The 119,253-nt window shown below is 39.7% G+C and overlaps 1 protein-coding gene across 2 annotated transcripts; it reads right to left on the reverse strand.

Moving 5' to 3' along the window:
- Window positions 1-2,015: 2,015 nt before the first annotated feature.
- Window positions 2,016-118,147, reverse strand: cacna2d1a (calcium channel, voltage-dependent, alpha 2/delta subunit 1a). 2 transcript variants are annotated; one of them, XM_074697865.1, is made up of 38 exons: window positions 117,655-118,147; window positions 97,335-97,416; window positions 92,834-92,950; window positions 70,260-70,319; window positions 64,531-64,566; window positions 63,092-63,227; window positions 49,707-49,838; window positions 48,325-48,394; window positions 47,539-47,589; window positions 45,971-46,070; window positions 43,263-43,421; window positions 42,647-42,751; window positions 42,475-42,553; window positions 41,544-41,593; window positions 41,328-41,417; window positions 39,328-39,390; window positions 38,607-38,690; window positions 38,457-38,531; window positions 36,234-36,305; window positions 36,025-36,096; window positions 35,862-35,923; window positions 35,276-35,352; window positions 29,170-29,230; window positions 28,978-29,084; window positions 27,084-27,168; window positions 26,803-26,865; window positions 25,285-25,394; window positions 25,128-25,196; window positions 24,661-24,728; window positions 24,539-24,577; window positions 24,387-24,458; window positions 19,315-19,467; window positions 18,210-18,262; window positions 17,825-17,880; window positions 13,339-13,462; window positions 12,584-12,696; window positions 11,745-11,827; window positions 2,016-7,096 (listed from the first exon to the last, which is right to left on the reverse strand). In XM_074697865.1, the coding sequence occupies exons 1-38, from the start codon at window positions 117,750-117,752 to the stop codon at window positions 6,971-6,973; spliced, it is 3,252 nt and encodes a 1,083-aa protein (XP_074553966.1). In that variant the 5' UTR covers window positions 117,753-118,147; the 3' UTR covers window positions 2,016-6,970. The 2 variants fall into 2 exon arrangements, with proteins under 2 accessions (XP_074553966.1, XP_074553967.1); XM_074697866.1 differs by lacking the exon at window positions 64,531-64,566.
- Between the last annotated feature and the right edge of the window lie 1,106 nt (window positions 118,148-119,253).

Raw genomic sequence — 119,253 nt, forward strand, 5'->3', positions numbered from 1 at the left:
GATTGCTTTTATTTTAAAGCACAGAGAGGTTCACTCTAGTGCTCAGACGATATGCGACACCATCCTCGTACTCCTTGGAAAGGATCTTTTGGAAAAACAAACCTGCTGTGTAATGAGAGGACTGTTAATACTTGCAAATGTAATTACTAACATGATAAACTTTTCAGATTTAGTCTTGAAGCTGTTTACTTACTGGACTTCAGGCCTGATATCAATCAGTGACAGAGGTACACAAGCCCACGGGCTAAGGATAACAATCAAAAACACAACAGGAGTGACCCCTCAGAGTAAACTGCCTGGGTCAGCTTGTTGCCAGACGCAAAATCCAGAGACCTCGACAGGAAATCCACTGAGTGCTGTTGACATCGCAACTCATCCGAGGCAGACAAGGAATAACACTTTTGGAGAGGAAGAGTTTCGAGAAAAAAAAATTTAAGACAGGGTGCTGTCACTGGAAAACACAGTTTTTAGCAGGACAATAAATCTTATATGCTATATTCACTTGAGGACAGGGAATGCATTAGAAACAGATAAAAGACCGTGAAAAAATGTTGGGGTTACAAACAGAGGTATCAGCCAAAATCCAAAATAGACTATACACAATCTCACTTCTAAAAGTGACAAAATTTCAGACGCTGTGTGAAATGTTGACAAACAGGTGGTTTTCAAGTTATGTGAACCTGAGATTTAATTCAAAATAGTAAAAAGACCAGAAAAGATTAACAACAGTTGGAAGAAGAACAACAAAACAGTGAGAAAGTTGTGCAATATTTACAAAAAAAAAAAAATGGCGGAAACCCTCAATGAGGCAATTTGGCAACAAGTGAGCAACATAACAGGGCATTAAAATGGCATTAAGGAGATGCTGAGTCCCTCTGAGGTAGAGACGGGGAGTTTTATCATTGTGAGAGACTGTAAGACTGCACAGAGTGTAGTTTCATACGATTTCAGAATTTACAATAACGAAGATTTTATCTTCTGAAGTACATAATTGAATGTTGAGATTTAGAGAATTCAGAGAAATCACTACAAAAAGGACAAAGCTGTGATTTCTGTTTTGGAAACAGTTATGACTCTATACTGGAAGTCACTGCATAGGCTCAAAGTTTAAATGCAAACTATCAAACTCTATTCAGTAAATTTTACATAGCCCTTGATGTTCTTGCACTATGGTACATTTTTGATAAACTGTACATTCAATATGTATCCAGTGTCCTTGCCACACCCATGAGTTCATACTTGTGTAAAATGGCAGTTTCTTCGTTGAAGCTGCTATAATAAATTTCAGTCTCTTGGTCTGTAAAATATTTAATTTCATGATATTGGTCTCAGTTCAGTCATTCAGCAGCTGCTCTATCAGCAATAAAAGGAACTTTTTATTAAAACTAAATACTTAAGGCACTGTAATTGGTCAGATTTAAAATGTCCTCAAGCACCAAAAGGACTTCAGCTTAGTGTAACACGTGGAATACTGAACAGAACTGGGTTAGGTTTTTAAGATCCATAATAAAGCGTAAAATGAGCCTGTAGTTTGTCTTTGGGGGGCAGTGAGGAATAGTGACTCCAAGAATCTGGGCTTGAGCACAGCTGGTTTCAGGTTCAAGTGTGAAGCGTAGCGGGCTAACGAGAAAGTCACTTACCATTTGATCAACATGCAATGGGGAAAACGGGATTTACTGTGAATTTATGACCAGAGAACATTACGGGTGGTTGTTAATGGACGCGTCCTTGAGCCAAATTCAATGCTGAAGAGAGATGTGGCTGGACCCACGCCTGCGCCGTTTCTTTTCCTGGACGTTGTTGATTTTGGCTCAGTGTCAGTTTCTGATCTTGGCTAGACTCTGGGGGAGCAGACTCGGGGTGCTTCCTCTTCATTCTCACACACACATTTGGATGGGAAATGTGTGCTGGCAATGTGACAGAAGCTAGTAACAGAAATCCGATCCACCATGGATTAAAACAGACATTTGGAAGGAGAAGGACATCAGCCAGAACTTTGAACACAATACAACAGATAGTAATCATAAACTTTTATTCTGAATATACCTTATTTGCACATGAAGAAACACATTTTTTCCTCTCCAGGATTATAAATATTGTTCTTTTTTTTCTTTTTGTTGAAAACAACATCAGTTTTGTACAAATTTTTACATGACAGATTCTGGAGAATCAAATTCCACCAAAGCACAATCAAGGGAGCCTGACAGAGACGCCCACCTACACCTTCCCGATGTGGAGTGGGGTAGACGCCTCCATCAAGAGCCCGCCTCAAAACCAAAGGCAGACCAAGGTTGACTGACAGGCCCGCCAATCATCTGCCCAAGAGTGGCAGCAAGGTAACAGACACAGAAAAACCACACATGAAGCAGTCCTCAAGACTCCAGAAAAAAAAGGCCAATCCACACGATCCATACAGAGAGCACCAACATAATCAAAAACACGTCATATCACATCAAGAGTATATTGTTCCTGAGGTGACAGCATCTGAGTTTAGCACTTTGGAGCAGAGTGGAACATCTGCATGAGGATGGAGCTCACCTTCACTCTCTAATGTTCTCTGTTATTAGAATGGGATCCAGTTACAGAATTTTAGATGATGTATTTCCTCTTATGTCATATCTGCACATTGTATGTAAGTTACTAAAGTGCCTCAAAGTATCATCTCATTGTTTTTGCATGTTAGCTTCTTAACAAATCAATTAGCATTTTCTTTAAACTGGATCTAAAAGAACAGATGAATCCTTTGGGGAGTCTTCAGCCATGCTAGCAGCTATGTCACACCGCTCTCTGACACTTTGAGCTTTTAGTTAACACTAAGCTAACATGCTTTAGTGGGGCTTACAATGATAGTTTGGGGTTACATGTTAAGAAAATGCTAAACCTACAGAGAGTAATCTTGATTAGCCTATTAGCTACTGTTTCCCATTTTGGTGGGAAAATGCATCACACTCAAGGATAGCTTTGTTATCATTTTTGCTATTAAGTAAAAGATTACTCAAGTTGGGGAAATTCTTAATATTTGAATAGATAATGCAGCCCATTTTTTAATCAATTTTGCCTGTTTGCTAGCATTTACTAATTTTTAGCAGAAAAAAATGGAAAGTCATGTTTCTTTTAGGCTTTTAACTTGGGCTAAATCTCAGTACTAGTGCCAATCTCTTGTTGCAATGCACATGCTCAAACCATCCTTGCTTGGAACGTTAGCTAGCATTTTCTGTTTTCAGTAGCTAACATGTAGCATACCCAAGGTTAGGTGGGAAAGTTTCTGTTGTATCATGTCAAGGTAAATATTAATGATAATGCTGACCTGCTAACGCTAAAGCACATTGTCATTATGCTAGCTAGAGTTTCCTGTTTCTAGCAGGATGCAATCAGACTGATGGAGGGTATTGGAGGTTATTATTTTGTACAGTTTTAACAAAGTTTACTTATAATTTTGGCCAGATGATGGCATTAGATCAAAGGAAAATGTATTTCAATAATGTTTACGATTAACCATAAGGAGGCACATCAATGTTTGTGATAAGTTTCAATGTGAAAGATCGAAAGTATTGTAAAAATTTTACAGAAAGACTGCTATGCCAACTTCAATGTGGTACAGTGTTAGAGTCAGATCTTTATCATGGGAGCCATTAATATTTGCGCAATCATTGTCCAATTATCCAATCATTTAGAAGTCAGCTCAGTGTGGATCAACAAGTTTGACAGATTGACTGACAATACCACGCTGCTAGCATTGCTTCGAATTGAAACCCCAACATAGTTGATTTAATATCAGCTGTAACTTCCAGTATTGATTTGTAATAAGAAGCTCACTTCTTGCTACATCACTTGTACAGTGTTAAAATAACAGTGAGTCACACATGGCTTGGACCAATCAGACACACTGAGTAGTGCATTTCAGTAAGGTTCCTTCTCCTGCCAACTCAGACCAGGCTGGAGCCAAATGCTGTCCCCCCAAGAGAAAGGCAGTAATAGCTGATCATACCGTATCATATCGTGAACAAATGCCTGACACCCGGAATATTATGCTTCCCAACATTACACACTGAAGCAGGAGCACACAGGAAGTGTTTTTAATCAGATAGCCAGCCACTACCATGCAGCACAGGGAAACCATTGAAGAGACTTACATCTGCATCGATAGATTGCATAAATGTTCGATTACGATAATAGGTTTCTCCACGAGAGAATAAGAGAGTCCTATATGGCACTTGATATTTCTGAGTTAGTAAATGTGGAGCATAAATATCAGTGTTAGTCTCACCACATTGTTTGTTGGACTGCTGTAGATTAAGATGGTGGAAAACATTGAGAGTAAAAAGTGCACCTTAAATTCCCCTGACATTTTTCACGATGGGTATTTTTTAAGTACAGTGAGATGTGACGGCAATAAATCTTTAAAAAACCCAAAGAGTGGGAGAAATGAATGGAAGCAGTGTTGTGGCACACAAAGATTACAAAGATTTGCCTAAATGATTTTTACTTCCCGACAGAATAAAGTTGTTTGGTGCAAATGTGTCAGTGTTTATACATTATACAAACATAAAAAAATGCAGTCCCTGGTTTTGGTTAGGTGTGAGAGTGGGCATAACTCCCCCAAATGCATGTCAAACTTTTAAATGTTGTTTAAAAAAAGTAAAAATGCAATGCTAAAAAAAAAAGGTGAAGTCAAATTTTTAACGTTAAATCCATAAAAAGTTCATTGAATTTGGGGGCGCTAGTAGGCAGTGAAATTGTGGCGCATACCCTTAAAGCATCTGGTATGATAAAGTTGTTTAATTTTTCTCTGAGTGGACTGATGAGGTACTACACATAGTCTATGTATAAATCCTTTTAACCCGTGATTGTCAGTTTTTTCTTGGAACTATCGCACAATAAATAAAGATCAATTGCAGGATTTCTCCGCCTGATAGTGCCAAATTAAACTGTTAAGTGCAACAAGTTACAACAATCACAACACTCAAGTCGCCTTTCTGATGTTTCGTTAATTACTTAAGCATCTGTCAGATATATTTTTTGTATAAATAAATAAATAAAACTAAAAAACACAGCACATCGCTCAATTTAAAAACGTTTTTTCATCTTGTTGTCAGTTAAAGCTTCTGTAAGGAACTTTCAGTTTCTGTTGATTTTGGCGCCCCCTGTGGACAAAGCAGTTTGCTTATCTTGCCTTCAGTAGTTGGTATTTCTCAATGAAAATTCTCATCCAAATCTTTCTGAGCAGTCCAATATTACACTTGTGAAAATCACTGTGGTGAATAGTATGCAGTCAATCAGATCTGACAACTACCCCACACAAGTGCTTTCAGACAGTAAAATTAGCTCCCTATAGAAAAACAAAACAAAACAAAACAGAAAACTTTTTGATGATAATCTTCTCTACTTATTTAGGTCATGAGAAGAAATAAAAATAAATTTCAGGCTGTTTCATAACCAGCTAAAATATCCTCACAGGAGCTTTAAGTCAAACCAAATCCTCATTGATATGACTTGGACTTTATCACTCTTTAGCAGCTTTGAGAGTTGGTGCTGTCAGTGTTCTTTTTTTCATGTTAATATTTTCATGACACTATGAAAATGACTGAGTCTACAGAAACTAATCTGTAAATTTTAACGCATGTTGTATGTATGTGTGACTATGGACAAGGCACACAAAATAAAACAAGATGAAGTGACAGAGGAAACTAAATACAGTTGTTGTTAAGGTCACGAGTATGGACTGGCAACAGTCATTTCTGATTGGTGATGTCATCAACACTAGACGAAGACAGAGGTTTGGATCCAATGTTTAAAACAAATTAAAGTTGTTGATTTAACACAGGGAGAGCTGTGAATACAAATGTCCTATTTCCATATTTTGTTGATGAGTGATAAATATGAGTTCTCCAGACCCCAGTGCAGTTGCGTGCCGTCCCTGTGTTTCACTTTAATAACCCAGTAAGTAGTAAAACAAATGCTACCCTTCTTCAAATCAGCAGCCACCGTCTAAAAAGCTAAAAGGTTCATCCAAGTCACACAGTCCACATGGCACTAGAGATACTGTCCAATGAACATGCATAGGACACCAGCCAGGCTCTCCCTGATTGGTTAATCCATACTATGGCAACAAAGTTTTCATTGGAGCAATCCAACAGAAAGGCAGGAAATCCAAACCGAAGACCACTCATTCAGACGCGGGCAACTGTCCGATGATCAGCCGAAAACGGTGACGTGAAACCAGGCAGCAGTTGAAGAGTTGGTGTCTGTGCATTAAAAAAAAGCAATGAAGGTGATTTTCATACTGTATCTACATGAAGAACACTGGCGAGACTGTAAAGATCCCAGGGAGCGCAAAAATAGAAGACTAAAACCTCATTGTATCAGCAACTCAACATAGGCAAAAGAAGGGCACAAGCTTGTGGTGCGACGATTTGGCATCTTTTACTGCAATCTTAGCTGAATTCTCAACCACAAAAACTATAAACACCTAAAATCTACCCACTGCAAACCAACTCAAACCAAAGTGTTCCCTTGCAAAGGGCAGCTCGTGTTCTGGCAGTTGTAAAGAAAACCCCTCAATTTTCAAAAACAAATCCATCTGATTTGGTAAGGCAGTCTGATCTCTTAAATCAATGACAACAGGCCAAAATATGTCACAAGTCACCAACCAAGACGAATCTCTGGATTCCTTTAATTTTCTCTGGCAGGGACCACTGAAGGGATGAGGAAAAGACAAGGTTGAATCCTTTCTCTTTAGACTGAGGTCTTCCAAAATCCATTTCTTCCATGCTTGCTACCTTTAAACCTGGTGAATTCACGTTTAAGATCCAATGAGGTGGGTATCAAAAGAACTTGCAGGATGTAGAGCTCACAGGTTTTCACAAGCGCTTCTCATTAGGCGTTCGTCATGTCAGTGGCATGCTGGTTGCCGTTTTGCAGATAACGTTGGGAGTGAGAGACAGGGGGGTGTGATCGAGATGTTCCGAGGTCATGACGGGATGGCATGATCGTGTCTGGAGCCGGACATAACCCAGAGCAACACCAGCTGGAGGGCTACCATTAGCCAGAGAGAGGGGCTCAGTCCGGACACCCCTCCACAGTCAGGGTCCTCCTCCTGGTGCCAAACAGGGACGGGAAAAGAACAGAATTACTGATGAAATCCAACACAGGAAACACTTTCAGGTTAACCTGTGCTTCCCTTAAAACTACTGTCCATCATATCACAGCAACCTAGCTACGCCTAACTGTCTTTTTTAAGCTAGTTTAACATAACAGTTTATAGGGTTGAAAGTAAAAGCCCCTTTCATGATTTTGAAGGCTTATATAAAACTTTTGGAGCTAGCTAAGTATTAGCCAGCATAAGAGACTCAAAGTTCAACTGGATGCAGAGGTAACTCGGGCAAAGCCATAAAATAATAATCTGACAACCTGTACCTTTCGTAACATAAACAGTGGCAACATTAGATATAAGAAATAGCTGTAGCCAGATTAGCTTAGCAACCAAGAACATATTCTGGGCCCAAATAGGTCAAATTTGAGGGTTTGTGGCACTAAGCCTCAAAAATGTGGTCCGACAGTACATGCTAGCTTCAGTTTAACATGGGTGTTGAATTAGCATGTTTTAATAAGTTCCACTAGCAAAGCCATTTTTGCAATAACAGAAAAGAAACATTTTGTTTGGCTAAACTATGGTTTAAAATGTTGCTACTTCATGCATAATCAATGCACCAAAGTCAACGTAAGGTAACACTTTAGTTCCCTGTTAGCCACTAAAAAGTTCAAGCATGCTTTGCTTTTCTTTACCAGTTCTTGGGCCAACATCACAAAGCTGCTAAAGTCTACTACCTCAAGCCTACCTTTGGCTAATTCTGGATTGAGGGATCCACCAACCAAGAATTTTAAGAATCTCAAGAAGTAAACATGCCAGGTAAATACTTCCAAACTAAAAAATGTGCTTTGCAAGGATAGCAGGATAACTTTAAAGTCACGTCAAGGCCTAAACATGTGAGGCGGGCTTGGAAACTGTCAACTGAAAATGTACGGGGATCAAACAAGAGAGCAGTTTGAGGGTATTAAATTTTTCTTTTTTTTTCCCCAAGAATGCTGCACTGTAAAAATTCCAAGCCCTGCTGTTCAACAAGAATTGGTAAAAATATTTCCTTCCAGAAGAGGTACAAGGAAAGGAACGTGTTGTTCTGTTTCTAGGGAAGAAAAAGTGGAGTCATGAGGGGCAATGTGGAAACATCTAACAACAAATGAGAGGTGAGTTCCGATTTGGCTAGCATCTAGCTACTTCAGTAATCAGCAGTCTTTCTATCGTGACATGCGCTGGAGTCTATTAGGTTAGACAGATAATGATAAATGGGGATAGCTACAAAAAGCATGGCTGGAAGTTCAAAGACAATGTGAGACGGGGAAATGCTGGCGAGAGACAGAAAGAGATGGAGAGGTGAGTTAAGGGAAGGTGAAAGCAGATGATGGTGAGCCATAGGAAGAGTGACGAGTGAGAACGATAAGGGCGAAGAGACGGAAAGACATATAGAAGTGGAACGAAGCATAAACAGAGATGTTAAAGAGGAGGATAAAAGGTGAGGGGGAGGAAAATCAAAGAACTCAAATGATCAAAAGACAGAAAGATTGAGCATAAGATGACAAAGTGATGGAGACAGTGAAAGAGCGAGTGTTATGGGACTGACCCGAGACAGCACACTAACAGTGGCAGCAGTAACATGAGCAGAGAGGAAGCCAATGGGGAGCCTGCGCTCCTTCGGCACATGGCCTCATCCTAACCATCAACAGCCAATCACAGAGCAGGAAACAGAGAAAACAGAGAAAGAGAGTCATGCAGCAGAAGTTGCAGAGTTAGCAAGAAGTTAGAAAGCAAATAAGAGCAGATTATAGAGAGAAAGTCAGATTAGAAAACAGTCATACAAGATGGAAGCATTTTATTAGAGTGTGAGAGAAGGAATTAGTGTGTGTATGAGCAAGACAGTACAGGCATAAGATTTCATTCATAAGACTGAAAGTCCAACGCTGGAAAAAGACTATAGAGTGAAAACAAACAGAGCATTCAAGCAGAGCAGTTTCACACGCAGAGATTCTGAGCGGCTCTTAAAAGTGTTTGTTTAGCTTACTTATTCAAAGTTGATTAGCAACCGACTGTTTGCCTTTGCGTGGGAAATCTGTGCGTATAAAGCTTTTGAAGTGTTGCCAGAAAACAAAACAAGTGTCATGCACCGTGTAAAGATATTAGAGATGGAAAGGTGCCATGGGTAGGATTTCCTCGCTGATTTATTGTTTCCATATTGTGAGCAAAGCTGAAATATTTGGGGCTCTGGCCAGAGAGCGGAAAACCTTAATTTTAGTAAAGACTGGTTGTTGTCAACATTTTTTAATGTTGCTGTTACAACCATTTTTTTTTAAAGATGAGATATTCAAACAGACCTTACCATGTTAATTGCAGCACATTTTCAGAACAAATAATAACTAACAAGATGGCACCTGATTGTCAGCCTGTGGGGGCACCAGAAGCTCAAAATGAATACAGCCAATAGATGAATAAGCTGTTTGGCATCAGCAGAGAACCCCACTACATACTACATGTGAATGTAGTATGTAGTAGGCACTACATTCTACCTACAGCTTTTGCATGTAGTATGATGGTTCTGTTGGGTCTGTTTTGTAGTATACTACTCTTGTTTCCAGTCTTGGAAGGTGGAAACAAGAGTAGTATACGGCTACGGATGATGTTGGGTTTTTTTGCCTTTACAAAACTGGGGCAGATCTCAGCATTTAGTTATTTTGTTAATCATATCATCGCAGAATCATCATTCTTGATTTCTAATCTTACACCAAAAGTTATATAATTGACTGAAAATAAGTCTGGATTTTTATTTTTTCAGCTGATGAAAAAAACACTTCCATATAATCCACGTATGGTTAAAAAGGGGTAATTAGTCTTTTATATGGGCTTTAATGAATTTGTAGAAGTAAACATCTCTCTTACAACTAAAAGTGACAAGATTTAAAGGCGTTTCTTTCTCATCACTTCACTTCTATCTCACGGACCATATAACGTTAATGTCATGATGTTGTAGTTATAGAGCTTATTTATTCCAGTAGATGGGGGTAATTCGACGAAACCTGCCACCCTGCATTGACCAACAGCCTTAGCCCCATGCATTGTGGGAAACAGTATACCAGGTAGACTGATCCGTTGCATACAGAGAAATTTTCCTGGATCAGTAGGACATCCAGGGATTTTTGGCATGCTGCAGATTTTGCAAGTTTTCGCATACTGACTACTACGTGCTAAATTTCGGCCAAAATAGCGGGCAATGCCAGTGTAGTGGGCAGTTTGGAAAACAGCCATGGTGTTTTTTTTATTACTTTGTCAAGCTTAGATAACTCATTAGCATAACCGATAATATCCTTGTTAAAAGTGGGCTGTAAGTGAATCCTAACATCACCTTTAAAAATGTTATAAATCAAGGGAAATGCACTGAAATGCATGGCTAATGCTATGCAACAACTTGTTGTCCTTGTTTTAAACTGGTTGAATGCTATTCTGAATTGTTTGCTTCCAGTTGTTACCCAAGTTGCAGATCGTAAAGGAAATGGAGGCACTACTAAATGTAGAAAGCTAATACTAGCCTGCAGCTCCTTTCTTGCTAGCATTACCATAAACTGGCCTTTATTTGTTACTGTCTTATCAAAAGGTAAAGTTACCATTTAGCCACCTGCTAGCTTAAGAAATGTTAGCTAAAGTGGCTAAATGCTAGCGTTAGCTTCAATCTAATTGTTGCAAATGTGTTGACTGAAAGGCTGTGCTATTTCACTTAAGATGAGGCTGAAATTCACTCCTAGCTTTTCTCTCTTTTTTCACAGTCAACTGTCTAAAGTTAGAAAACCATGAGATTCAAATATTTGTTGGATTACCACTCTTCAGTCACCCAAGTTTTTTCTCTTTAAAACGCGACAATGAGACCAGTAAAAGTGTATTTGCTGGATGCACTGTTTGTTTCTATAGCCTGCTTCATCTAATTTTTCTTAACTGTCACTATTCGACAAGCTTTGAACATTTAATGAACACATCTTCTCTTCAAGAAACAACAGAGACAGAAAAAAAAACTAGAAAGAAAGAAATCTTGACACTCATTTTCAAGACTGCAATTAACACCTCAAAATGAATGGCAGTAGTGTGACTAAATAAAGGAAACTATTTGCAAGCAATTAGTTGTGAAATCTGTCAGCGTTTTGTTTTCAGCTTGTTGTGGTGACCCAAAGGAGCCAAAAACACTGTTTTATGCTGCTTTAATTACAAAAGCTTAAGCCTTTCTAAATGCAAATTGCTGTTTTGAGTAAATCCATGTTGCAGAATGTGTCATAACACTAGTGTTTAATCAATCTGGGTTATTATTGAGAAGCACTTTGGGAACCAAATAGAGATATCATTGTCAAAACTGTCAGTGCTGGAGAAACTGATTTAAGCTCTTTCTGCTGTAACTTTGGAAAAAAATTCCTTCGGGGTATACTTGAATGATTTAAGCTTCGAAGCCCTAAAACACAAGCTAGGCCATCTCATTTGGAAGCTTTCCCCTAAATCTCTTCTATCCTGGTGAGACTAATAAAGCAGCACTGCTCAGTGGCTTGTTAATATCATTGATGAGACCCTACACGAAGCACCGTAACCAAGCACAAATACTCATTTCATTGGTTCCCATCCAGGCGTGCTATAAGTCAGGTTGACAAAAACAACTTACGTGTTCAGTGTTGTCAAAACAGGCTGAAGGCCCTTTCCTGTACCGGGGATTCTGGGCGAGTTCACAGGGATCAGGACCCTCAGCTGGATGGGGAAGTCAGGAATATGACAGTTGGGGAGTGTTTATGAGTTAGCAGCAGGAACCAAAAGTCATTTTTCAGTAGACACTTTTAGCTTTGATTACCCCAAGGAAAATTTTGAAATATCACGCTATGACAAATGTAGAAAAATCAACAGGATGTGTTGTATTACTGTCCACTCCAGTATTTGGTACAATTGTGCAGGGACCACAAAGTCTTACAGCAACTTGTCTCTTTTTTGGGATTTCAAGCACATTGCTCAATACTTCAATGAAATGGTAGTCCTTTTCCAGCATTGTGTTTTTCCAAAAGGCTTAATCTTTAATTGACCACAGCCCTGTGTGTTTCAGGGAACATCATAGATTTGTTTGTAAGCTGTTCAACAGACATACCCCACACCAGCATCTGCCTTCCAGACACTCTGAGGAGCCCAGTGCGAAATTTCCAAATGTCAATAAGTCCAGAAATAATGAGCTTTTATTACCAAAGAGGGATAATAAAGACATAAATGACAAAAGGAACAAAGTTTTAAACAATATGGGAACAAAGTATAATCCCTTGTAAAAATATAAAACGGATGTCATTTATTGCGTGTTTCCTTTCAGCAGTCAGTGGTGAGAAAAAAATCTGCTAATAGCTTTGTGTCAAAATAAGCGATTATCCCAGTTATCTCAAGAAAATATAATTTTCAAACATCTGTTCACTGAATTAAAATGTCATGTTCTCTGCCAGATATTAGCCGTGTTAGCTTAAAGGATACACTGCTGTTCATCCTGTATTAACAGCTTGATGTCACAGGACGAGCAGGTGAATTTTCCATCAGCGATGATAAAAACCAGGTTTGTCTTGGGGAACTTTTCTGCATGGTACATCCTGGAGAGGAGAAGACACACGAGAGACACAGGGAAACTTGTTGAGTCCAGGAAAGATGGAAGATAATATTTCATCAGGAGACATTAATATTTTACCAGGAAGCTGGGGAAAGATGATTTTTGCTCTGCTGCTTTGTGCTAGATTGTAGTTTTTCCTCATGCGTGACTAAGCAAAACTCCAGAAACCTTGCAGTCTTTGACACAATGAAAAGCACAGTGCAGATCACTCAATCAAGTCTCCAAATTGCTTTCAGCCCAAAGAGGTACACAAACCTGCTGTGCCACCTCCACCTCAAAGACCTGTACTGAAACCCACATGTCGCTGGTGCACAAATGATTTTCTCTGCCATTTTATGGCTGTCGTTAAAAAGAAACGTGTGTGCGGCTAATGTGCAGGAACGCGCCGTGGCATGCGGGCAGGCACTCTATTAGCCGGCACGAGGGGGCCTTAAAAATGGCGCACGACACGAACACGCCAAGACGGTGGTCCACAAGAGTGGCTTGACTTCACCTTTATGGCATGTGAGTTTTTACAGCTCCTCTTTCAGTGCCACCTCTGGGGACTTCATTTGTGGCTCATGGATGCAAACGAACTAGGTCTGTATGACTGGTGTGTAGCCCAAGGGGGAGTGGGTATTCTTACCTGCTGCAGTTCACACAGTCAATTTCACCCCTGAAAGACACGTCGTCGGTCTCAAAGTAGTACTGAGTTTGCTCTGTGATGCAGTCCTCTTTCATCGTGTCTGACAGCTCCTCGTCCATCTCAACTGTGGAAGTACACAAAATAAACATGTGTAATACAAAGAAATTCTTTGGCAGTGACTTATATTTTACAACAATCCCTTGAGACAAAAAGTTTTGCTGGATTCAGAGAAAGTCTAGTGTTGATAACAGCAATGCAAACTGCTCTGACATAGGACATATAGGTGTCCAAAAAACAAATAACTCAATATGCATATATATATTTTCATGGTGATCAATCATTCTGTATTACTGTGTGGAAAACCTGTCATGATCCAGCCAAAAACAATTTGTACAAGTCTTATAAACGGTATATCTCCCCAAGCAATCTCACACTTTCTACCTTTATTACCCAGCTGTGTTAGATACTTCATTCTGATAGGTCAGAACCCTTCATAACAGTGAGTAGGTTGAGTAGCAAAAACCAAACCGAAGACAACCTGAGTGTACACGCCGTATCTAATCAATCTGAAAACAGGAGTCAAGTCCCACTTTACCTCTGCCTGTTGGCAAAACGTTAGTTTGTGACTCAGGCTGGTCCCAAGAGTTGTATTATAATGACAGTAACTCAGCACAGATGTGAGAGAAACCTGAGTCATTGTGCTACTAAAATCTCTGACAGGGACAAAATGGAGCAGGGTTTTGTCCTGCAATCCAGGCAAAGACAACAGGGTGTTTCAAAGGATCTTAAACCATAAACAGTGGTGACAAAAGTCAAAAGTTGTGGTATCGCATCATCTGTGTCAAAGGGTGCGTCAACTCCAAAGCATTGAGAATGAAAAGAGCACAATAAGAACAGATACAAGAGTCCTGTTTGCCTCCTCTCAAATGTTCAAATTGAAGGTAAACCTTGAAGAATGAAGAAAGAGGGTGCCAAAATTGCATCAGCCACTTCGATGTATGGTTAATGCAGGAGTATGCACTAGGCTTGAGTCTCATTGAAACAATTAGCTTAAGTCTATACGGAATTATATGCATGGTAAAGATTCCAGAAAGCTGGAGCAAATGTAAGTACGAAGCAGTAAATCAGAGTATCATCAGCATGAGAAGAGAGTATGACCCTTTGTTGAAACAGACTGCAAGCCCACAGGTTACAGCTTTATTTGTTTGCTACTTAGCATTAGCTGTTTTCATGAGTCGTAGTAATCATTGCAGGTTTAATATGACCCAAATTTTTATTCAACAAGTTATGTAATCTCTGCCACCTAAAGAAGTTATTAACACCCCTGGTTGCTACAAAAACTACTGGTTTCCTCATCTTCTTCTGCCATGGAGAGCACAGTTCAAAAAAACACTTTTTCACAACTTTTCCTGCTGGAAACGTCTGCCCAGTCTAGCAGGGGACTGACTTAATGAGAGAGCCAACTGAACAGTTGAGTTACAGGGTGTGAAAACCAAACGATGTGCTGAAAGACAGTGAAACACTCAGTCGAGCAGAACTGCAGAACATTAGTTCAGTTGGATCCGTTGGATCACAGCTACTTCCACTCCTCTCACATTACACAGTCATTTGATCCTCTGTTTATATGAAAACAATGACTAGTGCAGATTTATGGAGGATTTAACCAGAATTACCGCCTTTTGGGTTGAATGCTTCTGTCAGCTTGTCATGTTGCAGTTTATATCCATCACTGTGTGACAGTGGAACTGTGGCGGGATGAGAGGAGCGGGGTGAAGGGCGAGAGGTTTGTGTTTGTAAACTGAAAATGTTTAATACGTACGTGTTCCTGAGAGCAAAACACAGTATGAGTCAGCCTGAAACCAACAGGGGAGGTCGCACCACAGTCGTTTATAGGAGACAAGAGAACATCTCTGTTTTTTCTCTCTTTTGTTGTCTTTCTCTCCCTCTCAGTTCCTCCTCACAGACCTTTGATGTCCAGCAGAACCATCTGCTGTCAGCAGAAAAAGTCGGGTTGGAACTAGAGGTTTTAGCGCCCCCTGTAGTCAGGATATGACACTTTGCCTCTTTGAAAAGCTTCTTCTATCAAACTGATGGTAATGTTTTACAGGTGAAACGTCTCTGATTCTTGTCTGAATTTTTGTTTCATGATGAAAATATTTTCATTTGCAGACAAGTCGTCACTGTGGCACTGATGTATTGCACAAATATGAAGGGCTTTCTCTAGACAAGGATAGTCTAAATGGCAGCATATGTTGCTCCAAAGTCTATATTGTTCAGCATTAATAGTGCCTTCAAAGATGTGTAAGCCCCCCATGCCAAGGACATTTATGGATCCCCATGGAGGATGGGACCAAGGATATGGCAGGAAAACAGAAATGAGAGTCAGGGGAGACATGGAAAAAAAAGGGCTGCACGCAATACAGGTGCAATTTCACCAGTGGGCCATGCCCGTGCAATGAAGTGAATCCTACCAGTGGGCCAGTCTGTTTGAAAAAAGTTTTTGATTTTGATGGTTGTTGAAAGTTATTTTTGGCCCATGCGGTGATTTCCACTACAGAGTCTGTGGCCTCGTTTACACAACGTTTCATCTGAAAACGCTAAAACACACTGAAAAAATCTACGTTTACACGGAAACACTGAGGGACTGAAAACTCTGTAGTGAACATGCTAGGTCTGTAGGTGGAGCTATAACTATCTTTTCCAGAAGCAGCTTTTGGTAGATCTCCACTTAAGTACAGTAGAGCTGATCATCTGGTGTATTGGTGAATGCTAAGAGCAGAAGTGGAGCAACAGATGCACATTTTGTTGAAAGACAGTCAGCACTTTAGCCGATTGAGCAAAACAAGCACAACACAGTAGTCTGCGACCATTGTAACAATAGTACTGTTGTACTGTTGTATGCGTTTGCACGAAGAAGAGCGTGACATCAGCAACCCACTGAAAACGCCAGCTTACTGTTAACACGGCATCAATGTTGGCAGTGTTTCAGAAAAATTCCGCTCCAGAGGCCGTTTTCAAAAGTCTGCATTTTAGGTTGGCTAAAACGCTGTTTCTGTGCAAACGTGGGGCCAAAACGCAACGATACTTTTGTATTAACATGCAGTGTCACCCTAAGGCTCTCCTCCAGATTCTCTAAATCTTTTATTAATTTTATGTACGGTAGGTGATGATATTCTCAATTGTTCTGCAATTTTACTCCAAGGAACATTGAAACTGTTAAACCATTTACTCACACAGTTTCCCACAGAGGGTGAACCTCTTCCTGTCTTTCTCTCAGAGATTCAGCTCCTCTGGGATTCCCTTCTTCCACCAAGACACGTTGCCAACCTTTTGCAAACTAATCCTATTAGTAGGGAGATGTTTCTCAATGTGTTTTTCTTTTGGCATTACACAACTTTTTAGGGGTCTCTTTTAGCCTGTCCCAATTTAATTACAACCTACATATATCTGACATTGGATATTGAACAATATCAGTCTTTGCACAATTTCAGTTAATGTAGGTTTTAAATCAACATTTAATCCAAAAAGTAAAACACTACATTTCTCTTCTCGAGTCTTGGTTTTTAAATGTAATACAAGTTCTTCTGTATTTATATACTTCAAAAAGTGCAACGAAAAACAAAACATGAAGAGACAAAAGATTGAGCTGATGAATGAACTCATTAACACTCCAGGCCTGCGCTTGTTTACTCGAGTTTAGAAAGATTATTTCCTCACTCACTTTAAACTATTTGGATTCGTTTGCTTTCACTTGCCAGTATTTTCAGAACAACGTCCTTGAGACTGTGCCGTCACCCTGACAACATGGATGTGAATGAAGCGGGGTCTGTGGTTTTCATTAGACGAGCATTCTTCTGAAGACTAAGTCCTCATGATCTGACTGTTAGGTCAGCTGCCATTGATCTCTGCTGCAATTTCAGTGACAGAAATTTCTCAAAACCTGAGAAAATCAAAAAAAGATCTAATCTGTGTAGTTTAATACCAGCACCATTAAGTCAGACAATGTGATTTTTTGTGGTTTGGACTGGCTGATTCTTTAACAACCATCATAATAACCAGATTGAAGGATAATCAGAGACAGTCCTGTTATTTTTCTTTGTGTGGATCTGTTGGTTATCAGAATAATCTAATAGCACATTTGTACCCACATAACACAAACACATCTTTGCAGTCACACGATCCAGGTCAGGCGTGAAATGTCTGAGGATAAAAAAGCGTTTAATTGATTCTATGAACAATATTGTCTTAACTCCGTATTCTTGGCATGTGGGAGGAATGGACTCGGGTTTCGAGGTACAGGGATAGTTTAAAAACAGTGTGCTCAACATCTTTTAAAGCCTTGTCAAAGCAGGTAAAACTTATCATTTTGTTTCCATAATGAGGCCCCAAGTGTGTGCTCTCCGGGGCTAGCTTAGCATTACAAAAAACATTATTAAAAACCTCAAATTTCTATCCTGCTCTTTGTATCAAACTGACAGGAACTCACCTGCCTCCAGGAAATTGGGGAATGTGATGCTGACCAGTAACTGTTGCATTATTGACCTGGGAGGAGAAGAAAAAAAAACAAGGGTGAAAAAATGCCTGGGTTCATGGGAACATAATGTACAATAAATATTCTGTGTAAATGCTAATGCAACGATAAATCCAGAGAGGATATTTTGGAATGCGTAGTATTCTGGGTACAATTCAGCTGTTAAACAGATGCTATGTGTCCGTTTTGAAGGAACAAATCCTGGCCTGTTTTGTATTACTTTCTGAGCTTTAAGGACTTATATCGCAGGATTTTAGAATATACATTTTGCTATAAATCATCTGAACTCAAAGCCAACAATAGTGTAATACTGTAAAAAGCTCTAATAGAAGGAACTCACCAGGCTGCAGTTGAGACCCACCATCCAAGATTCAGAATATCAGCGACTGTGGGCTGATTTCAGGGCAGAGAAAATGACAATCAATGCAAGAAAAAGACAAATCTGAACATCCTGCTTGTGTTTACGGCGCCTGTTGACTGTCTAGTTTGTCCAGGCAAATGGTCCAAGTGGAGTTTTTAAAATTTTCTTCCCCTTTCAAAGGAAATTAGAACACAATCCGTCTTAACAGATGGGAGCATAAATATGTAAACAAGGAGCCAGTGAGAAAACAAAGCAGCACACGGTTTGAATCAAAAGCCAGACATGTTGCTCTGATTAGGGTTAGCATGCGAGGGCCTTGTTTTAGTGAATCACTGCTGTATCCTTTCTCTTCTCTCTGCCGGTGTGTTGAGTCATCAGGGAGTCTTAACTAACCGTGTTAGAGGCATCGCCGGCTGTAGACGGCATCTTTGATCCGACAATATCTGCACCTTTCATCTTACCTTGGTCACACAGGCAAGTTGTAAACATTCGCAGTCAAAGTCGGGAAATTACATGGCTTCAATTTTCTTGGGGATTTCTGCATCCAAATGTCTAAAAATAAACCTCTTCTTTGTGGTCTAATCTCTGCCCATGTCTGCCTCTGATTGAGATTCATCTACATTAGTAAAATCTCCACAGATGTCTGCGCGTCTTATCGCTCATGTGATGAAAAACAGCGCCTCTTTCTACATCGCTCGCCGTGTTAGCCAAGCACGCTAGACCACCTAATCCTGTAATTGTTACTGCAACTCCCACTCTAACGCTTTCACCATACCCTCTGCCTCCCTTCTCATCTGCTCCATCCAGATTTATGGCTCCCCAGTGTGTGAGGGTTTTTTTTTTTGTGTGTGTGTGTGCAAGTGTCTGACCGTTTAGAGTGTGCAAGTGAGCAAGCAGGTTTGGCAACACACACGCGCATGTGTCCTTGCATCTGTCCGTGAGCTAATGCAGGGAAATGTGTTGAATGTATATGGATATCAAATGTGTGAACATGTAAGTGTGGGCGTGCTCATGTGGGTGGCTTCATGTGTGTGTCTGAGCATGCTGGGTTGTGTGTGGACAGTCTCTAGCTTATGTAACTCACCACGTAGACGGAGCGCGGGCCTGCAGCCGTCCTGCTATCCTTCTTGGGCTCACAGCGCGACTGGTAGTCGAAGGTCTTCTTAAAGGTGAACAGGGATGAGTTGACAAGGTTTCTCATGAGGATTGGGTCTATGACACCGAGGAACTGGCCAATCTAAGAGAAAGGAGAAGAGAATGAAATACACATGCTTACTTTGTTACATTGCTCCTCTTTCTCCCTTTTCCTTTTTACTGTTGGGAGCTGTTGCTTTATTAGATAGTGGCGTGTTTAAATAGAGAGTAAATATCTGAGTTATGGCTGTGCTATAATGTGCTTCTCCTGTTGACCTTTTCCAAAAACACCTGACAATAAGAAAGAACACAGACAAATACCTAATAAATCTGGGGGATGGGGACAGCTGAAGGTCTGGGGGCCATTATTCCTGACTTGTAATTTAGCTTCAAGTACACAACTTACTGAATAAAGCTGGAACGAGAACATTGGAGCTTTGTGACTGTGTTGTTTGTATTTTTTTAGATGTTATGCTTTAATACTTGTACCTTCATCGAGTTAGCTACTCATTTATGACCTCAACCTTGGTAAATACTTGATAATGGTGGTAACCCCACAATGACAATGGTTAATGGAGCAAAAGCAATGTGAGGGACAACTTCATCATCAGTTCTAACAACGCCTGTCTAGGATTGTAGCGTCACATCATGTAATAACACCTCAATATGTAGCTATGTAATACATTTTTACTTCAATATGTAATAACGCTGCACTTTGTAGTATAAATCTTTAATACAATATGTAATAAACTTTGTAATATGTAATGAATATGTAATAAATATGTAATAAACTTTGCGGCATTATGTAATGAGTTATTACTTATGGAACCAGCACTTTTTAATGTTACATATGTGGCGTTAAAACAATGCAACAAAAAAACATCAGTTTTGCCACAACTGTCTTCAATATAGTCATGTGACACAAGATCCTGTCCTGCAATCCAGGCATCAACAGCAGTGCTGGTGAGAGCTCTCCTTGCAGGACACCAGACAGCTGGTGTCAAGGGAACCCGCACTTGTCACTCCATTGATGAGCCTCTGTTCATTCACGTTGGGCTGTAAAACCTCAAACCTGATGACTCCTCATCTGGCTCCACTCATTGTGTTGGTTTGTTGTTACACCCAAGCTGAATACAACCTGGTTTTTGACACGGTTTGTTTTATTTTGGAAGTCACTGGATGTGTCTAGGATGTTTCTGTGCACAACTTCCTCTTCCGCTTCCTCTGCTTTTTATAAATTGATGTGTCACAGCTCTGGTTTCTGGGAAAATTAGGAGAGTTGCATATCTGCTGCAACCTGCCGGAGCAGGGACGGATCGGGATTGCGAGGAGTGGATTCAGCGGGGGATGACATTGAATTTGCAGTTATTGCTATGAATTCATACCCCTGATCTTACAAATTGGAGATGACAACTCTACCACTGAGCTACAGCTGCCGTCAGAACAATCTTTTATTGACTCGTTAGTTGTAGGTTGGTTAACTGGTTATGAGTAAGATGATCTAAAGAAAACAAGAAGATTGTATAAATGACAGGGTGAACAGGACCCCGACAAGAAGACATCCCAGATTTCTAAAGCCAGGGTAAAGCTATTTTTTGAGTCCATTTGAGAATTCATACACATTTGTTTTCATTTTAAGGATTCAGTTTTAGTGGAGAAGAAAGTTACTATATACATCTTTCTCTGATTAAGTCGATGTAAGCAATGCATTTCAGTGTGGAGCCACCCTCAGGTCATTAATATTCCAGTATGTGTGTGAAGAGACTGTTCATGGTAGATTTTCCTACACACACTCACACACACACACACACAAAGTAAATCATAAATCACAGTGGAACCAGGATGATGGACCTCAGTATAATCTGATTAACACAGTCCACCAGGCAGCCATAAATTTCCACAAAGAGGAAGCAGTTTGTCTCAGCATTTTAAAGGTGTGACACGACTGTGTGTATGGGAGTGTTTAAGTGCTTGTGTATTCAGGAGGGAGTTAGCACAATGCTCATCTATGTGTGTGTGTGGCAGAAGGCGGACATGTGGTGTATGTATGTGCTCGAGGAAATTCAAACTATCCCTTTCCTTCCACTCTGTGAGGTCACTGTTAACAAGCCGTCCTCCACACGTCCATTCCTCTTTTGTCCAGCAGCCAAAGGATGTATAAATCTTCCAATCTATAAGGTAAAACGAGCCCTCTCTGCTTCCCCCTGTGCAATAACACAAATAATGAATTAACAGTCACAGCCCTGTTGGCTGCAGACTCCCCGAGGGTTTCGGAGAAAGAAAAGGAACGCGCTAAAAAGAGGAAGACATAAAGTGGAGGGGGGAGCGGGCAGCTTACAGAGTGAGGGTGAAACTTTGCTCCTGTAGGAAATATGATTGAGGGCACACAGCCTTTTCTAAACAAAGCCGAGGGCCCCTGAGTTTTAGTACTGCTGCCAAACTTCAGAGGGGGACTGATTTATCCGGCGCACACCCAGCTCTGATTAGCAGGGAGCCTGGACAGGGGAAAAAACGTAGACTCGGACAACAGCAGGGTCCTGCACTTTACCTTTAGCGTACGTGCGCGTACGTGTCGAGGGGAGATAAAGCTAATAAAATTAACTCCAATTTCACTCCATGCTCTCACTCTGTTTTCTGCTCTATTTACTGCCTTGTCCTCTCTAAAAATAGGCGTTAAAAGTAGAACAAACACAAAAATTCTTGAAATAAAGGTAATGTCTTACTTTAAGGAACTTAAAATTACAACATCTTTTCTGGATTTGTCAGGTCAATGTGGCTTATATTAAGTCTTAAAAGAAGTTTTGAGAAATAAAGCATCAACACTTAATTAGATTTCAGATTTTGCAGTGTTAGTGGAACTTTGAGGTATATTGTGGACACAGGCCCTATCTCAAGGGCCTGTGTCCACAACCTCTACCTCATGCCTCCTCACTATATAAAAGTTCATAAAACCGAGCTTCTGAGACTAAATGGCGAATACATTTTATTGCACCCAAGGGACCCTTAAAGTGATAGAGAAAACCGAAAAGAGACAACACATCTATGAGACACACATGGTTGGGCTGAGGAAAAAGTGTGAGCAATAATTTAGAGCTCTCGTGTCTGTCCTGTTTATGACTCACTTTCATTCTCTGCAGGAGAGCTGAGAATTGTTTATCTTATATCCAGTCTTTGATCTCTCTTTGAAGTGCTTTGTTGTCTGTTTGTTTGTTCTCAGGTTTTAAACCTGTGATCTTCAGTTCACGTGGGGACAATGCTGCCCAGTGTCCAAATGAATCACGGATCTTACTGCCAAAAACTCGAAAGTACTTTAATTTTATAAAACTGAAAAAGCTAAAACCCAAATGACTGTTTTAGGAACATATAAGACATACAAATGTGAAACATTTTCATTTCTTATGATAATTGATTATTATTAGATTTTGATGTTGACCTTTAAGGAAGCCATCTGTGTTCATTCATTCGTAATCATACCCCTGACCCCTGCCTCAAAATTTTGTCTGAGCTTTGTATGGTTAACATGCCTGCCAAGTGCCAACGTTATTTTTTACCTCTTTGTTCTACGCTGTAATCTGACAAACCTTACAAAATAGGTGTTAAACATCTTGTACAGCTCGCAGCAAGAAAAGGAAATAACTCGCACCAAGATAAACTGAATTTAGAAGCATATTTCTTCTTTTTTGAAGCTGAATCAGACATCTTTGACAGCAGTGATGCAGGTTGATGCTGAGTAGAGAGCTGCTTCAGCGATGACACGTTCACATGTGCCAGGTAGTGATTTGTGCATTCTTGTTGCTGCCAAGTTGGGTTGCCAGGTCTGACAGCATATATCCAACACAGTACTTGTGAACAAGCCTTAAAATGGTATCAACCATTGACTGTATAGAGAGTGGACAGCATGGCTTCGCCATTTACCATTGTACCATTTTGAAGCCAAATACCCCCGTCACAGGCGCCGCCATTGGCAGACGTTGTGGAGTCAGAACCTGCGCAGTGGAGGCTATAAGGGACTCAGACTCAGAGTCTTTTGAGAGTCTAATCTATTCTTGGCTCTCTCTCCTGACATATTCTACAATCCCCCCACAAAATACACAAGAACAAGAGCTGTCAATCATTGATAAATGTGATGTAAAGCCTTGTTTTTAACCTCTGCTAACTAATGAAAACAAAACTTCTCAGAGAAAACAGGACCTGGATACAAGACAGCCCATTAATATCTTCAAATAATCTCAACAACTGGACATGAGAAACGTTTCTACAAGGTGTATTAATTTTTAAAAATTTGACCACAGTCTATCTGGAATGACTGGGGAGACAGATTTTTTGACCTATAGTGCAGCCAGCCACCAGGGGTAGCAGTTTTTGTGGCAACCTCACAAGACGATGCCCATTTTTTTTACAGTCTATGGTATCAACGTGATAAATCAGTAGATATTGGTGAGAAATTACAAATCAGGAGTGCAGCAGGAGAACAGGTTAGAAAGCAGGTGACTCTGCAGTGTTAGCAGGTATGCCTAAAGTTTATGATGTAATGCATAGCTCCGCTTGCCTTCCCCTCCTAAAATATCTCTGTAATCCAGAGATTGAATAATATAAAAACTTAAGGTGCATGACATCACACATTGGTTTTGGACTTACAATGAAGCACTTCCTTGAGGTATCGTCAAAGTTAAACTAAACCTAGCTTTGTTCAAGTTTGGATGAGACAAAGAGGCAGCTGACAGCTTCAAGGGGCCTACTTGTAAGTTGAGTCCACCATGCCCTTAATTGGACAAAACTCAGACTCAAGAAACTTTTAAACCAGGCTTTTATTGTGGGGTTTTTTCTGCTGTGAATTTTTTTTTTTTTAATTGGTGTGTATGTGGTTTCCATTGTTTCTGCAGCCAGCCCCTAGTGGACATTCACTGAACTGCAGTTTTTAACACTTCCATATTGGCCATATATTTTTAGACTAGAGGTTATCCCTTGATATAACCATGTATCAACATTTTTCTATTTGTTGGTATAAAACATAGTCCCCACCTTTTCAATATCATCCTCTTGATTGGTCATCACCAGGAAGCCCCCATCATCCAGAATGACACAGTCTATATTCTGAAATCACAGAGGTTAATATCAACGCTGCATGTTCATGACAGAACACAGGATAAACATGCAGGCAAAGCTCTTCTTACCTTATCATTCCTCAGACAGCCACAAAGCTCATCGTTGCACTAAAAATAAAACAGAGTGATAAAAAGTCAAGGGATGAATCAAATGTGTGACTTTACACATCATGCAGGTAAAATCTACTCACGTTCAACTTCTGGGTGATATTGATGAAGCGCTCCATCCACGCACTAATGTCCAACTTTACACCAACCACTGCGATCAAACACAAAAAGCCAGACATCCTCTATCATGTTAGACCTCTGCATCAACTTTACTCTCTGAACTCAGAAATCCAAACTTGGCCAAGGATCACAGGAGACCCGACGACTTGATGTGTGCATGTGTTTGTGTGTACATGTCAGAGGGAGAGGGAGAAATTGACAAACGAGGGGTAGCAGCCTGTAAAAAATAGCTGTGTGTGTCTGACAATGTAAAGAAATGAAAAGGGTCGAGGCTTTCTGGTTGTAAATGTAGGTGTATAAATCAGACTCACAGCGGTAAGTGTGAGTTTGTTTATCGTAGGCGGTGGACTGAGAAAGCCTACTTCAAATTCAGAAGTACAAAAATGTAAAACAAGTCTGAGTGTGTGTATGTGAGAGTGTGTGTTCTTACCAGCTGGTTTGAGTACGATGCCATCAATGTTGAGGTTTACTACTCTGCTCACCAGGAGTGATTCACTTGCTGTGAGAAGAAGAAAAATGGAACACTGTATGTAAAGGCAGAAACGTTGACACACAAAACACACACTTCATATCTGGGAATTACTCACTGTTATCTTTTCTTGCATAGGGTGTGAACATGTAGAGTTCATTGTCTAAGCATCTCTTGTAGAAACTCGACTCATATGTTTCTGCTTCTTCTGTCCATTCCAGTCCAGCACTGTTAAACACAAAAAATCAAAATAAAACTATTGATTTATGAAACAAAGACTGACTAACTGATAAATTCAGAGCTTTAAAGCTCCACCTGTTCATATTAAACTGTACAAGTAGCCACTTTAGTCTGCTGGATTATTTTGATTTGCTTTGAATTGTCATGAAAACACCATATGACAGCGACCACAACCTTAACTTCAGGAAGTTTAGCACTTTTGTTGACCGTGAGTCTGATAGTGTAGTGTTATAAAAGTTCTAAAAAATAAGTTTTTGTTTAGGGGGCAGTGACCAGTGAAATTGATGAGCAACAATTATGTTTAAAGTTAACTCTGCCAGCAGATGTTAGTCTGTTCAGTAAACCACTTTCTTTGATGGGGTTCCCCAGGGTTCCGTTGTGGATCCACTGAACTTTTCCTGTTAAGCTATGACAATGCATTAACCCTTGTTGATGACATCAAAATGTAATCTGATGCAGATGATATCATTATCTATATATCTGTTCCTCTTATGATTTTTTGGCAATATGAGCTTTACCATTTCCTACATGTGATTTGAAAAAATCTTCCAAAGTGCAAGCAAAGTCAAGACATGAACATGTTTTTTTTTTTTTAATTGTGTGTTTTGCTGTCTCTTTTGACACACCTTAGTTACAATGCTTCATCATGTTTCTACTTCCTGCTGCTGGAGAGTAATACCATCACAGCATTTTTACATTTACTTTGAAAAACTCACAGATAGTTTTACTGACAAGTCCAAAGACGCATTTACTTTGTATCAATCATGACTAAATATTACCTACGTCCTCTAAGTATGGGCTACCACCTATAAGCTAGGCTACAAGTGCAGCTAAATTAGGATACGGACAAGAATTGCTTTTCATTCTTAAAAGTGACTCAAAAACTATTTAATTACGTAAATAGTGGAGTTTTAAACTGGATTAACAATAAAATGATTCGTGATTAACTATGATAACTGTCTTTCTTTCAATTTGAAAACAACACCATTGGTCCTCATACAGGATCATGTTTGGAAGTCAAAAGTGCTGGAAAAAATCTCAGTCAAAACGCCTTTTGATCATGTGTTTGAATGGTGCCTGGAAGTGACCTTCAAAGTATTAAAAACAGGAGTGCTCCTTTAACTTCCTGGTGATGGTATTCCAGTCACATTTGACTGGGTGAGCACTCTTTGATGGGCCTGACTGTCCAACAAGGTTTGTGAAATTGGCAGTAGAAAAAAGACCAGGGGGACTTGTCAAACGTCTTATATTAACAAAGTATGAAGAATGAACCACATAAATAAAATGCAGCTTGCTTAGAAAAACATGTTTTTTCTTTATCATGCATTTCAAAACACATTTATTTCATTTCCTTGCTCTTAAATTAATTCCCTTTCCATATGAATTTGATCAGTACCTTTTCGGGAAGACCCGAGTGATCCCTCCATCAGTGGCAACAAATCTGGCCAAGACACCGTTCCTGACAAGCGGAGAAGATAAAGCTATAAAACATACAGTTACAAAAAAATGCTTCACGTCTGTATGACATTTATTGGTGATGCTGAAATACCTGAACCATCTGCTGTGGATTTTTCCGCTTAAACATTCATTATCAAACACAGAGTATCAAATAATTGAAGCCACACTACGAGTTTGTCTACCTTTCAATCGTTCTGAAAAAATCTGGAGTTCACTCACAGCAACTCGTTATCTTTCCAGTTCTTGACCAGCTCTGAGGTGATGCCAGCATCCAGAAGCAATCTGTTCACCAGTTCCACATTACCTAAACAGCAAAACATCACATGAGACTCCAACATGTTAGACTTGAACACCATTTGTGTGTCTGCTGATTAATCCAGCATTGCAAAAGTCAATGATTAACGATTCCCTCTTTGATCAGCTTTGAAGTTTTTCATCTTAAAAAATGGGGATACCCTATTTGTTGTTTCAGACGTGGCTTGGAAAGAGCGTGTAACAGGAATCAGCTGGAATATGTGGGATAGATTCCCGAGGAGCATCCAAAGCCAAAAGGGAATGCATAATCATGTGAGGGGGAAAGAGAGGGATGAAGTACAAGGTAACCAAGCGGGGAGAAAAACAACATATGTTCAGCAGTGGTCATCTCATGACGGCTTCCAGGATAAATTGCAAATTGATTGCAACATGCGAAGCTTGGGCTGATGTACAGCTACACTTAGAAGTAGATAAAAGTGAGTACATGAGAGCAACTTTGAAAGAAGAAGCCGAGAGTCTGATTGATGACTTCAAGGTACGACAGAAAAACTTATTTAGTTTCATTTTATGGTGACACCAACCGGGTCAACGCTATGGATGATGTCAAGTGAACTCGGGATGGTCGATCCAGAGAGGTGTTACAACTTTTTCTTTTATAAAACTGGGGATAAAAGCTGCTCCATTCATTCATTGGCACTGCCCACTACTTTGAACTCTCCAACAACCTGCTCCGCTCCATTAACATCGAGACTCGTCGATATAGCCCCATCACCTTTTCCCCACCTTCATGACACACCACACACATCAGAGAGAACAGCTGGTGTAACACTTTACCCCCCACTCCACACACCACCTCCTTTCTTTGAGCCGTGGTTTTCATTACGGCTTCTTTATTGAAGGCAGCCCAGGAATTCCTAATGTACTTCAACTTGTGCGCCACTGCAGTGGTTTAACTAAGGAAAGCATGTAACGATACTCCAGCCGCCAACAGTCCACATGGGTCTAACTTTACTTCTCCCACTGAACTCCCAGTGGACTCCATTAAAGTAGCAGCTAATAGTGGAGTAAGTAATAATTCAATTGGGTGAAAAGTTTTATTGGATTGGTTTTGTCGGGATGTTTGAGCTTGGTTTGCAAACTTTATTTGTCAAGCGATGTTTTATTAATACCTTGGGACCTTTTGTTTTACTCAGTGGGTAAAAATGCATCTCAGTGAGTGAATGCCCCAGTGGCTACGATGCTAATGCATTGGTCAGATGTTTGGGAGAAGGTCCACCAGCCCCTGATTTGTGTTTTATTGCTCTGCTCATGCTCCTGGCTTGACGTGTCCTGCTCTTTCTCACAAACACACAGTAATTGGATGAGGTCGAGCGGGTATAGGCGGGGTGTGGAAGCCACATCATTGGTGAATACCGTGTGTGTGTGCGAGCGTGTGTGTGTCACATCTAAGCCGCCATGCCTCACACATGTGCACCCAGGCGTGTGATGGTCAGACTTTTAGAGTTAGCATCAAATGGGTAACACGGACACAGGGGGTTCCACTTCACAAAGCTTCGCCTGGTCATGCACACAAAAAGCATCCAGCCAGACGTGCGTTTTACTCGAAAGAGAGATCTCTTGGGGAAAGGTTTCCATTGGCGCTTTTCCATTAAATGTTCAGCGCACACCTTGATGCCAAGCCAGATGGCTAAGATTCATTCTGGAGCAAACACCGTCGAGCTTCGCAGCTCTTTGAGATGTAAATAGGAGTCTGTACGGAGTATGACGCCCACGTGTGCTTCAGATAGTACAGTGAGATCAAGTGAAGATGCTTTGAAGGAAAAACGTGAAGCTAATAGCACTGAGATAAGATACTCACACAAGGGGTTGTTTGGAGTCTTGATGTCGATGTAGTCGTTGAACTCCATGAGGAACTCGGTGTTGTTTGTGTTCTTGTCTGGCGGCTTTAGGTCCTTACAGTACACCCTGTGGTCATACATGCACAGAAAAAGAGTGAGACGGCTGATATTAACTATTTTGGCAAATCAAAATAAACTTTGCGTTGACTCACCTTGGTGCGATAAACGTGTAGCCGTATTCATCAAACTTGTCCACCAGCAGGCTTTCAGAAACTGGTAAAAGGTGTGAAGAATTAAATATTTTCCTTTCATGGAGTTTAGATAAAACAAAATTATCATTCGGTGAAGCATGTGAGTAACAACTGAGTATTAGAATGCTTTAAAAAAGGGAAAACGTTTTTCAGAGTAAAGTTTATAATTAAAGGTAAAAAGACTATTAAGGCCTGTTTTATTTTGAAGGGTAAGATCTGGGAAGCAGTCTGCCCCCTGCTTTTTAATGAGGAACATGGAGCATCTTGTGAAGTTAAAGATAATAAAAAAAAGATTTATAAACAACAGATTTCCCATTTAAGCACCACTCTGATCTCAAGTCTAATACAAGAAGATTAACTAAAGCAGGTCATTTATATATTTCTCATTGAATTAAAACTTAATTCTCCTAAACTAAGATGATATAACATATTACTTTATTGATCCCAAGGGGACATTAAATTGCAATGAAATCAAATAAACTAAAATTTAACAAAAAAATAAAAACTAAATAAATAAATAAATTGATGGATAAATAAATACATAAAAGTATAACAACCAAAAATGCATTAGAAAAAGCATAAAATAAAATTAAAATTAATAAAGCAAAAAACTTACATCTTAATTTTATTTTCATAATAAAACCATTTTACTTCTGTACAATTTAAATTTAACAAACTTACAACTTTATTCTCATTAAATTACATCTTAATTATTAAAATGCTCAATGTGATTTAAATCCTTAAGATCTTAATTTAAAGATGAGACTGTTCTCTAATACACAGAATACCTCATTTCATTGATTAGAAAGATTTCCTGCAAAATGAAATAAGAGTTTGTCTGGTAACAAACTGAAAAATCATGGTAACCACCTAGAGACCTCTTTGAAATGCCCTTTTTCATTCTTTGATTATTAAAAAAATGAAAGAGAGGAATGGGTTAGTTCTTATAAAGAGGATAAGGAGAAAATTGAGGCTAGTTGTGAGGAAGAGTTTTGAACAAAACAGTGGAAATCAGGTATACAGAAGAAGGATCACAGTTGACTTTGCCAGACATGCTGGGCAAAGCACCGACACGGCTCAAGAACAGGAGGAGAGAGATGAAAGTAAAAGGAAAAAATACTTGCCATTGTCCCCTGGAGTGGAAAAAAATCCCAGCAGAGAGAAAGTGAGGAATCATCCCCCGGGGAGGAAAAGACGAGAGGGAAAAGAAAGGGGAAAAAAGGGGACAGGGTAAAACCACAGGGGTCAGAGGTGACACAATATTTTATTCACAGAGCAAGTCCTGAATAGAAATATTGCATTCCCAACAAAAGGTTTGAGACCTTTGGATGGAAATGAAGATGATGCTGATGGAGAACACGACCAGAGGCTTCACATGTGGTCAGAGCTGGAGACGTGGATGTTTTTAGCATTAGGATTAGCATTCTTCTGGTGATACACTTAATCTGTGGAGTTACGGTGTATTTGCACTACAATACTGCACACAGATCTGAACATCAACCGCAGCTTATACCTAATAGTGCCTTTGACATTCTCCAAAGCATGTTGTGTCGACAGTAGATTACTACAGAGCGAAATCTCACATGACGAAGCCGGCTTCTCCTTGTCCTGTTATGGTGGTCATGATTGTGAAATAATTGCACCCATGTGCTTTTTCTTTGATATTTGGTCAGCACTTTCTAATCCAACAAAGTATCTCGTAATGATGGATCGCAGGGAGATTTGGGGAGTGACGGCTGCTTATTTTTTATGCACTCTTGCATGCCTTTTCACACTCATGGTGACATTTCTTCCTTTTTTGAGAATGTTTCGCATAGAGCTGAATAAATATGGTGTCGAGGATATGTCTGAATGGGTTTCAGCACGACACATATGAACATGCAAGACAAAAACCAGCGCCAACTTAACAAATGTATAGCAATTACGTGCTGGACGGGATACAGAAGACACAAATCAGGCTTCAGTTTCAGTTAATCCACAGAGCTTACAGTGAAGATTCTCCCCATTCCGGGACCACAACAGAGACAAAAGTGATGACAAGAAGAGAGACCCAGAGGAGATGCAGCTTTGTGTGTCAAAAAGGGGTCCTGTCTCTCATTAGGAGTTATTTAACAAGGTTGTAAAAACCAAAAGTGAGTCAAGAAGGGAGAAAACCGATGAAGAACAAAAAAGAAAAGAATCAACTCATGTTTCGGGCTCGGACTCACAGCTTTCTCCTTTATGGGATCACCTTCCAATAACGCAAACATCCTGTCGTCTGTTCTCTCGGCTACAGCAGGTTAGTGCCAAAACCACATCAGAGGGCAGTCAGAACAGGTGGGGGTCAAACACATACATGTGCACACACACACATGCACACATGCCATCTGTGACAATCTGTGTGGGCGCGCGTTGCATGGGAAGCGCTGCTTGTGAGTGCAGACACCGGCTTGATTCAGTGTTACGGAGTTGTCAGTAATAATCAGGAGCCATCAAGGGAAGAAAAACAGATAATGAAAACAAAATGCTTCTGTGTTTGTGTGTGTATGTGTGTGTGTGTGTGTGTGATTGCAACAGAGTGTTCAAGGTTATAAGGTAAAACACAAGAGGACAATACTTGTTCTATTTCTCCAAAATTGAAGGAATTTATTGAACCTTAGATTTAAAACCTGCTTAAAGCTACATTAGGTGGGTTAAGGGTCATTGTTTGGCATTTTCAAGAGAAGGTAAAGCTCCAAAGACTAAACATGGATCAACATTGTCTTGTTTACTAAAGAGCATAGAGTGAGTGTTGTCTTTGTTTTCATTAAAGCCTCTGTGGGGAGGTTTCAACCAGTTATAAAACAGATTCAAAGTCACATTGACACTCTTAAAAAAGCAAATTCAGTCTCTTGGAAGTTCAATCCACAGGATAAGTGTTTGTTAGATTGTCTCTTTGCTGTAACAATGCTTTTTGGTAATACATCTTACACCGTTGTAAAACCTGTATATTTGCTTAACGGAGCCACATTTTTAAGGAACATTTTGTCTGGTAATCTATGGAGCAGGAAACAAGAGGTGGAGGACCCAATTTACTAAACTCAAAATCCCAAAACTCTGCCGAAAGAAACAAAACCCAAAACTTCAGAAAAACTCAAATAGAAAACCAAGAAGACAAAGACCTCACACATGATGACAAGAGGGGGCAGACAGCAAACACAACGACACAGAACTTGAGAAACGCTGAGGCTAAAAGACACCAGGACAATAGACACAGGCAGGAAACAAGACACTGGTGAAGCACAAAAGGGGCTAACACAAGGCCAGGAGGGAGAAAAACACAGGAATAGACCGACACATGACAAGAACCGAATCAAAATTACAAGGAACAAGAAGTATAGACAAGAACAGGAAACACAGAAAACATACAACAAGAATATCTGTGACAAACACAAGAAAAACAAGACAAGAATCACAAAGAAAAACTAAGAAACTCAAGATACACAAGAAAATCCAAACCACAGAAATACACAACTCAAACCCAAAACCAAACCCATTGCACATTTATTGGTGGGATGAGCTGAAGGGCTGAGTATGTGGGATGTGTCCATGAAAAAATCAGCCAAACCTTCTCTGCCAATGCCAAACAGCTCATTCTGCTGTTGATACTGATGTTTCTGGTGCCAGTCAGGTTCCTGGTTGTTACTCGATTAGCAAAGAGATTCAGAAAGATATCAAGATGGGATTTTAACCAGTTGCAATCCCTGAACTCTATCCTCAAGATGACAACGCTCACCCCTACAGGGCAGGGTTTCTCAGAGTCGACATGAATGGTCTATCTCCAGGCCTGACTCAACTTCACCCAACACTTGTAGGATCAGCTTGGGCATGCTGTTTGTGGCAGAGTGACCAAACTCTTGCATCAAATCATAAACATATACAGCACTGAAAGTGAAACCTTTATATTCATAGAGTCATCTGTGAACGCTTTAATAGTTCAAACTGACTTTTTAGTGTAATTGTGAGCAGTGACAGACATATATGTTTTATTATTATGAACCTTAAGTCTCCTCTTTTTTGTCCAGTAACACTGGTAAATGATTGATAGCACTGAAAAAAGTGTTTTTGTCTTATTTTCAGCAGAAAATGTCTTTTAAGACTTAATATGAGACAATCACCTGACTGGTCTGGAAAAATGTTTTGTTTCAAGTTATTTAAAGATAACAAAAGGTCAGAATTGCTTGTAAAAAGTTGAAAACAATCTTCCAATGGAACAAGAAAAGAGTTACGTGTATTAAGACATTATTCTAGTTTCAAGCAAATTTTTTAGCAAATTTTCTTTATTCCATTGGCAATTTTTTTACTTGCTACAACCAATTCAGACCTCATTTTTGTCTTTAAAAAACTCAAAACAAGAGATTTTTCTGGACTGATCAGTTGAATGTGGCTCATATAGAGTGTAATAAGACAATTTTATGATAAGATTTTTTAGTTTTTTGCAGTGGGCAGACCAATCTGAAATTCCACACAGCACATCACCCTAATCAATGCTTTTTCTTGGGATTTCACCCTGAAATCATGATTATCTATAAGCCAGTAAATCGTCGGATGCATCAGCCTGTCTCAGCTTGAGGAAATTATGGCGCCTGACAGCAAGATGATAGGTGTCATTAAAACATTGAAGTGATGAAATGTCTTTCCATTGGTCATTTAGGACCCAGACACTGATGGTGGTCAGGAAAGACTGTGGAAACTCTACTTCAGAAAGTCAAATTTGTCAAAAGTAGTGTTTTTTACTGGGCAGTGACAAAATGCTGGTTGAAGAGCTTCATCCACTAAACAACAACAAACGAGTCAACAACAGCTCAAGCTGTTTGGCATTGGCAGAGAAGATTTCAGCAAATTTCTCAGGTGCACACACTCAGCTCTGCAACTCATTTCACAGATGTTCCTTATAAATGTGGCACCATTTGAAAGGAAGATAAACAGGTTTTCCAACGGCTCCCACCACATACCGCTTTGTCCAGAGGGGGCGCCAAAAACACAAACCAAAACCTCTTACCTGAGCTTCATGTGCCTGAACTTGTTAACACTCTCTGTTTCTGAGTTTACAGGTTTCAAAGGGTTCAATTAAGGGCCAAGTTCACATGATTTTATTTGTTTATCCTCTTGGTCTCCAATTTCACTACACTGCTCATAAATTCAGCTGCCCACGTCTTAGATGGAGAACCAGAACAGTTGTAAAGCATACCTATGGATTGTTTGTGATTAATTAAAGCCTCTTGGAGGAATATAAAGGTGATGAAATGTAGGCTTGGATGTCTGAACTCTGAGTTGGAGGCACAGACCTCAACCAAGCATATTGTGATTTTCATGCAACACTTTAGTCCTACTTTAATGTTATATTCCCTTTCAGCAGACTGTCTGCGACAATTTGGTGTTAGTTGCAAGTTTGTACCATAATTAGTTACCTGACTGTGTTGAAAATTATGATGACCCAGAACATATTTCATATTCCAGGTCTTAGTATCCAGAATATTCCTAGGATCTGGATCGTACTTTTACATCTGTCAGAAATTATGGTGACCTTGTCTTGTATTGTTTTGCAAAGCAATCTGATCATTTATCATGGAGTTATATACACATATGGTGAAAACGGCCCTATCTCACAATGATAACGAATCCTTCAAAAAAATTCTTGGATCCAGACGGTGATCTTTGCATACTACTCTATAAACCTGTCCTTTAAGCAACATTATGAGTCAGTTACAACTTTTACAAGTGGAAAAAGACGACTGAACGGAAATATAAGATGCAAAACAACACATATGGAGACCTTAATGCACTGAGTTGCATCCAAAAAGGTCTGTACACACACACATGGATGCACAGAGGGTGAGGTATGTAGTTGTAAATTAATTCACAAGCACTGGAAGTGTGAAAGAAGACATTGGAGCCACTCATCCCGCTGTCTGGCGACAAAATCTTTAACGGCACCACAACTTGAGGGTGTGAGGCGAGGGCATGCAGTGGGGAGGGTGTAGAAGTATGTGTGCATGAGGTGAAGTAAGTGATGGTCGGAAAAATTTTTATAAATTTAAGGACTTACATTTTGCTTGGGTGATTGTGTCGCTTATTCTAGTTCGGATGTAGTGCATACTGTAATCTGGGAGCACCAAGGCCAGGCTGAGGAAGACATACACACAAAAAAACATTTCATAAATGTGTCCTTTGACGCAACATGTCACTTGAGGCTCTTCTTCAACAAACATTTTCTGGAAGATCTTTCAAAGTGTTAATTAGAAAATCATGTATTTTTCATAATTCTATTATTCTTTTCACTCCATTATCGAATTAGCATTTCATAAACTGCTCGCACACAATCTTGCTCAACCGCCCCAGCTCACACGCAAAAAACACGTTAGGGGGGAATTCATTAAAGCTTCGTAACACATCTTTCAGGCAGTCCTGCTAAGTGTTTTATAGCAGCAGGCTGCGCTCTCATTGCTCCACCTCGAACACTTTTAACTGTGCCTGGACTTTGTCCTTGACTCAAGACCACCATCCAGCTTCGAGACAGATGAGAGCAAAACACTTTTATGCAATTAGAAGGAACATTTTGTAAACTGTGTGAGTGCAAACATCTGGGTTGCCTCTCGTTCTGGGCTAAGGTTGGGTTAAAAAACAGCATTTACCTGTAATCCGTCCCCTTCACTGGTGCGAAGGTGTATGTCCTCTGACCTAAATCAATGTAACGCTTTGAGGGCAAGAAAAATGGTCAGAACATTATTTCAAAACATTTCAAAGCAAATGTGTTAATAATTGGCGAAGACTCCACATCCTTCTCTTTAAGATTACCTCATCTTGTGATTTTACTAAAGTAGAAATTGTGTAATTCCCTGTCAGGCCGTCGATCATTCTTCTTCTTATCTGCGAACCAAAAAATCAAAAATAAATTAATTAGCTAATTATAAAAGGAAACGAATAATCCAGTCAGAAAATATGACTCTATTGGATCTGACATGAGCTCATGGAGTCGTACAGGTGGAGTAATCTATTTTCCAAACCTCCACTTTGATCTCGTTCTCCAGCTCTGCATCCAGGAAGTCCAGCGTTACAGGTTCTTCAAAATTGGCAGTCTACATGGAAATGCAAGCAATCAGTCCTTGGTACATACTGCAATTTATAATCCAGGGGGCTTTGAGTGCAAAAGCGAAACATCAAGCGGTAAACATCAGTTATTGATCTTCTGTTTCCAGAAGAGATTGCGCTACATACGTTTTTTTAAGCGCGGAATAGGAAACATATTACGGTCTAATTTGTCTGTCAGCGCTGACTTTTGAGTGTTGTAATCATCTGTGACCAATGTGTGCATGCATAATTTACAAGAAGAGCACATTTCACAAAGGCAATGAAAAACATGTTGCTAAGTTTCAGCAAACAACACCCTGGACACTTCAAAATTAGAGTCTCAAAGGAAGCCAAATGACAGGAACATAGGAGGTGTGGTAACTTCAGCTAACATGGTGAACGCTGCAGAGATGCTTTTTAATGTTGGCTTCATGCTACAAGGAAACAGATAAACCAAAAGAGACATCTGACATATTTTAAGAGCCTGTTTACACCTGGTGTCCCCATTGGTATCAGTACAGGTGAAAACACTCAGAATTATTCAATCAGCATCCAAACCAAATCACTCAGACCCAAACTTGACAGCCTGGGCTGCATATGTCCACATTCTCTCAAATATGTGCGAGTTCATACGTTCTGGGCCAAAGTGAAGGACTGTTCACTCCTTGTACTCAGGGCCGGGACCATATTGAGTGACAGAATGTTTGCCTGTCAGTTTTGCCAAATGTGATTCTTCTCTGTGGAACTCTTTAATTGAATTGTTTCTCGCAACATTCCCAGCATGTGAAACCTTAGCAGGGAGTAATAAATATATACAGAACAAGCTCAATGAAGGATAGAGGGGGACAAAACAGCCCAAGGAGATCTATGAGGTAACAAAGGGTCAGCCCCTCTGTACTTGGGCTATATATTAGAGTCAGACTAGTATTTGGTGATTATGTGTAATTTTGAACATCATCTGTGTGCCCATTTGTTGTAAATTTTATGAAAGGCATGTAAAGACCCGTGGGAAATTTCTTTGAAGAGAGTATATAAAAATGAAATGACATACATCAAAAGGCCAGCCATTCCAGATGGGCTGTGGTCAAACTTTAAAAAATCAATACACCTTGCAGAAATGTTTCTCACACCCAATTGTCGTGGTGATTTGGAGATATTATTTGGCTGTCTTGTATCCAAGTCCTCTTTTTTCTGAAAAGTTTAGTTTTCGTTAGTTATAAGAGGTTGAAAATGAGTTTTTACGTTACTTTTAACTATGACTGACAGCTGCCGTTCTTGTGTATTTTTTTCGGAGATTGCAAAATATGTTGGGAGGGAGAGCCAAGAAGAAATTAGACTCTCGAAAGACTCAGAGTCTCCTAGAATCCTCCACAGTCTTTACTGCACAGACTCTGGCTGCACAACTGTTGTCAATGGCTGCACCTGTGACGGGGGTATTTTGGCCTCAAAAAGGTGCAATGGTAAATGGTGGAGCCATGCTGTCCACTCTTTATACAGTGCATGCTATGGTATTTACCAACAGTTACACAGCCCTATTGTTTGAAAAGTGACAACAAGAAAACTTTGTAACCTCAGGTTGTGCTGTAGTTTAGTACCAGGCTTTATTTAGTGTTGATCACAGCCTGGTGCTCTGAGACTTGTCTGTAACGTGTAATGTTAGTGAATCCTGGTTATGTCCTACCAGTGTTCATCTGCAAACTCTAACCTCACCAAGAAGAGCTAACGTAACCTCACTTTTTACAAAAATGTGAATAAATTTGAATGGTGCGATATTGCATTCGTTTACATAAACCCACTTTCCTTGCGCTTCATCTTTTTCACAGCCAAGCCTCTCCATCACATCTTTTATATACTGACTGATTTTAACTATGAACCTGATGAACATGTTTATTGGCTTTTAGAGTCAGAACATGAAATCTTTCCCAAGTGGGATAGATTTAGCCACATTTTATTGATGAGACCGCCCAGGATGCATATAAATACCAGGTGTAAACAGGCCCTGTGTGTTAATAGCTTTTTATATTCACAATAAAGAATGTTGTGTTCCTGATGTCGGTCGGAGCGTTGTTAATGAGCAAATAATGAGTTTAGCAAAGGATCCAAGAGTTAGAAACAACAACTGTGATGGGAAATGATCAGAGTTTCATAATCTGGCCTACCAGCGGCTGTAGGTTAGGATGAAGGAGCACATATCCATTGGGGTCGATGGCGAAATAGTAACCATTTGGTCCAAACTAGGAGGCAAAAGGAGATAAATTTAATATCCGACATCTACTGTATGAGTTAACTGCTTCTCTGTGTGTTCTTACAGTGAAACGAGGAGTCAGCCTCTTGATATCTTCCAGAGAGACATCAATCGCCATGACACCCAAGATAAGCTGGTTTTGAGATTTCTAAAAGAGAAAACCAAAGAGGGGGAAAAAGGAGGAAGTCAGTGTGTAGGAAGACTCACTGTTAGACACACATATGAGTCCTGTTGTTCTTTCTGGATGAGTCAAGTCCCTCAGCGCACTCTGAAGGATTTCAAGGAAATGGGGTGCAACAGAAATCTGGACAGTCTCATTCCCAACAGCTTTACATGCCGCCATGAGTCACTGACAAGGCATTTCCAGCCTCTACTCCTCAGCCGCTGTGGAGGTAACCCTGAGTCCTCCGAGGTAGACATGTAAACTCATCTTGAAGCACTTAGCTACCGGATCATTTGTCTCCATGATCCGCAGGTTTGATCTCTTTTTGATTTCTGCTTTATGACATCTTCCTGCGGGGGCTCGTGGGAGGCCTTTAAGGGACCTCAGCGTCAACAAAGGATACAGACAGAGCCACAAAAAAGAGAAGCAAAGGATAAGGGGATAATTGAGAATAATCTTGTTGGATGTTAATTTTTTTAGTCTGGTAACCATTATGGTGCGTCACGTAACCGCAGACCAACATTCTCCCATGGGGTCAAAGTGTCAGACGTACTGTCAGTAAATCATTTGTTAACAAGATGGATGGATGGGATGACACAGTCAGAGACAGAATATCGCCTACTTTTGAGCCAGTGTTGGTTTTGTTGAAGACAGGCAGAGTTCCAGTGATCACCAGGCCGAGCTCCTAAAGATGAAACACACAACATGTTGAATAAACATTGGGTCTGTAGGTTAATGGGTTACGGTAAAGTCATTTTTCACTGAGATGGAAAGTTAACAGAGGGATTCCAGTAACTGTACTGTTCTCAGTACATATTATTCTGACAACTTTGACTTTTACCTCCAACATCAAACATCAAAATCTCTACATTTTTTTAAACACTGTTCTTACCTAAGTAGTAATGCATTTCATGCTGCTTTGAGTACATCATTCTAAAACTCAATGATTTAAACAACATCAAAAAGACGATACACATATGTATCAGTGCATAACAAATGATAAAAACCAATTAAAAGACACATAGACCAAGGAAATATCAACCAAAGACAACAGATGTGAAGCATCATCATCACAACAACTCCCTAATTTATGATATTCTATTATTTTCATTTTCCATATTTTTAAAGCTCCAGTGCAAATTGTGTAACTGGTTTTTAAACACACTGATTTAAACAGTAATACACCTTCATGGCCTTTGAAACCAGATATGAAAAAAAGATGAGTTCTTCATTTGGTTCTTTTTAAGATTTGTGGTAGACGTATCAACTGTGAGGGGGTAGTTGTAAGATACAGCCATTCACAGCGCAGAAAATGTAAACCCATGTTTTCAGCCTTTTTGTACCACGCTGTAAACATGTTTCATTTTGCTCTAAAGAACTGCTTATTTTTGGCTTGGTGTGTATGTGGTTTTTAAGTATTTCCAGAGCCAGCCCCTAGTGTACACTTGAGGAACTGGAGATTTTAGCACTTCTATTTTGGTGCAAGTAAAGTGGTACCGTTTTCAGATGAAGCTTACCTTTCTGATAAAATAAAATAATCAATTTATTATTCTAATCTATGATTAATGATAAAGATTGCTAATGGTTGCGTGCCCCCTGAAGAACTCAGGTCTCACTTTGGTCCACAGGGGGAGCCAACTTCCATGAAAACATCTAGTTTCCTGCAGGAGCTTTAAGTTCAGAATGGTTTAAGTTGTGTCATCTCCCACATTTTACATTTTTTCAGCTTGAGCATGAAATGTTTGTACTTTATGTCACAAGACACATCTTACCACACATCTCTCACCTTTTACTAGATTAAAGCTCATATGCAGATTTTTTGTGCCCTCCTTTGGACAAAGTTATACCTCATTGCTGTGCTGACTTTGTGCTATTCATGCATTAGCAGCAACCATTGGAGTAGTAAATATAAAGAGGCTTTCACTTGTTGTAACCGCATAACACCTACCCTGCAGCAGTGGTTACATGCATTAAAAAATACGCAAGTAAAAATAATTATTTTTGATTTTGATGCTGTTTCATTTGCTTTTGTAGATCATAAAACGACATCAGGGTTGATTTCATTCTGTTTTTTAACCAAATCAAAACTCCACACAGGAGCTTTAAATGGATCAAATATCAGAAAACTGCCTCACACTAAAACCTAAGTCCTAATGGGAAACAAACCCTAAATCTTCAAAATAAGATGTTTCCTGTAACAAAAAGCAGACACATTTGTGGTGATGAAAAGGTCAGCATAATCACAACCGCTGACAGCACGTTATCACTGAACAGATGACCACATCCAAACCATTTGGCTGAGCTTACCAGACGGCTCTCTTATCTACACTGTCGCCTAAAACAGAAGCTCAAGCACCACAAAAAACTGATAAAAGCAGCTTTTTCCAATCAAGTTTATCTGTCTTTTCCAAAAACACGACTGGATCAGAGGTGAAGTTGAGTTTATGAGTCTGACAATCTGCAACTGTTTAGCATCATTTAGGAGGATTTATCTGTGATTCTTTATCTGACAGAAAACAGGATGTCTGACTTCTGCAGAAGTTTACACATGTCCATTTTTCCCACACATCTCACAGTATCACCTCCCTCTGCAGTGATGTAACTTCTGCTTACACAACTTACCAGAGCATCCAGGTAGACGTTGGTCCACTGAACCTGCTTGGCTCTTCTGTCAGCTCTGACCATTGGGCGGCCCAAAACATCCAGATACTCCTGCAAAGAAGGATGAGAGAAGGGCTTTTCATTTGCTAAATGCACATTAGGGTTTGATCCACAAGAGGGCACAATTCACCAGAAAGGAACAAATGAATTCTGTAATAGAGGTGGGTTTAAAATTACCTGAGTGTTTATCCGGATTGCTCCTATTGATGGGATCTCATAGTAGTAACCTGAGATAAAAGTGCAAGATTAAAATAACATCTCAAGCTAATTTTTGACATAATTTTTTACTATTACTGATTATTTTTCATACTTTACCCTGAGTAAACAGAAAAAAAGTAGAAAAATTGAATGCATCCACATCATGTCCTGATTTAAAAAAAAGGCTATCCTACTGGGTTTAAAACTTTACTTAAAGGTACAGTGTGCAATTTTTTATAGCAACGTTTAGCAGTTGAGAACAGTTTAAATTTGAGTATGCAAACCCCTGAATACAAAATTATTATTGTCTTTTTAGTCAGAATGAGCCTTTTGGTGTCTACAGAGAAGCTGGTCCCCTTTCATGGAGGCTGCCATCTTGAATTTCAACATTTGTATCGTACACTGAAGGGATGCTGTGTGAGATGCACCATTTGGAAGATGAAAGGAAGAAAAGAGTAACTTTGTACAAAATTTGTACTAACATGTTTTCAACAGAAAGCAAAATTAAAAACAGTACTGGAGCTTCTTGTCCTCAAAGGCCACCATTGTTTCACTAACAGGGAGGTTGAGCAAAGGGAGTGTTTCAGGTTAGACGCTGGTAGATATCCCAAGAAATTCCATTTTGTACACACTGTACCTTTAAGAGCTCGGGAGTAATATTTTGGTGACTCTGAGGAGTTTTCAGCCAGTTGGCTAACTCTGGGATATTTAATGCTGCATTAAAATGTTCATTAATAGTACTGCCACTTTGAATAATGAAATAAAATGAGCCGACTGAAAAACGGCTTCATTCTTAATGAGTGATTTTTTTTTTTGTCAAATTAAAAAAAAAAAAATACTCAAAAAATGTTTCCACAAAATATGTAAAGAGACTGTAACTTATCTAAGGTCAAAGTTTTCCATGTCATACCTTTATTCTTGCAGGCCATCCACTGTATTGGTCCTTTGTCATAGTTGTGCTGACCCACTGAAAATGTGAAGATGCGCACCTTAAGGAAAAAACAGATAAAAAGATTGTAAAAGGTTAAGTATAGTTGAAAACATAAACAGCTTTATTGATCATCTGGTGTTTGCAGTCATACCTCTTGTGAAGGGTTGTACTTTTCAAAGATCTCCTCTGCCCGCTCCTCTCCTCCATCAGTGAAGAGCATGATGATCTTGTTACAGTTTGCTCGGGATACATTTACCTTGGAGACACGAATACGAGTGGAAATTTTATCGTTTCACTCACTTTTCAGTTAAAGTCATACAGCACTTGTGACTGCTTATGCTGAGGAAGTGATTTGTAGGCTATCACCACTTTATAAATCTTAAAGAAACAATCCAGATCCACTGACTGATGATTTGATTTTATAACTGTTTCATGAAAAAGACCAGATTCCAAAAGCAGACACGTTAAAATTTGTATTGTATTTCAGTATTTCAGGATCTGTGATATCCAAAACTACCAGAGGAGGGTGCCATATACTCACTCTTCATTGAAACGCCAAAGGGACAGAGCTGATACTTTGTCCAGCAATATGTTCCTTCATTATTCTCTTAATTAAGTGAAATTATTATGTACACAATTAAAAACATGACGATATCAGTCTGTTCAGTTGATTCACTGAGACACTGTGTTGGTTTTGCTGGTTTAAAGGGACATCCCTGGGTCAAATAACCAAGGAAAAACACCACACGTCTCTGCTGACAGTTTACCTGTGCAAGCTGCGCAAAAGCCAGCTCGAAGCCGCCTTTGTAGTTGGTGATGCCCTTCGCCGTGATGCTCTGCACAGCGTCTTTCAGCTTCTTCTTGTTGCGAGTGTTGGCCTGCACCAGGTTATTGAAGCAGGACGCGTGCAGGGCCTTCTCATTGAACTGGAGGGGAAGAGGGAAGGAGGGATGACAGGGAGTGGAGGGAAGGCACCTTCACATATTTCTGCTCAAATATGTGGCCTGTTTCCCCTTTTTGGTGCGGAGGCATGCAGAGTCCCTTAAACATACAAAAGAGGCTGAAAGTATCTTAAAAAAAAAGATTAAACTTATTCCATTTTCATTAAATAGAAGTTCTCCCAACGACTGAGATAGAGTAAATGGATCTCCTCTGAGAATGCTTTGACTTCTTGCATATTACTAAAAATTTGTCATGCATGAAATGAAATCAGTCTTAATCAAATCTGCACAGACCAGAGGGAGCTAAAGGAGCAGAAGGAAGGATTGAGAAGGAGAGCAGGTGGGGGTGTAAAAACAGTGGCATAAGGAGGTAAAAAAAAAACAAAAAAAAAAAACAAAGAGCTTCATTATGGAAAGATCATGCTGCAAAGACAAACACTGGTTAAATAACATTTACACAGCGCTGCATGTAAAGAGTAATTAGATTAATATTAGTGAATCGTTAATGTGGAGGAACAGATGGAAGCCTTTCAATTCATGCACACACACACATACACACACATGGTGCATCTATGGTAGTCTGGGACATGGCTCATTAATACCCAGCATCTGTTTTGGCCTTGACTGGAAACATTTTCAAAACACACACACTTAAGAAGGTGCACAAATATCACTTCAGACTCCAACATCCTGCAGCCACGCACAGTGATTCATTTGCCTCATTGACATTAGTTGGACCTTCTGCTTTCAAACACTTTAATGAGACTTTAACTCAGTCTGTGGACACACCGATGGGGATTAGAAGAAAGTCAATTTGTTATGACTGCTGTCATCGCTCAAAGATAATGAGCAATTTAGAGTGAGCTCTAAAAGCGATGGTCAGCACAGATGAAACCAAGTCAGTCAGAAACACTACGTTCAAAATCTTTCCCTCATGCAAAACACAATGAAAGGAGGACGGTGTGCTTTCTTGTGGTTTTTGAGGGTAATTATATAAGAGGATCTAGAAGCCAACATCTACACTCAAAGTGCAAAACTGAAGCTGAAAAGTGTGTGTCTTTGTGTTCTCCATCACATGGATTTTTGTTTTAAGAGAGCCAAAAAGATGCTGCAGCTCACAGAGACTGTTTCCAAAAACTCAACATGGTGGAAGTTTCAGGGCAAGTACTGCCAAGACATTCTCCCTCTAAACAGACGCACGCCTACACACACACACACACACACACACACACACACACACACACACACACACACACACACACACACACACACACACACACACACACAAACACAAAGTTATTTCAAAGTTTAGCTCAAAAACATGTATTTGAAGAACTAATAACACAATATAAAAATAACTTAAAGAGGGGGTATTCTTAAAGTAACACTGCTGGATGTCCATAAGAAACGTAAGCAGAACAAAATCTTCACAAGATTTTTACGAGACTTGCTGTAATGATGACGTCATCTCATTAGGATCTCCAAACTGCTTAATGACACATTGGAGGGGTGGGTCTCCAACATCAAGGTCCACCCATAACTCCGCCTCCAGGAGGCTGACCAATTGGAGGGAAGGGGGTTTGTGGAGCAGGGAGACTTAAAGAGACAGCAGCTAAAATGAAATGTTTCAGTGAGAGGCTGAAATTTGTTTTTCTAAAACACCAGAGTGAGAAAAGAGTAATTTTGCCGAGCTGTAAATTATGCCAAGCTGCTAAAAATCTTGAAAAACATGCAGTAGTTTTATAAAGCTTCCACCAAGTCAAAAGATCACGCTGTACACGTTTTAATCCTGTAAGGTTGTTACAGATCAGGATTTCTAAAAGCTGTAAATTCATTTCCTGGGGTCTAAAAACTGAGCTTGAAGCCATCAATATTCCTATTATGCTGCTGCCTGATTTCATTAACTTCAAAAGCTGCGTCACTTAGCTGATTGGAAAGCTCCAAACAAAAAGGGGAAGAGAAAGAAAATGCAATGCATGGCTCATTTGGAAAGCCGATGGAGATCGTGTTTGTCCCTCCAGCTCAGAAGAAGAAAAAAGAAGCCTAATTAAGGATTAAAGGTATATTTATAATAAAATATCCACCATGTCTGAAAAATACACTTAAATTGCAAGTCGCAGGAGGGAGACGTGTTGTCCACGTCTGTTGTTGACTACAGCGGTGTAATGCTCTAAGGCTACTTGGTCTCAGCTCTGAGGCTCGGAAGACATTTCTCTTTTGTATAACCCTGCACCAATTGTCAAGCACAACCAAATATATAAATACTGTGGAGATAAGTTAAAAAATGAGAAAGCAGGAATCATGCATTCATGCATATCTGAAGCTCCATCCATGTGGGGTGCACTGAAAAGGTCAGCACTATGTTCAAAGCAATGACTCACAGTGAAAGTACTCCAACAGCCATGCCACAAAAATTTCCACATTAACATTCAGCAATGTGTGCACCTGGAATTTTAGTTTCACAGTTAAAAACACTTTTATGATAAGATTATAAAGTGTGATAAAATTAAAGTATCAACTCTGCAAATACTCACATAAACCACGTTCACGTAGTCGTCGTCAGCGAGGGTCTCCAGCATCTGGGTTACAGATGTTTTGATGAGTTTCAGGGTTAGACCAGAAACGCTGCCACTTCTGCAGAATGGGAAAAAAGGTTTTGGTTTTCTCGGAATGCAAACACATATATATTAGCAAAAAATAAAAAATAAAAAGTGACTGGTTTGGGGGTTACTACTACTTAAAATTAGTCTAAGCCACAATGCCTGAAGGATTTGAAGTCTACCTCAGCACACCTGCTCTGCACAGGCTTTCTTCTTTTACTTTGAAAAGATTTAAGTATTTTTTGCGCTGCAGAGTTTTCTTTCAGTAATATGCTGCAAAACGTAGCTTTTCCTCCATTCCTCCTATCATCTATACTCAAAGCTTCACGCTTCCATTGCTAATGCAGGGTAATGTTCCTGCCATTACCCTGCATTAGCAATGGAACGTGACGTCACAGAGACAACGTCCATATATTATACAGTTTATGGTTTGGTGCTGTTTAGCGTGCAACTTTTTCTTGATTCAAAAGCTATTTCAAAATAAAAGCACCGTCTTTAAAATAAAACTGCTTACAAGATATACCCCATAAAAAATAGCCCAAATATCAAACTAAAATTTGTTTTTAAAAAGTTTGATAGACAAGAAGAGTAGTTTATGGTTTCAACAATTACACCACTCATCACACTAAAAAAGTTAGAGTTATATATCTTTCAAGTTAAAAATAGGTAACTGTACTTTGATAAAGGAGTGTCGTTAGTTAGCCACATTCACTTGAGCTAATGTTAAAGTTTTTGAATGGACGGAGAAGTGAGTGCAGCAACAAAATTGAAGGACCTAAAACACCAAGGGCACTTTGTATCAAAAAAAAAAGGTGCAGCCAGGGCAACACTACTGCTTTAAGTGGACACAGGCCCTTGTGATTTTTGTTAACCCTCACAATCATCTTCCAGAAAAAAAATTAAAGTTTAAAAAGTTTAAGATGAACTTGCTGGAGTATCATTTAATACAACTCTTTCTTGATTGGTCATTTTATGAGCAAACTTTAATGGTTGCTGGTTCTGTAAGGATTCCAACCTGCTCACTATACATTATCTCATGTTTTTTGGTAAGTTTACAATCATCCCTATAGGGATAGAGAATTCAGGTTTAAGCAGAGAAACCAAAAGTGAGTTTTCAGCTTTAAAGTGCTGTGAAACCAAGAGATGACTCAGTATTTTTTTTTCTGTAAATGATCAGAGGTGTTGGAACCTGATCAAAGGCTGAGCTGCTGTCATGACAGATTTTACTCCAGAAAAGTCCTGTAATAACATCTTTCAAACCTCGATTTTTTCAGGGAAGAATCAACTGGACTGTAAATGAGAGACTCCTCCGATACTCTGCCTGCGTCTTTCTCTTTTTGTTCGTCAGTGTCACACAAGCGCTGAGGCAGCTGCGAGCACAGCGCAGTCCCTCCCAGCGCAGCGAAACTAGTCACAGAGTTAGCATCACGGCCTTCAGGCGTGAGAAAATAAAATAAAATCTGACTGTAGGCTAATAGATGAATCATGAGGTCTTCACTCACGCATCCACCAGGATCAGCATGTCCTTGGGTGAGGCCGCCCCCTGGATGTACCTGGTGAGTAATAACACACACATACATAGAACATGCACACACACACACACATTCACAAAAGGTCGGGGATATTGAGCGTATAAACAGATGTTCATGTGCAGAGAAGTGGAAAAAACACAGACAGAGGCAATTATTGTGCAGGACGGCTTTTCATGAAACAAATTTCTAAGAACACAAAAAAAAAATCAGAAAACTCCACTATTTGCTGAGTCATCACTCTCATTTCTGATCCTGTAAGAACTTTTCCATCATTTCCACTTTTATAAAATCAAACCTTTACTTTCCCATTTCTTATAAGAACAAACAGTTGTGTGTGTGTGTGTGTCTGCATACAGAGTTTGAATATTCAGTTTCCCACGGGGCTTTTGAGTCAAATTAAATTTGAATAGCACGGCTAAAAGGGTTCCTGTGGTGACAAGCCAGATTTTAATCTGTTTTAGGTGGCTAATAAAGCTTTTGTATCGACGTTCTTTGATATGCAGAAGCTTGATCATCTTTGTGCTCAGCGTGAGAAGGTCCAGCTTTGATCAGAAACTCTGATGTGGTTGTTTTAAACTGTTTGTGTGCGTGAATAGTTGCTTTTATATGTAATCGGCTTATGCAATATGCAAATGAAAAGGTGGTGGAAATGAAAATGGCACAAATAAAAAGGTGTATGCATCTGCTTTGGATAGACAGTAGAAGAAAAAAAGACAGGGTTAAGTATCAAGGGACAAATCTGGATGACATACTCACCATGGTCGCCTGCGCACGTCATAGAGGTCAATTTTATTCTCTGAATTGCTTGCGTTTGTCCAAGGAGATGCTGGATGAGAAGAGGAAAACGTTTAGTTCACAGTCAGTTTGGGCTTTGAATACTTCAACATGTCTTACAAATCTTATTTGTTTCATCTTAAATCGCCTGTAAAGTGTTTTTAATGGATTATGGAACGTTTACAGTGGTGTTTTTTTAGGGACAAAAGCAAACAGAGCATCTAAAGCAAGACAGGTAATTGTTATACTGTACTGTAAAGAGCTTGTTATCTGTAATGTGCCAGATGAGACGTTTGACTGTTGAAAAACATCAGGAACTTTTTAGCCGGAAATCCCAACATACGCAGGACAAAATCAGCCAAGATGTAACAGATACCTTTGTCCACAGGGGGTGCCAAAGCTGACGTTAACAGAATTTTCAGATTTTAAATTCAGCTTTAAAAAAAAGGTCAATTTCAGTGTATTTAGAAACTTGTAACCATGAGTTTCTATCCATTCATCAATTCAGTAACCTGAGTAGTCAGGGTGTTATGATGGAATGAGAAACTTTGTACATTGGACACTAAGGATGGGTACCGAATTAGGTACTTTTGTAGGAACAGACCTAAATCTGTCAAAAGTACCAGGTACTGATTCACGTAAAACCAAAAGGTACCATGTTTAGGTACCTAAATGCGTCCTTATGACAGTGAGAGAGTGGAAGAGTAGGCAGTTTTCCATGCTGGACATTGTTGAGTACCGGCACCGTTTGCAAGGTACCGGGTATCGGTACTGTATTGTTTCATAAAAGGTACCCATCCCTATTGGACACCTACCTTTTAGTCTAAGATGAGAGGAAAGAGATCAGTGCGGATAAGTGCAAACAAATTCAGAGGCAGAAAACAACAAAACATAGCGAGTGCCGACCTAATCCTCTCCTCACATGTACTATCCTAAAAATTAACGTATCCTTCTTCAATATGACAAAAAAAATCGAGCTGTTTGGGCAGGTTCCTCGTGGACTTAAGGTATCTCTGTCTTTGGGGAACAAAGACAGAGATAATTTTTTAGCCATTGTTTGCGTCTTTTTACTAAGCTAGGCTATTAGCTTCAGGAGCTTTCCTAAAATGTTGAAGTGCCCCCTAAAATGGGCTAATCCATATAAGAACTATCTGGAAAAGCTGTGAAACTAGCATAGAGACTCATATCTTACCTTTAACGCTGGAGGGGGGAAATTGGTTTGACCAATTCCAACAAAGCGTTCCAAGAAGTTAAATTTCTCTGCAAGCATCTGCTACCTGCATTATGGCATGTAGCTGTTTTTGTTCATACTTTCTATCTCCATTTCTGACTCCAAAGCCCTCATTGGCTGGTCGGCTGCTCACCTGGGTAGTACCGAGCCAGTCCCGTGGCAGACCCAAACACCTGCCAAAGGAGCGAGGGATCTTCCTCCTTGTTTTTCCGGAAAACGTCTTCCAAGGCTTCCGTCCAATTTAGCTCATTCAAAATGATGTTCGCTGGAACACACAGGCAGAGAGAGATCGAATGAGTCATGTTTGTGCAGAAGTATAAAACACAAAAAGCACACAAGCACAAAATGACAAATGTCAACTCTTTTAGAGGCTGGAGAGGAAACACACACACCAACAACTACAACACACACACACAAACTGAAATACATTTGTCAGTGTTAAGGGACAGACATTGATGGCTGAGAGAAAGCCTCTTTACAGATATTGAATCTGACGTCAATCTGCTATCATGCAAAGTTTCCATTTTTTCTACTTTTTTTGCTCTCAGAAAAATCAAAATCCACAGCAGCAGAAAGTGAGCAAAAGGAGGAAGAGAGAGGGTGGAGTGAGGGAGGCAAAAACAAAATGATTCAATTTGATATTTTGGGAATAAGAAGAAACCCTCTTCCTGGTACTCGAGGGGACAGACGTACAGTAAACGTTTTGTTTACCTGTTTGTCTGCGGTAGCTCTTACAGGCTTAATGCTCCGACAGTCTAGTTTGATCGGGTAAAAAAAGATGAGCTCTGCCAGGGAGAGTGGGCTGCAAGTCAAAGTGATGCTGTGCATGAGTCATACTTCCATGTGTGTGTGTGTGTGTGTGTGTGTGTGTGTGTGTGTGTGTGTGTGTGTGTGTGTGTGTGTGTGTGTGTGTGTGTCTTTGTGAGAACAACTGGATGAAAGATACAACAAAGAACACAGACCATACAAAAGGTGAGGCTGGGGAGAGAAGATGTAAGGGTTTGCTTGGGCTGAGTGATTTATGACTAGAAGACGACTACAAGCGGCGTGTTCAAAGTGATGTGTACTTCTAACGCAGTGTGATAATTATACTGATGACAAGTCAGCAGGAAAAGATGCCAGAAAGAGAAGAGCGTCGGAGTGAAAAGGAGATACTTGCAGTTCCTAAAACTGAAGTAGTGTTTAATGAAACACTTGCTACTGCTTCAATCAGAGCAACTCTGATACTGACTCATGGTAATTACAGTAAGACCTCTTCCCTAGATCGAAATAATCTTGGTAACCAAACTTCAGACCCATCACTCAAGTAAATCACAAGAAATGTGGTTTCTGTCTTGGAAGCCTCAGTGTAGTTTACTGTCTACTGTGAAACTGAGACTCCCCAAATCTGAACGCAGACTCCTTAAGCTGCCAGACTTGGCTTTATTTTTAGTTTCGTGTCACCAGCAACTTGAGGGCAACACTGAAGTAACTTTTGATTGTTTGTTAATTGGACCCAAGATGATGGGCAGGTCTTAGTCATAGACTTTATATAGAGTGGACAGCCATTGTACAGTTTTGAAGCCAAAATACCCCCGTCACACAGGCAGCCATTCAAACCTGTTGTGCAGCCATAGTCTGTGCAGTAGAGACTGTGAGGGATTCTGGGAGAATCTGAATATTTTTTTTCTTTTGAGAGTCTTATCACTTCTTGAACGTTAAACCTTGTTTTTAACCTCTTATAACTAATAAAATGGGTTTTTTTTTCTGAAAAAAGAGGACTTGAATACAAGGCAGCCGAACAATATCTTCCAATCACCACAACAATCTGATGTGAGAAACATTTCTAGGAGGTGTATTCCTTTTTTAAAGTTTGACCACAGCCCATCTGGAATGACTGGAGTCCTGGATTTTTCACCTATACTGCAGCCAGCCACCAGGGGGAGCAGTTTTTGTGGCGACCTCACTTTGAGCCAAGCAAGATGATGTCCATTTTTTTTTTACAGTCTATGGTCTTAGTTGTACTCTGGGTTGTACTCTGCCCTTGTTACTCTTCACACAGACGTTTTTTCTGTTAACAGTGAATACCAGCCAGAACATGTGAGTGGAGCGGTGAGGATTTCTGCTCCTAGCTTCCAGGTATCCAGCTCTATCACTTCCTGTTTGAAGTCACCATACTGCTCCGCCTATTACCGATCAGTGCTCAACCAAGATTGCATCCTGCTCCACTCCATGCTCACTCGAAAATATATGCCCTAATTCTGATTCTGGACCAAGTCTGCTCACATAAGCAGAACACAAGGCAACACTAGCTGACCAACTTACACCAGAACTCTTAAGATATCAATTCATTATCCAAAACCTGATACCCAAACCTGGCACAGATGCCCAAGTAGTGTTTCTTTATGCAAGTTAGCATTTCCCTTCCCACCAGAGGACACTGCACTGTGATGTGTCAACATCTTGGTGTAGACACATCCCACCCATAGTACCACACTGCTGAAATAAAAAGATGTTCAACAGCAACTTAACTTTTTGTTTTCTCTCTTCCTCCCACATAGTTTTTGTTTTTTCTGCTCACAGTCTTGTAGCTCTCACGCTCCCCCTCCACCTTCCTTTGCCAAGGATTTGTGTCCATGCAGTGTTGGATAAAAAGAGTGTTTAGGCTGCCTCTTAAACATCTCCCTCTGGTACTGTAGAAGAAAGCATGTCTCAATGATAAGTGGCGACAATTTGTTCAAGCCTGATCTCTCTCCTCCCCGAGGATGCCACTTAATGGATTTGTCCTGCTGGTTTCCTTGACACCAGTAACAAGACTGCTGAGGGTAACGAGACCTCATACAGGAAGCATTGGTATCCCCCACCACCCTCATGTTGTTAATATGAAGCAGTAAACTAACAAGAAAAGAGCACATTTGGTTTGAAACTTGCCCACCACTTTCCACGACAGGAAATCATTGATGGGTTTATTTGTGTGTGTGGGATAGACGATGAGGAGGACGGACAAAACAAATGACTACAACAGAGAGAAGTGTGTCCTTCCTCGCTGTGCCTGTGCTTGTTCTAGTGTTTCCTTTGTGTAAAATTGATAAAGCTATTATAGTCTCCCACAGGAGTTTTGGATGCATACATACATCAAATGCCCCCTAATGGGCAGTTCAGGCACCACTGATGAGGCCTTAGCAACTAAATCAAGGCGTGGCAAGGCAGTGTCCTCTAATCCCCAACAAATACTGGAACAAATCACAGCTTCGGTGTAAACAGATCCATCTCTGTGGTGCTGTGTTTGTTACTCGCGAGAGGTCACTATGATGAGGGGAAGAAATGAGAGGCATCAACAAAGAAGCATAACCTCTGGTCAGATCTATTTGTCAGATGTAATATCTTACCCTGGGGGATATTTTGGAGTGCAGGGTGTATATGCTGGTGCGTAAGAATCTGTCTTCTTTTAGGGCTTAACAATGAATAATGAAGCAATGTCCTAGAAATTTCAATTTTTGAAAAAATCAGCTTTAGGTTTCAGCTTGGAGGAGCAAAGTTACACAAAAGGAGTCAAGTCAAAAATAGATGTGTTTCAGTTTTCAAGAAGTATTTTTATCATGGTTTCAAACAATAGGGACTGCTTATATGAGGCAAAGCTGTTAGCAGACTGTAACAGACCAGCAAATAGCTAGCATAAAGCATGATAGTACTGGTTAGTCCTTGAACTATCCTGTCCTGAATTTTTTTCAACCTACTTATGTAAGAGAAAAATACTGAACTGCTCAAGCAACAGAAGCTGAGTGAACAAAAGAATGAATCACTTAAGCAAACAAGTTTACTATGAGACAGTTAGAAAGATGGTTAGTGGACAGAAAGATGAGTCATGCTAGGTGCCTGAATGCAGTTTTTACTAAGAACTGAAACTATTTTTATCTTAGGTTAAAATAAAAGGTTAGTACATACTGAATTCAATGCTGTTATAAAACTTCAACACCCCAGCTAAACAGCCAAAATGCTAGCTAGCACAAAAATGCATGATAGCGCTTTTTGGTCATTTAACTTATCTTATTTTAGGGACACAAAATTCAATTCAGCTCTGACTTTTTTTGTTAATTTACCTCCAACTGAAAAATAGTTCACTGTTAAAGCAACACAGACAGATTAAAAAATAAAGTGTCTAAGCTAACAAACCTGCTAGCATCAGCCAGCTACAAGACAGTAAATAGGAGGATAAGTCATGCTAGCTGCCTAAACTCAGTTTTCAGTGAGAATTGTAGCTATCAAGATAACTGCTAGCAAGTTCAGAACATGCTACACTAGCTTGTCACTTGCCTGTTTCTGAAAAAAAAAAAAAACAGTATATGGTTTTTAGAGTGTTAGGCAGTTTTTTCTACTTTAACAAAAAAGTTAACTGCTTTAGCAACAGGCTAGTTAAGGTTGGAGAACATAAATCTCAGAGCAAGTGTTCCTTTAAAGTTTTAAAAAGTCACGTCATAGCATTAGCAGCTACTTTATCGCCCTTCACCCCCCACCCCCCACACACACACACAGATTTTGATTGGTCTATGATAGAAAAGTGGCACTGAGGGGTGTAAAACTACTTTGAATGCTGTGGGTACGGTGTAACATGTATCCTTCATGCTACCAGAGTTACAATAGATACAACCCATTTAGCTAACTTGTAAGCTAAAAACAGTTCCATACTGTTTTGTATCCATTTTTTATTTATTCCTTTCAAACACAGATATATGAATGATGAGACGACAGAATCAACTTGGCAGCCTTTGCGGGTTTATTGGATAACAAAGCTCAAAACACATCACTCACGGAAGACGGACAGACAGACTCCCACTCCTCGGCTCAACGCATATCTTTATGGAGGATAACAGTGATGACATCATGCGTCTGTTTTTGCCACTGGCCCTAGCCAAATTATGAGTGGTCACGATATGAGATTTCCTGTACTCTCCTATCAGGGTGGAACGTTAAGGCAAAGGTTTCAAGTATTGTCAGCTCACGGCTGGGAAACTGACCCCTGACCTCTCTCACAAGCACCTTTTCACCTGACAACACAAAGGCTTATCTGTCCCTGCAAAACTCATACTTGTCTTCTCCTTCCTGTGTTTGTCTTTGGCGTTTCATTGAGTGGTCACCATTGAAAACAACTCAGAATGAGAAGTGAAACATAATCGCTTCAGCTTATTATAAATTCAGCAGAGATGCCCAGCCATGCCAGCCTCATAAATCACACTATCCAAATATCACATGGTTAACAAGTGCAGACATGTGAGATAAGGGAAAAATGAATGATTCATGGGGCAAGAAGACATGGAATCTGAATATGTAAAAGAAGGCAGCCCACTAAATATTCCCTGTGAGGCATGTAGATGCTTTCAAAAACAAAATCAAACTGGGTTCTGGCAGTGACTGATGAGGGTGATGGGAGTGGGAGGAAGTGAAGGAGAGGAGGGGGAAGCTGCACGGTGCCAGGCCAAGTGATACTCTGTGAGTTCCCTGTCATCAGCTGGCTGGTGGCTGAAACCGCCTGTGCATTTAAACATAATTACATAGGGGATGCTCGAGTGGTGAAAAGCTATAATTATTGCATCAGAAGGGCACTGTTTGTCAATGATACCTTCACAATTCACAACTGATTTCAATGTTAACAAGCCAAAATAGCACGAATATTTGCCAAATACCCCTGAACTAACCTATATTCATCATGTAGCATCTTTGCCTCTTAGATCAAGCTGATACTGACTTCTTGCTTCTAACTGGTCTCAATAATCAAGACCCCTTATTTCTTTGATTTTAATGCACCCATGGCCTTGTGTTCAACTAAATCTGGGCGACTGACTCAAAGGTAAGACTATGAAGGAAACTTGAGTAGTAGATCCCAATTAAAAACCAGCAATATACAGTAAATACTCATACCAGCAAACGTGTCAAGACCGTCTGACACATCAGTGCTCATTTTCTCTGAACCAGGAAGTAAATGATGAGTGTGGTGAGTGCGAAAACTACCAATGGCTATGTGCTATGACAGCAAAGTCATGGCAGCTATGACCAGCACACACAAAGATCTAGACACATGACTGCCATATCTGTGCTGAGTGAGTGAGATGTTGAGGTCATGAAGGTGAGAAAAGCCCCTTTGGTAATAGCGACTGCCTAAAGATCTAACGTAATTACATCTACGATTATGACTGTCTCATTTAATGACTGCTGAGTCTCTTTTGTACCTCACTTAGATATGATTTTAGAGTAACTGTTGACAACGGTCTTGACAGACAGTATGGTATCTTTACAGCCTTGTGATTAACTGTAGATCAAAAGAGAATAAATACCTGTTCATAACACAACAAGGCTGGTTTGTGGTAACTTGTAAAACTTGAAAACATTACAAGTCAAGTCAAGTCAAGTCAAGTAGTTGAACCATTTAGTGTTTTAAGATGGACAGCATGTCTCCACCTCCTGGTGGCAGATTTCTGTTGCAGTGTTGACCCCTTCCTTGATCTGACACACTTTTGTATAACAGATAAAACAGCTGAAACTGATCAGAGCCCAGACACACGTCCAGCCATTAACGATAATAACAGACAGTTTGTACCAGTTGTTAAAAAAGAATTCCCGGTTAACATACGCCAGCTTAATGCTACAACAGACTTTGGTAGACCTCACCACTACAGGCCCTTACAGCAGGATTAACACTCCTGTTAGGCTCTTTTAAAGATGGATGTTGTGCCCATGCATTACCATTTAATACAGAATATGCAAAAGAAAACAAAAATTAATGTAGTATTGCTTAATTATCAGATTAGATGTCAGGGAGTACCACAGATTGTGATATTTGGAAATGTTTCAGGACTTTTATGGATAGGTAAATTTAGCTTTTTGAGAACTCTATGTACGGAGGGACCCTGAATGTGAATCCCAATCAGCTGATTAGAGCATTCTGGGAACACTTCCAGCTTGTCACAGGGACAGCAGACTTAGATAAGGGGAAGGGTGAGTGGAGTAAGAGATGGAGATATCTCAGAGTTTGGCAGCCAGCATCCTAAACGAAACAGGACGTGTATCAAGTGGCACAAGAGTGCAGAATAGAAAAAAAAATCAATTTATACGCTGTGAGCTTTGCCACAGGGACTGTGACTTCCACTCAAACATGCTCGCATACACGGTGTCAGAGTATCTCAGCACGTCACAGCATGTGTGTGTCTCGGGCTGACAGGTGCCACACAGCGTTGATGCAAACAGGCATCAGATGAGCCTCTGCTCTCCTGCCAAGGCCACGGCGCTCTCCTCTCATCGCATCCACGCCAATCTGCCTAATGAGCGAGAAGACACGCATACGCGTCCATGAGAACCAAGCACAGGATGGTAGGTGCACGAGATGGGACACACATGCTGACTCTCACACCCAAAGTGTTTCTTCTCTCCCCCGTCTCTCTTTCTTTCAAATACATTCACACACAGACAAACTCTGATTCATCGCCAGTGAGCGTGCACGTACACACATAAAAACACGATAATGAATCCCAGTCTGACCACCCACACTGGATCAGCAGGGAGAATAGATTCTGATCAGCAGGACTAATGTGGGGGAGAGAGACAGTGGCACATTCGTCTCCACATACCCCACTATTAATATGCTTGATAAAGAGAAGACGGGATGGGGGAAGAGGGGAGGATGGAAAGGGGTAAAGCTGGCGGAAAAGAAGGGAAAGTCGTTGATAGGAATGAAAAAAAGAGCAATCAAGGCAAAAATAAGCAGGGAGGAAATAAAGGAAAAGCACAAAACAAAAGAAACAAGAAAGAAGGATAAGGAGAAGATAATGAAAAGGGATGGGATGGCGGAAAACGTCCCTCACAATCAAAGAAGGAGAGATGGATGACACAAATCTCCTTCAGCATCAATAAAAGCTACAAGGGCACCAGCATTGTCTGGACAAAGTCCCCTAATCAAGTTACAAGTCCTCCCTCTGCTCAACAAGAAAGAATACCAGGGTGTGTCCAAGTGTGTGTGTGTGTGTGTGTGTGTGTGTGTGTGCGGCCTCCTCTACACATACACTCGGATACAAATTGCCATGGCAACACTGACAGTGCTGGGCAGTCTGAGTGGCATCAATGTGGGAGCTGTCCTTGGTGATGGAGGAAAGTAATAGAGAGAGGGTGTACCAGCTAGCTTAGCTACATCGCTCACTAAATCTTATTCTGTATCCAACCCTGCCCTGAACGTCTGGTGTCAGCAGTGTGGGACACAAACCTTTACTAGACTATTTTTAATATAAATTTCCTGGCTTGGTTTGGGTTAGCATATCTCAATTAGCAGCACTGTCTTGATTGCTAACATGTGGTGGTGTTCAAACTCAAAGGGCCTCATTCACAGTGTGTACACATAAATTTGTGCTTAAATTGTGCATACGAACGTTTGATGCACAAATCTTTGATTCATGAATATTTACCTCCGCCAAGGAAGTTATGTTTTGGGAGAATTTGTCTGTTTGTGAAAAACATAACTCAAAGAGTTACAAACAGATGTTGATGAAATTTTCAGGAAATGTTCAAAATGGGATAAGGAAGAAGTCATTAAATTTTGGGGGCGAGGTAGGGCCGTTTTCACCATATAACGGTCGGATTACTTTGCAAAACAATACAAGATAAGGTCACCATAATTTCTGACTGATGTTATAGTACAATCCAGATTCTGGCAATATTCTGGATACTGAGATCCAGAATATGAAATCTGTACTGGGTCATCATCATTTTTAACACTGTCAGGTAACAAATTATCATACAAACCTGCAACTAACAGCAAATTGTAGCAGACAGTCTGCTGAAAGAGAGTATAGCATTAAAGTAGGACTAAATGTTGGGTCACAATCACAATATGCTTGGTGGAGGTCTGCGCTTGCTGAGTGCTTTTCTAGTTTTATACTTGAATTTGTTCTTATTCTATGAACAAATGTGGAACTTCGATCTCTCTCAGCACCCAGGAGAGTAAGCTGACTATTGATCCCCTCGTAAAGACTCCTGGTGAGGGGATGGGGGAGTAGGCTGTGTGGCTGATGCTGGCAACACAGATGTCGAGGTTGATTGCGCCTCCTCTTGATGCACTGAACAGATGTCCTTATATAGATAAATTGAGGCATGGTAGATCGCCAGTGCAGGCATTTAGACTGATTCTGATTCACTGACATGCACACAGTGGCGAAGGGAAAATTGACTGGTGTACACGTGTCATGAATCTGATGGTAATAAAGCGTAAACACTGAAACAGTTGTGCTCAGATCAAGAACATTGCCACTCATTTATTAGTTAATGAGGCCCAGTGTCTTTAGAGGGGTTGATGACTACATTTTTCACTCTCTGCAGGACCAGTGCTTGTGGTTTAGCCACTTTCAAGTCTTTGTGTGGAGCCAAACTAACATGTAACTAGCCAACTAGATAGATAGCCTGAAATGCAAAACATACCTTTTTTTATATCACTAAGTAACTTATACAACTCATCCAAAACTCAGGAGCAGAAAAGTTAAGTTAGAATGAGTCCACCAAGTGCTGAATGATCAAGCATGAAAAAGAAAGGCAGAGGTCATGTATAACTGCAGAAAGAGACCAAAGACCAACACATGAATCACACTAGGGACAAACCCCCATCCTCCTCTGTGTCCTTTCATCCTTATAACTACTGCTAGCAAAAATAACTGAGTACATTTGCCCGTTTGGCAATGACAAAAATGTCTGCACAGTCAGAGGCCTCAGAGGCGTGTCACTCTGCACATTTATAGAGCGACTTCATATGTGGAGTGACTCGCTGTGGAAGGGCACTAAAGTCATACCACTGAGTCTTCAGCATTTAGCCGACGCAGAGTGAAGATCATTACCCAAATTGAAAATTAATGGTTGATTGATGACAGGGAGGCTATCGGCTAATGCATGGCTATAAGAAAAAATAACCATTGAGAAGATTTGTGTGTGGCTTGTGTGTACAATATCGAATGATAGTGTGGTGAGAAATGACAAAAGTGTGGTGTTACCTTATGACTCACAAGATTGCCTATCAGTTCCTCTTTGTTATTTCTCTGATTTAAACTGCACTGCACGTGAACATGACATTTCTGCATCTTTGGCTTGTGTGTTTGCACTTGTATAAAACTCATTAGCAAAGAAAATAAGAGGCTTACAACCCAGAGGCATTGTATCTATTAGTGCATAGTGCTTTTCTGTTTCTTTACTCTCATTGATTTGTCCTTTTGCCAGTGAATAGATAACAGCAATTTGTTAAACAAGCACACACTTCCTGGGCAGAGATAAATGGACTAATGTATGGGTGGGTCTGTATATACTTACACCAGAGGCAAATATACTTGTACAATAGACACACACACTGTAACCAGCACTCTGTGTTATTGATTGTGCTACTTATACAAAACCTTGTTGTGTGGCCTGTTCAGTGCGTGTTCTGGTTTAAGTCCAGTTTTTGTGGATTCAGGAGGGCGTGAAGGACACTTATGCCAAAAATGTAACAGCCATAGATTGTAGAAAATATGGATGCTGTCCCATTGACATCACCCACTGGCTTCTGAAGAGGCGTGATGAAGTCCGAACATGGTGGTCGCCATATTGAAATGCTGACTCAACCTGACTCAACGCAGGAACTGGCAGCTGAGGCAAGCCTTAAGCCTTCTGTCAATGCTTCCATCTTTTTTGTTATGCAAGCTCATGAATGGCTCTTGGCTATGCTGGCAAATGTTAAAAAAAAAAGATGTGTTATCAAAATCATTCAGAATTCGGTGCAAAAACTGACTTTTTGCACATGGAACTGGCTTTTGCAGTTGGCATCAAGTAGACCCTCAAAGGTATGTAACATCACACTTCTGCACTCTACTAGTTTCCCTGCTATTCAGTTAAAGCCTTGGGTGAGCTACAAGAGCCATGTAAAACTGTAGCTACTGTAACGAAAAGCATTTCAATGAGGCTTATTGAAGCTTTCTAGATAAGTCCTTGTACTTGGGCTCTTGAACCCAACTTGAAATAACCGTTAACAGTGTGTAATACTAGTGAGTATGTACGGTGATCCACTGATGCATTCATCACTTCAGGCTGAAGGTCTTAAATTTGACATTACCAATTCTCACTGAACAGAAGCAGGGAAGAGCAGCCGGCATGTTTGGTTGCCACCAGCAAAGTCATGAGTTTCATCCTTCATTCAAACCCTCAAGCAAGATACACTCAATAAACCCTATTTTCCACCCTAGTGTTCATGTACTGTTAATAATACAGTTGGCATTGTCTTTAATCTCACATGTTCTTCCAGATTTGCTGAATTTGGTCAATTTTGCCCACACAAAATGAAATTAACAAAATGAAAAACACTGAAAAAAGCTATGTGAGGATTGAAATTTAGATTTGAAAGCATTTCAATGAGTCCCCCCAAAAATGAGGTACAACAAGCACGACTTTGGGCGATTCCTAGTGACAGCATGCTAGCATGCTAACTGAAAGCATGTGTCTTTAAAGGCCATCGTTTTAGCTAGGTGTAGTAATATTTGTTACTATAATGTAAGAGGTAGATCTTGCACCAATAAGTCCAGATAGTATGGTATTACTGCACGACTAAGTAGAACCACAAGAGCTGTTGTTGCACTGAAACTCTTTAACTCTTCTGCTCTTAAAATCAACACTCTGTTAATTAGCCAAGGTAATGCTAACAGCTTGATACAGCTAGCTTTACTAACTGCACCAACTACAGTGCAATATGTCAAGCTCAGTGTTTGAGGAGTGGGAGAATGATTATTTCTGTGGAGTTTAAGGGGAATCACACCTGTCTCATTTGTAAAAAGAAAGTTTTTGTTCTCAAGGAGTATAACCTTACACAGCATCATTCAACTTAACACGGGGAGCAGTATGCAAAGAACCAGGGAGATGAGCTGACACAACAAGCAGCACAGCTAAAGAAAGAGCTGTCGACACAACAAAATGTATTCCAGAGAAGAAGAAAGGAGACAAATCAAAGAATAGGTCTAGACTCAGTGACATCCATCTCCAAGCCAGACTGAGGGTTTTAACTGCCACCTCCCTCAGAGCAAATGTGGCCCAGCTGTCTGAGGAGAAACACTCTCAGGTGTCTAGAGACCAAGCAAGCATTCAGCAAGAAAAGCCCATAAGACTGTAAAATAATTCATGTTGACAAAATAGTGTACACCATAAAATATATTAAAGATGCTATGAGGAGGATCCGTTTTAATTGGACTTCCTCTCCACCTTGTGACCCGGAGTCTCTGCTCACTGTCATAATGACTTTGAGGCGTGTGTTTGTTTTGGAATTAAAAGGAGATAGGATGGAGAAAAACTTTCTTTGGTCAAGACAACTTTTTGCTGGATATAACGTGTATTTATCAGTACAGTTACGTAGGGATACGGTTTGAAATGTGTCAACAAGCAAACATTGTAGTAGCCGGCTATATGTAGTGCTATCGTCAGCCAAGTGCTCGGACGTATCTGTAGACTAACATGACAAGAAGTAAACACTGACAGTTTGTAAATAGTTTAGTAGCTGTTTATATTCAGCACAGCTGGCAGCACGATGCTCTTAGACATGTCCGTAATGTGTGACATTAGTGAATCCTGGTTAGCTATTTCCTGTCAGTCATCTACCAAGCAGAGCTAATGTAACCTCAGTCTTTATCTTATTGATAAACTCTCAAGTTTTAACAGACCACTGCAGAATAACTGCTGACTGTGGGTTGGGATGGACATTATCACAAACAGTTTAGTCACTGTTTTCGCCTTTAGCTTGGGCTGTATCACTCTCTCGTTTAGCTTTCTTCTGCTCTTCTGTCCTTTTTGTGTCTGACAGCTAGGCTCCTGTGTCCACCATGACTACAAAACTAACCACAGAAAACATTTTCAGCAGAGAAAAACACAGATCTATCTTCTTACTTTTAAACTTCGTCATCCACTGTGGTGTTGCTATAGAGACTTAGGCGTATTGTAAATCAATGCGGTCCTGCCTGACCCAATCGGGAGACTAAGAAGTAGCTAATCGAAATAACCTGTAACCTGCAATACTGGCACTGATGATCTCATTTTAAAGTGTGGATTACGATCAGGTATATAAACCTAGAAGGGAGACTTTTGCAAGATCACTTAGAGACTCTTTGAATGCACCAACACATCAGTGTTGAACCCCTGGTCGGTAGAAACTGGTCGACTGTCCAAAGAGGTCATTGAGGTTGGTTGTGATTGGGAAGGAAAGGAGCAGCTGTTGACCGGGCCAAAGAGAGACTAGAGTGTGCTGGCCATTGCGTTGTTCATATCTGCACTTTATTTAGAATGGAATGGGCTGGCCTTAGGCTGGAACAGAGTACACTGCAGAGAGCGCTGGGAGGCTGAGCGCCTCATCACAGGAACGTACTGTAGATACTGGACATAGTGATGACAGGAATAAAGCGAGGCACAGTGCAGGCTGGGAGGTGCTAGATGCTTTGTTTTACTATTTATAAAGCGGGATGTGTTGACGTGTTTTTTCCTTTGTGAATTTGGGAATCAACTCACAGCCTTCGTAGATATCCGTGGGGATGTGGACGGCGGTGGTGTTGTATGAGACGAGTCGTTTGAAGTCGGGGTCTATCTGCAGATCATCTGGAACATATGAATTCTTTCTTCTCTTTAAGTCCTCTGTCTCATAAAGCTGTGAGAAAAGAAGAGTAATCATAAGCAAGAGCTCAAAACATCATTCAAAGCATATTTTTCCTGCTCCCTGAGTTTACACACATCCCCTATATGCAGTTTCTGGTTAATGTGAATGACAAGGTGTCAATGTTGATGATCACTAAAATGTCACTGCTGTCAGATAAAGCTACGGAAATTGAATCAAAATTTAAGGCATGAAACATAAACCCAGGCATCCAGAGAGAGGAGGAGGGAGATGAGGAGAGGGGCTGTCAGTCAAATAGGGAGTGACATTAGTGTGCTCTGGGTGCGTAGTTTTCTCCCAATGGGACATTGAAGGGGAATTAGAAGCTGATCCCTGTTTATAAGAGCAGACAGATGACGTCTGAGGCCGGGGGGGGCATCTCATGTCTCACATAGAACTTGTGTTTCTGAATTTTTGGCTCAAAACATGCACTGGTACCTTAGCAGTGTAACACAAATATCAAGAACAAGACCTTTTACAGTGCAAGACAAAGCACCATTAGATGCAGTTTGGACTGCATGATTTTTGTGATTTATGTGGTCACACTGTAAGAGTTATATCAGGGGGGAGCTTTGACAATTGTCAACATGATTTCCTTTGTGACATGGAAGATGAAGTCAAGAGAAAACGACTTTAATAATCAAAAAGCACTTCGTCAACAAACAACCGAGGAAAACTGATTTTTACTCATTAGGACAGAGGGCTCGGAGATGGTGAACTTTTGTCTCCCTTGTCTCCTTGCATCATGCTACTGCACTTGGTTGAGCCAATCTGGGGATGCCAAAAGACAAGGGCACCCCATTCTCTCTTGCTCTTCACTTGCATGCCTCACCTCGGCCTTGCACTGGCCAAAAACTCCAGCCCTACCAGCCCCAAAGCTGACACATTATTTCCATCACATGCCTGACAAATGTTTACACATAATCTGTTGGTCTGTGCTGAGTTTACAAGAGTTGTTGAAGTTAGAGCACATTCGTAAACCCTGGAACCTTGCAGGATAGACTGGGAAGAGCCTTGTCCGTTTTAACCTAATCTGTAGAAACGCCTACAACTGAGGATTTGTATTTGCTTCATCAACAGATCTGGCATCACTCTGGCTCTTTTGAGAAAATAAAGAGCTGCAGATTGGTCTATGTTGTATATTTAAGCAGGGGGGCACTGTACGTTAAATGAAAATGCGTAATTGGGAGGAAATCTGAAACTTCCAAAAGAGTTGTGCAACTCAAAAATCAGGAACAAATCAGCCTAAGTTGCACATTGTATGCCTAGGAAGAAAAGTGGGTTGAGCTGCACTTACTTTCTCTTTGGCATAGTAGTAAACAAACTTGTCAGCCTGCAAAGAGAACAGAAGAGAAAAACAAGAAGAGAAGAAAGAGAATGACTAAGCAGAGGAATAAGAACATCACTGACAAGTAACATGCAAAAGGCTGAAGCAGAACTTTACTTGGTTGGAGGTTTCAGAGTGCTATAGCTGAGTGTGGAAAGTGCTTTTCTCCATTTGTAGCTGTGATGTCACAGTGTACTGACAAACAAAAGTATGATTTCTAGCTGCTAGGACATTGCTCTTTAAACTCAGGACTGAGTGTACACTCCATTATGATCGTTAAAACATGTCCTAGCTTATCAAAGACCAAATCCCATCGTTCTTTCAGATTTTTTAAAAACTTGTTTTTCTTCTTGCCTTGTTTGAAATAGTGTACCTACAGAAAAGAAAAGGCCTTTTGCTGTAGTAGAATTTGCTGTAAAGATGACCTTTGTGAAAAGCTGTAGCACTATGGCATGTTCAAGGAGAGTACACTCAGGGTTGACATTTAACAGAGTGTAGGTGGCGCAAAAACAGGGATGGTCCAAAACCCCTTATGATTGGCTCTTCACTTCAACAAAGGCAAGAAATTTGCGTTGCATTCATCTGTATTGCAACCATAAGCGAGCTGCAATGTGGACTCCTTATGTGTGATGTCACCCATTGGTACCTGAAGCTGAGTTTTGAACCCTATCAATGGTGGCCACCACTTGATTGTTTATCAACCTAGCAAGGGTTAAGTAGAGGCCAGTGTTGCTAGCTGTCCTGCTGACAGCAATGCGCTTGTGAGTAAAGTGAGCCACGCCACTGATTATGCAAAACCCTCCACCTTTTCATCTTTGAAATTAAAAGAATTATAAAAAATTATCCTACACCCAAAAAATTGTTAAGTTGTGCTGATAAGCTTACATACCTTTGCAGAATTTGTAATATATTGGCTGTTTCTTGGAAAATTTGACTAATGATAAAGAAAACTTGTCTTTTATTTATTGTTTGATGATTATTTTTTATATTCTACCTTAGGAAATTTGTTACAAGTTACTTCCGGCTGCTAAAGCATATTTTTTAGAAAGAAATAATAAATAAATAATTAGTTGGACGTCTGTATGCACACATATTGCTTAGTATGCCACCCCTTCTGGGGGGCCAAGGTCTAAAAAAAGTGTTGACACGCCCCTGGATGGCACCAACAAAAAGTCTGCAACAGACTTTTTTGAAAATAGGTCTTAATATTGCGAAAATGCCAATGCACATCCTAGCTTTAGCAAGAAGGAGAATACTTTTGTGTTTCATCTTTCTGGCGGACTTGAGCAAAAGTCAAATTGGTCAATATAGCAGTGACATGCCAGCAATAGCTAATGTTAGCAAAAAATTGCCATTTTCCAAATGCAGGCATTTTATCTGAATGGTAACAGGATTCAAGTACACTAAATTCAAACAAATTCTCAAGGTTTATCTTAAAAATTGCAGTGATGTAACTGAGAATGAGAAAATGACTGAGTGTAAACAACATATTTGTTTTTTTAAGTCAAGTTCTGAACTGCAGAGAGAAGCTGAGTCTGGCTCCATTTCCCTGCGGGGCAGCGGTTTGTTTTTGACACTGAGGATCACTGAAGTAAGTGGTGTTGTTTTGCTCTCACATGGCTGGGCTCCCTGTCAATACACAGGCTAGCAGGGTGCTAACAAGCTAGCCCGACTGCTGACATAAGAGTGGCCGGGAGCCACAGAGCCAGTTCACTGACTCCCACCACCTGCCCACCGCTTCTGCAGGTGCAAGCTAACAGGATGGCAACTCAGAATGAGTCTGTGACTTCTGCTGCCACCGCTGCTGCTACCTAAGCTTACACAGTTTGTAATTAGCAGACAATACACCATTAAGCTGTGCCAAAAGCTAACATCTGCTCTCTGTTTTGCTGTTGTGGTTGTTAATGAGCTATGGCAGGAGACGTGTAGGTTAATGTGCAAAGAGTAGGTGTGAGGCACATCTGCGATTATGCACATGCAACAAATAGACAAAGAAATGAGAAGATAGGAGCAGTCCCATGATGCTCTCTGTCAGGTTATGTTACTGTGGACAGACATGCAACTTCAAAGGTGATGATAACGCTGAGGTCGCACCATCACACTCCTCAGGGGAGGCCATTGTGCAGGAACACTTGATGTGTGAGGGTAAAGGAAGGCGTGTGGGCCAAGATGAAAAATAAACACATGATTTTTATTTTCCTGTGCTTACACAGAACGTTGGAATGTGATGAGTGCGCCAAATCAATGAATGTATGTGTGTATTAAACCAGAAAAGAAGATCCTCACTGTTGGGTTGTATTATAGTTATTACATGGTGTAGATGAAGTTCTTGTCTGCATTTGCAAAAACCTTATGACTCACTCAAAATGCAAACTGCTCAATAAAATCTGCAACATGCTAAACTCCCACCTGCTCCTCTCTTGCAATCACAGCACCATAAAGGCCAGTTGGCCGTTTGAGTCTTAAGAAAAGCTTAATTTGTGTATATAACAGGTAGTAAAATGTTCAATTTAATGACCATGTTAAATGAAATATGATAAAAACGAATCACTTCAGGTAAACGGAATATGGCTTTTACTCTAATATCAAGTCTGAACAGAGCTATCGTCTTTATATAACAGATTTTATTGTGTGCAGTGCCACAGCATGTTCACACACACCTTATAAGTGTTTAAGTCAGCGGGGAGAGGTGCCCAGAAGTACTGGCCCACTTATCAAAGGTGACAGGGGAGAGACACGCGTGCAGAAAAACACACATGAGGCAAACACACAGTGCTCTACTTGATATTTTGAACACCTGTCATTCATGATGTGTTGTACAAAAACAGTATGGTTACTCTTGTATCAAAAAAATACCAATGTAGTAACTGTAGCCTAATGCTTGATGTTCTGAGCGAGATTAAATCTTCTGTTAGACAAAAAAGAAACTATAAATGAACAGGGTCAAGAATTGAAGCAGCTTCTTTGGGCCTGAGCTTATTTAAGATGGACTGAGGTGAATTGGGATTCTGTCCTCCCAAAATAAGATCTGTGAATCTATGATGGTGTACAAATGCTTTGTTTTTCATGGAACAGGTAGCTTACATATCTGGGAGTCAACCATTAATGCGGTACATTATAAAGAGGATTTTGAGTGACATCTGTTGCATTCATGCAATGCTTTCAATGATTTGCAAACAAACAGGGTCGGTATACCAAACAAACGGGACAATTATTCCCAACGTTCTTTTATGGAACAGCCCGTTTGGCTGCAGCATTAGCCGAATGCAAGACTACAAATAATCGGCAAGTGAACTAATTACACCCTGAAGGAGGCGTAGGTACAGATTATGTCGTAGTTAAGGGGAACCTCCTGGAAAACCCCATCCAACAAAGTGGAATTGCGCGTGTCTGCCACTCATGGCCAGCAATAAACCTGGCGATGGGTAGTAGTGTGACTGAGGGAAGATCAAGAAAAACATTTTTCAGCCAGAGAAATCTAGTTTTTATTACAGGAATAAACATGGACGAACAGCTGTTAACCCTGAGTCACTCACGTAAACAAAGAGAAAGAGAAAGTTTGGCGAGCTATAACAGAGTAAATGCGTGTGGTGTTTCCGAGCCCACAGTAGAAAACCTCAATCATAAAATCAGTAATATGAAAGCTGCTGAACTCCAACATTTCACCGCACATATCTTGGAAGGACCCAGACGTATAAAAGCAAAGGGCAAATCAAACTTGTTAAAGTGATGGCAGTGAGCCTTGCAGGTTTGAGACTTTGATTGTCTCCTTTAACTCATCTGTTCACTGAAAAAATGTGTTTCCTAAATCTAAATTTGCTGTAAGGCTATCTCCACCTTTCCAAAGGAATGTCTACTATCTTTGCATATTTCATCTTAAACAATAATGCATCGCGCTGTTAAACAGCCAAACAGCTGCTGTAATCCTGCCATTAGTGCCTGCATTGGTGGGGTATGCCTCCATTAAATCTAACCTGCCTCATACGCTGATCAATTTTTTTTGCTACAGCGATCCAATTATTTGTATATTGGGACAGTTTACAGAACTCTGTAGACAAATACTGACATTAAATGATGTTTATTCACATATTTTTAGCAGACAAAAGCATTAAAAAATGAATCTGTTGCAACCAATCAAATGTCCCTAATGGCCTCTCTAAGTTAAGTAGATCAGTTTACATTTTACATCAGTTTCATAACCAACTAAAAACTCCTCACAGAGGGGGTTTTATCCTTGCAACACATTGTTGTGCAAGCTTTAATGTCCCTACAACATTTTCTGTCAAATCTGTTCTGTCTCAAAGCCAAGGTCGCTTCCGTCAGCACTGATGGTCACGATGCGGGACGAGAAAGCCCACAGAAAAAGAAACAAGACATAAATCCAAACCAAGGAGGCCCACTTCCTGATTTTGAAGGATTCATTGGAGTGTATTGATGAGGATGCAAAATCCATGATGCCACATGTTGTGTGAGAACAAAAATAAATTGACCCTTGCTCATGGCAGACAGAGTACACATACAGGAAATGCTTCGAGCGAGAAGCTGCCCTGATCTAATCTGATCTTTACACTACAGTACAGCTGTGGTTGCACAAACAAGGACATTCACTTCCTGACAGAACCACGGAAGAGATCTGAGTGCTTTTTATCTCTTATTTTGTTGTTGCATAAGCAACAAAACATACAAATCTATATTTTTTAAAGTTTTGAGCATGATAAGATGTGATTTCTAAATCTCTGCACCAAAGTATAGAAAGAACAAATCCCATGATTTCAGTTTTCATCAATGAGATTTGGGGGTTTGATGAGTGGGACTTAATGTCTGAGTGTTTATTATTAAGTCTCATATCCTCAACTATCTGTGCCTATTAACACTTCTAGGTAAGATATTAAATTGCCTAAGGTTGTACAGAAATCCCTGATTCATTAACCAAAAATTAATTATGTTTGCTAGCCAAGCATCACAGGCCAAAGGAATAAAGTAATAAAGCAGATAAATTAAAATATCTCCAGAGAAGATACTTCTCTCCTTTTTTCCTCGGTGTATGGAGTTACATAAAGGGAAACTTTTAATGGAAAAGAATCATTAAGGTCTGGCAAATAACGCTGAAGAGTTCTTCAAGTGAATCGTCTGAGTGGCAGAGTTGAATTCTTTGAAGTTCCCTCGCCACACTGATATCATTTATCATTTGTGAAAAGCTGCTCTGAGAGTGAGGCTTTTCTTGTTGAAAAAAAGTGGATGGAAATGTCAATTTGCATTTATTATGGAGAGGGAACTTAAAGACAGCAAAAAAAGGCCAAGAGGAAACTGCATTTGAACTCAGAATGGAGAGTAATTGAACGGAGCACTGCTTTGTTGATCGAAGGTGAAAAATTAAAAGAGTGAAAAAGTATTGGACTCGTATTATATTCTTTGTAGTCTTAATGTGTTCTTAACACCTTGACTGCTGGGTGACAAAATAGAGTAGGATTATTAAGGTGTCACTTTTTCACAGGTTATTTTACCCAGTTATGTGAAATAATGAATCCAATCTTATATAAGGTAATCACAGTTCTGTTGTCTATGTAATGAGACTTGACGTCCAATCATTGACATTATATTGGATCATGATTAACGTGCACACCTCCTGTACAGATCACTACTCAGCTTGTTATATGTAATGTAGCTCAGTGTAAATGAACATATCTGATTGGGCTCACCTCGCTGTTATCCATCCACACGTGCTCCATCTGAAACTTCTCTGCTTCTGACGCCAGCCTCTGGAAGAAGAGAAGAGAAGAAAAGGTTAAACCATGTTTTATGTTTTAACAACTTTGCAGTTGATTTTGTTTGTTTGACTGAAGTGGTCTGTTTTCATCACAAATGACTAGACATGCATACAGGCCCTGAGCATCTCCCTCAAGACAGGAAGGAAAAGCTCTAATTTTCAAATAAACCTTTAAAGTAAAAAAAAAACAAAAAAAACTATGAAATGTCAGGGGGCAGTCAGTGGCTATGTTTATATACAGTCATTAACCCTTTCATATTCAGAATAATAGCAATAAGCCGGTTGCGAATGGCCATGTGAACACCAACAACAGTTTTTAAAAAAACAAATATGCTCATATTCCAGTATTCGAAACCCCAAAACCACCCCTTAGTTACTTCTTTTCTAACCCGAATATTTGATCACGTATACACCCATCGGGATATCCCCATCGAAAGGAACATGCTTCTGTTGCTATGGATACAGGAAGGAGAAGCGGAAATGACCCTCTCTGTGCATCCAGATGTTGTCCGTGCATCGCTGTTTTGATCGGGATACCACGAAAACAGTAACAACCCTGTTTGCTCATGTGAAACTGTTATTTTGAATGTTATAGAAACCAGAATATTGACCTTAATCCGACTGTATATAAACGTAGCCAGTGATATAACAACACACCATGAAAAAGTCATAAATCAACATTAGTCAGATTTCAGGTAATACATCAATATACGTCAGGGCTGAGCATGAAATGCAATTTCAATAATATTGTAATTTGAATTTTCTCATAATCGTCTGAAAAAGTTCAAATATTAAAGAAAACAAAAAAAGAATTTCATCCAAAAAAATAAAGCACAACATTATGGCTATGCTTTAAGGGTGTTAAAATGCAGTCACTTGGAGCTTGCCAACCTAAGACTGACTGGTCCAGTGAAGAGGGGATAAAGATACTTTTTAGATTTGCTTCGGAGACATATAGATCTTTTTATGAGCAAAGATTTGTTGTGTAGAGATAATGTTAATAATTTAGTCCAGATTTTAAGATTTTTTTCTGCTTAATCGACATATTAGTCACGCAAAAAACAGCTTAAACCATGCTGAACTTCAAAATCAGAGCGTTAAAAAGAAGTGTAATAAAACAGCGAAGTTACATCTGTACTTGTGGCAGCTCAAAGAAGGTGCTGCTGATGTAGAAATATGTGTTCAGGGGAAAACACCTCATTTCCTCTCAGCACCTGCAGCTATGAATGAGGACTAGCTATGACACGATGTCAGGCTAAAATTAGACACCCTGCTATTCCATCTTTCCTCTGATCTGCTCCTAATGACTAGGTTAATGGGCTTATAATGGGCCCAGCTTTTAATCTGTACCTGGTCCAGAAACACACTGTACTATTAATTTCCCCAGAGAAATATCACACCCAGCTCTTCCTGCTTACGCGTACCACACGAGGGGTTTCGAGTCACACAGGATGAGCAGGGATCTGATGGGGGCAAGGGAGTACATTAATTTATGAAATGAGAAGAGGCGAAGGTTTGAAACGATGAATTATTGAATCAAGTCTGCTGTGAAATGAAAGACGACAAACGAGAGAATCAGAACAGCAGAACAATGGATCACATCAACTCAGCATCAAACTCCAGCAAATGTATACGTTCTTTATTGGTTTAAAAATAGGTTAAAAGAAGAAAAAAAACAGGGAATAGACGTATAAAAAATTAAAAGATTTTGACTTTTACAACTCTCCTGTTGCTCTTCTTTTTCTCTTCTGTCTACCATTCGTTCTGCCTGGTCTTATCTATTGTTTCAAACTTCCTTTCTTTACACGTCTACTGCCTTTTCTTCTTTCCCCCTTCTCAAATTTCTTTATTTTTCTTGTTACTCCTTTTTTCTTTCTTTCCATCTCTGTCATTTTTTCAAGTCTGCTCTTTTTTTCTTTTGTCTTTTCCTCCTCTTTTTACTTCTTTATCAACTTCTTGCTGTTCTTTTTTTTCTCTTCCAAATTCTTTGTCTTTGTATTCATTTGTTTTATTTTAAGTTTCACTTATCCCCTCTTTCTTTCTTTCTTTCTTTCTTTCTTTCTTTCTTTCTTTCTTTTTTTTCTTTCTTTCTTTCTCTTTCCTTACTTTATTTACTCTTCCATTTTTTTCCATATTTTTTGTGTCACAGATTCAAATGTTGAACCTTTTCTTTTAAAATCTATCCTCTTTTACCTTCTTTTTGTCTTTGGATTATTTTTTAGACTTTTATTCTGTTATCATTTTTTTCTTCTGTTCTTTTTTCTTCCTTTTTACCTTTTATCAAATCCTTTCTTGGACATTCATACTAACAGTCTTTTTTTTTTTTTTTTTTTTTTTTTTACTTTATCTTAGTTTTTCCCTTGTTACTTCTCTTCATCTCATTATTTTTTTCCTACCATATTTTTCCTTTTTTACTTTTACAGTTCTTCCTGTCTTTGACATTTTTTCTTAATTCTTCCCTTTTCATGTCTTTTTGTCCCATGCATTCTTATTTTCTACCTTTTCTTCACTAGTCTCTTAATTCTCTCTCTCACTTTTCTCTAAGTCCTTTTTTTTGTAACTCTTTCCTACTCAGAGACTCTCCTCATTAGCATATTGAAACACACAGAGGCATCATTTGGATAATGAAACTTCCTCCTGCAGATCTGGCTTCAGATCACTCGTTACTGTGAACACCATGCTGACCCATAATGCATGACGGAGCTGACACTCCTGTGGTCTCTAACATGGTTACCTCCACAGCCTCTCTGCTGGGTCTCATTAGGACAGAAATGTACCAGCAGCTGTCAGAGACGAAGGGACCTCATGGTGAGCAGAGGAACAAAGGTGAAACAGCTCTTGCGTTCATCACGTAGTTAAAAAGAGAAGAGAAGAGCTCCACTTAATTTAGATAAATCCACATTTTAAGAGGAAGGAATAATGGGGGAAAAGTCCAACCCAAGAAGCGTTCGATTTATGATTATCACCTCTTGTGAATTGAGGAATGCGCCACAGCTGCCATCTGTTTCCAGTCAGCTCATTATTGGCTCAGAGAAATATTGAGGTGTGTGTTTCAATCAATTTAATAATCCTCTTTCCAGATGCTGTGGTCACAAACTCATCCATGGTGATGTACTCTGAAAGCTTCTGTTCAGGCTCAGAGATATGGGATCAATAAAAGGGCCAAAAGGTTGTCTGTGTTTTCCCGGAGTCAAGACAAATGCAATTAGTTACAAATTACCTCCATATTCCTGTCAAAATCTGTTAGCTTAGCCCCTATTTAATCAAAAGATATTTTATTAAGGTAGTCTGATGAGTTTGCTTATGTCATTACAGATATCTTGAGAAGAGAGGCCAGAAATACAGAATTTGTATTTAACAAGTTGATTTTTTCTTCTTTGCTTATTTATTCTTCTCTTTGGTACATGGAGGGAACCACCATCTGTCATCTATTGGTTAAGAAAAGGATCTTTAGACAGCTCAATTTAAAGAAATAAAACATAGACACTTTAAACCCTGGACAGGACAACAGTTATCCTGAGCAAAGCCAAAATCAATATGAGACAATGCAGAAGTGCTACAACCTGCTGTTTCTCGAGTGTCCACTAGAGGCTGACTCCAGAAGTACCTCAAGTCACATACACACCGAGCCAAAAAAAGCCATTTTCAAAGCAGAAATTAACTTTTTTAGAGACTGGTTCAAAAAACGTCCCCTTGTCTGAACCCCTAGTTTTACTTTCGGCGAACACTTTTGGGGGAGGGGAAGAATTTTTTTCTAACTCGTCAGTTCAGAGGATATTAAGATCGTGAGCTCAGCCCAATCAGAGGCATAGCTCAGGTCACGTGACCAACAGGTGCCCTATAGCTGTACGGGAGGCCCTTGCCACTACCAATATGTCCGCGATAGCCAATGTTCAATTTTCCGTTTTTAGAAACAGACGGGTAATGATGTGGAGACTATGTCCATGTTTTATACAGTCTGTGGCCAAAACCTATAGAGCTCCACCTAGTGATTGGCTGCAGTATAGGACTGAAAGTACTACAGATGGAACATGAGCCAAATTAGAAAATTTGAATATACATCATATGTTGGTAAATTATTTTTTCCCAGCTCTCTGAGGTGAACAAGTTGAAAGAGTTAAAGTTATGTAAAGTTGCAAAACAAACAATAACATTAGCAATGTCTTTATGATTACTTCTATCGTTCTGTAAACTGAATAAATCTGCCATAGATGTTTACAGAGAGGCAGAAACGTCTATAACAGGGGTTATTGATGATGGCACCCAAAGAATAATTGGAATGAGACAGAGGACAAGATAAATGAATAAATAATTAATAAAAACTATCGTGTTGTTTTCTATTCAACGCTTAACAAGAAAGTGAGCACACTATGTTTTGTTATGTAAAAAAAAAACAAATTACTTTCAATAATAACTTTAAATCATTGACGTTACAAGTGAAATCGCATTTAGTTAGTGGCAAAACAGTGTTAGTAAAGTATGCAAAACAAAGCAACACATTCAAAACTTTCTGTACTGTTAAAAACCAGGCAATGAAAGGCTCACTGCATAGCTAAGCATGGAAAACCCTTCGATAATTTTGCGTCAGTTTTGGCACCCCCTGGTGGACAAAGCTAGTCCTTCTCTTGTTAAAGTTTATCTGTCTTTAGATAAAACAGCTGAAGAGACAACATAACATTGCATGCTGAGACCACAAGACCAACTGGTTGCCTTTGAAGTGTCAAACGTATCAAAAAATGCTAAACTGGCCTTCTTTTGAGGAGTTTTTAAGCTTCCTGTTGAAAAAAAAACATTTTAGCTGAAGTCAGATGTTGCACTGGGCATGTTCAGATAGTGTTTTCTGACACTTAATGTCACCCTTTCATCTCAACCATCAAATCTACCACTCACTACCTTGTCTTGACACCTACCCCCTCAACAAGGTGTAAAACCTAAAAGCTTCAATGAAACATCCTTAAAACTTGCTGAAAATTCATTACATACCTTTTTTTCTGTCATAAAAAAGGCATTAGCATTGAATCTAGTGAGTTTTGTAACCCACTAAAAACTACTTACAGGAGCTTTAATCCAAGAGCACAAGATACAGTTGTAACAGTATTTGATTGAAAAGCTAAATCTAAAATGATGCTTTGCACTCTTATTTCTTCCTTTTCCATCTGCAGGTTGTTTGATGACCTGCCCTGTGACTCTTTCAGCCAACATTTACAGCTGTCAGGGCCAGTTCCCAGCAGCTGCATGCACACACTCACCCACCTGCCCACAAACACACACAGAGAAACAGGCACTAATTAACAAGAATGGCAGAACAAGAAGTCAAAGAGTCGAAGGTTAGCAGCTGCCGCGGCTCTTTTATGTTAAAAGCACTCTCTCGCAGCGTGCTCCTGTCACACCTTTAAGTGGTGTCAGCTTCACTTTGTCTCACCATTTTTACACCTTGATGTGCTGCAAACGTAGCGTTTAACAAACTGAGAAAAAACTTCAGAGCTCACAGTAATTAAAGTGAATAAATGATAAGATGAAGAAAGACCCGCTAATGAGCTGGCGTTACAATTTTACCATTTCAGCAATTCCAATGAGCTAGAGAACAGATGAAGATGATCCGAGCCAAGTGGAAACTTTGTCACGATAAGGAATAAGTTTTAAGTTGTAGACAAAAACTCGTACTAACGACTTGATTTAACCTCAACCTGGGAAAATTTCTCTGTCTTCCAGCAGTCACTGGAGTAGAAGAGATGTTAACAGCAGGAAGAAACAGAACAGAGAGAAAACTGGGCAGTGTTAAAGCATTTAAGACAAACTGGACATGTCTCATGAGCAGATTTCATATAAACCCTCTGTATCAACAAGCAGTGAATGAGTGTGTTAGTGAATCATGTCCGCAGTATCTCCTTTAATCTCTTTTACTCCCTACTGATGTCACTGCTTGATGTTCCAAAAGGATTTTGGATACAAATATCATTTTTTGGATTGCTCCCCCCCAGCATTAAATGTGTGAATAAATGAGTCAGAAACTGCTTTTTCTCTTAAAGCTCAGCCAAAGATTTGGTATAATAAGCAGCTGAAAAACAATTTTTATCAATGTGGATCAATACTGAACAGACTGTTTCTTAGGAACATTGTGAACTTGTGAAGAAGGCAAAAAGGGCAATGCTTGCTTCAGGGCCTGTTTCCACTGGCAGAGTTTTTTGTGCCAGAAGAGTCTGTTTTTACAAAAAAAGGTTAGCAAGTTTGTATGTCTTTTTTTGTTTGGACGAAGTGGTCTTATTACACACACACAAAAAAATCTTGTTTCGATATTAGAGGAAAAAGTTGAAATTCAGTCATCAATTTGTCCTTTTTGTTTGTCTCATATTACATCTAATACGCCAATTTTTACTACATTAAGAAAAACACTTGCTTGGATTTTAATTTTGTTGCTATGTTGCAAAGGACAAGCTAATGAGACTTGTAATTGCAGGGAAACAAATCCAGGACTAAAGCTGCTGCTTGGGCCATTGAATACATGTTCATGTTTTCATGATTTTACAATTTCCCTTGAACAGAAGCAAATATTGGTTATATACAACACATTGAAGCAGGCGCTATGGTGTGATGAGACAACTTGCGTCACCCGCCAACAGTTGGCATCTGTGAAACATGCTCTGAAAATGAGGTTGTGGGCGCTGCAAAATCAGTGGTCAGTGGACACAGGCCCTTTGGTGGATTTATCAAGTGGCAACCTCCAGTGTTAAAAAAAAAACTGCAGGTGATTTGGAAGAGAAAAAAAATGGACTTCAAAGAGTGACCACATGAGGGCGGCTCCAAACATCCAGATATGAAGATTGTGTCTTATATTATGTGAAAGTTTAGTTTGCCCTTCAATGGCTTCCTGTTTGTTATAAAATTGACTATAAAATGCTGATTTTTGTTTTAAAAGCCCTTTTAAGAGAAAGCACTTTGGTCACCTTATTAGTTGTAAGGGGCTCTACCGATACAAGTTGATTGATTGATTGATTGAAATCTGTATACTTGGAATAAACAAGTTTACCCCTGGTACATGCTTCAAAAACAGTTTTTTTAATGTACTGGGATGATGATTATTATATTTTTCAAGAGAGTAATTTGGTGTAAGTGTGGGCATGGCTCTGTTGAGTTTCACAGCACCTTTTTTAGAGACTGATGGGTGACTTAACTAGACTGCGTCCACCATTTTTTTTTAACCTCTGTTTGAAGTTTCTTGATGTAGGATCATAACCTGAGCAGTGACTTTCCAGTCCCAAGCACAGCTCAAAAGATTAACTTCATGCACATTTTTTTTAATGCAGGAAGTGAAAATGAGAGAGAGTAAGAAATCAGTGCACAATGATATAAATATTAATTGCTGACTGACAGAACTGATCTGGCTTCAAGCACGGTGCTCAGCAACTTCAAAGATTTTTGCGTGCAACACACAGAGATGTACAGTAAAAAAAAGGAGACTTTCATTTCTGACACATGTTCCTGGCAGGGTGATTAGAGCATCCAGCTTTACCAGGACGGGCCATACACACACATACACACACACACACACACACACACACACACACACACACACACACACACACACACACCTGCAACCAACTGATGGGCAGGGAGAGCGGAGGAAACATGAGCATCTGCTGTTATGACTGGCAGCACTTTAGTCAGATCTTTCCTTCTCAGCCTGCAGGGAGGCAGGAGGAAGAAAAGGAGAGAGATACACTTGCAGATACACACACACACACACACACACACACTTGGCACATGAGACAAGACAACTGTACAGTACACTAAGTGCACATACTAACAAGTTAACCCTATTTAAGAGACAAGGAGCTGCTCTGGCCAACATGCCAACAAGGCAGGCAGTGACTTGTTAGAGACTGGCGATGGTCTAACTATCTGCTGCTGTGTGCCGCTCTGACAGCTCATCCCTCCTGCAGCAAACTCCTCCAGCTGAGCACGCTATGTGTGCGCCAGCTGGCTGCAGACAACTCCCAATTACAGCTGCACCCGGCTGCTATGTAGAGACACCTTTACAGAGCCACCGAATTTTCGTGTGACACCTGATTTTGACCTTACATCACTTCTTCCACCACCTATGATTTGTTTTGAACACTTTTGGCATCTTTATCTTCAGAATTGAGCGTGGTCGAGCTAAAAGAGAGTGTGTGCCAACCTTTGTTGTGAGATGGCGCTCTAATTAGCTCATCACTCTCAGCTGTTCTCTATACATCGAGACGTGAAGAAGAAAATAGTCATCAGACGATCTCATCCTACAACAAAAAGATACCAAAACAATGCCAAGTGTCGTTTATGCACCTAGCATGATGCCACGTTGAGTGTGTGTAGCACAGCTGTGGATACACAGCGTGCAGGGGAGAGGATCCCTCTCTGTATGCATATACTGTACGTCTGAGCAGTTTCAAAACAAAGATGACAAACACAACGCTGGAGCTGCAGAGAAGCTCAGAGAGAAAAAGTGCGACAGCTGGGCCGACTGAAGCAGCCACACACACAAACACACACACACCCTGAGAGGTGTTGAATAATGAGTCACTGGTGGCCAAAATCAGACACTCCATCTCGCTCATTCAACATTTCCGGCAACATTATAGAAATCAATTATTAACAGTTGTTGCAGAGAGAAAAGGAGACAGGGAGAGGAGTGTTTGCAGAATGTTGCATCACACCAAACAAAGGGTTTCTTCCTTGTCAAGTCTTTCCTTTTACAACTGTGAAATGTGGTGTAGCTTCAGAAGAGTCACATATCTCTATTTTTACAGTGAAGTTGTTTTTTGGTATCTGGTAAAGCTCTAAATAAGCTTTGCAAAAGTTTCTTCACTGTTGCTTGTGTGTGTTGGCCTCTACTAGTGTTATTTTTCTGTCGTCATCTTCTGTCTGGACAGGATCTCAAGGCTCATCCAAGGAGGAGAGGGTCCCTAGTTTGGATGCCTTAGGCGTCCATCTCTACTGTTTGCAGATGATGTGTTTCTGTTGGGTTATATTTGGATTTTTTGTTTGACGATATCAAAATCAAGATTCATTGTTAAACAATCTTTTTTTTAATTCAAATGCTTCATTTCAGTCTTTGTTTATAAACTTGATTGGAAAAACAGTTACCACTTTTCTCCGGCAGAGGGTGAAATGTTTCTCTCTGACTCACAATGTTAATGGGAAAATATGGCTCCTTATATAGTCCATGGACATTATCATCAACATTTAACTCTTTTACATGGTCTGGTGTTAAAAAAGCATACTAAAAATAGCAACAGTCATAAATATCGAAGAATCTTAATTAAAGTTTCATCAGCCTCCCCAAAAATCATAATAGAACCGATAGCGAATATAGCATAACGTCCGAGCCCTAACAGCGTATGGTCTTAATATGAACCAGACTTAAGCATGATTGCCTATACATACATCATCACATCATAATATGACACACGCATGGCTCGTCATTATGAAGCATTTGTTGACAAGAAGCGCTGTCTCATCAGAGTCAGCACAATCAGAGAAAACAGTTTCAACTTTGGTTCGTTTTTTATTAATATTAAGTTGTTTTAGTCAGACACAGCCCTCTAACACCCCTGCCATTGTTTAAAATGATTGTCGAGAGGAGTGACAGCAGCCATTATATACTGCCCGGCCAAAAACAAAGGCCATACATACTAATATTTCATTGGACCACCTTTAGCTTTGGTTACGGCACACATTTGCTATCGCGTTGTTTCAATAAGCTTCTGCAATGTCACAAGATTTATTTCCATCCAGTGTTGCAATAGTTTTTCACCAAGATCTTGCATTGATGATGGTAGAGTCTGTGCAAAGCCTTCTCAAGCACATCCCAAAGATTTTCAATGGGGTTAAGGTCTGGACTCTGTGGTGGCCAATCCATGTGTGAAATGTCATCTCATGCTCCCTGAACCACTCTTTCACAAATTGAGCCCAGTGAATCCTGGCACTGTCATCTTGGAATAAGGTCGTTCCATCAGGGAAGAACAACTCCACTGATAGAATAACCTGGTCAGTCAGTATATTCAGGCAGTCAGCTGACCTCATTCTTTGAGCACAGACTGTTGCTGAACCTAGACCTGACCAACTGCACACTGCCCCCAAAGGCTTGGACAGTAGGCCCTAGGCATGATGGGTGATCACTTCATCTGCCTCTCTTCTTACCCTGATGGACCATCACTCTGGAACAGGGTAGATCTGGACTCATCAGACCACATGACCTTCTTCCATCGCTCCCAAGTCCATTCTTTATGCTCCCTAGTAATCTGAAGCCTTTTTTTATGGATAGCCCGACTGATTGCTGACTGACAGCGGTCAGACTCTACCAACATCAATGCAAGATAATGTAAAATTTCAAGTAACTATTCGGTTTTACTGTGAAGCATAAACACCGACCTCAAGATACCACCTTATTAACACAGTCCCATTAAACTGAAGTTTATATTGCTGTTAAAGTAATAGTTTCATAGTAATAATGTTCAGACACATGCTTTCTTACTTGTTAATGCTCAGTCCTTTTGTCCCTCAATGTGTAATCAATAAAAAAAATCACTGTCCATACTTAAAGAACTCTTAAATGTTTTTCTATTTCCATTCCCATAATTTCTTGTGAGCTCCATCAGCAACAGCGCCTTTCAGTCTCCATCACTTCATTTCCCTGTGACTGAAGGAGGTAATATTTCTCAGAGTCCTCTCAGGATATGAATCATCTCCTCTCTGCAGCAGGCCGCTAACTCCGTGAAGCCTGCTGCAGCCTGGGAGGCCATCAGCATAAATTACCCTGCAATAATAACTCCTTGGCATGTGACACGAGTGGAAAATTTATGTTGTTTATTCAGCAATTTGGAGATAATAAATTTCACACAGACTCATGTGAGATATATTCTTGGAGACTACATGACTGTGCAAATGAGGTATTGCGTAATCAGACTGTTAAACAAAGAGAAGTCATCACAGCAGATGATCTTTGAGTGGATGTGGGCTTGTTTTGGGTTTATTGTACAGCTTAATAAAATATCATGTGAGTGAGGAAGATTCAGAGAGTGTGTCTGTGTGACAGAGAGTGTGTGTGTGTGTGCTGTGATTAGAGCTCCAACAGCAGTGCCTAATGACTCACAGCATGTCATCTAGTGTCAGTTTAATAACGCACTTCCAGACACTTGAGATCACTGAGTCCTCTGTAATTACGCACCACTACATAACACAACACTTAAAGGAGCTTTATTCAACGATTTAATGACCCTGAACGCTACACGAGCCATGATCTGGAGTTTAACCCATGCATATGTGGGTTTGTAGTGAGTGAGGGTGCTTGAGTTGAAGTGTTTTATAGAAGAGAGGTGATTCATTTTGGGAGTCAGGAATCTGTTTATGATGTGCATGTTTCTTAGCAACCGAGGTGTCATAGTAACCTGCAGCATCTGTGGTCCACGCTCCCCTGCGATCACAACAAAAGAGACCCAAAACATTTTGTTCATTATCTTCTCCTCGGCAATGTACGCTGTCTTTTTTTTGAAGCAATTAAAACTCCATTCTGTCTGTCTGTCTGTGCCGATGCCAGCAGTCCACTCACAATTAAGAGAATCCAGTTTCCGAACCGTGCAGCCAGACGCCCAGGGAGATTGAAATCGACGCAAGAAGCCAAGGTTGGAGGGCAACTGTTGCTTTCGCGTCCAAAACGGCCACCAATTGTTGCTCAAACTGTGGTGGGCAGCCAAAACTTTTTTTGGATCTCCTGCCAACGCACCAATCCAATCCCAAGCTCAAAATAACCCAAAGAGATCAATATTCAAACAGGCTCAGCTGTCTGATCTGTAGTCCTGCACTGTCTCCACCACTTATGCTCCTCTTTTTTCTCATCAAAGGTCTTCACGTTTTTCTCCTCTCCCCTCGAGAGAATAAGTCTCTGTAACAAAAGACCTCCATCCCTCTCTCTGCTTTGTTCTCTCTGTCTTTGATTTTAATCACGGGCTCCTCTCTGTAGGTCAGTTCTCATGCCGTCTGTCTTGGGGAGGTCTTGGCAGGCGGCCATGTCTCTATACGCTGCTGCTTCTGTAAACAAGGATCCCTCAAGGTGGCTACAAAGCATCAGGAAGACTTTCTTGAAGACACGAGAGTTGTTTTCACAGTGAGTGAGCCCTCTGTTTTTTTCAAATCCTCCTTAGATTTTTTAAATCAGAAGACTGAAAACATTAGTTTTCAAACAAATGAATTAACACTGATGCAAAGCAGATTAAAACACGTGAGAAGCAGCCTTTGATTACTCCAAGAACGGAAGTCTAAAGTTCTAAAACAACTACATACGTTATTAGGATAAGGTTTCATTTTCGAAGATTTCAGTCCTTGAGGTTTTTGCGTGCCGCCTTGTTGACATGGTAACAGCAGGTTATTTTGAGCAACAACTCCTGCAACCTTGCCAAGTCACTCAACATCTACAACCCAAATTTAATGTAAAGCTGCAAACAGAAAGTTACTTTTACATCAGAGTTCATGTTACCACTGATAATTTAAAGTTTGTTAGCATGTATTTTATAGGGTAGGTATATATGTAACAATAGATGGAACAGGAGTTTTCCCAATTGAGGCCATAACCATGACAGCCCCCTCTGCTGGCTGCTGGCTTTATGGGTTTTACAGCCTACCTTAAAAGATATAACAGAAAAACACTGACCAGACTGTAAAAGTTAATTACAATTCAAATCAATCTTTCTCTATGATGTTTCGTGTCATAAATCCACAAGCGCTCTTTTTTTCTGATTCAGACTTATAGGACAAAATTCTGAGGAAAACAATCTGACTTTAGTCTCAGAATTCAGATTTTCTTTCCAGGGGTTTTCCTCTTCATGAAATTCTTTAAGTCTTTGATGTCAGAACTCTGTAAACAAAGCAAAAGTCTGAGTTCTTAGTAACAATCTTTTTTTTAATAAAATGTAAGAAAAAGTAAAAATTCAGACTTTCACTTAAGAATCCAGGCTTCTTCCTGGAAATCTAATTTAGATATCAGAATTCTGTGGAAAATAAGAAATTTGAGTTTTGGAAATTTTGAATCAACAGTTTGAATCCCATTTTAAGCAAGGCGGGCCTTTCTGTGCTGAGTTTTTATGTTCTCTTCACGCATGTGTGGGATCTCTCGGGGTACTCCTGCTTCCTCCCACATCCATAAAAAAACACTCATCAAGTTAATTTGTGAATCTAAATTGTTTGTAGGTGTGAAAGGTTGTCTGTCTCTGTGTGTCAGCCCTGTGATTGACTAGTGACCAGTCCAGGGTGTAAACCTACTCTTGCCCAAAGACAGCTGGAATAGGCTCCAGCCGCCCGCAACCCTGAACAGGATAAGCAATACAAAAATGGAAAAATTAATGAATGAAATCTTACTTTACAGTCTGAATGGATAAAAAAAAAAATCAGATTTTTTGTTGACCAGTATCTATCCACCTACCTACCTATCTATCTTGAATTTCCAAAACCTAAAAAGAAAACAGAGGTTTACATCCTCCTCTAATTGTGTCCTCAGTTAAACCAGTGCCTGCCACAACACATATGGAAAAATCCATACGTACTACAAATTGAAATCAAATTTAAAATTAAGATTATGTGTCAGATTTCCAGCCAAAGATTAAGTTCAGCTCTACAAAGAAAAAGGACAGTGTATGGAGGAGTTAGGACAGTAATGCATGGTACAGAGGTTTGAGAAGGTGGTGCATATTCAAAGGTTATCAAAAAAAGATACTTTTTATTGATTCATTTGATGTATTAAAAGATACATTTCAACCACATAATTTGAGTTTTATTTGTATTCCAATTTGAAGGTACATAAGAGGAACAGCATGGTGCCGACACGTGTTTTGAGCCTGAACAGGTGCAATCACTTCAGACTATTGGCAGAGGTCTTTTTCCAGGTTACATCATCATTCCATATTTTAAACACTTAAAAACCACTTGGCTCTGTCAGTTTTCAGTGGCAGATATTTGTGGCTTTCTGCTTTGTTTCCTCCTTTTATGAGTAATGAACCCATCAGGAGGTCGTCGCCAGCGTCACGACGAAAAGATAAATGACCTATTCCTCTGGGGGGAGTTAACCACGAGCCCCATCAAAGAGTATTGGTTAAGAGGAACGGTTCAATATTTAATGAGAACAGAGTCAGAGGAGTCATGAGCAGCCTGGATATCAGAGAGGCCATCTAGTGTCACGGCAGGTTAAGAAAGAAGTGTGGGCCAACATAATGAGCACATGGACTAAAGGTGTCAGAGTGTGTGTCGCTGCCTCTGTCACATCCATGTCTGCTGGTTGGATTAAAAAGTATAGAGCAGTGGAGGAGGATCTGAGTCATCCACATACACACAAACATACACACACACAGACACAGACAGAGACTGAGGAAGAGGAGGGATTGATACAAGGTAGCTGCTGACGGGTGTATTCGTCCCTGCTTCAGAAACGCTGGCACATTCTCACCCTCAGTTTGCCATGTATGAAAGATGTGTCTTTGGACCAAAAACTTCAAAACATGAGGATCCAGGCTCATGTTTGGAACATGTTGTTTCTTCAAGTGGTTGAGGAAATGTAACCCTTACAATAACCATACACTAGACGACGGTTTGATCTAAACCAATTTAAAAGTCGTGAAGTATGTAAAATAAGACGAGTCAGCAACATTTTTAACACTTCAATCCTCTGAAGAAACACAGTAAAAGAGTCCAACCACAAGACCACACGCTTGATATGTGAGGTGAAAATTTCATAAAAATTAGATCTCGAATTAAATGGACTTAAGAAATCAACAAACAAGGACGACAATCAAAAACCGTAAGCTGGCTGTAATACACCAGACTTCCACAAGATCTGTGTCTGGTTCATCTCTGCTCTGGTAACGGGGTAGTTTTTTTTTTTTTTTCTCCAAGTTTCTGAGCCATTTCTCAGACTTCAGTGGCCATTTCATTTTCTCAAGTTGGAAGTTGGGAAATCCTTTTTTAAATTTTGACCTTTTAAAACCCAAGCTTTTTGTATGGTATTCAATTTTCAATTCACCTTGCTATTTGGGATAAGTAAGACCTAATAAGTATAATAACTAAACTTGGTCATTGCACAGGAAGTTTGATTATTTGTTTTATGAATTCACTATTAGTTGTTTGTTAGTAGTGTTATTGTACTACTTAATTACTTAAAGACTTTGTTTTTTTCTCTTAGATAGGTGTTGTGTTGTGATTTCGCCAAAAGATGACGTGGGCAGTGTCCCTAAATGTGGCCAATAGGTTAAAGCTCACAAAAATGAAGTATCATGGGTCTGAGAGGCAGAAGTGTAATGTTCACATTAGAGATAGACCGATATGGATTTTACCGGGCCAATACCAATTATTTGTAGTCAAGGAGGCCGATAACTGATATTTAAAGCTGATATTAATCTGCGGCCAAAGTAAAAATGTTGGTGTCAAAATTTTGAACAATACAAACTCCAACACTTAACTTCATTCAAATACCTTTAAGCATGAGTTTATTAAACAGCTCCCAGGCTCAGCAGCATGTTTTATAAAGTTATATGTAAACTAAAAAAAAACAGCTTAAGTTTTCTACAGTAAATGAGGTTTTCCAAAATTTTAATATCACTGCAATAACTGTAATAACTGCATTGGCTGTTTCCCAAGTCATGGCTCTGCTTGTTACCAATCAGATGGTACTGTGGGTGGGACAGTACTGGGGACTGAGTAGTGACTGCAGACAGCAAGGCGGCTGCATCAGAGCTGCAACAACACAGTTTTAAATTTGTTTCTTATCGGCCATTGGATTAAAAAAAAGGCTGATGCCGATTTGCCTCAAATGCCAAATGTCGGCCCCAATAATCGGCCCAGATAATCGGTCCCTAGTCCACATATATGGACGCTTGGTCTTGAGAGGTTACTGCAGTTATCAAACAACGTTCGGATGTGCTATAGCCATCATCTGGTGGAGAGACTGAATTGCAGCCAGGGGCCAGTAAAACAATGGAAAATAGAATTTTTAAAACAAGATAAAAGCATTAATACTTCATTTAAATTTTTTTATAAATGACTATATGAGCACTTGAAAATCACGACCCATTCCTTGAAAAACTCCAGTGCTCTTTGTTGTATGAATGGTTTGAAATCATGTTTACCATTAGCAATGTGACACTTAAATTATGTGTTGCTACATGTTGAAACATCACATGTGACATTGCTGTTATTCTCTAAAACACAAAGCTGGAAAAAAATTAAAACACATGGTGTCTTGGTACTACGGCCAGACAAAATGAAATAATCTCAATGGGAGCATGAGATAAAAGCCAACTACAGGACCAAATTACTGCTCAGGCTGGACCTGTAGTTAAAGGTGTGAGGAACAGTAAACAGACATCATGGAGTCATCGGCATAGAAAATAACTGAGGAGAATTACGTGAATGATGAATGATAAGATGACAAAAACGCTGGATGCAGTTTTTGGTGAAGTTTTTCCTGTGGCTTTGATGGGTAGAAAAGCTGAACAGAAGAAACAGAAGCAGGAAATAGGTACGGCAAACAAAACAGAGAGAGCATCAAATTTTAAAGTGTAATGTTTCCTTACTTTCAGAATGAATTCATCATCCATATTCAAACTGTGCCACAAACACACACAAAAACACACATCGCTTCAGATGGGAATAGATCTGAGAAGACAGGAAGAGAGAAAAAGAGGAAAAGGGAGCAAGGCAAAAATGGGAAAATGGGAATGAAGAGTGACAGAAGATCAGGGTGAAGTTATGGGAGAGGAAGTGAGGAGGGAGCTGAGAGCAATGAGGATGGAAGGATGAGGTTGAAGGAGAGAGGAGACAAAAATGGCACAAAAAAGAAGAAGAAAACACAATATGAGATAAAAATGGATCTAAAGAGAGGGTGAGAGAAAGGATTGTAGGGATGTTAACAGAAAGTCTTAAACAAAAAGTTGGTTTAAACAATCTTCAGATGTGAAATAAATTCACAACAGAGTCCCAGGAGGGTCTAAGAGACAACTCTCTGTCTGATACACACACTAAGAATGCTCATTTAGCCACAGTGCATCATGGATAAAATTACTTTCAGAGTTTTTTTCTTTTTGTCTGAGTTAAAAACTTTTGCAGTTCTCTGATTTCTTTCCAGCCGGGAATCCCAGATTCAGTTGGCGCCTCTTTAAGGATAGCTGCGATGGAACGCAGAATGATCACCCAGGGGTGTCAGGAAACAAATTTATTTCCTGTTTAAAAGGCTTCTATGAATAAAAATCACTTTATACCATATTAATTGAAAAACAGTTTCCATTGTATAAAATTCTTTTATTTCTTCTGTTAAATTCAATCTGTCAAAGTAAAGTCTGAGCTGCTTCTCTAACAGTCAACTCTGTATGTATGTATGTTAAAAAAATAGCTAGTCAAGCTAGCTGCTTTTACTCATCACTCTCAAAACTAGCTTATCTAATACGGCTATTTCTAACCTAATACTACGTATTACTGCCACATATCATTTCTTAAGATGAGCTTATTTAGCTTTTGGTGCTTACATTTTCTGCAAATAATATAAAACCATCAAACTGAATTATTTCAATATTAACTAAAAATGTTTGTAAAATAAACAAGCTAACTTAAAGGTTAGAGCTAAAATTCTGTAGAATATTTCATAAAGTTATCCAACTTGTCTTTTTTTTTATTTCAAGCAAATATAAAAAAAAAAACTTTTACATATTAATAATTAGTCAACTTAGCTGCTTATACTCTGATCTATTTGAACACACAAGCAATTCTTATAGCTAACTAACATTGCTGTTATTACTTAAACTCAATTAAACATATAAAATCTAGCCAACTTAGCCTCTAGTTCTTACTTAACTCATTTAATTTAACATTTTCACTGACTGTGAAGCAAAACTAAGTCAACATGTCGCAGCATCTAAACATTTTTTTTTTTTTAATATCAATAAAGACGGACTGTTTTTGGAAGCTAATGTTATGCAGGATTGCTTTAAAAGGTTCATGCTGTCTTCATAGTTCACTTCACCATCACGTGACGCTTCTGACGAAGACCCCGGAGGAGGGTTGAAACTAGTAAAGCAGGTAAACAAACCTCTCTGTCTTTCAAAAAAGAACCCTTTGAAAATAGTTATGCAGGACTGTCAAATTAATGTAGTGTTCACTTTTACTCAGTAACACTTTCCACTGTTGCATTTAACAGATGAAAGATAGTCTCACCCACTTTAAGTACATATAATTACGGATACACAGTGCCATTATATGATTCTTTGATTAAAAACCTGCCTCCTCCCAAGCAGCCACAGCTGCCAACATAAGAGAGATTACATTTCATGGTAGTGTAGCCATCAAATGCAACAATGAACCGGAGGTGACAGGGTGGGCAGATGTCAGATTGACAGACAGCAAACCCAAGTGAGCCCCTGATTAAGTTAATAACATCAGCCATCATTCTAATGGGATAGTGTTCTTTGACAATTGCAGCCAAACACACATGGGCTAACACACACACATATATACATGCACAAACAAACAGATAAACACTTACAGAGCATTGCCAAAGAGACAAGTTGCTCTAAGGTAAAGAGAGATGCCACCAGTCACAGAGGCGGTGTCTGTCCAGTTAGTTTAATACACAGCAACAGCTGCAGAGTAAAACTGTGAGGGACTGACAGACACCTCATTATGTCTTAAAATAAACAAAATAAAAATAAATTTGATTATGTAAGAACTAGTTTTTGGTAGGAGAGCATCTGCTTTCATATACATAAAGACCATATGATGTCATTTTAAAGACTTGAGCAAAAAGACAAAGTTGTTCTGCTGCCGACAGTGTTCTCTTATTCCTGCAATGTTTAATGAAACAAAAAAACAGAAATCATTATTCAATGTAACAGTATCTGGAAGTGTATTCTTTTTGTGTATAAGCACGTGATCAAGAAGAGAGCTGTTGTGAGTTGTCCTAATGGATGAGAGGGTTGTAATAGGATTCTACTCTTTTTGTACGCTCCCTCGTGGGAGGTGTGGCTTAGTGCACTTATGAACTTCCTATCACTCTCCCTCCGCTCATCATCATTTCTCCTGCATACACATTACAACATCCAATCTCTCTCTCAGACAGAAAGCTATAACCTCTCACACAATCCCTTGATTATGTCACCACTCTGTAATCAGCCCTGAATGAAACAGGAAGTGGAAAGGGGATAGAAAGGTAGGATGATGGGGGACAAAGAATGGGGAAAGGGGTTTTACTGCAAATGTTTGAGCTGGTGCAGAGAAGTATTAGACGTGTTGGCCCGGTCAGGAATATTACAGCTGCTGCTTTCTTCCATTCCCTGCTTTAATTTCAATTCATGATTCAGCTAAGTGGACATTGTAACAATTTATGGTCCCCTTGCGTCAATTGATCTCCATAAAGTTGGCTCGACTCCACTTCATTATACAAAGCGCCATTTACAGTATCTACCGGGCCACCACAGGTCGACTCCTGCTTAATGCTGCAGTAGTGACAAGAAGCACACTTCTTACAGGAGACCAAAATAACATCAGCATATGGTGTAGAATTTAAAAAAAATTACACACACCATCCCTTCCCCTCTTGCATTTTTCATACTTTGAGCAAAGAGCTAAACAACTGTCACCAACCGACCCGGTCGACAAACACAGCAGATGGTGTTGATGAAACAGAAGACGCGTTAGTAGTTTCACAACTTGTTCCATCAATCCACTGTGCAGCTGTGTTTGTCTCTTAAGGTGTGGCTTATCAACCCCTGAAAACTAATTGTCCCCCATCCTCTGACAATTACTGGGATTTAAAACAAACAAAAGGCTGGACTGATGGAGTAATCAATATGATTGTGAGGCTGGCAACAGGCTGCCAGGCTTTAATTGGATGTTTGTAGCTCTCGGGGGTGGATTGATCCAAAACCAGGAGTGCAGGAAGATCCTAATTTGAGAACGGTGAAAGGTTGAACGGATCAATCTAACTTAATGTCCACTAACGTATGAGTTCACAGCAACATAGGGTGTTCTTTTCCAGGGTGCTAACATAAGCATGATTAACTGCTGACAATTAAAAAGGTTGTGTGTGTGTACTCATTATTTGTTTTTATGGACTCAGCATGCTAACACTAGCTACTGGCTTGAAAAACATACTTGCATAGCCTCTCCAATTTAGTTGGCACCACTTGCATAAAAATAACTAATAATTGACATGGAATAAGTCAAATTTGGCGGTATGTAATGTGTTCTGGCAACCACCCTTCTATGCTTATTCTTATGGAATACCAATGCCTAAGGTAGGGCGAGAACACGTAAAGCCAAGGCAGGGAGAGCAGCAGCAGAAATTTTAGCTCAAAGTTGCACAACAAAAAGCTTCACAGCTGCACAGAAGCTACACATAGCTGACTCCCGTTAACACAATGGAAGTCATCACAAAGGAAGAAAAATTACGACTTTTATACGAGAGCAATTAAAATATACAGGTTTTATATCAAGATCAGAGCAAAGCTAAAATGCTGGGGCTCAGCCAAGGGGCAACATCTGGTTAGTAAAATTGAAGCCTATGCGGAAGTGCTACAGTGAGTGAATTTTTCTCTGTCTCTGCAGTTTAGAAGTTATTAGGATTGTTTGATTATCCAATCAAAGGCACAGCTAGGTCACGTGACCGCTGAGCCCCCTATGGCTGCTCGAAGAAAAACTCACAGCCTGCGTGACAGCGAATGTGGCTGCGTCCGCGGATTGGCTTCATTTCAAGGTTTCGGGAACAGATGGATGACATCACAGATGCTTCGTCCATGTTTAATACAGTCAGTGGGTTCAGCAGGTATTGCCTCGAAGCCACACCCACAATTTCTTTTTATGGACTTAACATGCTAACACTAGCTACTGGCTGTAAATACATACAAGACTATAAAAGCAGGTCAGCACCTCTCACATTACAAACATTATAACTTTCATACAGTAAGACAAATTTGGCAGTATGACTCTGCTCCAGAAGCTCCCTACCCTTTCATGTGCTAATGTAGAATGCCTAAACCTCAGGGGTTAATGTCCATATATAAAAAGCCAAGGCAGGGAGAGCAGCAGCAGCAGAAATTCAAAAACAAAGTTGCACTTCAAAAAGCTACACAGCTGCACAGAAGCTGCACATTGCTGACTTCCATTGACACAATGGAAATCATCACACAGGAAGACAGGTCATAAAATTTTTTCTGGACCAACTTATGTATCAGGATTTTAATTTAAATAACAAAAAAAAAAATTAGATGTGCATTGATGACAACTTAACATCAAGTCTGAAGAACTCATCAAAGATGTCTTTTACTCATTTTAAGAGGGATACAACTGGTCTCTCTAATTTTATGGCTATCCACCAAACTTTTTTTTTTAAACATTAAAAAAAAATTACAGTGACACATGAAAATTTGTCACAAGTTTATCAGGATAAATCCTCTGATAACCAAGAATTTCATGTACAAATCCATCAAGCAGATGTTTAGACGAGTGAATATTTAACAGTGTCAATAAAAAGTTTTAAGGTAGGGTTACGGCAGGGTTAGGAATACCACTGTTGATGAGGTTCATCCTCTAAGCACACTGAATATCTTAAAAAAATAACTTAATCCAATACATATTTGTTGGGATGAATAATAAAAAGAAGAGGTATGCTTGCCGATAATCTTTGTGCGAGACCTCTTGAGCATGTTTCCATGTTTTTTTGGGCCCAACAGTTGGTCCAGTCTGATTGATTAGCTTTGCCATTACTCAGACTTTGCATCTACTTAATGTTCCTGTATGCATTTTAATGCTATGCTGTGTGTTCTGTATACTTAACACAAACAGAGGAACCAACTCTGACAACCCCTTTTCACAGTCTAGTCAGCTAGTCAACGAGGAAGAGTTCAGCTCCATGTGATTAACCCTGTCAAGAACACTTTGCTACAAAAAAAACAAGCACTCAGCCTGTGTGGGCTTCAGAGCATTTTCCAACAGTTTGTTTGGGATAAATAACCCATGAAAGAAGCCTATATGGATTAAGCATGTGGGGAAACGTGGTCGTAGCTGTAACAAGATAGATCATAAAAGTTAAAACTGAACAAATCAAAACAGTAAAATGATTCAACACACAAACAAACACAACCTTAATTCTAGATCCTTTTTTTGGTGTACAACAAGCCAGACTGGTAACTTTGAATTAAGTCATCTAGCTGTGGGGTGTCTGCTTATGTTGGATCAGTGAATGGCCTGAGGCAGTGGCTGTGCTCCAGTGACATGAAGTGAGGAGAAGCAGACTGTGTCTGTGTGGGCTTTGGGCTCTGTGCTTGGAGAGACGCCGAATCTGATCTCACAAACACTCAAATTTCTATTTTGTGTTCCTAAATCTTTCACAGAAAAAAATAACAGCTCTTACTGGTCAGCAAAAATGAGAAAGCAGAAAGCATCAGGGCTGTCTGACTCCAAGAAAGAGAGTTTACACCAGACAATGTGTAGGATCACACTCACCTTAAGAGCCTGGGAGCGGTTGGCCAGCAGTTGGTCTATATTCCCAGCAGCTGTCGCCACCAGTTCAGTCACATTGTTGGTTTCAACCTTAAACTCAAGTCTGTGGTCATGATATATCTAAAATAAACAGAAAAGAAGTGTATAATTCAAAAGCAAAACATTCAGAAAACACAGATCATATAGCTTGGTTGTTTTAAAATTTGTTAACACATTTTTCAACTTCACCCAGACACATTTTTTATCTAAAGTCTAAAAACACACACATGGTAATTGTCAAGTTTTTTAATTCTAACACTGATGATGGACTGCTTCACACTTTTTAACACAACAATCAGAGCTGAATTTGTTTTAAAAAATAGAAAATAATGTATAAAATACAAAGTAATTTAACCCTCTATGGTACTTTGTTGCCTTTAGGCTGCATACCCATTTTTAGCATTTTACACTCACACAAAACATCCCAGTTAAGGAACCATTAACAGTGATTGAATTGGTCATGCAACCCTCTGGAGGACGTACAGTATCCTTTTTTGCAGACCTTCTTGCAATATTCAGACATGAAATCTTATAAAAATTCAGTTTTTAAAAGTTTTTACACTTTTATTGCATGCATTGTAAACTGTTGAGGCCATTAAGTATTACACATGTAATTTTGAACAAAAATGTGTTGAAAAATAAATAAAAAACTATGTTTTCATTATTGACTATTATGGTAAAATGTTGCCTCAAGGCAACAAACCCCAAAAATGTCAATGAAAATTTCTTTAGATAATGTTTAAACTATTTTAAGACCAAAAAAAAACATTCAAAGCGCTTTTTCTTTTTTCTTTTTTTTTTTTGCCTGGCATCGTTAATTTTAAAGCTCCTGTAAGGAACTTTCTGTTTGCGCCAGTTTTGGCACCCCTTTCAAACGAACCAATTTATCTCATCTTTCGGCTGGCATTGTTCTTTATGGGTAAAGAAGTGTATCCTCGTGTAGTGGACCCTATTTTCTCTGAGTTGCTAACTTTGAATATTTGCCGTTTCTACAGTGCGCTGTCAATCATCTCAGCTGATACGTACCCCAAAACAGAGTCCTGCACGGGTCCAATTTTCAAGATCCGCCCCGCCCCGACCCGGGGACGTACAAACCCGCACCTGAACCGCAAACCTGCGCATCAGCCCAATTAGTACCGCAACCTGATCCGACCCGTTGAAACTGTTAAGCCTTTAAATTCGCCCTAACAAAACACGACCCGCAGCCCGACCCGCAGCCCGACCCGCAGCCCGACCCGCAGCCCGACCCGCAGCCCGACCCCCAGCCCGACCCGCAGCCCGACCCGCAGCCCGACCCGCAGCCCGACCCGCAGCCCGACCCGCAGCCCGACCCGCAGCCCGACCCGCAGCCCGACCCTTAACCATATTTAAAGTAATCATTTTGGGTCATATTGTCTGAAAATTGAACGGTATATCGCCATAGTTCAGATGCCAGTGAGTAAACAACGCACCTGAATGAAGCAACTCTTCCAATAAAACCCCCTGTGATCTTCTCACATACAACTGTAAAATCACTCGTTTTTTACGTTTAATGCTTTTAGACTTTTAATCTCTTAAAAGGACCTTTACATGTGTAATAGTAGTCTTACTTTCTGTCCAGACTAAAGTGACGCTCAGCAGGTACGAGCCGTGATCATGTCACAACCATGGATGTATTGTAAGAACTGGATAGCATGGCTATATGGTCACAGCTTTACAACCAGCTTACAACCTACGTTTTTATTTTATTGTATTTCTTATTATTTTATATTAATTTTGATGTGTCAAACTAAAACCTGCGACTCGACCCGCATGTTATTTTTTCCACCCAGATCCAAACCCGGGGAAAAAAAAGTTTCTAAAAACCACCCGCAAATCAGCTGTTTTTGCGGGTACCCAACCCAGTACAGGACTCTGCCCCACTACAGTGGTTTTTAACATTAAACATTACTGTGCAGGAATTGCTGTTCTAGTTACAGACATTTTTGCTGTTTTTTGTGGCTAATAAAGAGCCATAAAGGTGAATTTTAGTCTGTTTCATAACCTGCCAAAAACTCCACACAGGAGCTTTAAAAGTGATTAAAAGTAATCACACCTGATAATCTAACTCAGGGACTTGTCATAATGAAAAATGATCATTTTCACAGCCCTATTAGCTACAAATCATTAGCTTCAAAACTCACTTTATGCTGCATTTGTAAAACTTAAGCTAGTTGCAAAAAAAAACCCAAACTTTTGGCTTCTGCTCTGAAAAACTAGCTACTGACTTCCTTGATACTTGATGAGAAGGGTGTCCAATGCGTTGGGGTGCAATTGATCATTTTTATCGCAAGTTATCTTTGCATTTTAAACTAATGAATGCCTGAATTGAGTTCATGGAGGTGTATGCTCTCTTTAAGCAGACATGTCTACTTAGGGGATGAAATATGAGCTTTCGAGGAATAATCAAAGGATGTAACATCAATGAATGACAAAGAGCTCTACAGCGTTCAAAGATTTCTCTCCAGTGTCTTTCAGCGTTGAGATGTTTTCTTCCCACACTCTTACAGTATCTGAGCCAGTGAACTCTGCATAAGTGACCGTCTTCTATTATTCATCTAACCTCACTGACCAAAGCACAGTGATTTATAAAAGAGAACTGCATGTCCACTGATTGAATTGCAATGTCAGGTTACATAACAGGACCATCTACTGTGCTATGAAATATGCTCGGGCAAGAGAAATAAGAAACACAAATGCCAAACAGCCAATTATTTAGCAGCCTGGGGGGATTTCACTGTCCGACATTCAGCTATGAGCTGAGGCGCGTGCATGGGTTTGTGTTCATGCTTGAGGCGCCTCGTGGTGCAAAGTAAGGATTTTTAGATTTGTTTTATCTTACTGCAGATTATTCAGAAACGTTTTCGTGGAAATTCTCTGTGGTCTGTTGGTTGAAACGGAAATTCCCTTTTGTTTTTCCTTAGAGTTAGAATATTTTTTCTGCTTTTATGACAGCATAACACTACTTTTACTACCCACACTCTGTTCTATACATTCAGTGACAAAAAAAGAATAAAGGCAGCCTCAGTGTGTAAGAGAAACCAGTGATATAAAATACAGTCACGCCGGCGCTTTGTAATGAAATCAGTGACACTTTAAATCTGGTTTCATTGCCGTGAGTTCCAGATGCATTATGTCTATCGATGAGGATCTTAAAAGCTTCACGTCCTTTGTCAGATGCAGCTTGTGTGTGTGTGGATGTGCCACCACCGTATAGTCGTGACGCTGATCTTATCTGAGCGTGTACACTGTGCTGGCAGGAAGGAACAATGTGGCGTTAAGTTTAATGAGAAGATACTATATGGAGATGGTTAATTTATTGTGACAGCAGAGGTTGTTCAAGGAGGGTAGGAAGAAAAGTGGAGACAGAAAGCACAATGAAGACGGTAAACACACAAAAAGCAATTACTGTACCTGCAAACTGAATGTTAAATTAAAGTAAAAGAAGTATTTTGTGTAGTATTTTTTTTAGTTTTTCACAGGGGGTTATAGATTATTGTTGAGTATGTTACTTTTACAGTCTATTGTGATCTTTAAGAGGGAACTAAAAAAAGTAAAAAAGTAATTAGCAGCTACCATATTAGCATGGACTGTATCAAACATAAGCGCATAATAAATCTCAAGTATCGTTATAAAATCTCAAAATATCAGACATCATATTAGATATTCCTGTCTCTTATATGTAGAGATAACTCAAAAGTGAGTGGGCAGAAGTAGGTGAAGTCACAGTTATGGAGGAGCAAGGAACCAGAAAATACTACACTACTGAATTGGGATAGCTACAGTTCTGCATTTAGCAGACACTTTGTCCAGAGCGATGTACAACACGAGCGAGAATTTAGATGGAAGGACAAACCTAGTTATTCCAATTAGTTGAATAGATTATGCTTAAGACTTTTATATGTTGGCCAATATGCTAGCTAGTATGCTTAGCTGGCACTTAGATACCTGCTACTTAGTCAAAAGACATGAAATAAAATCTAATTAAAATTTAAATCACCAAAGCGCATAATTTTGTTGGTCTCTTTGTAAAATTAACAGCACAGTTGAGTCCTATTATTAGCCTGATATTTGCATGAAAAGACAGAAATGCCACTGTCATGGCCAAGAGGTTAAGCTAAAGAAGTTGAATTATCTGAGGTGACACCTAGCAGACAGCTGGTGGCATCAACCTGCCAATCAAACCTGCCATGTTCTTATTTTTAACAAACTTAGGTTACTATTTTTTAATCTGGTATGTTATATAAACCTTTAAATGTCAATCAGCTGCTGTCATGTAAAATTAGAATACACACAAGGGGGCTTGAAGCTTCAGAGTGTGTGTCTCCAAATACAAGTGTGTGCATCTAAAATGTCTGTTGTACTTGAATAATTGGAGCACAATGTATTTAAAAGGTAAACTGAAGGAACAGCTGTAGCGTACATGACTTGCAGAAGTTATGCTCACCTGTATTAGATCCTCAATTCCTGTGGCTCCATCTGTTAATGTGATCAGATCTTTCTGTATCTGCTCCACCCATTCTTTTATCCTGGAAAACACAAAATAAGCGATTAGTTAGTCAGTTAGGAAATTGATGTCCAATCGTGTCACAAATGCCCCTGTTACAGTAGGTTCAGTTTAAGCCTGAGAGATCTCCTTAACAAAGCTTTGCTGCTTGTGATAACATAATTCAAAGCAACTGCTGAGAAAGGGGTTATTATACTCTTTAACCAAGTGGATACAACAGTAGGTGAGCAATGTGTTACAATGACAGTTGTTCATAGTTTGTCAGCATGAGTGTGTCACCCCCACAGGAGTGAGCTGCTGGTTAACGTATTCTTCTTAAAAGAAAGAGCACACAAAGGGAGAAGAAACTGAATGAAGAAAGGGAAAGGCAAAAAATACTACTCTATATGAAGTACTTTAGAATTGTTTTGATTTCAAAAAGGTTAAATCATCAGTTCAGTGTGAACACCATATGTATGTGTGTCTGTCGACGTATCTAAACACTTATCAACAGCACGTCCGGGCTGTAATAAATCAACTTTAAGCACTGTAACTTAGCCATAAGGAATCTAAGGACACCAGCCCCTTATATGTACTCGCCTGACATTTAGTTTAGTTCAGGTTATGTGTGTGTGTGTTTGTGCACAAGAATCTAGGGTGTCTATATGAGACCCTATCCACTATACCCCCCCACCCCAACTGTCAAAACACCAACATCTCACTTTACTTAGCATACAGTCTATGACCTGACATGGCTTTACACCCTACATGAACTACGCGAAAGGCTCAACATTCAAATGTTTATATACAAAGTAGATACGCTGAGTGATGTTTTTGAACTCAAAGCTACATAGGATTGGTTAAAAAAAAATCTCTACTTGATGAATAATATCAAACTACAGCCAGGCGCTGCTTGACCTAGCCTCAAAGAAAAGGCAGAACAAGCTAGCTTGGTGTCAAACGCTAACAAAATACCTGCTAATACCTCACTTAGAAACATGTTACCTTTTTTATATATTTTTAAGAGACAAGCACATACTATATGAATGTGACTCTATGACTGTGGGTTTATACGTTCCGAGGTTTCTTATTTCTGCACGTCCACGTTTAAGCTAGCTTTTCTGATGATTTTGCCAGGCTAAGCTAGCATACCACATTTTGTTATCAAGCTTTTTACAAAAAAATGGGTCTATCCTTAAACCTTTAAATCTGGCAAATGAACTGAATTATAGTCATACTTGGAAGAAAACAATTAACTATCTCAATCCATATCTTCATAACTTGCTGATGTAGTAGTCTTTCAGGTTTATCCAAATAACACTTCTGTTGACCTCCTGCTGCTCAGCTCGACGTCACATACTCCACTCTCTTTGAAAAACAGCACACTGTGAGCACACTCAGCCCTCTTTGCAGCTCCTTTACCACAGCCTATAAAAAATACATGACATAATCCATAAAGAAAATTACAGTTTCTCCCCCACAGTGCGAGTTAACCTCTTTACCTTCCACATTGCCGTGAGGCTCTTGACACATGAACCCTGTCTCTGTTATCTTATTTAAAAAATACAGTGTAATGTGAGCCGGGTTGGCTCACGCTGGAAATGTTTAACATAGCAGCCTCGTATTATATTTAGCCTTCTGAGAGAGACAGCTGAGTGCAGATATAGGATGGCCCTACTGTCAGCACATTGCTCCTTCTGCCACCCATACAGTCATATTCACATTGAATAATCTCTTATGAACAACTCCAAAGTGAATTTATCTTCTAGGGCCAGACTTGTCATGCATGCTGACTACTGGGGGATACATGGAGCCAACTCCAGGGTCAAGATGAGGTCTGCTAGCTATGGCAACAGGTGTGAATTGGGGCTGTAATGCACGTGACTTTTCTAATAACCCCAGATGTCCTCATGTAAGGCTGCTGTACAACAGGTGTCTGATACAGGAAACTGAAGGTGAAGGGGGTTGAGTTGTTTTGCTCCATTAAAAAGGAAGGGATTATCAAAATGTGCCAGTTTCTTCGACAATTTATCTATTTATATATTATTTATTATTTTACAAACCAAAAAATCTCTTTTTTTTCACCCAGTTCACCTATGGAACCCTACCACTGCCGGTGAAAAAAAAAAGGAGGGGTTAAAAAAAAAAAAATCTGTCAGATAACCCAGTCAGAATAGGATTCAATGTAGTAAATCCCAATTTTAAGTCAATTTAAATAAGACAAATTTATGAGAAAAAAATGCATCAGTCATAAAACTTACAGTTTACTTGTCGGTCAGAAGCTAAAACGATCAACTTAAACATAATTATTCTGCCAAGAAAAGAGTTAAAATTGCAAGATTTAAATGTTATTTATGGATAAAAGGCTTAACTGTGTTATTTAAGTTATAATAGAAAGAGTCAAGCAACATGATTTTAAGACTGGTTGCTAACAGAATGTGATTTTGACTTTTTTTTAAGTTAACATTCAGGGATTGTTCATAATTCTTTGGTAGCAACAAAAAATCTTGGATTCTACTGTAAAAAGTTCAAGTAACAGAGGAATAACAGCTATAGAAAATATATTATGTCAAAATTTTATTAGAAAAATAAGTTATTAAAAATTAAAAGTGAAAACTAAAGTACTAAATGCACTTTCACAGTTTTTCCCAAGTAATTTTGACCTTATTTCACAAAGAACTGACTTTAAATCTTAATAATATGACTCCAAACTCAAAAACTGTGTTTTTTCTGATAACTTAAATTCTTGTCCCATAAGTTTGCCTCAGTGTTGGTCGTATTTGATTAATCAAACCACATTCTTTAGTTTTTGCTTCAACAGTAAAAATGTGCTTCGGTAGAAAACAACATATCCTGAACACAAACTGTAAGAGTGAAACAATGCTGATGTAAGATTGGTGATGCATGCCCAAATATAGACAGCTCTAGCCATGAACTCCCAGACTCTTATCCTGCGCCTGCAGATTTCCTTTCTTAATGAGGAGAGGACAGCTACAATCAAACATCCAGGGAAAGTCCCAAACCATACCAGGCACTCGTCAGCACCAGTTTTTATCCACACCAACTCACAACATGTAAAAGACTCAGTAATATTTGATTCCAGCAGGAGTTTGAATTCATTCCAGATCTTGAGTTAACAAAATATTTTCAGCAAAACAATAAAAGTCCTATTAGCATCTTCCTTAAATCAGTAAAAAGGCAAAAATTTCCCAACATTACACCAGGAAATGCTACTTCCTAAGGGATCGAAGAGTCTTCTAGATGTTAATCTAAGGATGGAGACAAAATAAGGAAGAGTATCCGAAAACAAGACGTTCAGACATATTTGATGAAATCTTGGAGCAGGATAAGGAAGAATTAGATAGCATAATTATCCCATCCCACGCTTGGCTCCTGTTCACCCCCTCTCACACACGTTCCCTCTCTCCTCCAGGGACAGTCGAGGAGGGAGGTTTTTTGAGAGGAAGGAAGCCTTCAAAATGGCTGGTGAGCCATGTAGAGCCATTCGGCTATGCAGCAGGGCCGTAAATGAGAGAATGTGAAACTCAGCCAAGTGTGAGACCTGCTGGCACAACAAGACTTTTTTTTTCTCTCTCACACTTGTCTCAGTGAGTCATTAATATCACACACTTATGAAACAGACTGTTTTTTCAGACAGGCAATAGTTGCGGCCCTTCTTATTCTTCTTTTCATTGTTCTTTTTCTAGTTGTGTTCATTCACTTGTTCACATGTTCTGACTTTTATTCAATAAGATGTAACAGAATGCAGTTTAAACATATCAGAGTGTGTTATTGGAAAAAAATATATTTAAAAACTTTTTTAGGTTCAAAAGTTCAGAGCACTTAACAATCCTGATTAACCATGTTGACTAATGAGGCATTGCATAATATAAGGCTGCACAACCATAGCGTTTTACCAAAAACTCTATTGTTATTCTACTGTAATGATTGCATTTAATGACCTGAATTGATGTTAGACTTCATCCACTTCAACTACCACTGCATCTACAATGTTTCCTGAGGGAACAATCAGTTTGTGAGCAGTAATCCAGAGAGAGCAACCAATGATGTTTCAGCATCTTCCAGTCAGATGACCTGGTCTTACTTCTAATTATTGTAATTTATGCAGAAATCTCAAATTTTGTATATCTTAACAGAGGAAGTAAAAACTCCAACTACTTCTTTTTGCAAGTGGACGCTTAAAAAAATAAATAAATAAATAAATAAATAAAATTTTATATATATATATATATATATATATATATATATATATATATATATATATATATATATATAAGCTTCATTTTTTGGTCCCTTCCGAGTTGCATTGTGGGAAATGTAGGATCCAGTAGTTTTGGGGTCATGATAACTCAGGCTGTGATTCTTTCATTGAAATAATTTTTCCAACTTGTGTACCAAAGAAAAAAAAGATACAAGGGTTGAATTAATGAACTGCCCCTTTAATCACAATGGCATCTCTGGCCTTTTATGTTGAAATTTTTGTTGTTTTGGCCACACCATCTTGCAAATTAACAAAAAAAAATGTTTATGTTCCTTCATTTTTTTCAGTTTTGTACTTTGTTGACACAGGACTTAAGGACCTGGGGCTTCAAACTCTCAGTTTTCAACTCCCTTGCTTTACTGTTTAGACTAGCCAAGAAGTTGTGCAGTCCTAATTTGCTCTCCTAAATTTAGATACAGTAAATTATCCTTTCCAAGGTCCATAGAGAGGCTCAAGTGGGGGCTCTACACATACGTACCTCCCTAGTCTAAATCCCTAAGAAACAAACACTACCCTTCATTGCAGCACTATTGAATTCACGTTCGACCAGCAGGTGGCTTTTTATACCCTGGCTATACAAGCTAGCAGTTGTCTCAAGGGTGCCACAGATTTTAACAAAAGAGCTCTAAAAACGTTAGTCAATCTAATAAGAGTGTTCCAGTGGAAGAGCAAAATGTGGCGAGGCTGACATGCACAGGTTCAGACAAACAGCCTGACTCTGATACTCCAAATAAGATGAGAAGCATCCACACGAAAGCTGCTTTCTTTAGAAGTCAGACAGAGTAGATAAAATTCTAGCTCCAAAGGTGTCAGAGACTTTGTCATGACTAAATTAGTTCCTTGACCCACCCCATGAGCATGTGTCTTAATTTATGCATAACCCATGTTTGGCTGACTGAGGGTGGGTGGGCAAAAGACCCTCCGCCCCTCCATCCCTCTAATGACTATAGAGAGGCTTCCTGTGTTGTAACAGCTGTCACATGGAAGTGTGTGTGCGTTTACATGAGTGTGTATGTAACCAGAGCAGCAGGTCTTTCAGAGGGCAGCAGGGGGTTACTGGGGTCAAGGGTCACCAGGACAGGTGCAGGTCTACTGCAAAAGCTTTTACAGTAATGAAGTGGGTGAGACCCATTTGTGGGAGTGAGTCAAAGAGCCTGTCAATGAAGATAGATGGAACAGACAACATGACGAAGCAGCTAGAACAAACCCATCAGGAAATGACCAATGACTCAGCTGTTCTGTTTGTCACTTTAGCATCTTTTAGTTTTTTGTTTTTTAGTTTTGAAAGCCTACACTCACAGATTTACAATGAGATTGAGACCTCAATCTAATAGAGCATGACTCAGCTATTTTAAATTTTTATTTTGCAATTTAAGTTTATTTCTTGGTTTTGAAGCAAGAGATTTACAGGTGTGATCAACTTCCACAGCAACACATAGCAAACAGATATGGTTGGCGACTACCTCATAAACGGGGCTCAGCTTTTAGCAGCAAAGACAAATGGTCACAATCCCAGAATAGAGAGCATGACTCAGCAGGAAAGAACTGCTGTCTTACTCCTGACCACATTAACCCCTCCAGCTTTGTCTCTTCCCCCTCTGTGATATTTCATCACCACAGCCTATGGCCTTGAGCTGCAGTGCAGCTGTTTAATGTGCTTCTAGCAACAACATATGAAGGACGGTCAGCTCAATAAGTTATACCCATCAACTCTGCAAGACTAAAATGAGTAAGTTTTTGGCTACAGTCAGGTGGAACTTAAGATTTAAGTTTATTCAAGATCATTAAATTAGAGAGGCATTTCTCAAGCTTAATTCAAATACTGACAATGGTTTAGATAAAGGATTAAGATTGTTAAGATTTCCCCTTATCAATGATGGGAAACGTTGACAATCTGAGATGAAATACTTGTTAAGACAATCTAAGATTTCAACTGCAGTAAACAAAAAAAAATACAAATTGTGTTTTCTCCCAAGTCATATTGCTGTATAATGTCAAAATCAGCCACAACAAGAGGATGAAACAGGGAGCCATTTCAGACACAGTGTCAAGTTTTCTTTGCCTGCTCGTTCTTATTGAGAAAATAAGCATGTCCATGTGGTGGGGTGTCAGACAAGAGCACAACCGGGTCACAATCAGTCTGGCAGCAGCGTTTGCACAGAAGGCAGTGATTTTACGGGTCTGCAGACATGTTGGTGAGCTAGCTTTGCCAGTAAAAGAAATCTCTTGCATTGACTGCCTACCGGTCTTTCAGCTTTGTATTTAAAGGTCAAGTAATGACCTCAGCATTTGAGTTCATGTCCTTTCCATGACAGAGGCTGCTGCCCCAAGTGTAGCTGGATGTAATATGAGACATAAAATGCATCCAAAAAGAGGAAGGCAAAATATCAGAAACAAAAGTGTGTAAGAGCATTTTTTTAAATAAATTGTGAACATCCTCTTTGGGGATATATGTAGAGATACTAGTATGAGTGCCAATGTCCACTTGTCTCAGATATCATATCAATAGATGGTTTTGGTACTGATTACCAGCCATCATCCAACTATCCACTCATCCTACCACTCATCCATCCATTCATCCATCCATTTTTCAATCACACAACTGATCTGTCAAACCATTAACCTGTCTATCAAATCAATAAATCCTTACTCCCATCCATCCATCCATCCATCCATCCATCCATCCATCCATCCATCCATCCATCCATCCATCCATCATCCATCCATCCATCCATCCATTTATCCATCCATTCATCCATCCATCCATTCATCCATCCATCCATCCATCCAACCATCATCTATCCATCCATCCATCCATCCATCCATCAGTTAATAAATTATAAATCTATCCATCTGTCCATCCTCCATCAATCAGAATATACATCCATCTGTTTGTCCATCAACCTAACATCCATTCATCCGTCCATCCACCCACCCATCTGCCTTTCCAACCATGTGTTTATCTATCCTTCAATCCATCCATCCATCATTCCATCCATCCATCCGTCCATCCATCCATCCATCCATCATTCCATCCATCCACCCACCCATCTGCCTTTCCATCCATGTGTTTATCTATCCTTTAATCCATCCATCCATCCATCCATCATCCACCCACCCATCTGCCTTTCCAACCATGTGTTTATCTATCCTTCAATCCATCCATCCATCCATCCATCCATCCATCCATCCATCTTTCTATCCATCCAGCTATCCACCCATCCATCCATCCATTCATCCATCCATCCATCTATCCCCTCCCTTTTCTTCAAATCAAACCAGCCCACCCTGCTCCCAAGAACACTTTCCAGTTCCTTCTGGACCTCCGGGACCAGATTGGTCAAATTATTCCTCCAATGAGTTCTGGGTCTCCACCCAGCAGCATGTGCCCAGTGAACATTAAGGATTTAGATAGTTAAATGGAAAGTCATGTAGGTTTTAATTAACCCAAGAAGGACTTTTTTCCTGTCCTAAAACATGATGATATAGATAATCTAGCCAAATTGACGGTTTGTTTACAACTTCTCTGAATCTCAGAGAGCTTATTCCCGCCAAAATAAATGTCACAGTGTTTGTGGATTTAATAACTTGGACGAGTAGCTTTAACTGCAGCCAAAACTCATGAAACTACCAAAGTTTTGAAACTGCACTGACTTTTTTATTAAAGATTCAAGCCGACCCAAATCTTTCCTTGACTAACACTTTGTTTCTACTCCATTTAAGGATTTGATGAAAAGCTCACAGCTGGAAGTGCTACCATGTGAGGTTTGGAAGAGTTTGCGATCCAACTTTGAAAGAAGGTTCCCAGATGGAGTTCATGGAGAGAAGATTCAGAAGATTGTACCTAGTGTGGAGTCCTGTTGTTTCTTTCATACCAAACTTTCTCAGCTGTGTCTTAGAAAAAAGCACCAAGGGAACTCGAACGAAATGAAATACCCGGTAGACAGTATGCTTTAGGCTGTCAGAGTGTTGGAACAACTTAAAATACTTAGTCTTCTTTCCTCCTCTGAAACTCATGGCGTGATAGATTTTAAGGGACGTCCTGGATCAAGAGGAGTACAACCAAGGTGAAGCACATCTCTACGACCCTGATGTCTTTACTTGTCATTCAGCAGAAAAAAGTTTGCATGTGGCTTTTTACACCTTTACAAATATACGAATCCAATGTTTAATATCCAGTCTTGTAGTTGTAAACATCCCTACGTTATACACACAAAATGAGTCTGTGGAGAACATGTGATGGCCAAATTTCACCGAAGCTGTCAAAGAGGAAGTACTGGGCGGCAAACAGAATCCTTTTTTCGATTTCTCTTTCCATCCTGGCTTGAAACCTTAAACCCTCTTCTGATAGTAGTAATTTGGGCTTTAATGTGTTCTTAGAGAGACAAGTCTTACATCATCACGGGAAGTGGAGGGAAAAAAAACAGCAAAGAGATGTTTGAGGATGGTTTGGATGTAATTGAGCCACAGGGGGATAGCTAATAAGAGACTGGCTTGGCAGAGCTCCCCACTAAAGTCTTTTCTTTTCCTCTAAGCCTTTCTTTCCCTTATCACTTCTCTTACATTCATGCGTCAATCTGTTGCCTTTGTATTAATTCATATCTCTTTCCTCTCACTGCTTTGGATCCTTTTCCAGTTTCACTCCATTCCTTGTGTACACACTCATCCCTTGACTTTATATTTCTTCTTGCCTTTAATACTAGAAGCTTACATTCACTTCCTACTTCCCCTCCAAATGAACCCATAATGCTTCAAATGTCTTTAGGTCGTCCTCCCTCCTCTCACTCTTGAGCACAAAGGGAGACAAGTGATGATCTCTGCCTCTTTATTGAGGTCAATAACACCGTAATTGCAGCCTTTGTAAATGTCTCATAGCCTCATTATCTTGTATGGAAAGATGTTATCGATGTTTCAGCCTCTCTAGAACTATTTTTCCTCTCAGTGAGTAAGTCCCAGCGTTTGACCAAGGCCCCCTGCCTCGATCTACAAAGCAGTGTTTAAGTGAAGCCTTGACAACAGTGTTTGGTGCACTTTATCAGGCACTTAGGGTGTGTTACAGCTGGTAGAGTGCTGACAGGACTTTGATATCATTACCTAATGATAGGGGTGGTGATGGTGGGTAATCACAGACTGGTGGAGCAGGTGTGGGTTACTGTATGCTGGCTCCAGTGGGACTGATTTAACAGGTGGACTTATGGCAAAACAAACAGCTTTATATTAACCTGCTCTGTTTGATTTCACTTTCAAGCTACTGAACCACATTTATTATTTAAAAGCCTGCCATGTGTTTTTTTTCTCTGTCAAGCACCGGACAAATCACAATAATATGCCAGCTTCATACAGTGAGGTGAGATGTGGGCTTGTTTTCTCATTAAAAATCTATTTGTTGAACACAGTTAACTGTAAAAATGGAGAGCTGGCAACGCTGATTCTGATTCGCCTGTTGAGGAAATTATTAGCGTACCTTGTTAATTTGCCTCCATCCCTTTACACAACAAACAAGGATCAGTAGGTGGCCCAACAGTGGTACTGCATTATGCTAGGGTCTCTAGGGAAGATGCGCGGCCCAACACAATAGCTAGCCAGATGTTAGCTGTGCAGCTACATCTCAAAGACAAAGGAAACTCTCAGGTTTGGTTGGTGAAGACTGTTGGTTTGAAAAAGATCACATAGGAGCCAACCATGTGTGGGTCTATGAGGTCTATGAAACAGCTACAGATAAGTGAAAACCTGGACAACTCTAAGGCACAAAGTCAACGATTCCGCTTACAACAACTCTGAAAAAAGAAGACCCTAACAATTCTCTATAACTGGGTCAAAAAGTCTGTAAAGGACCACTACAGAAGACTGGAGACCCTTACAACAACAACCACAGGCAACTGCAAACAACGACACTCAGGAACCTAGTCAATGACTTGAGTCAGCAACTCGTCTTACAACTCCATGTGACAGCATTGGCACACTTTATGGTACCCATGCCCTATACCTGGAAATTGGTATTGGTACTTAACGGTACTAATTTTTGGTAGTTTTTTTGTGTTTATGTGGTAAAAATATCAATTTGTTGAATAATAAGATCTTGTTTTTTTTATTTTACATATTCATTCTTCAATAAATAACCTTGGAATGCTGTGTTCATGCCCAGCATGGAAAATCGCCGACTCTTCCACTCCCTCACAGTCACAAGGATGCGTTTAGATACCTAAACATGGTACCTTTTGATTTTATCGGTATCCGGTACCCAGTTTAAAATCTGATGAAATTGCACCAGAAAAACCCAATAGTTACGTTTAACCTTCTAAAAGAAGTAGTTTGCTGAATTTCTATGTTTTACAACCTTATCGGTGTATTTAAGGTTTGGGAGCTGGAAACCTAAAACAGGATAAACAGGCCTCTGATAAATTGGATCCACATAATTTAAGCTTAATCGTAAGAGTAACGTAGTTAACTGGAAAGATTATCTATTTATTTTTTTAAAATATTTTCCAACCAGGAAAAAAAAGCAGCCTTCTATTAAATGTTTGTTTACTCAACAACAATCCCTTTATTCAGGTCATCAGGCAGGGCCAAAATACACCAAAAATACTTTATTCACTTTTTTCTATGCCAACAAATGTCTAATAAGTAAGACCAAGCCATTAAGCTTACACAGTCCTGTTCTCTACAGTGTGACCACAGGCAACATGAGACTGTCAGTGGGAGCGTTCTGACTCCCCCTCCCCTGTGACCACATTTGACCTCACACTCTGGACCACAGCTAGCCGAGACTGACTCGCAGCCCCCTCTCTGTCCAGGCTGTCTCATCCACACCCTCCATGTCAGGAGTTATATACGTCCTGACAGAACTAACAGCTCCCATTATATCACCTCTAGCAGCAGGTGTCCAGACGGATTAAATTGCAGGAAAGAGAGCTGTTGTGACAATTGCAAGTGTTTGCAGCTCTCACACCTGCTGGTGAGAGTCCGGCACGATAGTAGACTTACACACGACAACTTAATTGGGGGTTAATTGCCTTTAAGCATGGTTGCAATATTGAAGAAGGGCTTGGTTATGTACATCCTTATTCCTCCAGCTGCCTTCCTCTCTTCCTCTGCCATGTCATTTTAAACAGCTGAAATAGATAAACCCCCTCATCTCTGTCACCTTCACACTTTTTGAGAAAAAAATAGTCTTACACCAACCCTAAACTCCTGCTTCACTTCACACACACAAACACACAGACATGATATCGGACATTGTGTATAAATAGAAAGATTAGAGAACCCCCCTTTGGCCAAAAATGCCCAATTAACATCAACCCACACGCCTACACAAGCAGACTACTGTTATGTACTTCTGTGATGAGTCTCCTCGATGGCTTTACACACTGTCCAGTGCAGTGCAGTTCTTCAGTGGAGTCTAGTCGGGCAATAACAGCTCTTATGTGGCGATGCGGCTCCATTAAGAGGCTCGAGTGGAGCCATCACAGGCCATCATGGGGACACTTTTCTCTGTGTCTCTCAAAATATTACATCAGATGGGCTCCCGGTGATTCACAGGAGATATTTAAAGGACTTCAAGCCTTTATTGTGTGATTAAGATGAAGTGGCTTATTAACAACTCTGCTCCATATCTGGATTTCTATGAGAAGCACGGATAGCATAACTAGCGAGATGCAACTCAACCACATCTCTCAAAGCCAATTTTCACCACACACAGCCTCATATGTCTGAGCTTTTAAAAGGTATACAATAAAGAAATTAATAATTTCAACAATATTTCATTATTTTTAGACAAATATCTGATATGACCCCCATCTCAAGGGGCTTTACCATCAAGAAATAAATTCTGTACAATTCAGTATAAACATAGTAAAATGTTAGCCAATAGTGTTAGCTGTCCTGTCTGAAAAGACAAGCTAAATAGAAGTCATTTAGCTACTCTAGAGGTGAGGCTTACAGCAGGGCTTTGTTAGCTTAGATAGCTTAAAGGCTGTGGTAAAACCTAGCTTAAATACTGTAATTTTCAGAACAAAAATTCTTCCGTAGCTAAAAATATTTCAGTCCTACATTACTTTGTTTTTAAGATAAATGATTTGTTTTAAGCTAGCTTTGACTCCATTTCTACCTTGAAGAGAAACAATGTTCAGCTTTAAGCTAACTAGCACTAGCAATCGTCTGGGGGTTTTTTTGTTTTGTTTTTTTTGGGGGGATGTTTGATCATTGAGTTTTTAATCTTTGTATTAAGCTCAAAAACTTCAGTACCCCATGTTAACAACTAATGCTTGTTGACATGAATAGCGTCTTTTAGCATTATTAGCATGTTTTGTTTTGTTTTAACAGGACTATATTGTTTGTTGTATGCTTTTTAAGCTTCATAACACATTTTGTTGTATTCTACAGGTTTCGTGATCTTTTTAAAGAATTAACAGTAGCTCAGCTAACCCATAGCCGGGCTAATGAGAAATAAAAGCTTAGCTAGAGTGTGAGATTTCCAACCTTCAGTCACACACAACCTTTTCCCACTGCATTCTACTCACATTAAAGGACCTGATCTTTCCTCTGCCCTGCCTCTTCATACATGACAGTGTTTAACTGTTTTTCTCTACTTGCTATTGATTTGCTTGGTAGATGCTAAAGACTCATAAAAGGCCTTACATAAATAAACCAAACAAGGAAGTAGCATCATGCTTATAATTTACTGCACAGCTTTTAAACCACACTCCTCTTGTTTTATACTACAGTACACACATGTGCTTCCTGAATCAGACAGGCCTCTAAACCAAACAGCTGTTAGCGATTCCCAGCATTCTCCGGTAAACGCTGCAATGGAAAATTCTTGAGAACTTCCATGTGGCGACAGATTGTGAGGAAGCTGCACACAGCACTGGGTTTTTAGTTTTCTCTTCAGATACGGGGCAGGGGGAACAAGCTGTCTGGGAATACTCCGGTTGAAAAGGTTAGGCCAGATCCTAAAGTTAGACTCAAACAAAACATAGAAATCCACAGAGTGCAGTGTGGGAACAGGCACAGAGGTATGGGAAGTCCCCTGCCTCTGACACACTACACTCATCTGACTTGCTGCTGTTTGTTTTTTTGAACATCTAAAAGAGGACTGGAGCACCAAACTTCCAAGGAAATTAATAAAGCTTAAGAAACAAGTCCTTCAATCTTAGAGGCACAACAAAATATCAAACCTCAAGAAATAGTGATTCATTAAATCTTAGTCATGATATGAGCAGAAAGGAAGTAATCACAGCTTGAAAATTAGCAAGACATTATAATTAGAAAATCAGCCAAGAAAAATAAAAATCTTCTTAGATGTTCAGTAAATTTTTTGAGAGGAAAAAAAGCAAGTCAGCACATTCTGAAAATCTCTGACTTATCAAAGCTTGCAAAGTAGCCACTGTGTCAACAAGCAAATCAATAAATCATTAGAAAAGAAAGTTATCAAATTTAAAAGGTAACATAGAAGATCTTTGTGTCTTAAACAGGTGCCCTAAAAACCTAAAATATAAAGCACAACCTTCCTTCTCTTCCATGTATATGCATGTTAAGGAAAGTCAGGGAGAGCATCAGCAAAGACCACCGGCGTACAGAACAGAGTGAGCATCAGTGACAATACATGTGACCCTGGGAAAATCACACGCAGTGTAAAAGGAGGAGCTGGAGAGGAGATGAATTTCCCCTGGTTTTCCATCTACCTTTCCCAAGCATTTGCTATATTTAGGTTGAGATGAGGAGAATGAAGGAAAGAGAGCAGGAAAAACATGTTAGAAATCTGTGTAAAGTGTGATCATAGAGCACAACAAAGACTTCAAGAGAGAGTTCAAGGAGTAAAATAACTGAAGACAGCAAACAGGGTCAATGGCACAGGTTTTGCACCCTTTTGTGTGTGTGTATGTGTGTAACAGATATAGCCCACCAGCTGCTTGACTCGAAGCAGGAGCATGTCCTGAAATATACCTGCTAGCACCAACTCCCTCATGGCCACAGAGGTGCAAATCACAGACGAGGTAACCCGAGACAAGCCCTAGCCCATCATGCCCATCTGCTCAACACATCTGATTCATCCACTCAGTCATTCTCCAAGTCGGATCTGACACTCCAATAAAAGTGGAAGTAAAATCTAATTATATAAAATCTTTTGTTTCCACTTTTCATCTCTCAGCTGTATTAGATAAGACACTGAGAATCTCTTTAACGCTCCTGAAGGAAGAAAAGCTCTATGATTCAATCAAGCCTGAAGCTCTTTCCATTGACAAAAATAAAACAGAAAGTCTTCAAATTACAAAAAAGACCATTGTGTTGGGCATTGTGACTATAGCCAGCTTGATTTTCCAGTGATACAGGCACATTTTCTGGTTCAGATCTTCCCCCTTTGCAACCGTGATGATGCAAAGCGTGGAAGCTAAAGCACGCACAAGTCTTCCTTGCTGCAAGCCAGCTTTGTGATCACCACTCTGATCACAGCGGTGCAGATTAAAAGGGATCTTATGGCTTTTATTTTGCTGTGGACTAATTTAAGGGAGCAACAAGCCTCAAGGCTCCACATAAAGTGCATAAAGCTGGCCTCATGTGTCAATAAAAACCTGCTCTTTGCAAACGTCCTTCCATGTCATTGAAGCAAGACTGAGAAGAAACATTTCAAAAACATGATTAAGAATTTTAATATTTAAAATGTAGAAACCTTGGTGTTTTCTCACTTTTTTGATGGAAAATAATGAAGGCATAGTTAGATATTTATTTGAGGCAACACACTGATTTGATCAATACCATGTCACCAGTGGGATCCAAATTGTGAGTATTTGTACATCTGAAGTCAGCCCCCAAGTAGTTTTGATATAAGATTCTCCTCATATAAACAGTGAAAAAGTTTAAGTGTACCAAAACTTTTAGATCGATACAAGGCAACTGAACTACATGTTTTTTTTAAGGCTGCTCTGTGTAAATCCTGAGTTATACACTATATGATCGATGGTAGAGGTCACGAGGTGCATGGATTTCATTAAAACATTCATTAAAACATATTAGGGCTGGGTATTGCTAAGAACCTCACGATTCGATATTGATTCAATTCGATATTGATTTAAATGCTTCAATTATCAATTTTCATGCCCCATGTGAACATATGTGGTATGCCACCTCACCTTTTGGAGCAATAAAACAACCCAAACGTCAGACTATAAAGCTGAAGGATCTGGCTTTATGCTTCTGCTACTGCTTTGGCTGCTATATTTTTTTTTGCTGTTTGGTCTCTCGTGGCCCTCATCCACACAACACGAATAACATGCACACTCCCCCCATTTGCCAGGAGATGAATCGATTCAAAAGATTTGCTGAATTGATATTGAATTGGGCAAGGCAATATTTCGATGCATCGATTCATCAATATTTTTACCCACCCCTGAAACATCTGAGACTACCTTGTATTTATGACACTATGTTGAGTGTAATTCATCGTATCTATAGCAAATGTAATCTGTGGGTTTTATAACATATTGGCAAATGGTTCCAAAAGTGGGGATCAGGAACCCCTGGGGATCACAAAATACTAATGGGGGGTGTGTGTGTGAATGCCTTCAAAATCAAAGACTTTTTTACAATTGCATTTTTCATACATTTTTGTAAAGAAAGAAACATAAATAAGGGTTTGGTTTTATATAAAATCATGCAAACAGAAAATGTTTGCTCTGTTTCTAACATTTTTTCCCATTTTTTTCCCTGTCTTTTTTTTTCTTTTTGGATTGACCTCATAGTGTTTTTTCTACAGTGGGTCTTTGGGTTCTCGCTGTCTATAACTTTGAGAAGCCCTGATATCAACAACACTTTGATCCTTTTCTATTTAATGCTAATCTTTGCACAGTAATGACTGAGTGTATGATCAGGCTACTTGTTAGCATTAGCATCGATATTTTAAATCCATGTGTTTATTGAGTCATTGAGTAAAAGCCAACCCAAAGTCATATGTATGAGGTTAACGGGAGAGTCTGAATTGCTCGTAGGTGTGAATGTTAAGATATATGTGAGAGCCTTGTTATTCACCAGGGACTAAGGTGTGCTCTACCTGTCTCCCAATTGGCAGCTGGATGTGGCTCAGCCCCAAAGCACAGACCAGATCAGCAGTGAAATTGGATGGCAGGAGATATCGAGTAAATGAGATCACTTTTGTTGGGGTTTGGTGCCATAAAAATAATGAATATACCAAAAAAAATAAAGTGCACAAGACATTTATTGTGCTTTTACATTTGGTTAAGAGCCAGAATGAACTCGAAGTTAAAAATCCCTACGTAGAAAGAAATAGTCCCACCTTTAAACCACTTTAAACCAAATTTTTATGTTTGTCCTCTTGTTGATGTTGATACTCTGTTTGGAGTTGATACAGGCAGCATATTTTGTCTCGTTCCGTTTTCTGTTCTCTATTGCCCATGTTGCTCTCTATGTGGATGAAGTGCCTCCTCACATTAGGCCAGCTGATCGGCAGAGACGAGGCCACAAACAAGAGAGGCATGGTTCTTTAGCTGGTCGAGCGTGAAATCTAGTTAGGTTTCGAAATACAAAAAAAATAAAAAGCCAGTGAGATTGGAAGAAATGAGGCAGAGGGTAAGAAGAAAAATGGAAAAATTGAGAATGTGGTTGCCTTTTTTGTGGATTAGGTGAAAAAAAAAGAAAACATATGAGCAGAGCATGGATGGTTGGGTATCCATCGTGATTCAAAGATCTTTCCCATCAAGAAATAAATTCTAAATCTGTAAGTATGGATTAACAATTCAAAAGTAGAAGAATCTATGCAGCCCTCGACATGTGAGACTAAGAAGGCCAAACAGTCTGGATTTTCTAGTTCCTGCATCTCCACCTCCTCTTTTCATCCCCCTGATCTCACGAAGTGCGAGCTGGCACTGGGATCTCTGGGGCGCCGTCCATGACATCAGACTTTTTACATTTCAGATCCAATGATGTTCATCATCTGCCCTCAGGCGACGAAGGAAAGAGGAGAGGAGACAGAGAGATAAAGAGATGCAAAGGGAGCTGGAACAGACACAAAAGATGAGGGAGAAGAAGAAGGAGATGGACGGAGTGAAGAGGTGGAGAGGAGGACATGTAGATGTGAAGCAGACAGATGCTGGCATGTAGGGTTAGAGATGAGATCCGCAGACACAGTCACACGTGGAGGCATGAGGCGGCGAGGTGAGAAAGACAGACAGACAGTGAGACAGACAGAGAGAACATGGAGATGCTCTGTGCCTGATCTCTCCTCTCTTGACCCTTATGGGGTCAATGCAAAGCTTGTCACTCAAAATCATCCTTACTACACAAGCTAACTCAAATCTGCTTCAGGTAAGAGGTTTGCAGATGTTTTGACTTTTTTTTTACTTCCTTCCCAGCAAGAAAAGTCACTTCCTCTGAGCAGAAGTTAAAATAAAGCCTGCAAAAAGAGTGCTGTCTTGTTTTTATTCTACTAAATTAACTTCCCCTAATTGAAACCAAGAGCTCCTGCCAATCTTGATCTGAATTTTAATGTTGTTTTCCTTCCAGCCCAATTTGCAAATTCTACTCTGTTAAGTCAACTGTGTCAAGCAAAGTGGGGTCTGCAGCCAGCCAAGCCTGTGAGAATATCATGTACACAGCCCACGGATCAATCCACTTAGTGCCTATGAAATATAGGGAGTGGGCAGGCCACTCTGCTAGTCTGACATCATTGTACGTGGCCATTAGGCTGAGTGCCATCACGCTCCGCCATCTCTCCAGAGGGGACCACACTCAAGCTGCATTCAAAACCAAAACACCACAAAACGGGCCCGCATTCGTAGAACCACCTTGAGTTTCCTCAACCTGTTGATTGAGAGTGCCGTGCAGCGTCACTCGCCTACATGTTTGTTTAATTTAAGAGCCGTGTTCCTCAGATGGTGATATATCATCTGTTGCTTCTATTAATGCAGCGCCAGATATAGACGGAGAGGTCGGGAGTCAGACAGCTTGAGTTATAGCGCAGCTTTATATCAAGATCATGATCCCATCCTGCAGGGCATGAAGACAGCTCTCAGCAGACATGCTGGCACTTAGGCTGGGAATAAAGCTGGAGGAGAAGACTACATGCTGGAAATGTGGGCATATGTACTGTACATCCATGAGGAGGTGATGCTATCAGATTGAAAAAAGGAAACGTCGGGTTCAAGTATGAGTCAAGGATAAAACGGGCTTTGAATCTTTAAATGCACACATGGCTCAAAAGAAACAAGAAAACAAAGACTTTACCGTCACTTTTGCCAATCATTTGATCTGTCTTCCCCATCCTTTTTATATTGTTGTTTTTTTACTTCTTTCTCCTCTAAATATTTTCTGTATTGGTCCATTTTGAGTCTGAAAACTGCAAAACCTGTCCATCAAAGCAACCAGCAACTGCAGGTGTTCATAGACCAAATGTACAGAAGCCCAAAGCAGACATGTCACATAGTTCATTGTTTTGGCGCATGACAAATTTTTCAAGGAAAGTATTCTCTAAATTAAATTGCACCACATGTCATGGTCTGACCAATCACAGTGACCAGACAACTGTTTGTTTTCTTTTGTTTGGTTTGGTTACATTGGTGGGTTTTTCTAACCCTTTGAAGCCTGACACATCAAAAAAAAAAAATCCAATTTTTTGGACTTAAGATGTTAATTAGCCCCCTTAAACATAAAACAATCTTACGGTATCTTTTTGTTTATGATGTACTTTTGATATTACATTTGACACATTAGGCTGTTTTGACAACTTTTCTGGTAATGTTTAGTAAATATGCAATCTTTCAATGCACAAAAAAAAATATTTTAAAAAACAAGTAACAACTTAGATGTTATTCTTGCCCCAACTTCTTGAAAATTAACAATAATTCTCCTGAAAATAAAAAGTATGTGGATGGTTTCATGAGAGTCGTCACTTTTTTTAAAAGGGCCAAAATACAGCCTCAGCTGCTTGTGGTGTAATTTTTTTTTGCAACAGGTTTTTATGGAAATTATTTATCATGCTGATGTGAGAGAGGTATTTGAAACACATACATACGTACATGTGTGTCAAATATGATAGGTTTGGCCTCAAAGGTAAAAAGAAAGTAATGATCTTTATTGTCTTAAATATTACACCTATCCTGAAAGACTGCAAAAATAAATAAATAAATAAATAAAAGGTTGACATTACGAAAAAGCCAACCTTAAGTTATCTAAATACAGTGAGATGAAAGAATATGTCATTGTGAAAGACAAATTCATAAAATTCAATGATGAATAGAACCAAATATTACCATGAAAATGATGTCAAGTTGACATATCTACATAAATCTAGAAAAGTCATGGAAATGAAATATGCTGATGTATGCCCTTCAGGGCTTCCATACAATTCCAAAATAAGGAAATGTATCCTAGCTTAAAGTAAACTGTAACTTATTAAGCTAACAACGTGTATATTTACGGCTTCTGAGCCTTGAAAGCAATAACAATACAATTTTAAGTTTTTATTTTTTAACTTTTAAGACAGGCAAACAAATGCCATGTTTTTAATCGATAAAATTAAAAATGGCAAACCGTCCTAATCAGTGAATATCGGTTGTAAGCATCATGTGGATCTTTGAACTACACGCCAAATTGTTCCCTACTGTAGATAATGGAGATGCTAACAGAAAAGTTTGGCTACTCCTGTTCTCACATTCAGACCTCAGACTAGCACCTGAAATGATTTATCTGACAGCCAAGCACATGTCAAAGAGCTGCTACAAGCAGCAAACACTCGGTAGCTCTGGATCTCCTGTTTCACGACGAGGTGAAGTTGTATCCGAAGTAATGTGCAGCCCTCATCACTGAGAAAGGAGGAAGAGCTTTCTGTTCCACTGAAACAACCACACACATCCTCAACTAAACAGTACTTTAGCTGGATCGTTACACCTCCCACTACCAGAAAAGACCTCTCACTGTGAAAGATAAAAGCTACAGAGCACATAATCCAAGACTCTGAGAACCAACAGGCTGTTTTGAAGCTGTACTCACATCTGCTCTGATGGGAATTGTCCGGTCGACACAGACGAAATGGTTGACAGAAGTAAAAGTAGGCAAACTGAGTAATCCATAGCTTTGTTTATGTCCATTTAACCAGGATCCGGAGCGGGAGAGGATAACAAAATAAAGGTTCAAGAATCCAGAGAGCCGCGCGTACTTCTCAGCCAAACGCCTCACACCGCCATCGGTGCGCGTTTGGAAACAAATCTCATCTGGTATCTATGTGCCCCCACCGGTGGAGCTGAGGAGTGAGAGCTTTTTTTTAGTGCGTGTGAATGTGTGTGTATGTGTGACTGTTAAGTGTGTGTCTCAAACTGCAATGGGCTATTAGAGCTAGTCTTCAGCGTGTGTCAAAAAATAAAAGGAGAAAAGGGGAGGGCGCATTAGATCCTCAGCTTGGCCGGCAGAGCGGTGCCACTCCGCACACTGTAAAAAATGTCATAAAGCAGAGCTATGTTGTGGTTAGACACATGGGAAAGTGGAAATCAAAGTACATGTGCTCAATAGGGACATTTCTGATGTTTTCCCAGAGTTCATTTGGAGGAGGCTCCTCCTCCTATGAACTGGGAGAAAGTTGCAACGCTATATTCTATTAAAAATTAAAATGAATATGTCATTGAAAAGCATCAAAAACGTAAAACTTCCATACTCTGCATGTTCTGTGTCTTTTATAAAGATAAATAAAATCAAAAATGTATGGATGGAGAAAGGCTGTTAGAGAAATATAGTTGCTGCAGTGCCTCCTGTTGAAAAAAGCAGGTATTACAACATTTTTTTCATTGTTTCCCAAAACTGAATGCCTAAAAGAGGATTTGATAATTATTTATGGACTTAGCCCTTTTTTTTTCTGGTGACCAACAGGGGTCTGCAACAGCCCATCAGGAACAGTGGAAACATGCAGCAGTGAGAAAATTCATGGCAAAAAAAAATCATGAAACATCTACAAAAGATATGAAAATGCTTTAAATTGAGGCTTATAAACGGAAGTGCTCAAAGCCTGTTGCTGGGTTGCTTAGCTTTAAGCTAAGAGCAGTGTGCACAAACTTGTTTAGCATAGTGTAGGCCATCTATATTCTTGTATGCTAAGCTTTGCAAATAAAACTGGCAAACTTATTCACCTGGCTGTCTTGACTGATGTCTGAGCTGCAGCACTCTGAATTTACAGTCTAAATGACATTATCTTGGCGGCTTTCTCATCTGATATTTTTTACAGTGTGTTTTTGTGTTTGTGTTCCCAGCGCACAAATGGGTTTCCGGGCGTCCTCTCCACCCACAGCCTCAAGCTGCAACAATCACACATGGCTCTGCCTCTGCTGGAGTCTGATCAAGACCCGGACACTTGGCACCAGAGATGCCTCACCACTACTGCACAGTGCACAGCAGCCACCTCTGGGAGGCTGCTGTCTGGACTTTTCAATCAGAGTAATGGATAAGTCTTCCAAGAACAGCCTTTCATGACCTTCACCATTCTTCACGGGCAAGCAGCAACAAAAACAGAGTGACTTTTTTTGTTTGAGAAGTCAATTTTCTTTTAGCCTACATCAAACTGTCCATCCTTACAGTGATACGTGAAACTGTAGGGTACCAAAC

This window comes from Halichoeres trimaculatus, unplaced genomic scaffold (assembly GCF_033239565.1).
Source record: "Halichoeres trimaculatus isolate MK-OKI-2021-1 unplaced genomic scaffold, fHalTri1.1 fHalTri1_scaffold_21, whole genome shotgun sequence".
Lineage (NCBI taxonomy): Eukaryota > Metazoa > Chordata > Actinopteri > Labriformes > Labridae > Halichoeres > Halichoeres trimaculatus.

Excerpts from the sequence above, each read along its gene's own strand:
- cacna2d1a (XM_074697865.1), bottom strand. The coding sequence starts at position 117,752 with ATGGACATAAACAAAGCTATGGATTACTCAGTTTGCCTACTTTTACTT. Across the intron at positions 26,866-27,083 it reads TGGAAAGATAACGAGTTGCT|GAACGGTGTCTTGGCCAGAT; the intron begins GTGAGTGAACTC and ends TCCGCTTGTCAG. Across the intron at positions 25,395-26,802 it reads ACTCGGGTCTTCCCGAAAAG|TGCTGGACTGGAATGGACAG; the intron begins GTACTGATCAAA and ends TGTGTTTAACAG.